The sequence below is a fragment of the Hemiscyllium ocellatum genome, chromosome 8 (genome assembly GCF_020745735.1).
Source record: "Hemiscyllium ocellatum isolate sHemOce1 chromosome 8, sHemOce1.pat.X.cur, whole genome shotgun sequence".
Taxonomy (NCBI): domain Eukaryota; kingdom Metazoa; phylum Chordata; class Chondrichthyes; order Orectolobiformes; family Hemiscylliidae; genus Hemiscyllium; species Hemiscyllium ocellatum.
The window spans coordinates 69,704,710-69,826,605 of NC_083408.1; the positions used below are offsets into that span (position 1 = coordinate 69,704,710).

Genomic DNA, 121,896 nt, shown 5'->3' on the forward strand with positions numbered 1-121,896 from the left:
CCGGAGTGACAATATCCGACAATCTGTCCTGGTTATCCCACGGAGATGTGCAGGTTAAGAAGACACAACAACGCCTCTTCTTCCTTAGGCAGCTCAGGAAATGTGGCATATCCATAAGGTCCCTCACCAACTTTAACAGGTGCATAATGGCCTGGTACAGCAACTGCTCTGCCCAGGACCATAAGAAACTACAGATGGCTGTGTACACAGCCCCGACCATCATAGGAGCCAACCTTCCATCCATGGACTCCATCTGCATGGCTTGTTGCTGAGGAAAGGCTGCCAATATCATCAAAGACCCATCGCACCCTGGGTAATGATCTCCTACAACCTCTTCTGTTAGGCAGAGGATACAAAAGCCTAAATACACGCACCAGCAGTTTCAAGAACAGCTTCTTCCCTGCCATTATTAGACAGATGAATGGACTCTTTAGTCTCAAATAATGCTGATCTTGCTAACGCTGAACTTGCCTTGTGCACGCCCTGTGCAATGTAACCTATGTGCCTCTGTCTAATCTATACATCCTTGCTTACTATGACCTGCCTGTACTGCTCGTAAACAAAGCTTTTCACTGTACTTCGGTACACATGACAATAAATCAATCAATCAAAAAGTTCAATCATCTAACTTGTTAAGGTTAAATGGTACACCTTTGTTTATTCTTAGTTTTAAATGAATGAACATTTGGGATGAACTGACTAAAGGATGATGATCAGGATATATATTACTTATTCTGGCAATTCTCACTTCCAGTAATGACAGGCAAACATGACATTGAAGTATAAAGCCAATCTCAATTTTCAAATTTTGTTTTGGTTTAATGTTGAAGTTTAGGTTGGTGACCACCAGGGGACAGATGACAGCAATTAAAACGCAGGAGAGGGGTCCCTCTACTGGCTGAAAAAACAAATTACAAATCAGAAATGGACTGTCAATTGCGATCAATGCTGAAGACTTCCGAAATGACAAGTATTTATTGTATCAAGTTGCAATAATTATAAACATTGGCATTTCATCCCAAGAACCAACTTTTGTGTGAACCAAATGTCTACTTTAAGTTTCTAGCTTGTTAAGTGTATGTGAAGAAGGCAAACATTGGAGAGTTGTCAACATTGGAGAAATAATTGGGCAATCAATTGCATTTATATACCTTTCACAACCTGACAACATCCCAAAACAGGTTGCAGCTAGTGAAATGCTTTTTGGAGTGCAGTCAATATTGTAATACAGGATCAAAATAAGTGAATCATTTTTCAACTCCACTTAAACTAGTGCAATAATGCTTATTTCTCAGGGTGATACATTCCAAAATATATTTTAAAACCAGAGTTAATGAGATTTGATATTCCACGATAATCCAATGAAATGTTGCATGAATGTGATTTGCAATGCAATGGCAACATCCGAGCTCTGCTTTGTGATCCTCTCATTCTTACCACAGACAGAGGGACAAATAGCCCCTCATTCTTTCCTCCCAAAGTGGATCTGTTTTTCATTGCTGCTGCTCCAAGCAATTCTAGCGGAGTCCGAAAAAGTGTGTTATCTACCTAACTTCTTCAGATGGCCGAATTGTAAATGACAGAAGGAGCAAAGTCTGGAAATTCATAGAAATAATCTGCGTAGGAATGTTGGTTTCTGCTGCCTTTGAGATTTAACAATTCATAGAAGTGAGGATAAATTTTATCTGAATTTCAAGTTTACAGCAGAATCAAAATAAGGAACTCAAGCTCATTGAGAGACAACAGTGACAGGTACAATGATCTTTGTGGTGTTTGTCCGTATTCCTCACTACCCAAAAAGTGTCCAATCTTCAGTGCTATCCACTTCACAACACCACCTTCCACCAAGTCATTCCAATCGACTGATCAATAGTCTGAATAAAGAATAACCATTCCCATGGAAGTGAAAGGTGCCACAGCATGATATTGTCACTGCACCAGCTAATTTATCTTCCACCAGGCACCAGCACCCAAGCTTCTTTTATAGCTATGAGGAAGCTGTGAGTCTGTGATCTTCTTCCTTATAGATGGCATCCTTGTTCTGTACCAAATAGGACCACTTCCTTTTGGCACACTTCCTGCAACGGTACCTCCAACTATTCAAGTATTTTTATATCAACCTGTTCAGACATGTCATGACACACGTCTGCAGTGGGTGGGACTTGTACCCAGACCTGTGCAACAAACAAAGCTCTTTGGACCAGATTTTTATTCCTATCATCTATTTAAAATAGAGCAGGGTTTATGTTGCAAAGTTCACTGATGCCTAGATTTCTGAACTATGGGCATGGAGTTGTGTTTTTTTTAATCAATCATCAGATGCATATTTCACTGGCTAGGCATCATTTATTGCCCATCCATGATTGCCCTGGAGATATTGGTAGTGAGCTCTCTTCTTAAATTGAGCAGTTCTTGGGGCACAAGGACACACAAAAAAATTTAGAGGGTGTTCCAGGATTTTGATCCAGCAACAGTAAAGAAACAGTAATACAATTCCAACTCAGGATGATTTGAGACCCAGAAGGGAACTTACAGATATGGTTTTGTCATGCATCTGTTGAACTTATCCTTCGAGATGGTAGAATTCATTGGGCTTGTACACTGCTGTTTGGGTGGTCTCAGTGAGTTACTGCATTGCATCCTTTACCTAGTACAGTCTGTTATCACAGTGCATTGGTGATGAAGGGAGTGAGTAGTAAATAGGTGAATGTAGTAATTGTAAAGAGGTCAGCCAGGTGGACCTCATAGAATATGGGTTCCCTGATTGACTGTTAATCTGGTCCAATCAGGGAGCCCTGGCTAACAAAAATAAACAAGAGTGCTAGTGGAGTGCATTATTTCCCCCGCCAACTCTATTTTGATTTAATCCCTGCCCTCCCCTTCACTATTTGATCACACAGCATTGCCTTTTGTGAAGGGCACTGCTTGTCACTGGCAACTTGGGTGTTTCCTTTCTTCCTGGTGGTGGAAACCGAATAAAGATTTGTACACCTTGTGTCTTTCACTGTGTCCCACACGTGCACACAGAAGAAGAAAAAAAGAAAAAAAAAACAAGAGTGTTAGAAGTTCTGTCACTTGAAGAGCTGACTCTGAGGGAGGTGGATAAAAGACTCTCCACCAGTAAATAAAAGGGAACTTAGTGATGGGATACCTGTCCCTATGGAGTTATTTCAGTGGTAATGAGGGAAAAGCACACTCCTGAAGAAACTTGCTCACAACAGTCATCTTTGAGTTAGAGTAAGCATTTCTGGCATCATGTCGTTATTTGGATCCAGCCATCGAAGACTGGGCCCAGTATGTGGAAAGAATGTGTTTTTTTTTCTCAGAAAATAACATTGGGGCAGATGGAAAGCAATGAGTAATTCTCCCGACAGCCTGTGGACCTGCAGTTTTTTCGGTTGTTAGGAGCCTAACTTTTCCTGAAGCACTAGGTACTAAAATTGTTTTGTTTAGTTAAGAAATATTATGACCCCAAGCCTCTTCTAATTCTGAGTTGCTATTGTTTTATTTGGCAGTTCGAGAACCCCAGTGGCTCAGGAGTGGCATGGTGGATCAATGGTTAGTGTCACTGCCTCATAACGCCACTGCCACACAGTGTCACTGCCACACAGAGCAATTGTCTGTGTGGAGTTTGCACATTCTCCCTGTGTCTGCGTGAATTTCCTTCAGGTGTTCCGGTTTCCTCCCACAACCCAAAGATGTGCAAGTTAGATGAATTGGTCGTGCTAGAGTGTCCATAATGTTCATAGTGTAGGTTAGGTGCATTAATTAGGGGTAAATGTAGAGTAATAGGGTAAGAGAAATGGGCCTGGGTGAGTTACAATTCAAACGATCAGTGTGGACTGATTGGGCTGAAGGGCCTGTTTCCACATTGTAAGGATTCTATAATACTAACCAGGGAACTCTGTATTGGGATTTTTGACTTGAGCAAGTTGACTGACAAAGGCATGTGACTTTGGTTTAACCCTGAAAGAGATGCTTGAGAGATCATTTGATATGAAGGATTAATGATGTAACCATGCAAAAGCGCCTACCAGCTGAAGCCCAATTGGAGTTCAGACGCTATAACTGGATTTATCATTGGAAAACGCGGGAAGTGAAAAGTATAATACACAGGGTGTAACAATGATAGTGTACATGTTGCCAGTCCAACTGAGCTTGGGTAACTCCACCTGAGTGACTGTGATTCCATAGCCTCACTCAGGACATACCCTGTACAGAGGGACTCTCGATCAGCCCACAGCATAACCCCAAAACAAAACCAAGCCTCAGCCCAATAGTTAACATCATGTTCAGGATCCAGGCCAACAAGTCACTGTATTTGTTGTCGGTATGCAGACTCAAAACAGCAAAAGAGTCCCACTCGAACTAAATAGAGTAAGAAAACTCAGTTTAGGTCTAGTGGGTATCCAAGAGAGTGCACACCCTGGAAAGTCCACTTATTGCTGGTTTGAAACAGTTAAATTGCCTAGCAACATCCAAACCAAAACCAATCAAATAAACGTCTAGTTAAATAGTCACCCATTCTAATTGACATTGATTCCAGCGTGGCCGTTTCGGTGATTGCAGAACCAGTCTTTAACAAAATTCACTCTCTACTCTAAGCTTTAAGTTGGCGCAAGATCTCAGCTAGACGAGGGAATTTTTAGAGATTAAGGTAAAACTTGGGTTCCACTCTCATTTGAGAAGTAGCTGGTTCAGTTACCACTGACTGTAGTAAAAGGCTGTGACCCAAAACTGATGCGATGAAACTGGTTAAAAAAGATTGGTGAGGAAACCTTGATTGGCTCAATGTTTTTCAATTAGAAAATGGCTGCCTGAGTGAAGTCCTAATTAAATACTTGGAGATTTTCCAGGGAGATCTAGGGTCTATCAAAGGAGACTAGACCACCTTGCATGTTGACCAGGGAGCAATTCCACAATTCTACAAGGCCATTTGACTTACGGGCAAAATTAGAGACAGAAATCAGAAGAATGGAAAGTGAAGGAATCATCAAATCAGTCTGGTTTGTGGGGTGTTATACCAAATGTGAAGCCCGATGGGTTGGTTTGTCTTTGTAGGGATTTTAAAACAAATGGCAAAGTGGTTTTCACAGCTGGATATACAGAGGAATCTTGATTATCTGGAAGAGATGGGCTGACACTATTTCATTCGGAATAATTGATTATTCGGATAATCAATTTTACCTTAATCAAGGGACACCATGCTGATCTAACATTGTGTTCTACCAGAGGATTTGTTTAAATCTATAATTTAAATGTATTGAGTGGAAGAGGACACAGATTTCATATTATGAACAAAATAAAGCAATGATAATATGAGAAAACGATTTTAAAATGCAGCGGTAGTTAGCATTTGACAAGGAGTGATGATGACAGTATTAAACAAGGCCCCCGAACTAGTTCTTCGATCACAAGAACATTTGTCAGTTTCTGTGAACTCAGTCTTGCGATAAACAGACAGAAGCACCACCTCGCGCATGCGTGTACGTTCTTGGCCATTTTTTTCATGAAAAGCCCGGTAAAGTGATGGGAATATTGTAAAACACTTACTTTTGCAAAATACTGTGTAACTAATCCTTGCCTAAAAAAAAATCCAGTCACTGGTGCTTGAGTTTTGCATCAGTATTTACTGTGGAAAAGGATATGGAAGATATAGACTGTAGGGAAATAGATGGTGACATCTTGGAAAATGTCTATATTACAAATGAGGAAGTGCTGGATGTCTTGAAATGAGTAAAGGTGGATAAATCCCCAGGACCTGATCAGGTGTTCCCTAGAACTCTGTGGGAAGCTAGAGAAGTGATTTCTGGGCCTCTTGCTGAGATATTTGTATCATCGATAGTCACAGATGATGTGCCGGAAGACTGGGGGTTGGGCTAACGTGGTGCCACTATTCAAGAAGGGTGGTAAGGACAAGCAAGGGAAGTATAGACGTCAGTGGTGGGCAAGTTGTTGGAGGGAATCCTGAAGGACAGGATGTACGTGTATTTGGAAAGGCAAGGACTGATTAGGGATAGTCAACATAGCTTTGTGTGTGGGAAATCATGTCTCACAAACTTGATTGAGTTTTTTGAGGATTTATGAGGGCAGAGCGGTAGATGTGATCTATATGGACTTCAGTAAGGTGTTCGACAAGGTTCCCCATAGGAGACTGATTAGTAAGGTTAGATCTCACGGAATACAGGGAGAACTAGCCATTTGGACACAGAACTGACTCAAAGGTAGAAGACAGAGGGTGGTGGTGGAGGGTTGTTTTTCAAACTGGAGGATTGTGACCAGTGGAGTGCCACAAGAAACGGTGCTGGGTCCTCTACTAAATGATTTGGATGCGAGCATATAAGGTACAGTAAGTATGTTTGCAGATGACACCAAAATTGGAGGTGTAGTGGACAGCGAAGAGGGTTACCTCAGATTACAACAGGATCTGGACCAGATGGGCCAATGGGCTGAGAAGTGGCAGATGGAGTTTAGTTCAGATAAATGGGAGGTGCTGCATTTGGGAAAGCAAATCTTAGCAGGACATATGCACTAAATGGTAAGGTCCTAGGGAGTGTTGCTGAACAAAAAGACCTAGGTGTGCAGGTTCATAGCATCTTGAAAGTGGAGTCACAGGTAGATAGGATAGTGAAGAAAGCATTTGGTATGTTTTCCTTTATTGGTCAGATATTGAGTACAGGAGTTGGGAGGTCATGTTGCGGCTGTACAGGACATTGGTTAGGCCACTGTTGGAATATTGCATGCAATTCTGGCAGAGGAAGTGGTGGAGGCTGGTACAATTGCAACATTTAAGAGGCATTTGGATGGGTATATGTATAGGAAGGGTTTGGAGGGATATGGGGCTGGATGCTGGCAGGGGGACTAGAATGGGTTGGGATATCTGGTCAGCATGGATGGGTTGGACCACAGGGTCTGTTTCCATGCTGTATATGACTCTATGACTCTAAGTGATTGTATTTCTATGTTTTTGCCAGCATTTTCACATGTTCTTCAATACAGGTAAATCGAATACACTTTCGTCTCTGATGTAACATTTTTGTGGGACCTTGAGATCTTCTTCAGGTAATCTGAAATTCGAATAATCTTTATTTGGATAATCAAGGTTCCTCTATATACCATCTCCCTCACAAAGAGGACTTACACACAAAACTGGCAGGGGGATCTGTCCTTCACAAAACTGGACATGAGCCATTGTGGATAGATAAGGATTCCCAGAAGTATGCTACAATTAATACCTGTAAGGGTTTGTACCAACATATAAGACTGCCATTTGGGGTTTCATCAGCCTGTGTCATTTTTCAGTGGACAAAGGAGAACAAGGTCTATCCTGGTTGCCATTTATCTCAATGATGTGCTAATTGTGACAATGCTGTCACTTTAAAAAGGTTATTTTATCTTTGGTTTTTTTGAACAGAAGTCATGCCAAAGAGTATAGGGAGTAACAGTTTACCAATGGAAGTGGAGTGGTCCAGTTCTACCAGTTCAGGTTACTTTTGAGTATTTTTAGCTGTGGCAAACACAAGATGGTTTGAGACCAGAAGTGTTCCAAGTTTCAGTAAAGAATTCCTGACTGTCCTTCTCTAAAATCTCTCTCTGGATGTTATTCCCTCCTGCCTGTAAGAATCTGTGTTTGAATTTACCTTTTTGCCATGGGATATGTTTATGGGATGTTACTGTATTGGAACAGTTAATAAGTAATAGTTACTGTATTGGGTCAGTTAAGTTTTCTAACAATTAAGTTATTCTAAATTCAGCTTTCCTTTGTGTTTTAACTGTAGTGTTTTTCTTAAAGCTAAGTGGTTTGACTAGATGCATCACACCTGGAACACCCACTTCACATCTGCCTTTAAAATAAGAAAACGTTAGGGTCTAGGCTACCTTCGTAAAATACTTTGAGGGGATTGATCTGGTCCATAACATAGTAACAGGGAAAACTAATACAGAGCACTTAGACATTTCTCCCAGGCAGGTGTATGCCTTAGAAGGGAATAATGTGCATTTCAGGCACCCCCAAGTGACATACCTGGGCTACGAAGCCAACAAGGGTGGGTTACACTAGGTGGAAGATAAAGTGAGGGCAATCAAAGATGTCCTGGTTCCCATGTCTGTACCAGAGTTTAGGTCTTTCCTAGAACTGGTGAATTATTACAAAAACTTTGTATGTAATCTGGCCTCCATCCTGGCACTTTTGCATCAACCCTGAAATAAAAGTCAGCCTTGGAAATGGTTGCACAGCCTAAACAATAGTGGTCAGTGAAGTGATGAAGCAGCTATCATCCTCTAAGGTGTTGGCACACCATGATCCCAAGTGAGATCTGATGTTGACATGCGATGCCTCCCCAAGTGCATCTAGTTCTGGTAAAACTGTAACAGCTCGTGGTGATGGGAGGAAACTAAAGGTCCATCACAACCAGAATTGAAAGCCTTTTGAACCTGGAAAGATCAGATCAAAGCAGAAGACAGCATATTATTATGGGAAGCGAGACTGCTTGTCCCAAGTAAAAGTCGTTACCAGATACTGCCTGAACTCCACCAGGGTCATCCTGGAGTTTCCAAAATGAAGATGTTGGCCAGTGGCTAGGATTGGATACAGACATAGCTGCATTGGTGGGCAGTGCCCAGCGTGCCAGCACAGACAAAATTTGGAGCCAGCAGCTTTCCACATTCTTGGGAATGGCCTGGTAAACCCTGGACTCGGTTACACATCAGCTATGCTGGCCCTTTATGGGCTCAGTGTTCTTAGTCATTATGGACACCCACTCAAATAGCTGAACATGCATAGAGTCAATTCATCAAACGCTGGGATGCCAAGAAAACTGTGTGCATCTTTTGCAATACACGGACTTGAGGAAATGTTAGTCATAGATAAATCACCATTGTTTACAAGTAGGGAAGTTGAGTATTTCCTAAAGTTGAATGGTATCAATTGTATAAGGACAGCTCCATACCATCCATCATCCAATGGTCTGGGAGAAAGAGCAGTCCAAACTTTGAAGGCAGGCTCAAAGAAACAGCCGACAGGTTCACCAGACACCAAACTGCCCCGGTTTCTACTACATTATAGGACTATCCCTCATGCAACTGCAAGGATAGCTCCAGCAGAGTTGCTAATGGGAAGAAGACTCCACATCAGGTTAAACCTGATCTTCCTGAACCTGAACAGGGGGAGGGTGAAATAGCATCAGGAATGCCAATACTGGACACAAGGTTCTATAAGTGAGAGAGAAAGTTCATTTCAGGGGCCAAGCTTCATGTAGGACTCATGGGAGTAGCCCTGCATGAGTAAGAGGCGTGGTTGACGTGAGGTCAGGTCCAGTCATGTATAAGATTTGGGTAGGTGTGACAGTTCTGAAGAAGCACATGGACCATATGAAAGCTGCAAACTCAAGTGTTGAACATACCTCAGAATCTGAAACGGACACAGCAGAAGAGGTGAATGCATTTTCTTCTGAGATGCTCTGGGTGCCGGAGTGAGCTACTGTGTGTTACCCACCACCCATATCAGAGGCAGAGTTGAAGCAAACTGACAGGATACAAAAACACCCCAGGAGGAGCGACAAAAGAATAAGGAGCAGCCTATCTCCTTGGTCTCCAAGAGGGAGGCCTGATCCAATTGGACAGCCCTGGACAAGTACAGCCCAGAGCCCTGACTGGTGGCTGTACATTCCCTATATTGTCTGCTATGGAGCCACAGGACTAACCTTGATCCACTCCCTGAATTGTAGATGCATGGATCCCCTGACCAAAATCAGCCTGAGTGGACAGCTGGCCATGGCCAATTCTCTGGGCTGGTATCAGAATCTGCATTTGATTTACTGACCCAGCACCCCTTGACTGACCATTCTTCCATGGGCTTCAGTAAAGCTTATTCATTAAGGCTTTGAAACATGGCTGCCTATGTGCTGCATATGCCATGTGTTTTCTGCATAAGCTCCTGATTCTTGGAGTGGGTGTGAGATTGACAGAGCACACAGCAAGAGATCCACCCGCTTTGCTGAGGACAGCTGAGCAGCAAGGCAGGCTGCCTGGTTGTGTGACTGTGCAGATTGGCATGACACAATAAGGTAAGGCATGAAAAGTGTGAATATGTAGATTTGAATTAGATAAGCAAGTGTTAAGAGAAAGGTAAACAGTCCTGAAATGCAGCTTGGTCCAATCTGTGAGCTGAATGCCTGCCCCTGTGCACAAAAACTCCTTGCTGTGGCTTGTTAATGTTCGTTGGCAGTGAGCCTTGTAATGCCAGTCTGTGATTCTAGAGTGCCTTGCCAGTGCAATGGAGAGATGCATTATGGTTATGACCAGTTAGCAGATTCCCACATCACTCACACCCCTATTAGCTTCCACCCTGCCACTAATGCAGGCAAGCCAGCAAGTATCAGTGTCGATTTCCAATCCAGATAAATGAGGAACTGCAAAACCACTGACCAAGTGGTGATTGAAGTGAAAAGGTGATCAACCAGCAATGTGGTGTGTAATATGAAGACATTAAAAGTATTAGCATTCAGGCAACTTTGGGAAAGATTGAGGCAAAGAATACTGTATCTTCTACAGGAATCTTGGATAAATGTTTGAACTAGAACCAAAACACAGGGCTATGGTGAGACAATAGAACTGTCTGGTTTGTTTTTGTGTTATATAGCAAAGACACAACCTGCCAATGGGCTCTTTCTGTGTTGTAAACCTCTAGGTTCCAAAGGATAATGTGATGGCAATCAGTTCTTTAAGAAGTGCTGCAACATTTGTGGTTAAGGTTCAACCACAACTGCGTTAAATTGAAAAGCAAACAGTAGTTTATGATTTAACTTTATTGTCCAATCCTCAAGTTATACATTTTTTTTACAAATCCATGCTCATTAAGGTTAGCTTGTTTCTTCAATAAATTGATATGTGCTGACTTCAGGGACTCAGGGCTCACCTATGCTCATTATCAAGCACACCAGAAATTGTTTTCTTACGCAGCATCTGTGAAATTCATTCCAGTCAGCTTTTCCTGTGCTGAAGCGTATCCACTAAGAGTATTCCCCAATGAGTTGCAGAATAGGTTGGTAAATGCTAATGAGGTGCATGTTTTACAACTACTTATAATGCTCTTAGTACAATAGATCATTATGGCCCTGCATTACTAATCAGTCCTCTCCTACTGATAGAATTTCAGATGATTCAATGGCAAGTTATTTTGAATTATTCAATTTTATTTCTTTAAAGCTGAAAATGATTTGCTTTTTTTTTGGTATTAATGAGAGCAGAAACATTAAGAAGTGAATACCAATCATAGACTTAACTCATGTAATTTTATAATTCCTTCAAGGTCCATTATGTGTTGTTTGATCTTGAGATTAGATAGAAGAGTCATTTAATTGGGGTCCTCATAAGTGATAAAAGGTTTCAGCTAAGTACATACAGGAAACTATTTCCTCTGAAGAGAAAATCGAGATCAAGGAGTGCATAATCTTAAAGTGAAATGTTAGGTCATTCAGTCTCGAAATGTTCAAGTATTTTTTCACTCAAAAGATCCTGAAAATGTGAAACTTTACAATGAATAAACAATGGATCTTGGGTCAATTGCAGTTCCCAAATACAGATTACTCACTCAACATTGTTAATAGTTGCTCATCTGATGTATGGTGATCAAATCAATTTAAGGACACAATTATGTATTGCAAGCACATTGTAATAACAGAAATAATGTCCAAAATGTAAGTGTCGTATTTTAAGTGTTTCATATTTTAGACAGAGGAAATAATTTTTTGGAAAAGGATTCTAAAGAGGAGTGTTGAGTTTTGTGTTCAGCAGCACAACTCAATCTTTATTCAGAAGTCTTCAACAACAAAGTGTGGGAGAGGTCTCTAGGACACTCTCCATTTCCCAATAAAGTACAGGGTATTTATACATACCGCATTACAATCGTTACATGCAACACCAGCGCCTGCCATGTGACTCCTAACCTACACATCTAATCCTGTGAATACACAATCAATAATGGACAACATTCTGGTCAATCCTAGGTCCTCCCATCATCTTGTGATGTTTGCCAGGTTCCCTATCGCCTGTACATGGGCTCTTGCAATACATCTTATTGACCATATTCCAATACTGACTATTGTCACCTTTCCCTGATATCTGCCAGCTGCATTATATGTTTGTTTATTACTAAAGACTTTTAAAAGTCTGTTATGCAATTTATAATCCTCACTAATCTTAGTACATAAAATTAGAAAGGATGTTAATTTCTACCAATAGAGTCATAGAGATGCACAGCACAGAAACAGACCCTTCGGTCCAACTCATCCATGCCAACCAGATATCCTAACCTAATCTGGTTCCATTTGCTGGCATTTTGCCCTTATCCCTCTAAACCTTTCCTACTCATATACCCATCCAGATGCCTTTCAAATGTTGTAATTGTACCAGTCTTCACCATTTCCTCTGGCAGCTCATTCCATACATGCACCACCTTCTGCATGAAAAAGTTGCCCCTTATGTCCCTTTCAAATCTTTCACCTCTCACCTTAAACCTGTGCCCTTTAGATTTGGACTCCCCCACCCCAGGGAAAAGACCTTGTCTATTTATCCTATCCATGCGCCTCATGATTTTCTAAACCTCTATAAGGTCACCTTTCAGCCTCCAATGCTCCAGGGAAATTAGCCCCAACCTCAAACTCTCCAACCCTACTTGTAAAGGTATTCATAGTTACACCTAATATTACAATTCTGAGACAAAGCTGACAGGTTCGGGAGCAGCTTCCCTCTTACCCGACTTTTAAAGGTCAAGCAAACACAGTCTCTCTGTCTAACAGCTGCCATTTATAACCTCTTCTATTTACGTGCTGTAAGATGGTTACAAACAGAAGTTTGATACCAGGATACACCATATTCTCATTACTTTAATGAGTGATTTATTTATTATCATTTGCATTTTACAGTGAATAATACAGTAAAATATAGTGAAACCTCTAATAGTCACCATATTCTGGTGCCAATGTGAATAGTTTTACTAAATAAGATAGCTCCTATTCAAATCCCCTTGTTGGGAATGAAATTCAATCAATTTCAATGTTTTATCAAATCATTTGAATTCCTGTAAGGTTCTAGGAGACATGACCTCTTTCTGTCCCTTTTCTTATCACTTTTCTCTACCATTCTTCCCTGTTCTTTAAGCTGTTTGGTAGATTGTGAAGCCATAATTGTTTACAGTCATAGAGATGTACAGCATGGAGACATGCCCTTTGGTCCAACACATCCACGCCAACCAGATATCCTAAGTTAATCTAATCCCATTTGTCAGCACTTGGCTCATTTCCCTCAAAATCCTTCCTATTCATATACCCATCCAGATGCCTTTTAAATGTTGTAATTGTTCCAGCCTCCACCACTTCCTATGGCAGCTCGTTCCATATACACACCATCCTCTGTGTGAAAAAGTTGCCCCTTAGGTCCCTTTTATATCTTTCCCTTCTCACCCTAAGCCTACACTCTCTAGTTCTATACTCCCCCACCCCAGGGAAAAGGCCTTGTCTATTTACCCTATCCATGCACCTTATGATTATTCTCTTGAGGTCATTGTGACCCTGTTTCAGAAATGTTTCAGCACTATTGCTATGTTATTTGTCTCTTGGTACTCTTACGAGATTACCTTGTTTATATGTTTTTGCTGTTCTGATCGTCCTGCTAACAGAGCAGAAGCTTCTCTATACTGACTATAACTATTTACTTAAAGAAAATTCAGCTGAATCCCTTAATGTTATTTTTCAGTTGAATTTATAATTTTAACATACCCATATGGGTGTATTTCATATGTAGTAACAGTTACCTAAAAGTTGATTATTTTGGGATCAGACTTTTCCTCTAGTTTGTACTAAATTACAAACTTTGAACTAGCTGATACCAGGTCCTTATTAAAATTTTCCAAGGGTGTTTGTCAGTCTCTGCATCCAAGACTGAGTGCCTACTGAAATCTAATTAAACTGCCCATTGTCTAATACATTTTAATTATTATTATTGGATGGATGTGTCTACTCTCATACATAATTATAGTTATTTAAAAGGCCTCATTTAAGTGGGTCAAACTTCCCCTTTCCATTTCATATTAGAATAGGAAATTTCAAATCAGACAGTTTCTATCGAAGGTACTGTTGTCAAAAAAAGGTGAGTCTTACTGTCTGCATTCTAGCCCTAACTTACTAAGACTCTCAAAGTTTGTGAGAAGATTTGTAGCTCGGGTGTTCATTGTTGTGATTCTGTTCGCCGAGCTGGGAATTTGTGTTGCAGACATTTTGTCCCCTGTCTAGGTGACATCCTCAGTGCTTGGGAGCCTCCTGTGAAGCACTTCTGTGATCTTTCCTCCGGCATTTATAGTGATTTGTATCTGCCGCTTCCGGTTGTCAGTTCCAGCTGTCCATTGCAGTGGCCGGTATATTGGGTCCAGGTCGATGTGCTTATTGATTGAATCTATGGATGAGTGCCATGCCTCTAGGAATTCCCTGGCTGTTCTGTTTGGCTTGTCCTATAATAGTAGTATCCTATAATAACAGCCAGGGAATTCCTAGAGGCATGGCACTCATCCACAGATTCAATCAATAAGCCCATTGACCTGGACCCAATATACCGACCACTGCAACGGACAGCTGGAACTGACAACCGGAAGTGGCAGATTCAAACCACTATAAATGCCGGAGGAAAGATCACAGAAGCGCTTCACAGGAGGCTCCCAAGCACTGAGGACTTGAAGATGCCGGTGTTGCACAGGGGTGTACAAAGTTAAAAATCACACAACACCAGGTTATAGTCCAACAGGTTTAATTGGAAGCACACTAGCTTTCGGAGCGACGCTCCGATCACCTGATGAAGGAGCGTCGCTCCGAAAGCTAGTGTGCTTCCAATTAAACCTGTTGGACTATAACCTGGTGTTGTGTGATTTTTAACTAAGCACTGAGGATGTCACCTAGACAGTGGATGAAACGTCTGCAATACAAATTCCCAGCTCGGCAAACAGGACCACAATTACTATGACTCTATTGTGATTCTCAGAGGCATTTTGTTATCAGTTTGTGAAGGCCAGTGATTTTGGGCTATGTGAAATGCTGCATCAGCTACAGTTTTCTTCAACAGTCTTGTGTCAGCTAAAAAAAACACAAGCAGCCATTTTGTCACATTCACCAATGGGCAGCTGCAACAGGAATATAAAACCATTTTTTTCTTCACAGTAACATATGGCTTTACAACTTTCTGAGTGCCTTTGCATATGAACAAATGGCATGGTGACTTAATGCTCAATTATAGGATTGTATCTGAGTACTTAATCCATTTTTTTCCCTTAATAACAAGTGGCCAGATGGCATAAAATGTCTTAAGGCAAAAAAAATCTCATCATCACTTCGAGCTGCAAATCCTGCTATGAATTTCATTAATCATTTAGACACCTTGCACAGCTTTGCAAATTCCATTTGCATCAGAAATGAAGAGTACAAGGAGGTTTTTTTATTTAAAAATTATGAATACAAGAACACTTCCATAACAAGTAATTTGTGCACCTGGGGACATCAAAGTCAATTCTTTCATCTCTGTCAGTCCATGCATCCATCTTACAGACATTATGCACAGGCATTATGGGGACATGTCACAAGGAAGTACTTTACCAGTTGCTAAATGAATGGGTGGAGGAAGCTTGAATTTAGATCAGGCAGTGGCCTTGCAAATTAGATGTCAATGATTTAAAAGTATCTTTTTAATGCTGTCTATTATTATTTTCCAGTCCTTATGCCATTTAAGATCACGTTAATTGGATACCAATCAAGTTGAGCACATTGATCATTAAATTTATACGGCCAAAATAAAAGATTATTGCACTGGTTTTGAGGCTGAGTCTGTCTGGTTTTCCTACTTTTAAACAAAATTTTGGCACTTACATTCTTGTAAGACGTACACTGTCCAATTCCTTTCATGTGCAGAACTATTACCCGCATTAATTTATTTCCCATTGGAATTGCTCTTTTAGGAATATGAAGAACAAGAAGATGATGGCCAAAGGAGTGTAAGCAGGTTGGGATGTATGAGAGTGTTCTGTGATCACCCAATGGTTTCCACATACCTGCAGTGGATGGTTTAGTAACAGCACAGAGTCAAACTTGGAATAGAAATAGTGACAGAAAGGTTCATATACATCTGTAGATCTGGCCTATTGTGATGCTGCATGATCCTTCAGAAAACTCCAATCATAGCATACAATTTGTTCCAATGTACTGCATGGGAAAAACATGTCATTGTGATGAATAGCCAATAAGATATCACAAGAATGTAAGATAGTTACAGATGTGAAAGGTTGTTTGTCCCATCTCATTTTGCCATTCATTTCACCCATATTCAAAACTAACCATGTGGTTGTACCTGGATATTATAAAGATCATATTGATCACAAAGTTATCTAGATTCATTCAATAGTGATGATCAAGGTAAGATCAGGGAATAGCTGAAAATGTGTTGCTGGTCAAAGCACAGCAGGCCAGGCAGCATCTCAGGAATAGGGAATTCGACGTTTCAAGCATAAGCCCTTCATCAGGAATGAGAGAGAGTAGCCAAGCAGGCTAAGATAAAAGGTAGGGAGGAGGGACTAGGGGGAGGGGCGATGGAGGTGGGATAGGTGGAAGGAGGTCAAGGTGAGGGTGATAGGCCGGAGTGGGGTGGGGGCGGAGAGGTCAGGAAGGAGATTGCAGGTTAGGAGGGCGGTGCTGAGTTGAGGGAACCGACTGAGACAAGGTGGGGGGAGGGGAAATGAGGAAACTGGAGAAATCTGAATTCATACCTTGTGGTTGGAGGGTTCCCAGGCGGAAGATGAGGCGCTCCTCCTCCAGCCGTCGTGTTGTTATGTTCTGCCGGTGGCGGAGTCCAAGGACCTGCATGTCCTCGGTGGAGTGGGAGGGAGAGTTAAAGTGTTGAGCCACGGGGTGGTTGGGTTGGTTGGTCCGGGCGGCCCAGAGGTGTTCTCTGAAGCGTTCCGCAAGTAAGCGGCCTGTCTCCCCAATATAGAGGAGGCCACATCGGGTGCAACGGATGCAATAGATGATGTGTGTGGAGGTACAGGTGAACTTGTGGCGGATATGGAAGGATCCCTTGGGGCCTTGGAGGGAAGTGAGTGTGGAGGTGTGGGCGCAAGTTTTACATTTCCTGCGGTTGCAGGGGAAGGTGCCGGGGGTGGAGGTTGGGTTGGTGGGGGGTGTGGATCTGACGAGGGAGTCACGAAGGGAGTGGTCCTTGCGGAACGCTGATAGGGGAGGGGAGGGAAATATATCCTTGGTGGTGGGGTCCGTTTGGAGGTGGCGGAAATGATGGCGGATGATACGTTGTATGCGGAGGTTGGTGGGGTGGTAGGTGAGAACCAGTGGGGTTCTGTCTTGGTGGCGGTTGGAGGAGCGGGGCTCAAGGGCGGAGGAGCGGGAAGTGGAGGAGATGCGGTGGAGGGCATCGTCGATCACGTCTGGGGGGAATCTGCGTTCCTTGAAGAAGGAGGCCATCTGGGCTGTGCGGTGTTGGAACTGGTCCTCCTGGGAGCAGATGCGGCAGAGACGAAGGAATTGGGAATATGGGATGGAGTTTTTGCAGGGGGCAGGGTGGGAGGAGGTGTAGTCCAGGTAGCTGTGGGAGTCAGTCGGTTTATAGTAGATGTCTGTGTTGAGTCGGTCGCCCGAGATAGAGATGGAAAGGTCGAGGAAGGGGAGGGACTATCAAAGCTCTGCTTATTTCAGGTTTGAGGATGACAACACATTGCAGTTGTTTAAAAGAGTTGTGAGTCCATGTTCTTTGACAGGGACAGAGCATTCTAGCTGGTCTGCTACTATACTAAACATTTGTCTTTCATAGTCACCAGCCTTTTCCTGAATGCCACCTCATCAGGGGCCTCATCTGCATCCTCTGAGCAGAACTCAGGCACGACTGCAAATTCTGGCAAGCTCATTTCTGTGCCATCTTTCTCCTGTTGCAGCTGAAGGCCACTTATTCCAAATGACTCACCATTGTGCAGATCTCATCTCTACACTAAGCTCTAAAGTACAGGTTTCATCATCATCAGTCTCACCACTGACTGGCCAAGTTACACTTCTTGGGTTTTTGAAAGAAGAAAGGCAGAAAAGTAGAGTTACGGTAAAGGGAAGAGAAAGGAAGAGATAACAAGAGATGCATGCTTACATTAACTGCAGCCTGTAAATCGGAAGAGACTGTGTGATACTGGTGGGAGTAATTGGGAACATACTATAATTTTCAATGCTTTCAGTGGCGCTGCTGGTCATGGTTTTAATCACGGCTGTTCCAATAATATGAAGTAGCAAGTTTTGAGAAGATTTGTAGCTCAGGTTGAAGTTTTGGATGTAGGTTTGCTCGCTGAACTGGAAGGTTCATTTCCAGACATATCGTTACCCTACTAGGTAACATTTTCAGTGGGCCTCAGGCGAAGCAAGCTGAAAATACCTGCTTTCTATTTATATGTTTGGGTTTCTTTGGATTGGTGATCTCATTTCCTGTGGTAATGTTATTTTCTGTGGTGAGGTCACTTCCTTCCTTTTCTCAGGGGATGGTAGATGGGGTCTAACTCAATGTGTTTGTTGATAGAGTTCCTGTTGGAATCCTATGCTTCTAGGAATTCTCATGCGTGTCTTTGTTTGGCTTGTCCTAGGATGGATGTGTTGTCCCAGTCGAAGTGGTGTCCTTCCTCATCCATATGTGAGGATACTAGTGAGAGAGGGTCATGTCTTTTTGTGGCTAGTTGGTGTTCATGTGTCCTGGTGGCTACTTTTCTGCCTGTTTGTCCAGTGTAGTGTTTGTTACAGTCCCTGCATGGTATTTTGTAAATGACATTAGTTTTGCTGGTTGTCTGTATAGGGTCTTTCAAGTTCATTAGCTGCTGTTTTAGTGTGTTAGTAGGTTTGTGGGCTGCCATGGTGCCAAAAGGTCTGGCAGTCATTTCCACGATGTCTTTGATGTAGGGAAGAGTGGTTAGGTTTTCTGGACATGTTTTGTCTGCTTGTTTGGGTTTCTACATCCAAAATAACAGTAAGTGCCAGATCCACCTTTTGGCTGAGGACATCTGCTCATGCCTGCCCCCTTCTGGTTGGCTACTGCTGCTTCCAGTTATGCATCAGCTTGTCCTGCAAGAGCGAGAGTGAAATGTGTCAGTGCCAAGAAGTTCAGTGCTACAGTGTGACTTGTGAGAATGTGAGGTTTGCAATAGAACAAGTTATGTGTGCGTGTTGGAAGGGTGAGGTGAAACTATGAACTTAAGGTATGAGCTGTGTATGAGAGATTGTTGATAAGTGAGTGGTGAATTAGGATGTGTGTGAGGCTAGGAATGCACTTGGTGGAAAATGGCATTTGAAGATGCATTTGCTGACATTGACGACTCGTAGCGGCTCTGACCTTCTTGCAGCACTGCATCCAGGTCTTTAGATGACACTGCTGGTACAGACTTGCATGTCTACATGTTCCAATTGTCTCCCTGTCATCTGTGGATCAAGTATCTCCTTGCTCTTCTTTCACAACCATCTTTTTATTAATAGGAACATAGAGTAGCAGAGCAGGGAGATGATGTTGAACTTGTATAAGGCATTTATTCGACATCATCTGGAGAATTGTGTACCATTGTGGGAGTCATGTTATCGGAAAGATGTGAATGCATTGGGGAGAGTGTAAAAGTGATTTACAAGAATGGTTTCAGGAATGAGAAATTTCAGTTATGAGGATAGATTGAAGAAATCAGGACTTGATGAGAAGGCTGAGAGGAGATTTGATACAGGTTTTCAAAGTCATGAGTGGGCTGGGCAGAGTCAATAGAGTGAAGCTGTTCCCTCTCAAAAGATAAAAGAAAAAGAGGGCATAGATTTAAAGTGATGAAGTGCCAATGATGTCAGGGTGAAAAATATTTGAAAACTTGTTAAAATAAAACTTTTGACACTCAGCGCGTGTATGTTGTGTGGAATACACTGCCTAGAAATGTGGTGAATGCAGGTTCAACTGAGGCATTCAAGGGGGCATTGGATGATTACTTGCTTGGAAGGGTGTGCAGGGATATGGGAGATTGGCACTGGGTAATAGAACTGGTGCAGGCATAATAGACTGAATGGCCTTATCTCCACCCAAACAATTCTGTGATCCTATGCTGCATCAGAAACCATTGGCGCCTATTCCTTGTGATGTTTTACTTCACCAAACTGACTGCTAAAATGATGTCCAGCATGGGATTTGGCTAAAAGGCTTACCCTCTTTCGTTTTAAGAGTTTCAGCCTGTTATAATGTGATTAAGGACAGTTTTTTTTCACTGGGCTACGACCGAGGGTAGTTAAAAGTCAACCACATTGTGTGGATTTGCAGTCATATGTAGGCCTGCTAAAGACAGCAGGTTTCCTTTCATAAATGACCAGAATGAACAAGAAAGGTTTTGATGATAGTTTCAATCATTACTGCACCAGATGGTATGGTGGGGTTTGAACTCATGTCTCCATGATTACTAATCCAGTCACATTACTGTTAAGCTCCCACCTCCCCTCACACAATTTTGCATTTCCTGCTCAGATATACAGCCACTTAGCTGGCTGGACACAACGACCAATTGACTAAGCAGGCATTAAAAAATTTGTGTGATGATTACATCTGAAGCAAAGAGGCACAGGTTAACTGAGCTTGTTTTCAGGCCTAAACAACTTTTTTCCTTTTATGATTCTAACATTAACTTGCATGAAGTTTTTCCCCAAAATGCTGCACATTGATGGAAAAAAAATTTAGTGTTGTATTGACATGTGCAGTCAAAATTAGCACTGCAGGAATAGTTGAGCTGTCTTCAATATTTGCTTCAAAACATTCAGTAAGTTTCTCTTTGCTTATACACATACACAAATTTGTGGGTGTTGGACTGCCATATATTGCTGGTAAGGCCAGCATTTATGACCCATTCTTAATGCCCTTCAAGAGGGTGGTGGTGAGCCACTGCTGTCTATCTGATGAGCTATAACCGAAAAACTATTAGGTTTTACAATTTTGATCTAGTGATGATGAAAAAGTTGTGATATTATTATGGCAAACTTTATTATTCTGAAAATGTATAATTAAGTTTTCATAACCAAAGATATTTTTCAGCAGTAGTTATGAACTTACTATGTTATCATCTCATTTAACACTCTACAATGTTTTAATGAGTATTTACAGTGAAATTTGCAGCTTACAGGGGCAATTTCACATCAGTTCAGATATTTGCATGGACTTCAACAATACACCCAGTGACAAAGTTCAGAATCACCAGCAACAACTTTTGGATTTCTGTGATTAACTATGCATTTGAGAACTTCACAAGTAATTTTCAGAGACGTAATGATGCCAAAGACTGACAAAATCCTGGCCAGTATATTGGCTGTACACAAAAACTAAATCAAACTAGGACAAAACAGAAATCTATTCTGTCCATGGATGCTGCCAGACATACTGAGTATTTTTCTTTTTATGTTAGGGAGTTTGGTACAGAGAAGTTGATCTGGCATAAAAGCAAAACTTTTTAAAGAAGTTGAAGGTCCTGGTTAGTAGAAAATGAATCTTCCTGTTTGATTTAATTATTTTAGATCAAGTTTGAGATTTAAGGAAAGGCAAAAAATTAGGACAGGAATAAACCTAAGTGGGCGAATGTTACACTAAAGCTTGTATTATGTGAGATATCATGTAGCTAGCCTATAACAAATATTGGCAAATTATTTGCTCTGGTATTAAGGGTAAAATAGTTCCCTTCATTATAACTTATTCATTTATTATATGCCTAATTCTACAATTATTCTAGATTAGTGATGCTGGAAGAGCACAGCAGTTCAGGCAGCATCCAAGGAGCAGTGAAATCGACATTTCGGGCAAAAGCCCTTCATCAGGAATAAAGGCAATGAGCCTGAAGTGTAGAGAGATAAGCTAGAGGAGGGTGGGGGTGGGGAGAAAGTAGCATAGAGTACAATGGGTGAATGGGAGGGGATGAAGGTGATAGGTCAGGGAGGAGAGGGTGGAATGGATAGGTGGAAAAGGAGCTAGGCAGGTAGGACAAGTCCAGACAAGTCATAGGGACAGTGCTGAGCTGGAAGTTTGGAACTAGGGTGAAGTGGGGGAAAGGTGGGGTTGAAGTGTTCCGAGGCAGAAGATGAGGCGTTCTTCCTCCAGGCATCTGATGGTGAGGGAGCGGCGGTGAAGGAGGCCCAGGACGTCCATGTCCTCGGCAGAGTGGGAGGGGGAGTTGAAATGTTGGGCCACAGAGCGGTGTGGTTAATTGGTGCGGGTGTCCCGGAGATGTTCCCTAAAGCGCTCTGCTAGGAGGCGCCCAGTCTCCCCAATGTAAAGGAGACCGCATCAAGAGCAACGGATACAATAAATGATATTGGTGGATGTGCAGGTAAAACTTTGATGGATGTGAAAGGCTCCTTTAGGGCCTTGTATAGAGGTGAGGGAGGAGATGTGGGCGCATGTTTTACAGTTGCTGCGGTGGCAGGGGAAAGTGCCAGGATGGGAGGGTGGGTTGTAGGGGGGCGTGGACCTGACCAGGTAGTCACGGAGGGAACGATCTTTGCGCAAGGCGGAAAGGGGTGGGGAGGGAAACATATCCCGGGTGGTGGGGTCTTTTTGGAGGTGGCGGAAATGTCGGCGGATGATTTGGTTCATGCGAAGGTTTGTTGGGTGGAAGGTAAACACCAGGGGTCATTCCAGTGAAGAGCAAGATTACACTTGCGTGGGAAGCAATGTTTGTGGTTTTGTAATTAACTGATTTGCATTCATGAGAATGTCTCTCAATGCTTGAAGTGTCTGATCACTGACTCATCTTCAAGTTATTCACAAGAATACATAACTTTGTTGTGTATATTTTCATCTCGCTAATGTTATGCAATAGAGAGAAGTTCACAATACATTAATTTGAATAGCACAATTTAACTGTTGCTCTTATTTGGAACCAACACTAGAAAATGTGATTATTGCATGCCATAAACCTACATTTCAGACTGGCGTTTAAATTAGCAACAGTACTGCAGCTGTGTTTCTTATTTGTCAGTTGTTTTTCAGCTTTTGAGAGTTCCCTATTTGGAATGAATTCCTGTTGATCCCTTTTCAATTACTTAGAAACAAATGAAGGATGTTTGAAAACTTCTCTTGTGGTTGTCAGTGCCTTAAGTAAACCTAATGGATTTCATCTGACATTATTCATAAATAATCCAAAATTTGAAATGTAAATCACAGTATTTATGCTGGCACAGGGAAGGAGTGTGTTTGGGTGGGTATGGGGGAAATGGGTGAAATTCCCAGAAATTGCTGAAAGGCAGAAGTCCTGTTGAGTTCAATGGCAAGACCTCATTGCTATTTTGGTCACATTTCCTGCTAGATGACCAAAGTAACAGGCTGGCAATCAGAAAAGACCGGGACTTGGTAGTAGGCGATTTAAAATTCTGACCCCTTGCCAATTGAGTGGGGTCAGATCCTTTGAGTAAGTAAACATCATTCAAGACATCTCAGAGGAGGTATGAACTGGGGCCGGGGGGAAACCTGGGTCCCAAATGGGGAATGAAACATAAGTCAATTGGTCCTGCAATTTTATATTTGACAGACTTCAATTTTTTTTTAAAAAGGAGCATGGTTGGTAGTAATTCAGGGTTGGAGAATTGAAAAATGGGAGGAAGACAAAGGCCCATATTTTGTCAAGTCAGGTTGACTCAGCACCCCTTACACAACAGCAAGGGAGAGCTGCTTCTGACCCCTATTTTGTGTGGTCATTTTCACTAGTGCAGTTTAGCCCATACGCAGTATTCTCATCCTTGTTTGGCTATTTAACACCCTGGTCCCTCGCCAATTGAATGGGGTCAAATCCTTTGTGTAAGTAGACATGGTTCAAGGCCTCTCAGAGGAGGTGTGAACCCGGGGACATCCCAGATCCCAAATGGACAACAAAACTTAAGTCAACAGCTCCTGGAATTCTATATTTGACAGACTTTAAAATTTAAAAAAAGCATTATTCTTTCAATTTCATTAATAGATGCTGTAAGTTACATGTGATTTCATATCAGTGATCTCTAGTTTAATAATCTGAAGTGATCTAAATGTCCATACTATTTGTAAAATGAGAAAATGTCTTCAACAGCATTCAGGATTAAAAAACCTATCTGCCCCTGGAATGCTTGGATTGTCACAACATCTGGTGTACTTTAGGAGAAAAGATTTTTCAGTTTCATTAAGTTATTGTTATACCTGAGCTTCTGAATGCTTGTCTAAGACTCAAAGTGCTCAAAGCCACTCATCTCAGCAGGAGATTGAGCTCACCATTTACATGATAGTTTTGTGGATTTTCAAAGGATTGACCTTTTTTGGCTTGATTAGTGAAATAGATGTTTTTGGTAGTTTGCTTTTTACAACAGATTGACGACTTAAGGTTTTTTTACAAAGTTTTGTTATAATGGGCTTTTCACTATTACCTGTGTTTGAATAACAGCTCTATAGTAGATACTGAGTGAAAGCTATGGAGGATACATGTGAGGTATTGGAAATATGAGGGGAAATGGAAATGACATCAGAAATATGAGGGAACATGGGCTATGCAGCATGAAAAGGACACATGAGGTGAGATGGGTGGGGCATGTGAGTTGAAGGTTTAACGGCCTGACATTCCTAATTGAGATTGGGCCAGAGTCCAGTAAATGAAGGTGGTCATTCCAGCCTGCCTGCCTGGCCTGGCCAATTCCCTTCCTCCATTATTGCTTTAGGCAGGACTTCACCTTGCCTCTGCCTCCTCAGAACAAAAATATGGCGGGCAGGGCCTTCTTTTTCAAAAGACAAGTTGGCAAGTTTCTCAAACTGCCTTTCCAATTGCATCCAGGAAAATGCAGTCCTAAGTGTAGAACAGAGTGATGCGGGTGGGGGTGGGGGTGGGGAAGGTGGAGTACTCCAATTGAGGAGGAAAATATTGAGACATAGTGAGAGGAAATGTGTTAGCATTCAGGAGTCATGAAGTGGAATAAAATTGAACCATACTGTGGAGGTTAAAGATGGCAATCAGAAAATAAAAGATAAAAATTGGGATATGGTATTGGGTTAGATAATGCAGTCTCTAGGTGGGGAGGCAAAGCTGAGAGGTTTGGTCAATCACAGCAGCAAGGAAAGGCTGTGATCTCTGAGAGGCTTTTGTGAAAAGTGGTAGATGGTCTGTGAGTGAGGGTTTCTTATACCCATTCTGGCACAGTGTAACATTTAATGGTCAGATCTGGCTGCTTCCATCTCCACTTTAAGAGTCAGGTAGAGTGTGGTGGCAGCCAGCAGTCAGGCCATGTGGAGGCTCCCTCTGCTGGTCTGCTGCAGAGAGTCCTAAGAAAGAGCCTGTGATGATTGTCTGTTCAACGTCTTTCTTCTGACTTTCTGTCCTATGGCTATACTGTGTACAGCAGTAATGTAGTTTTTTTTCTTCCTTTCTCAGTGCTGGAACAAAGGATTGTAGTTAGGTACCTTTGGCATTGTAAGTGACAGCTTATCAAGTTTCCACTGTACATGTGACAATAAAACTAATTCAATTCAATTCAATTCAGATTTCCCAGGCCTTCTTGAAAAATGGCCAGTTGGTTAGAATTTAATTTAAAATCAGATTGCTACTGCACTGTCATTCCTGATGAAGGGCACCGACCTTTACACCGCTGAGGCTAAACGCCAGCTCGCAGACACCTCCTCCTACTGCCCCCTTGACCATGACCCCACCAAACCATCACCTCCCAGACCATCCATAACCTCATCACCTCAGGGGATCTCCCATCCACCGCCTCCAACCTCATAGTCCCACAACCCCGCACTGCCCGTTTCTACCTCCTGCCCAAAATCCACAAACCTGACTGCCCCAGCCAACCCATTGTCTCAGCCTGCTCCTGCCCCACCGAACTCATCTCTGCATACCTCGACACGGTCCTGTCCCCCTTAGTCCAAGAACTCCCCACCTACATTCGGGTCACCACCCACGCCCCCCACCTCCTCCATGATTTTCGCTTCCCTGGTCTCCTACGCCTTATCTTCACCATGGACATCCAGTCCCTGTACACCTCCATCCCCCATCACGAAGGACTCAAAGCCCTCTGCTTCTTCCTTTCCCTCCGTACCAACCAGTACCCTTCCACTGACACCCTCCTTCGACTGACTGAACTGGTCCTCACCCTGAACAACTTCTCTTTCCAATCCTCCCACTTCCTCCAAACCAAAGGAGTTGCCATGGGCACCCGCATGGGCCCCAGCTATGCCTGCCTCTTCGTAGGATATGTGGAACAGTCCATCTTCCGCAATTACACTGGCACTACCCACCACCTTTTCCTCCGCTACATCGATGACTGTATCGGCGCTGCCTCGTGCTCCTACGAGGAGGTTGAACAGTTCATCCACTTTACCAACACCTTCCACCCCAACCTCAAATTCACCTGGACCGTCTCAGACTCCTCCCTCCCCTTCCTAGACCTTTCCATTTCTATCTCGGGCAACCGAATCAACACGGACATTTACTATAAACCGACTGACTCCCACAGCTACCGAGACTACACCTCCTCCCACCCTGCCCCCTGTAAAAACACCATCCCATATTCCCAATTTCTTCTTCTCCGCCGCATCTGCTCCCAGGAGGACCAGTTCCAATACCGTACAGCCCAGATGGCCTCCTCCTTCAAGGACCGCAGATTCTCCCCAGACGTGATCGACGATGCCCTCCACCGCATCTCCTCCACTTCCCGCACCTCCACCCTTGAGCCCGCCCCTCCAACTGCCACCAGGACAGAACCCCACTGGTTCTCACCTACCACCCCACCAACTTCCGCATACAGCGTATCATCCGCCGTCATTTCCGCCACCTCCAAACAGACCCCACCATCAGGGATATATTTCCGTCCCCTCCCCTATCAGCATTCCGAAAAGACCACTCCCTCTGTGACTCCCTCGTCAGGTCCACACTCCCCACCAACCCAACCTCAACTCCCGGCACCTTCCCCTGCAACCGCAAGAAATGCAAAACTTGCGCCCACACCTCCTCCCTTACTTCTCTCCAAGGCCCCAAGGGATCCTTCCATATCCGCCACAAATTCACCTGCACCTCCACACACATCATCTATTGCATCCGCTGCACCCGATATGGCCCCTTCTATATTGGGGAGACAGGCCGCCTACTTGCGGAACATTTCAGAGAACACCTCTGGGACACTCGGACCAACCAACCCAACCACCCCATGGCTCAACACTTCAACTCCCCCTCCCACTCCACCAAGGACATGCAGGTCCTTGGACTCCTCCATCGCCAGACCATAAAAACACGACGGTTGGAGGAAGAGCGCCTCATCTTCCGCCTAGGAACCCTCCAACCACAAGGAATGAACTCAGATTTCTCCAGTTTCCTCATTTCCCCTCCCCCCACCTTGTCTCAGTCCCAACCCTCGAACTCAGCACCACCTTCCTAACCTGCAATCTTCTTCCTGACCTCTCCGCCCTCACCCCACTCTGGCCTATCACCTTCACCTTGACCTCCTTCCACCTATCACATCTCCAATGCCCCTCCTCCAAGTCCCTCCTCCCTACCTTTTATCTTAGCCTGCTGGACACACTTTCCTCATTCCAGAAGAAGGGCTTATGCCTGAAACGTCGAATCTCCTGTTCCTTGGATGCTGCCTGACCTGCTGCGCTTTTCCAGCAACACCTTTTTAGCTCTGATCTCCAGCATCTGCAGACCTCACTTTCTCCTCCTTTTGCCTGGAACGTCAATTTCCCTGCTTCTCTGATGCTGTGCTTTTCTAGCGTCTCTCTAATCTAGGCACTGCATTGTGGGAACCTACTTTAAATATCATAATAAGATGACTCCTCTCAAAAAAGGTTACACGATCTATTGCCGTGCAAACAGACATTCACACTCGTGGCAGTGGGCCACATTTCAACCCATGCCCCATCTCACCATTACAGAAAGGAGTGATTAATTTGATGTGCTCTGCTCCACATGGATTCTGCAGTCCTGCAACAACTTAAAAGTGACTGAGCCTGTCCAGAGACATAATAAAGTACTTCAGCAATAGATCACAACTCACAACACTTTAAACTACCTTACTGCATCTCTTAGAAATTTTCCAAAGTGTTTTGATGGAAGGAATTTGAAAGTGTGACACAAGATTTAAGATATTATTCAATTTACTGAAACAGAAAGATACAGGTCTCACAGATAAATTATTTGTAAAATAGTTGTAGATAAAGGTGAAGATCTTCAATTTGTAAAACTATTTTTGGCTTTCCCTCATAGCTGATTTGTAACATTCTCTTCAGGTGGAAATATTTTTATTTCCACTTTTATTTTTTTAAACCTCCTCCTCACATGACTGAAAAATTGTTTTTTAATCATTTATATGAGAAAAGCTCCCCCCACCCAGCCGATTGATTTTCCATGGGGGTTTGTTGCCCTTCGTGAACCCAAGATTGTTATAGCACTGCACAAGAGAGGCAGTCACTTAAAACAAAAATAGAAAGTTAGTTAAGATCTGACTGCTAGGGATTTCATTTGCCTTGGGCTACTGACAAGGTTACGTAAGAGTATGTCTAACAGTTCCTCCTTCTTTGGGCACATTTAATGAAAGAAGGAGCAACACAGAATAGATTGTTGTAGAACAGAGTTCACTTTTTTTTTCCCATACGGACTAATACAGTAGTCCCATGATATAGGTTATGATCAAGCCCATGAGGATTGAGAAGGAAGAATAGAAAATGTTCACCAAAGTCTGTAGCTGCTACTTGCTCTTCTATTTCACCATCTCCAACTTCCTCTGTTTCCACATCTGGAAACTGAGTAGCTTCTTTGTTTGAACAGGTGAACAATCACAGGTCTGGGGTCCACCATCTGTTGTGAGCCTCTCTGTTTTCAATTGTCTTGCTTTTGAGAAGTTGCATAAGTTGATGAAGCTATTTGGCTGCATGTAATAAAAGCCAGGTGTCAGCTTGCAGTCTATAATGAAGTGAGAGCAGGTACAATTACGTATCATTTGACACTTTTAATGAGACGAATGCATGCAAGGCATGGATGAAGGAGCACTTCCAAATAAAGGAAGAGGGTGTAAAAGACATTTTAGTTTGGTCTCAGGATGAGAGAGTCTTGAGCAAGGCCAAGATTTATTTAACACCCCTTACTGCCCTTGAGAAGATGGTGATGAGTCTCCTTCGTGAATTGAGATAAGCCTTTCATTTGGAAGCACATAAATTGGGCAGGAGTTCCAGGATTTCAAGCTAGTAACAGTGAAGGAGCAGTGATCTCATTCCAAGTTAGGATAGTATGTGTTTTCAAAGGAAACTTACAAATGGTGTTCCAATGTATCTGTTGCCTTTGCACATCCAGTTAGGAATGGCTGCAGATTTGGAAGGTGCAGTCACTGGAACTTTTGTCAATCACTGCAGTATGTCTCATAGGTGGTACATGTTACTGCCACTGCATTGGTGGTGAATGGAGTGAAATTTTAATTGGAGTGCAGATTGAAAAACGGAGTAAGCAGACACAAGGTTAATCAGTGGAGAGCTTATTAAACAGGGGAAGAGGTGCTTTTATCCCGCTCCAATATTTGGTTTTTATTCAGTGCAGAAGGAGAAGCTGGTTGGTCTGTAACTGGTAAGCTATTCTATTCATAATAAATAATGTGCAAAATTACTGTACAGTGGGTCAGTTCGGCTAAGTGGAATGTGGACACATGAGAAGGTATAAAGAACTGTGTGTCTGAGATAAACACATCTGCAAGAGGTGTGACTACATCTGCATAATATTTAACTTCAGGTTTCAGAACTTGAGCAGTGGCCAGAATTACAATGATGCATTTGTGAGGCAGAGAACAACAAGGATAGTATGTTTAGGGAGGTTACCTCACCATAGATTTGAAACATACAGACAGTTTGGGAATGGGTGAATGATAGACAATCCAAGAGAACAAAACAGGTAGTAGAAGACTCCCCTAAAATAATCACACCCTCAAATTGTTTTTAATTTTGGGATTCCAGTGGCGCTGATAGTTCCTTTGAGGAGCACAACCACAGCCAAGTCCATGGCACTATGAGTGACCAGCTGCACAGAAGAGAAATGTTATATTGAACTTCATTGCAAGAGGATATGATCTTAGAAGTAGGGATGTCTTAATACAGATATACAGGGCCTTGGTGAGACCACACCTGCATGCAGTTTCAAGGATAGACTTGCTACAGAGGTTCACTAGGCTGATGTTGAGGACTGCAAGACTGTCATTTGAGAATGGGTTAATTCAAGAGAGCATGTATTCATCAGAGGTTAGAAGAATGAGAGGGCAACTGATTGAAAGTATAAATTTCTAACAGAGCTGGACACAGTAGATGTAGGAAGGGGATGTTTTCCCTGGTTGGGGAGTCTAGAACCAGAAGACATAGTCTTGGGATATGGGGTAGACCATTTAGAACTGGGCTGAGGAAACTTATAGGGTAATGAAATTTAGAAGGCTATAGAGACCAAGTCACTAAATATATTTAGAAAAAGGTTAGATACTATTCTTTAGATATAAAAGACTCCAAGAGGCATGGGGAGAAGATGAAGACATGGCATTGAGATGAGTATCAACCATGATCACATTGAATGGCAGAACAAGTTTGAAAGACTGAGTGGCCTATTCCTGATCCTATTTTCTATGTTTCAAAATGATTACAGGGTGGATCTAGGTAGGATGTTTCCTGTGACTGGTGAGAATCAGAACATAATTTCAGAATAAAGGTATAGTCCATTTAAGACTGATATTGAGGGGAATTTCTGCATTCTGAGAGTTGAGAGTCTTCAGTAGCAGGGCAGTATTGGCATTAATTGCTACCAATCATTCAGAATGACAATCACCTGTCCATCAAGCTGCATAATACTTTGGCTTACATTTTTAGTTATGGGATACAGTAGCAGTGGTGAAAATGAAACAAATCCAGGACTCCAGATCCTACTATCCTGTACACATATGCCCAATGATTCACAGGTCATTCATCTGCCTGTTCAGTCACATGAATATGCATTGAAAAAATTTGTGATTATAAATAGGCATCATCCCCAAATTCAGACAAAGGTAGATTATCATATTTTAATTGGATATTGGATAATTAGCTGAAGTGAAAAAAAATGGCATGAGAAAATGCGCAAGCTGAGTTGTTCTTGCAGAGAGTTGGCATAGTCACTATGAGTCAAATGGTACCATACTGTGACCATTCTATTATTCCTGTTAAGTTTTTAGTCCATGGGAACTCCAGAAAGTTTGAACTTCAATTATGATAGTGTTGTTGAACTTTAAAGAGAGATGTTACACTTTCTACTATTGGAAATGTGTATTGCCTGTTGCTTATGAGGGACAAATTTTACTTGCAATTATTAACAAAATTAAAATATTGTGAGTGGTCTGCTGTTGCAGACATCAACTGCTTCAGCCAATGCAAAGTTGTGAATAATACTGAACAGGTTTAACCATCAGCAAACAGTCCCACATTAATGAACAGTTGAAGATAGTGAGGCCTAAGACACTGGTTTGAAGAACTTTCATAGTGACGGAATGCGGCTAATAAGATTGGCCTCTACAAAGACAACCATTTCCCTTCTTGCAAAGAATCACCAGCCATTAGAGAATTTTCCTCAGTTGTTACCTATTTATGTTTAGCAAAATGTGCTTCACTATATTTGGAGCTAAAATGAAAGATTCCCAATGGTAACTTTTGAGTAGAAGAAATTAATTGCTTTTAAACAATCATTAAAAATAACCAAAGAATCATAGAAACAGACAACAGAGAAAGAGACTGTAGGCCCAACATATTTGTGCCAGGTCTTTGAAGGAGGTATCCAATTAACTCTACTCCCCTACTCTTTCCTGTTGATCCTGTATACGTTTTTTAAACCTTTTCATATTTGGTTTGAGTGTAAGATATTCTGTAGAAAATAATGTTCTCATATTTTAATGGAAGGCAAAAAGAATACAGGCAGAACATCTTGACTGATCACAAATGAAAACAGAAAATACTGGAGTAACTTAGCAGATCTGGTCACATCTGGGGCAATAAAAAGAGTTAGCATTTTGAGTCCAGTCTGTTTCTTCTTCAAAATGTTAACTCTGTTAAAGGTTTGATCTACAAGTGTTACAGGGACAGGCAGTAAAATTGATTTAGGCCACAGTCATGAATGGCATGACAGACTCAGTGCACTTTCTGACCTATTTCTGCATCCATTTATTATAATTTTAATAAAGAATATCACTGCAGCCTCAGTTTAAATCTGAACTAAAATGTGACAACTAAGAAATTTGCTCTGCTGCCTACACTTACTGAGATAAGTGTGAAAGCATGGTAGCACATCAATTGCTATTTTCTGTTTTTCACTGTAAACTCGCTGTACTAGCAAACGAGGTGAATGCTAGCACAATGCTAAATATTCACCTTACTTCATCCAAAAGTATTTTCATGCAAGACACCTTTAGATGTTGCCATGTTGATCTGTTGACAGACGTAGCTAATAAATAGGGAATGTAGGTGAATTTAAATTATTATTGACTTTCTTCTCTTCAGCCTGAAACATCAAGGTATGATTTGGGTTACTTCTTCCCCTTTTTACTCTGGCCATTACTGAGAAAGACCAAAGGGCATTCCCCAAATTGTTGTTTTAAATGTAAATCTTAGAAATAAGACCTTGGAGTGCAGGTTCATAGTTCCTTGAAGGTGGTGTCGCAGGTAGATAGGATCATGAACAAGGTGCTTGGTATGCTTTCCTTTATTGGTCAGAGCATTGAGTACAGGAGTTGGGCAGTCATCTTGCAGCTGTATAGGACATGGGTAGAATATTGTGTGCAGTTCTGGTCTTCCTCCTATAGGAAGGATGTTGTGAAACTTGAAAGGGTTCAGAAAAGATTTACAAGGATGTTGCCAGGGTTGGAGGATTTGAGCAATAGGGAGAGGCGGAATAGACTGGGGCTGTTTTCCCCGGAGCATCAGAGACTGAGGGGTGACCTTATAGAGGTTTATAAAATTAAAAGGGACATGGGTAGGGTAAATTGACAAGATCTTTTCCCTGTATGGGGGAGTCCAGAACTAGAGGGCATAGGTTTACTGTGACAGGGGCAAGATTTAAAAGGTACCCAAGGGGCAACCTTTACATGCAGAGGATGGTAAAGGTGCCAGAGAAGTGGTGGAAGCTGGTACAATTACAGCATTTAAAAGGTTTCTGAATGAGAATAAGATTAGGAAGGGTTAAGAGGGATATGGGCCAAATGCTGGCAAATGGGACTCAATTAATTTACAATATCTGGTCGGCATGGACTAGTTGGACTGAAGGGTCTCTTTCTGTGCTGTCCATCTCTATGACTAGTCCACAGCAAAATGCCTCAAGTGAAATAAAAACCTTCTACATCTACTCTATCAAGCTCGTTAAGAATTTTGTGTTCTTCAGTAAGGTCGCCTCTTATTCTTTTAAACTCCAGGAAGTGCAGGCTCAACATACTCAATCTCTCCTCATTAGCCAGTACTTCCATACCTGGGATCAGCCTAATAAACCTTCTCTGGATTGCCTCCAATACCAGTATATCTGTCCTTAGATTAGTGGCCCAAAACTGTTCACAGAATTCTAGCTGTGGTCTGACTAATGCCTCGCACAAAGTTTTAGCAAAACCTTCCTGTCTTAATGCTCCATTCCTTTTAAAGTAAAGGCGACCATGTCATTTGTCTTTCTTATACCTGCTGAACTTGGGACTAGCCTTTCGTGAGTTATGCTAAAGGACTCCTAAGTCTCTCTGTGTTGTAGCTTTATACAGTCTTTCCCCATTTAAATAATATTTAACTCCTCTATTCTTCCAGCCAAAGTGCACATGCTCACACTTCCCACATGATTTTCCAACTGCCAAAGTTTTTCCTTTTTGCTTAACCTGTCTATGTCTCTCTGCAGATTCTTTTGGGTCATCCTCGCCACTTGACTTCCCTTTTTTTTAACGTCTTCTGCAAACTTGGCTATAGTACATCCAAGTCATTAAGTAACTGTGGCCTCAGTACTGATCCTATGGCACTCCTCTAGTTAAAAGTTGCCATTCTGAAATTACCTTCCTTATCCAATTCTGTGTTTCTATTGGTTAGCGAGTCCTCTTCATATCCTGTGACCATAGGCAGGTATGAGCCAGGTATAGTGCCAAAACAAGATTCCTTTATATCTCTTCTTTACCACTTTTAGCATTCCCTTTATCTTTTGCTCTGAGCACCCTTACTATCTGTTCCACTTTTTCCTACTCCCTCTCTGCCAACAGCATAAAAAATTTACTTTTCAGTTCTAAGGAAGTCGTATCAGACTTGAAACATTATCTCTGTTTCTCAATCAACAGATGCTGCCAGACCTGCTGAGCTCCTACTCCATTTACTGTTTTTATTTCATATTAGTAGCATTCATAGCATGTGACTGTACTACAGCCAAGTTTTCATAATTTCAGTAGGTTCTCTTTATTTATAATCTCATGATTATTACTATTTCTTACGCCATGTTTGCTCTCATCTAAGTGAAGATTCAAATAGCTTGTGTTAAAGAGTCAGGAAGAAAGTCAGCAAATTTAAACTTGTTTGTGCTTCTTCCACATGATTTATAGCTTTGCTTTCAAACTCTATCACATATGCCCCTATGTTCCAACCCTTAGGCTTCTACTCCTCCAAAACTCTGTTTGCCCACATTCTATACTGCATGTTTTCTTCATCCATCACCCCGTCCCTGCTGATCTACGTTTACAGTTTAGGTGTTGAACTAAGGAGCCAAAGTCTAAATGTTCTTTCAAATGTCAGAGTGTTGAGTACAGGAGGTGGGAGGTCATGTTGCAGCTGTGCAGGACATTGGTTAGGCCACTGTTGGAATATTGCATGCAATTCTGGTCTCCTTCCTATCGGAAAGGTGTTGTGAAACTTGAAAGGGTTCAGAAAAGATTTACAAAGATGTTGCCAGGCCAGGGTTGGAGGATCTGAGCTATTGGGAGAGGCTGAACAGGCTATTTTCCCTGGAGCGTCGGAGGCTGAGGAGTGACCTTATGAGGTTTACAAAATTATAAGGGGCATGGTTAGGGTAAATAGTCAAAGTCTTTTCCCTGGGGTCAGGGAGTCCAGCACTAGAGGGCGTAGGTTTAGGGTGAGAGGGGAAAGATATAAAAGAGACCCAAGGGGCAACTTTTTCACACAGAGGATGGTATGTGTATGGAATGAGTTGCCAGAGGAAGTGGTGGAGGCTGGTACAATTGCAACATTTAAGAGGCATTTGGATGGGTATATGAATAGGTAGAGTTTGGAGGGATATGGGCCAGGTGCTGACAGGTGGGACTAGATTGGGTTGGGATATCTGGTCAGCATGGACGGGTTGGACCGAAGGGTCTGTTTCCATGCTATACATCTCTATGACTGTAATCCTTCCCCTCCTTCTCAATTCTTCTGATCAGACTTTCAGAAGCACGGAGCAGATTCTGTCCATTGGCCAATAGCTACTATCTCTATTAGCTGCCTAAATTCATGCACTAGAATCTCCTGTAAATCCCACCTGCCTTATTCCAACATCTAGCTTTTTGATCAAACCTTTGGTCACCCCCTAATATCTCCTCCTTCAGCTCATTTTGTTTTAAATCCTAAGGGAAGGACAAAGACCTAAAACATTGCTGCTGTTTTCCTACGGTTTCAAATATTTTTATTTTTATTTTTATTTTTATTTTTAGCAATGCCTCATGAAGCACTGTGGAATATTTTTGCTGAATTAGAAGCATTAACAATATAAATACAAATTGTTGAATACACTGCCAAAATACGTACAGCATAGTTGGAAAAGAAATGGAACTCTAACTAAACTAGCATGAAACTTTAACTAAGAGTTGATGAGATTATAAATAAAAAGAATCTACTGAAATTATGAAAACTTGGCTATAACAGTCACTTTCCTCATCCAAGTCATTAAACAACTGTGACCCCAGTACTAATCCCTATGGCACTCCTCTAGTTAAAGGTTGCCATTCTGAAAATACCTTCCTTATCCACATTCTTATGAATTAAGAAATTCATAATTAAGAATTTCATTCAGCTTTATATAAAATCAGTGAACTTTATATTCCTGCTATAAACCAACGGGCTAATATAAATGGATTCCAGTTTGTCAATCTTAAAAAGTGAAACGTCTGGAATATCGCACAGTAAAAATGAAATTTGATTTATTTGGTCATTGTAAAATTATTAGATTAGATTACTTGCAGTGTGGAAACAGGCCCTTCGGCCCAACAAGTCCCTTCGGCCCAATATTGGGCCTATCCTTAGTCAAATAGATTATTGATAAATCATGTTGGGTAATATATGAAGACTTTAAGAGAAATACTGAACAGCTATTAGTGGTTGAGGTTTAATTCATTTCAACAAAAATTCGAAGAATTCCTATTACTGTTATCTTCATACTCCTCCATCTATAAAAGATGGACACGCAGCAAACAATCTATTTCAGATGGGGTATAATATCTTCAAATGGTGCACCTTTGCTGATGGCTAAAGATGTCAAGCCTCAAAAGTCAGGTTCTGTCACTAGTGTCACACATGAAGCTTCCAAATGTTATTGTGGATTGTTTCCACATTGTCACATGTTCCAAGCTGCTGAAGCTCCCAGTCATCATAGTGGCAATCAGCAGGCCACATAGAGTCACAGAGCTGTGCAGCACAGAAACAGACCCTTCGGTCCAACTCACCCATGCCGACCAGATATCTTAAATTAATCTAGTCCCATTTGCCAGCACTTGGACCATATCCCTCTAAAGCCCTTCCCATTCATATACCCACCCAGATGCTGTATAAATGTTGTAATTGTACCAGCCTCCATCACTTCCTCTGGCAGTTCACTCCATACACGCATCACCCTCTGTGTGAAACATGACTCTGTGCATACCACAGGTTATCTGGCTCGGGTTTTCTCAACATACATGAAGTATTTTGTGGGCATGCCTGAGCCTATGTGTCATAGCCCCTACTCTGTTTGCTATCTTCTTTTCCATGATCCTGACCTTTCCCTTCTCTGTAGATGTGGAGTCTACTTGCACATATGGCAAGCTCTACAATCCAAAAAATTGAAATCAAACCAAAAACACATCACATCCTTATCAGAGAAATCCTCTACACTAAATGGTGAAGTACTAGTTGCCCAACAGAAACTCAGCCACTAAGACTTATGAATTGTCTTTTCCATGCCTGGAACTTGTTCTTCCCAATTATAGATGTTTTTAAAAATGGTAATATGACTAGATGTTGCATCTCTGCTACTGATCATGTTAAACTGCAAGTACTTAGCAAATTATGCTACCTTGGTATCACAGTGACAAACCATCATCTGACATTTGATACAGATGCTTGGTACATGCATAAAGCAACTACTACTTTTGGCCAGCTTGCAAAGCATGTATAGAATGTCATCAAGCTGATCCTTTAGACCAAGTTGATGATGTAATTGCCTGTGTTGTTTGGTTGAAACATGGGTAACTCAGAACTATGAAAAGAAACTCAGCAATTTCCATTCTTTCATTCTCTGTGATGCATCAGGCGTATATCCTTCCCAAGAAAACTATAAATGTGGAAGTCCTTTCAAAGGCAGACACCAAAGTGTATTAGCACTCAAATGAGAGTTTCTATCATGGAGTTAAATTGGATGATCAATGATACTGAGATCTATTCAACCTTTCCACTTCTGGAAAATTACTCAATGATGAAATAAGCAAAACTGGCATCTTTGGCATGTCTGCTAATGAAATAAAATTGTTTGTTTGTTTATATTGACTTAATAAGAAATTGTCCCATTGTACAGATGCAGCATGGGTTCATGAAGGGCAGGTCAGGCTTCACAAACTTTTTGGAATTCTATGAAGACATTTCATGCAAGGTGGACAATGGAGACCCAGTGGATGTTGTGTACCTAGATTTCCAAAAGGCCTTTGACAAAGTGCTGCACACGAGGCTGCTGCATAAGATAGGCATGCATAGTGTTAGGGGGAGATGATTTGGAGTTGGGGACCATGTGTATGGTGTTAAAATTTGCCAATGACACAAAGATGAGTGGCTAAGCAAAGTGTGCACAGTACTGTGAAACATAAGAGAAGTGGGTACTGCAGATGCTGGAGATTAGAGTCAAGATTAGATTGGTGCTGGAAAAGCATAGGAGGTCAGGCAGCTTCCAAGGAGCAGGTAAATCGACATTTCGGGCAAAAGTCCTTCATCAGGAATGCCTGACGAAGGGCTTTTGCCCGAAACATCGATTTTCCTGCTCCTGGGATGTTGCCTGACCTGCTGTGCTTTTCCAGCACCACTCTAATCTTGACTGTGAAACTTTGCAGAGGAACATAGATGCATTAAGTAAGTGGGCAAAGGTCTGGCAGATTAGTAAATGTGAAGTCATACATTTTGTCGGAGTAACAGCAAAATAGATTATTACTTGAACAGTAAGAAGTTGCAACATGTTAATTTGCAGAGGGACCTGGGTGTCCTTGTGCATGAATCGCAGAAGGTTGGTCTGCAGGTACAAGTAATTAGGAGGGCAAATGGAATTTTGTCCTTCATTGCTGAAGGGCTTGAGTTTAAAAGCAGAGAAGTAATGTTACAGCTATACAAGGTGCTGATGAGGCTATACCTGGAGTACTGTGTGCAGATTTGGTCTCCTTACATAAGAGAGGATATACTGACATTGGAGGGGGTGCAGAGGAGGTTCACTAGGTTGATTCTGGAGTTGAGGGGGTTGGTTTATGAGGATAGACTGAGTAGATTGGGATTATATTAATCAAAATTCAGAAGAATGAGGAGGGCAGATCTTATAGAAACATATAAAATTATGAAGGGATTCGATAAAATCAAAATAGATAGGATGTTTCCACTAGTAGGTAAAACTAGGACAAGAGGGCATGGCCTCAAGATTAGAGGAAGTTGGTTTAGAATTGAACTGAGAAGAAACTTCTTCACCCATAGGGTTGTTAATCGATGGAATTCCTTGTCTAGGAAAGTAGTTGACACTATTTCAGTAATCACTTTTAAAGTTAAGGTGGATTTTTTTTGAAAAGTAAAAGAATTAAGGGAGATGGTGAAAATGTGGGTAAGTGAAGGTGAGTCCATGAAAACATTAGCCAATATCTTATTGAGTGACAGAGCAAAGGGCTGGACGGCCCATTTCTGCTCATAGTTCCTAAGTTCTTATGTTCTGCAACAATGTGAGTATCACAGGATATGCTTGGAAAATTGCTTTAGAGACACAGGAACCACATTTTAATTTCTTTAAAACTCATGCTGAAGTGACAGAAGATTGCATTCTGACAAGATGTAGTGACACTGTAACAATGAGATGTTCTGTCACTAGATGAGTAGAATCCAGATAAGCCATCAATTCAAATTCCACCGAAGCAGTTGGGGAATTTAAATTCAAATTTGGAATAAAACAAAACCAGTTACAGTGATGTTAACCATAAAATTACAGGATCATCATAAAAATGTATTTAGTTTACTTAGGTTCTTTTAAAGAGGAATCAGTAGCCTGAGCACGGCCTATGAATGACACTGAACACCATGATTTTTCCCTTTCTAGCAACACTGTTATGGTCAATACATAGTCACTGCCACTTACTAAAGGGTGGGCAATAAATGGTGATCCTCTTAGCAATGCCTACATAGCATGAACGAATAACTTAGATTTACATCATCTTTCCTGGTCGTTGGGCTTTGGTAAATTCGATTTTTTTAAAAAAAAGATTAAAGCCCTGTTCATAAGCAGGATATTCGGAGTTTAATTTCTCTGTGGAAATGTTTTATGCTCCTGGATCAGTATGAGTCAGGAGAGTGTGCACTGAGCCAGTCTGCCCTGGCGGTCTGCTTCGGGCTAGAGCACTGCACTCTGTCAAGATGCAGTGAGGAAAGACCACTGTCGGAGGTCTTCCTGCAGAAGGTAAACGGGAGTCTGTACAAAGTTAAGAATTACAACACCAGGTTAGAGTCCAACAGGTTTAATTGGAAGCACTAGCTTTCCGAGCGCTGCTCTTTCATCAGGTGGTTGTCCGTTCAGTTCTCGGACCCTCCTGATGCCGAAAGTAGATGTAAATGTTAGTATTGTAGATTTTTTGGGAAGAGTAAAGGTCCAATGTCTTGTCTATTTACCTGATATGGAAATGTACAGAACCGAGCCGCTCTTCTCAGTGTGCAGATACACAAAGATTGCTTTTAAATGAATATTTTCTAAATACCAACAAGTCTACGGTGTGCTCCTGGGTGCCCGGGCAGAGAGTGTGCGTGTTGGGGGGGGGGGGGGGTGTATGGGAGGGATTGTGTGTGTGTGTTTGTGGGGGGGGGGGGGGGCACGCTGTGGGGGGACAGTGTGTATCTGGGTGTGTGTGTGTGTGGGGAGGGAAGTATGTGTGTGGGGGGGGAGTGTGGGTGGGGAGAGAGTGTGTGTAGGGGGAAGTGTGTGTGGGAGGGGAGAGTGTGGGTGGGGGGGGAAGTGTGTGTGGGGGCAAATTGTGTGGGTGGGGTGTATGTGGGGGGGAAGAGTGTGTGTGTGGGGGGGAAGTGTGTGTGTGTGTGGGGGGGGGGAAGTGTGTATGGAGGGAGTGTGTGCAGGGAAGAGTGTGTGTGGGTGGGGGGGGGAAGTATTTGTGGGTGTGTGCATGTGGGTAAAAAGTGAGGTCTGCAGATGCTGGTGGGCATGTGGGGGGAGAGTGTGTGTGTGTGTGTGTGGGAGGGGGAGTGTGTTGGTGGGAATGTGTGCGTGGGGGTGTGTGCGCATGGGGGGGGGGAGGGCGTGTGTGGGGCTATGTGTGGGGTTGTATGGGTGTGTGGAGGGGGGGAAGTGTGTGTGGTGTTTCTGTATGGGGGTATGTGTGGGGGGGGGTGTGTGCCGGCCCTGGGGGGTCTCCTTGCGCTGACGTGCAGCGCGTTGTGACGCCAGCTTTGGCGGGTCCCCGAGCTCGGCCAGGGCCAGGCCGGGGGCCGGGGGTAAGGGAACAGGGGGGGAGGGAGGAGGGATGGCGGCACAGGGAAGGCCAGATATCCCGTGTGTGTGCCCGAGAGCCCCGGACAGAGGAAGTACCGACCGGCCGTGAGGAAACTGACAGGCGGAGGGAGGGAGGGAGGGAGTAAAGCCCGGACACCCCGCCCCAGGCCCAGTCACCCCGCCCCAGGCCCGGTCACCCCGCCTCAGGCCCCGCCCCAGGCCCGGTCACCCCGCCCAGGCCTCAGGCCCCGCCCCAGGCCCGGTCGCCCCGCCCCAGGCCCGGTCACCCCGCCTCAGGCCCCGCCTCAGGCCCGGTCACCCCGCCCAGGCCTCAGGCCCCGCCCTAGGCCCGGTCACCTCCCTCTCCCTCCCCCCGCTGGCGTGCCCTATGAGCGGCTGGAAGGCGAAGTCGGAGTGACAGCAGCAGCAGTTTGTGCAGATCGGGGACTGCGGGGAGAGGGCTGGGCCGGGCCGGTGATAGAGCAGCAAGGAGCAGGAGGCGGGCGGTTGGGGGGGGGGTGAAGGAGCCTGGGGCTCAGCATGGAGCCTCCTCCGCCACCACCGCTGCCGCGCGACGAGAAGCCGTCGTCCACTCGGTCGTCACCGGGCGCCTCGCCTCAGCAACACCGGCGCCGGCGGTCGGGCCGCTTCGGCCTGGAGATGTACCGCTCGCTGAGCGAGGACACCTTCGACCTGTTCACGGCCGAGTCGGAAGCGTCGCTGCCTTACCTGGACAACGACGAGGCCGACTTCAGCGAGAGCGACACCACGGTGGACCGCAAGCGGAGCCGGGCCAGCAGCATCCGGCACCGGTACGATGTGGTCGGCGAGCTGGGCTGCGAGGAGGTCCGCTGGTTTTACAAGGAGGACCGCAAGACCTGGAAACCCTTCATCGGGTATGACTCGCTGCGAATCGAGCTGATGTACCGCGACTACCTGAAGCTGGCCGCCAGGGACTCGGGGCTGGACAGTGTACAGACCGTCTGTGTCCGCGGGGGCCTCTATGAAGTCAACGTGATAGACAAGGGCTGCTACCCCGTCTACTGGTACCGTGAGTATCAGCTCCTTGTCTTAAACTCCTTGTAACCCCCTCCTCCTTCTCCCCCTCCCCCTCTATTTAGGAGAATATCAGCTCCTGGGCTTCTCTTCAGTAGGACCAGACTGAGCTCACACTGTCCCATTGCCCCTGGAAGAACAACCCAATTGTAAAGCTACTCACTCACTCACTTCTTTGTTAGACATGATTTGGAGTTTCTGGATCAGTGGTGCTGGAAGAGCACAGCAGTTCAGGCAGCATCCAACGAGCAGCGTGTTGGACTGGGGTGTGCAAAGTTAAAAATCACACAACACCAGGTTATAGCCCAACAAGTTTAATTGGAAGCACACTAGCTTTCGGAGCAACGCTCCTTCATCAGGACTATAACCTGGTGTTGTGTGATTTTTTTTCTTTGTTAGAAAGCTCCTTAGATTTCACTCCTCTGGTTTTCTAGATGTGTATTTTTCCAATTCTCCGTTTAAACGCGGCTAAAAGTGCCGCATAGAAGCATAACACTTTCTCTCCCGCTTTGCTGCCCAACCCCATCCCCATAATTTGTCAATGATGAAGCTCCAAAAACAGCGGTGTTGTTTTTCTGGGAATACGAGGTTGAGTTGTATGTTGTTCTCCTTCGTTATTAGGATTAATTACACAATGCAAAAGTGGTTTTTACTTGGAGAGTCCCAGGGATCACGGGTATGCATCATCTCTGCATTGCTGTAGTCGAATAGAGCAAGGAATGTCTGAATCAGAAGCACAAATTTGGGCAAGCATTCCAGATAGAAAAGCAAAAAGGGATTTAAATGTCTACAAGTTATAAAAGTAAATTTGCTGAGATTTAAGATGCTCAGTTGAACACTGTGGAGCCATGAGGTGGGAAAGGCTGGTGTGGAAGGAATGAGTGAAATGAATCAAACGAAAATAAAAAGAGGCAATGTTAGGATGCGTTGCATTATACCTACGGTTCAAATCCCAACGGCTACAGATAATGTGTATAATGTGTCCAAAAAATGTTGATGCTTAAAAAGGAATGATTTAGTGGTAGAGGAATGAGGGAAGAATCGTGGGACTGAAAAGCTGAGTTCAGGATCAAACTGAGATTATATAAATGTCCACATGTTTAGTTTGAATGGATGGTGGAAATGTTGACCAACTCAGGATCAGAAATTAGTAGTGATAGCAAAAAAAATATATTTGGTATGACAGTTCAGCCACAAAGTGTCATTCAATTTATTTCAGTAGTGGTAGATAGCTTTCACATACGAACACCAGCATTGTGGGTGATGTTGCAGAAAGGTAATGTTACTGATTGATTAGGATGGTGCCAACATTGAAGCTGTGTTTGGTGGAGCTGATAATAAAAGAACAGAATAAAAATAGTTTTTAAGTACAGGTTGAATACGTAGATAAGTGTTGTGGAGAAAGTTCAAAAGAAAGATGGTGGAAAATGTGTTGAATGTAAGAAAGTATAAGTGCAAATGAGGCTTCTAGCTGCATAAAATGTTAATGGTTTTGACTAAGACAAAAGTGACTTTCTTAGCACCTTTAACAGGTTACCTAACACACTTCTCAAAAAGGTGCTATGGAAGTAGTCTATGTTGAGAGTGAGACAGAAAAGAAACTAAAAGCATTGTTTGGGGAAGATGAATGTTTGAGTGACAACGAAGGAGAGACACTTACATTTATATAGTGCTTTTCATGACTTCAGGATATTAAAAGCACTTTGCAGCTAACTTAGTACTTCTGAAGTGGATTCACTGTTGTAATATAAAAACTGTGGGGCGATCAACTTGTGCTCAGCAAGATTAGCTAAATAGCAATTGGATGAGCAGAGTTTATTTTCATGATGTTGATTGAGGAATAACTATCAGTCAGGACTCCAGAGATAGCTTACCCACTACTGTCTGAAACAGTGTCCTGGGAACAGGTGGAGCTTTAATGTCTCAGCCAAAAATCGATTCGCATTTAATACAGCAATGGAGTGTTGGCCTTTATTTTTGTACATAGATCACAGAATAGGATTAAAACACAGAACCTTCTGACTGTGAGCATTAAGCATTAAAGAGCATCAAAGCATTAAGAGATTGAACAGATTGGAGAGACTAAGTAGGCTCTATCTGCATTGCCAGATTATTATTTAGACAGCAGTGCACCTGTTGAGGAACCTTCCTTATTTTCTGCTATTAAATGGAAATGAAAGTCAGGCTGGTTTTCTAACCTGTATGTAACTAGTTCTGAAACTTATTGTGTAGACAGTAAAGTTGAATGTTAACACTGCTGTAAAGTGAATGAGAAAAATAGAATGGTTAAAGTGCTAATCAAAGGCAATGATAGTTTTATAAAATGATCCATCCTATTTGTTCACATTTTCCAACAATTCCCTTTTCTTTAGGAGTTAAACTGGAATGTCCTTGAGAGAGAATAATGGCCTAGACTTTGCTGTCAAAATGATGGTGCAGTAAATATATATTTGCTGTTAGTTAGGATGTTGATACAGTAATTTAAATCAATGGACTAATATGTGATAAGTTCAAAATATCCATTATTTTTGGTCCTGTTGTTCCACTTTGGCATTGCAAAAAGAGGATCTTGTCATTCAAATACATTAAATGTGTGCTGTATTAAGTAAACTTGCCTCAGAATTAAGTCATAGGTATCCCAGTGTATGTACCCTTTTCATGATGTAGGGAATGTTAATTATTGCCACTGTGTGACATTGAAGATTAATTTTCACAAATTTTGGAGTCTCATTCATTCATTTCAATGATTGAAGATTTTAAAAATGTCATTTGTCTCTCACTGTTATTCTTTCTTTCCTTCTCTTTATTTCTCTTTTTGTACTTGATTTGACATTGAATTCATCCATTTTAAGTTGCCTTTCTTCTCTGTCAGTGTGCTGTTAATTTCATAATCTTTCAATCTGATTGGTTAAGGAGATGCACCGTTGGTGGCTCTGATCAGTTGGGTCCCAGATGCCCTGTTTCCCTCCCTGTGCCATTATCGATCGCTCTTTCAGCAACTTGCCACGCAAAAAGTATAAAAACCTTAACAAGGGTAAGTCCAACTAATGGCAGATGCTATGAGATTCTGACTTCAACTCAACGAGTTCAAGTGCAGGATTTGAGTATGGATGGAGGGAGTGGATTAGAGGAGATACAGCTGCAGAGGCAACAATGTGAATGGCATTAGTTTTGAGTGCAAAGGTGCAAAGCACCTTGTATTTAATATCAAAGGTGAATATTAAAGGAAAGGGGAAGGTGGTCATTCAGAGGAGGTTTGGGAATAATATAAAACCTGAAGAGAGAGAGTAGTGTTGCTGATTAAGTTTATGAAGCCAACTAGTGTATGCAAGTTATGAGATTCTCTGTGAACTGTGCAATATATTGGGGCTCTTTTTAGAAGGGGAAAAGCAGGGTTGGGAGATTATTTGGGACCTATCAAGCAATCAGTTGTAAAGGTTGTGACTGGACATCTGCAAATCCTGTTAAAATATGCCAGGAGGATGGTTCCAGAAGCATTTTAAGAGAACATGGTAGTATTTTCCACCTGGTGAAGATGAAGAGGCAGAATTGAGATGGATAAGAAAATAAATTAGTGACTTCAAAAAATGGGTCTGTTCATGATGGGGTCTTTCATGATGGCAAGCTGTTATGAAGAAGAAATTGAGGGGTGCAGCCATTGGCATACAGTGGTGAAGCTGGAGGGGTGTTGGAAATTTGGAGATCTGGCAGTGAGCTTAAATAAAAATTAAAGCAGCAAAGAATAAGTTGATTGTGTTTAGAATTGAGAATAGTTTAATGATCATGAAGGAGCAGTGAAAATGGTAGTGGAAAGTGAAATACCTAAACATTTAAAAAAATTAGTGCTCGTATAATAGGACTTTTAACCTTTATTGGCTTTCTAACAATTTAAGAAAACTCTCCTACTGAATGTTTTGTACTTTACAACAAGTTATGAACTGTCTTGTTTGATTATTGTGACAATAAACAAACACGCCACTCATCATGTCAACAGCGTTTAGCTTGGATGTTATGTGTAATAACATTGAGAACTTTGTGAAAGGGCATTTTATTAAAATGCATGGGTTTGTCGGACTATTACTTTAATATTGGCTCAGAGAAGATTACAGGTTTTCTCATGTGTATCTATATATGAGGAGACTGGAAATGATGATTAACTATGTGTTTCTTTGTACTGTGCACCAACTGTCTTTAACTGGGCATTGTTCTATTGTCATTGTCCTGTGTAAGATTTAAAATGATTAAACAGATGGGTGCAACAATACAATTCTGACTTGGAGTAATGCTTCAGTGGCAACATCTGTCAGAAGAAATTTGCAGCTCTGAAATAAGTAATTGAAACAAACATCATGAATTTGTTATCATACAATACATATGCTGAATGTAAACTCAACGTACTGTCCCAATAAGGCGTTCAATATTTAGACAGTGATCTGTTCCAAGCTCCACTGTCTAGTAGTAAGTTCCTTCTAAGAATTGAATGTAGATAAAGAAGTTTTTCTAGCAGCCCTTCTGCTAAAATGAGCCACATTACTAAACATCAGTTGGTATTGATGATAGGTCACTGTACAGTTTTAATTGACATGGTGAAGACATTTGCAGTGAGAAGTGTCTTTTCCTCCTGGCATTGTTAACTTTGAAATTCACATACAGAAGTTGAACGGAATCCAGTTATGCCATCATAATTTCATTGATATGCCAACAATGACATCTGCTTCTATGGGCTGTAGAATGCTGCAACTAAACTGAATGTTCACAGAAAGGTCTTTTCTGGTGACATGTAGGTTAATTGGGGAGAAATGTACATGTATTTGGAAAGAAGGACTGATTAGGAATAGTCAACATGGCTTTATGCATGGGAAATCATGCCTCTCAAACTTGATTGAGTTTTTTGAAGAAGTAACAAAGAGGATTGACGAGGGCAGAGCGGTAAATGTAATCTCTATGGACTTCAGTAAGGCGTTCGACAAGGTTCCCCATGGGAGACTGGTGAGCAAGGTTAGATCTCATGGAATACAGGAAGAACTCACCATTTGGTTACAGAACTGGCTCAAAAGTAGAAGAGAGGGTGGTGGTTGTTTTTCAGACTGGAGGCCTGTGCCCAGTGGAGTGCCACAAGTATCGGTGCTGGGTCCACTACTTTTCATCATTTATATAAATGATTTGGATGTGAACATAGGAGGTATAGTTAGTGAGTTTGCAGTTGGCACCAAAATTGAAGGTGTAGTGGACAGCAAATTAGGTAACCTCAGATTACAACAGGATCTTGATCAGATAGGCCAATGGGCTGAGAAATGGCAGTTGGAGTTTATTTAGATAAATGTGAGGTGCTGCATTTTGGGAAAGCCAATCTTAGCAGGAGTTATACACTTAATGGTAATGCCCGAGGGAGTGTATAGCCCCTTGAAAGTGGAGTCGCAGGTATATAGGATCATGAAGACAGCATTTGGTATGCTTTCCTTTATTGGTCAGAGTATTGAGTACAGGAGTTGGGATGTCATGTTACGGCTGTACAGGATGTTGGTTAGGCTACTTTTGGATTATTGTGTGCAATTCTGATCTTCCTATTGGAAAGGTGTTGTGAAACTTGAAAGGGTTCAGAAAAGACTTAGAAGGATGTTGCCAGGGTTGGAGGATTTGAGCTTTGGGAAAGGTTGAATAGACTAGGGCTGTTTTCCCTGGAGTGTCGGAGGCTGAGGGGTGACTTTAGAGGTTTATAAAATCATGAGGGGCATGTATAGGATAAAGAGGCAAAGTCTTTTCCCTGGGGTGAGGGAGTCCAGAACTAGAGGGCATAGGTTTGGGGTGAGCGGGGAAAGATATGAGAGATCTAAGAGGCAATGTCTTCACTCTAAAGGTGGTATGTATATGGAATGAGATGCCAGAGAAAGTGGTGGAGGCTAGTACAATTGCAACATTTAAAAGGCATCTGGATGGGTATATGAATAGGAAGGGTTTGGAGGGATATGGGACTGGGTGCTGGCAGGTGGGACTAGATTGGGTTGGGATATCTGGTTGGCATGGACGGGTTGGACCAAAGGGTCTGTTTTCATGCTGTACATCTGTATGATTCTATGACTCTATGACCACTGAAAGCTCTATAATATGTGCATTTGGTTTATTGCACTTGAGTTCAAAATTCCCCAATCTTTTGCACTGGCTTGGCCATTTTCAACAGGATGGTGCTAATATTATGGTTGTAAACAAATTTAAACTTGACCGCAATATGACCCATGTTTGATCCCAACAATTATGAAGAGGTATCACTGAGTAAGAAAATCTTTCGATTTCCTTTTCTCGTGAAAGATTTGTCCTATTTTTTTTCTGTCAGAACAGGAGGAGTATCTGACCATTCCTCCAGTGAGACATGACACATGTTCTAGTGCATTATAGGTCATTTGGACAGTACTTTTTTGCGATCATTAGATATTGTTTACCATTTTAACTCAGGATTTTTTAATCGAATTGTAGAAATCAAAATGTTGTCCGTTGAAATCTAGCTAACTTGGTATGGCCATGATCATTTAAAACTATACAGTACTGCCAATTTTAAAAAATTACTTATCATTTGTTTTTGTTATAATCTATCTGATCACCAACAAAATCACAAGTGACCTTTTTCTTCATAAACTGAGATCAGTAGATTTTTAGTTTCTTGGGAAATCAAGGTATATGGGGAGAGGACAGGCAAGTGAAATTGTCTATTGTCAACCATGATTATTTCAAATAATGGAGCAAGCTTAGTGTAGTTTGGAACAGCTCAAACTCTCAATAGTGAGCGCCTTATTGGATAATACATTTTGAATAATGCAGCAAACTTAAGGGACTATAAAATCTACTCTCCTATTCCCCAAGTTCTGCTTTTCACGTGTGTAACGTGAAGTTAAATTTTATATTATATATCTTGTATATATTGTCATTCAATTCCTAGAGTGCATACCCACAGCAGGAAGTTATCTGTAATTTGGTGCATTCATCTGAGGAAATGCACATGCATCAGACTGATGTTTGAACTAGATTCAAGGTCAGTGTAAGTTTGTGCATGTGTAGGCAAGAAAATCATTGAGTTTGGAGGTTTCAAAGCATTAAAGCTCTTTGGGAAGAAAACAACACTGGTGATAGGTGGAAATTATTCTTTCATTGTTGAAAGTTTTCATCTGTGGTGAAACCCACAAGTAAGGACATTTAAAGAGGTGCAATATTCAGTCACTAGGTTACAACTTGAATAAAGCAACAAGGTTGACATATACTTTCAAAATGACAGGAGTGTGGAGACGGGAGAGATAGGGAAGAATATATTCAAATCTGATTTTTCTGTAAACTTTCAAACATATAATGGAGGTAGTGCAGATAATATTTATGCCACCATGTAAATTACAAGTACGAATCTGGACCATGCACTTTTACATGTGTTAATGTTTTCTAAATGGTTATGGATTATTGGTAGATCTAATGAAGTTGATTTTGCCGTAATATGAGAGAATTAAATTTTAATGTCAAAGACATTCATGTGTTGGCAATGGTAAAAGTTGAAGTATTAGTTTGTTCAGAATATGTGCTATGTTAGGATAATAGTACTATCTGCTGTTCAAGAACCATGATCATGATTCTATTGTCACCAAGCTATGCAGCTACTTTGAGATGTCAAGCTGCTAAGTACAGAAAGCTACAGTTTTAAAAAAAATCTTACCTCATATAAAGTTTAGATATGCTGGGGAATTGCAAGTGGATAAATGGCATCAGCATGATAGATAGATGTAACATGATGTGCTTAAACAGCTAGCTGTAGATAGATCAGTTGGCATATTGAGTACTTGGGGAATCAAGGTATATGTGGAGAGGACAGGCAAGTGAAATTGAGAGTATTGTCAACATGATCATTTCAAATAATGGAGCAAACTTAGTGGAGTTTGGAACAGATCACAATCTAAATAATGAGCGCTTGTCTTTAATTTTGATAAATACACATTATATTCAAACAATGTTTTCCATGTCCCAATGTAGTGAACATTTAAGAGGGCTGCTATGTTTAGAAGACTTGAAGGGAAGTTTCCCAATTGGACATTTTATTCGCTCGGGGTGTGGTCATTGCTAAGCAGGGTCAGCATTTATTGCCCATCCAAAGTTGCCGTTGTGAAATTGCTCACTAGAATACCTGTTGTCTATGTGGTTCCAGTGCGCACATTGAATTGTAAGGGAAGGATTTCCAGGATTTTAACCCAGTGATATTCGAGGAATGGTTCCAAACGGGATGATGTATGATGATGTTCCCAAGTATAGTTTGCCCATGCCCATCTAGCTGATCGAGGTTGCGGGTTTGGAAGATGCTGTTTAAGAAGTCTTAGTGATGGTACTCACTGCTGCCACTGTACATTGATAGTGGATGAAGTGAATTTTGAAGGTGTTAAATTGTGTGACAAAGAGTGGCTTTTTAAGATCATGGATGATGCTGAGCTGCCTGAATTTATTGAATGCACACATCCAGGCAGTAGAGAATATTCAGTCACCATCCTGACTTGTGCCTGACATGTGGTGAAGTAGGAGGTTAGTTACACCTCACTAAATTTCTAGCCTGTGACCTACTCTTGCAGCCACAGTGTTTACACAGCTAGTTTAGTTTCTGCTCAGTGAGAATTCCCATATTTAAGGATTTTGTGATGGTAATACAACCATTACCCCTTGATATTCAATAGTATTTTATCTTAGAGTCATAGAGAGAGACCGCAAAAACGGATCATTCGGTCCATCTCAGCCATGCTGACCAGATACAGTCAGTGCTGGTATAACGTGTGTTTCTTCAAAACATACTGGCTTTAACACGGTTGAAGAATTTAGACTATCATTTGCAGAAGTTTCCTTACCTGTATTGGCTATAACACGATTCTGGTCCCATTAGTTTAGATGGTGTGGGTATTGCATGATTTTCTTATAACATGAGATTGCATGAGAACAGAACTATTGCATTATATCAGATCTGACTGTATCCTAAGTAAATCTAGTCCAATTTGCCAGCATTTGTCCCATATCTCTCTAAACTAAACCCTTCCTATTCATGTACCCATCCAGATGCCTTTTAAGTGTTATATTGTACCAGCCTCTGCCACACCTCTGGTAGCTCATTCCACACATGCAGCATCTGTGAAAAAGTTGCCCCTTGGATCCCATTTAAATCTTTTCTCTCTCACCTTAAACCTCTGCCTTCTAATTTTGGATCTCCCCCCCCCCCCCCCCCACCCCACCACCCCTGGAGAAAAAACCTTGTCTATTTACCTCTCATGCCTCTCATGATTTTATAAACCTCTGCAAGGTCATCCCTCAGCCTTTAATGCTCCAGGGAAAATAGTCCCAGTCTATTGAGGCCCTCCCTATAACTCAAATCCTCCAACCTTGGCAACATCCTTGTAAATCTTTTCTGAACCCTTTCAAGTTTCACAACATCCTTCCTACAGCAGGGAAATCAGAACTGCATGCAACATTCTAATGGTGGCTTAACCAATTTCCAATAATGGCCTCACCAATATTTCATGCAAAGGGTGGTGCACATATGATGGGTATATAGGAAAGGTTTAGAGGGAATTTAGGATACCTGGTCAGCATGGATGAGTTGGACCAAAGGGTCTGTTTCTGTGCTGAACATATGACTCTAATTACAACTATCTTTCTTGTGCTCAGTATGATTCCAATCAATGGAAAATTTTCCTCCAAGTTCCATCAACCAGTTCAATGCTACACACACAGTTGAAAGCTGCCTTGATGTCAAGGGTAGTCACCCTCATTTCCTGTCATGAGTTCAGCTCTTTTGTCCATATTTGGGCCAAAGCTGTTCGGAAGTCAGGAACTGCTTGGGCCTTAATGGTTCACTGAGCATCAGTAAGTATGTTACTGTTAAATGCACTTGGTGACACCGTCAATGACACCTTCCATCAGTTTGAGTGTTAACTGGAATGATAATTTGAACATTTTGGATTTGTTCTGCTTTTTGACATGATGTGAATGTTTTCCATGTTGGATGCCAGTGTTCAAACTGATTAGAAGGAGCTGGCTTGATGTGCAACTAGTTCTGGAGGTTTTAATCATTTTGCCAGTGTAGTATATCCAGTTGTAATATCCAGTGCCTTAAACCATTTCTACATGTCATATGGAGTGAATCGGGTTAGGTGAAGGCTGGCATTTCTAGTGTTGGAGATTTCAGGAGGAGATAGAGATGAATTGTGTTACTGAAGATAGTTGTGAATGTTTCAGCATTTCTTACTGAAGACAGTTGTGACTGTTTCAGCATTGTCTTTTGCGCTGAAGTGCTGGGCTCCCCATTACTTCGTGGATTTCCTCCTCCTATGAGTCGTTTTAATTGTCTACCACTATTCACAACTGGACGTGATAGGACTGCAGAGCTCATTTCCCATTGGCTATGGGATCAGTTATCACCTGTTGTTTACAATGCTAAGCATGCAAGTAGCTTCACCAAATTGACACCTCATTTTTAGGAATGATAGGCATATTAGGAACAGCACCTAACTGTACTGCTCATTGAACAAGAGTTGATCCCTGGCTTGTTGGTAATAGTCGGATGGGGCATATGCTTGACTGAGAGGTTATGGATGGATTGAATACATTTTTGCTGCTGCTGAAGGTCTGCAGTGCCGTGTGGTATCACTTGAGTTGTTGAGTCTGTTTAAAATCTATCACATTCGGCATGGTTATGTGCCGCACAATACGATGGACAGTATCGTCAGTGTGAAGGTGAGGACTTTGTCTCCATTAGGATTCTGCATTAGTTATCTCTATCAATTCTATCATGAGTAGATGCATTAGTTTCAGATAGATTGAAAAAAGGCTAGGTCAAGTACATTTTCCCTTTTATTGGTTCCCTGACCACCTGCTGCAGACACCGTCCAGTATCTGTGTCCATTTGGCCTCCATCCAGTTCCTGGGTTGCGAATGTATTCCATTCCTGAGTTTGCATGTGAGTTGGCACACTATACAAGAGAACATAAAGCAGTCATATGTAAGTGCTGAAAATTGTGATTGGTTGAATATTAAAATTACACCCCTTAAAGGGATGGCAATTGTTAGTATGAGCACTTGTAAATCAGATGTTTGTAAAATGGAACCCAAGTACATTGCAGGCCAATGCCAACTTCAATGCATCCTCCAAATGACGGATAGAGGTGGGTTTGGGTTTGGATTTGGATTGGGCTTGGTTAGCTGGTAATTAGCACAAGGTTTCTTGCCCAATGATTTTGCATGGGATCTGGAGTCAATGTCGGTGCCTCCAAGAGTAACTCCCTCCTAACTATATACCTCTCTGTCATCTCTGGGTTTGTCCTGTCCTTGCATTTGAACAGTACTTCCAAATCTAATTAATGTAAATACTTTACTAATGCCACTGATTTGCTTTTTCAACCTCAGCTATTATGCTAGAACTTCAGATGTGTAGTGATCTTCAAAAGAATTTGTTTACTTTCAAATAGATGCTTTGCAACTTGCTTTGGAAGCTTTCTCTGCTGACCATCTGTCGTGCTTGGGGATCATATTTACCCATGTCTTTCAGATGTTTGATCTGTAGAGTTTTAATATTAGTCTTCAATTCTTTTGATTAGTTCCACACACTCTGATCTAATTTATAAAAGTATTTTATTTTGACCTTAGTCTCCTTCAGCTCCTGCTCCAAACTGAATCAATTGCTTTTCCTTTATTCCCTGAAGGTATCAAAAAATGCGACGGGAAGGGATGAAATGGGATCATTGGTAACCTGGGAAGTTTCTTGAAAAATATTTATTCTGTCTGTACTTCCTTAACAATTGAATGATATATTTCTGATTAAATAGAATGTGGGTAACATTCATAACTTTAATGTTTTTGTAATTACTGAATAGATTGTATTTAATTTTAAGATTAGATTCTCCATTTTGGGAATTTTGTATTTACTGGCCACCCCTACTTATCCAACCTGATTTCCCTATGACTCCAGTCCAACGCCAACATGATTAGATTCCCTACAGTATGGAAACAGGCCCTTCAGCCCAACAAATCCACACCGACCTTCCGAAGAGTATCCCACCCAGAGCCATTCACCTACCTTATATTTACCCCTGACTGTGGGCAATTTAGCTTATCCAATTCACCTAACCTGCACATCTTTGGAAACCGGAGGACCCAGAGGAAACCCATGCAGACAGACAGGGGGAGAATGTACAAACTCCACACAGACAGTCACCCAAGGCAGGAATCGAACCCGGGTCCCTGGTGCTGTGAGGCAGCAGTGCTAACCACTGAGCCACTGTGCCGCCCCTCTTAACAGCCCTCTGAAGTGTCACTCTGTTGTGTCAAATCACCACAGAGTTTCAAAGAGGCAGCCCATCAGTAGGTATTCAGGGATGGGTAAGAAATGGTGTTTCATACAATAGCTGCATCCCTCATATGGCAGTTCCACTGTGATTTTAAAGTAGTATGTGTAGATTAGCCTTTCTTGTACAAAGTCCTATCTTATTCTCCTCCTATCACGTTTCCAGTGCTGCTTTGCTGAATGAAAATCATTCTCTCCTGTCTTTCCTGCTGAGGCAGAGATTTCTAAAATCACGCAGCTCTCTGAGAGGATCCTAATTTTAAAGTACAAGAGAAAACATCCTTTCCATGTCCACCTTGTTGAAATCATTCACAATTTTTTTTACTTCAATCAAGTCACCACTCACTGTTCTAAGATCCAGTGTAAACAAGCCCATCTGTCCAACTTTTCCTAAGGTAACCTTCCAGGTATCAATCTCATAAACATCCTCTGAACTGTCTCCAAAACATTTACAGCCTTCGTTAAATTACTGTGACCAAGCTGGCCATTTGAGATGTATTCTTGCCATGATGTAAGGACTTGGGCACCAAGATTAATGCTTTGCAATCTTTTTTTCTCATTGTGACTACATTTTTTTTTAAAGATATTTTTATTAGAAATTTAATATTTTGACAGATTTACAAAAATAAACAGAACTTTCAAGCACAAACATTAATATAAAAATAGATCTTAAATATATAATCATCAAAATTCAAAGGAATGATACTAAAGAAGAAAGAAAAACAATGAAACTCAGTTAACTGCTAATCTAATCCACAATTATCCAGAGTGTATAGTTGAGTCACTTACATCCTTCAAACAAGAGAAAATGTTCTAATACACTCGTAACAGTATAATAAAAAGGAAACTATTTCCAAACAATAAGAACAAAAAAAAATAAAACATGTTTGAATGGAGATCCTCCCCCTTGTTCTCAGGGGGCCTTACTTCCTTTCTAAAGGTCCACCATATCCTCTCCCAAACAGTGTCCCACCCTGAACCCGGGCGCTCCTTAATAGATTTAGATATAATACCGAGCTAGATTTGACAGTGAGCGCCCCACCCCCACCCCTCCCCACCCCACCCATACCTGAGTATATCTGATAGCATCAATGCCACGTACAAACACACATAACTATAAAATTACAACTCCAACAAATTACAGTTAAGTATAATAACATAAAATAGCAAGGAAGACAACCCTGCTCCCAGAAGCAAAAGTAAAGTAAAGTATCCATTTCTCCCCACGGAGTGTGGAAGAGGCAAGCCAACATAAATTGTCTCTTACGATTTATTTAAACGAGTCTAAAAGTTCCTTAGCCTCTTCTGGTGATCTAAAATTATACTCGGATCCTTCGTGGGTAAAGCATAACGTCGCTGGGTAGCGTAAGGTGTATTGAATATTTAAGTTCCTTAGACATTTCTTCACCTCATCAAACGCCTTCCTCCTTCGTGCCAAGCCGGGGAGAAGTCCTGAAATAACATAATCTTGGATCCTTCAGAATCATAGCTTTAGGATCCTTTCCAAGATTTCTGGAGGCATCCAGGAGTATCTGCCACTCCCTATAACTCTGCATCCGGAACAGGACCGGGCGTGGGCGCTGGTTTGGGCCAGATCCGCGTACTGCGACCCGGTAGGCCCACTCCACCCTTACCCAGTCAGTTTCAGCCCCCAGGTTTAAAAGCTTGGGCAACCATCGCTCCAGAAATACTGCTAACTGTCCCTTCTCTTCTTGTTCAGGGAGGCCCAGAAGACGGATATTCTTTCTCCGATTTCTATTATCCAGGTCATCCATGTAGATTTCAAAGGCCCGGACTCTCTGCTCCAGAGCTGGCACCTGTTCTGCAGCTGTTTGTGCTGCAGCCTCGGAGGTCGTGGCCTTTAGCTCCGCCCCCTTCACTCGGCCCTGTAATTCCTCGAGAGCCTGGCTGTGCTTTTGTAACTTTTCTTCGAATGCATTCCATCTCTGTCTGGATTCTGCGATGAAATTGACGAGTGTCGTTTCCAGCCTGGCAATCATCTCTTCAAGGCCTGTTTTTACATCAGCTGCAGCCGGAGGAGGAGAGGAGGGTGGGGGAGGGGTCTTTGTTTTCTGAGAGCTGCGGGATCCCTTTGGTTTACTCATTATCCACTTAATATTAAACTACTTAAATATAATAGTAAGCAGCTAATTAAGGTTAGAAAATTTTTTTGGGTGGTTTGGTAAGTGTGGTGGGGGTGAGTAACTCACTTTACCCAGGTTTTGGGAAGAGCACTGTAAACTCAGACTTGCTGAGTCGCCGCCATCTTGGATCTGTGACTACATTTTAATGGACAAACATTAGCACAACCTCAGAACTGCGAACATTGGGGCTAGGGGGAAGAGTGTGATACCTGAGAATGGTTGGTGGTTAGGGGAGCATGTGAGAGACCTATGAAAGTGGCAGACGAGAGAGCTGTTTAATCTACAGGGTTTATAAGTAAAAGGCATCTATTTTCCCTTTAGGTTTTTTTAAGGACATGGTTCAGCCTACACAATCCGATTGTTGGGCACGTTATTTTCAAGTAGTGGGGCCTCATAGCTGCCAGCACTTAGTCGAAGCTCCATGGCAGCCCTTGCAGTATCAGAATCCACAACCTCAAACTATTAACTGGCAATGCTACTAGAAGCTGTGGCCCACAGTTTCAAAGCCCTGATCTGGATTCTCCTGCACCTCAAAGAAGTGATTCTTTGTTTAAGTAAGAGTCACGTTTTTTCAAAGTGAACAACTTTATGGTTTCCCACATTCCAGATTTTTGTCTGCTCACTTAACCTATCTATATTAGTCTTCAACCTTATGTCCTCATTAAAACATATTTTCCAACATATCTTTAACATGCCTTCAGTCGCCTCATCTAAGTCATCGATATGAATTTTAAAAAGTTGAGGCCCCAGCATAAACACCTTTGGAACCCTACTTATTACAACCTACCAAGCAGAAAAAGATCCATTTGCAGAAATTCCATAATTCCTTTATTTGTCAACCAGCCAATCTTCTATCCATGCTATTCTGTTACCCTTGTACTCTGAGATCCTACTTTTGTGTAATAGCCTTTCATTTGGCACCTGATCGAATACCTTCTGGAAATCCACATATTGGATGTAAGCGGGGTTCCCCTTTATCTATGGTGCATATTACTTGCTTAGAGAACTCCAATTAAGTTGGTTAAACATTATTTTCCTTTCACAAAACTACATTGACACGTTCCAATTACCTTGGATTTTTCAGTGTGCAGTTGTAAACACCTAAATGATTGATCCTAAGACCTTACCCAAAGTAGACATCAAGCTAACTGCCTTTAATTTTCAATTTCTTCTTCTTTCCTTTTTTCTAAAAGAAAAACAAGGTTATATTTGCTACTTTTCAATCTGATGGAACCTTCCTAGAATCGAGCATATTTTGGAAAATTAGTACCAAAATATCTGTTATCTCATTAACCACCTCTTTTAAAATACAAGGCTGATGCCTGTCAAGACCTGAGGGGTTTGTCAGCCTGCAAATCCATCAATTTGTACAATACCACTTCCCAAGTTACTGTAATTCCATGAAATTCCTCTCTACCTTTCATCTCCTGATTTACGGCCAATACTGTAAATAGATATTTTTAATGTGTTATCATGAATACCGTTGGCAAAATGTTTATTCATTTCATCCATTTGTTTTATTTGTTTATTTTATTCATTAACTCCCATTCTTATCCTGTAGAGGACAAACACATTTTTTTTTTCATCTTCAGATATCTACAGAAACTCTTGCTTCCCACTTTTACAGAACTGAAGACAAAATCTGATCCGTACTGCACAGTTGATTTCCTCTTACTATTTTCACTACAAAATTCAATATCTAATTGGTTTTAGTTGCTGCCTGTGCATTGTTGAATATGTTGAGATTGTGAGGGCTTAGAGTCATAGAGATGTACAGCATGGAAACAGACCCTTCAGTCCAACTTGTCCATTCCGACCAGAAATCCCAACCCAAACTAGTCCCACCTGCCAACACTTGGCCCATAGCTCTCCAAATCCTTCCTATTCATATACCCATCCAAATGCCTCTTAAATGTTGCAATTGTACCAGCCTCCACCACATCCTCTGGTAACTCAATCCATTCACGGACCACCCTCTGCATGAAAAAGTTGCCCCTTAGGTCTCTTTTATTATCTTTCCCCTCTCTCACTAAACCTATGCCCTCTAGTTCTGAACTCCCCCACCCCAGGGAAAAGACTTTGCCTATTTATCCTGTCCATGCCCCTCACGATTTTAAAAATCATTATAAGGTCGCCCCTCAGCCTCCGATGCGCCATGGAAAGCAGCCCTAGTCTTTTCACACTCTCTCCCAAAAGCTCAAATCCTCCAACCCTGGCAACATCCTTGTAAACCTTTTTTTGAGCCCTTTCAAGTTTCACAACATCTTTCCAACAGGAAGGAGACGAGAATTGCACACACTATTCCAACAGTGGCCTAAACAATGTCCTGTACAGCTGCAACATAACCTCCCAACTCCTGTACTCAATACTCTGACCAATAAAAGAAAGCATACCAAACGCCTTCACTATCCTATCTACCTGCGACTCCACTTTTAAGGAGCTATAAACCTGTGCTCCAAGGTCTTTGTTCAGCAACACTCCCTTGGACCTTATCATTAAGTGTATAAGTGCTACTAAGATTTGCTTTTCCAAACTGCAGCACTTCGCATTTATCTAAATTAAACTCCATTCCTGACCCCTCTTCACTGCAGCTATTTTAGCACTGTTCTTGGTATTTGTGATGCTTTTTTTTCTTTCCTATGTAGAATACTTACACTTGTTTGCACTAAATTTCATCTGCCAGTGATCATCCCACTCAGCTAATTTATTTAGCTAAATCTATACTTATTGGGGTGATTTCTTTGATTTGCTGCCCTGCACAGTTTGATTTCATCTGCAAATTTGATCTGTTTCCATTGAGCTGCTACTATCAAAGCATTGACGTAAATTAGAAACAGCAGTAGTCCCACTACTGCGTTCTAACGTTCTCAGTGTCCCCCACTCCTTTTACTGTTACTCAGTCAAACCTGTATCCATTATTTTTGGCATTTTGGCGAAGATTTACCCCTAATCAATCCTGTTGTTTACACACAACTGATGGTAATGGATTTCAGTTCCCTGCATCTGTTTTGTCACCCTTGTTTGAATGCAGATCCTGCATCGGCTTGAGATAATTACCCTTTGTCTCTTAAGGATTTAATTCTTTCAAGTCTTATCAGTTTTTTTTAAAGAATTTTCATTGCATTCACACTAACAACCTGAATTTTGATGTGATCAATTTTTGGAGAGTACAGGACAACGGAGGCGTAAGGTGTCCGGACTGGAAGTGTTCTTCGTCTACTGTAATTGTTTGAAGGCTGTATTCATTCCAGTATATTTGCTACTTTTTAACATTCTCACCTCTTCTGTTATTGTAGTGTTGAAATTACTTTTTGCTCTACTGCATTTTGCCTGTGTTTTTATTAAATCTCTTTCTTGCTGACTACTCTTTCAACTAGTTTTTGAACCATCAACATTCGTCCCAATTAGTCCCATCTCCCTGCAGGATATAAATATTTAAAATTTGTATTTAGTTCAATTTTTAATTATTTAGGTAACATTTAGTCTTTTTCAAAGTTATAGGTGTTTTCTAATCAGCCTGTTTCTAGATGTTATGACACACCTCTGGAGCAGGTGGAGATAAGAACATAAGAATTAGGAGCAGAAGTAGGCCATCTGGCCCCTCATGCCTGCTCTGCCATTCAATAAAATCATGGCTGATGTCTTCATGAACTCAGCTCCACCTATCCGGCCGCTCACCATAACCCTTAATTCCTTTACTCTTCAATTACCTATCTATCTTTGCCTTTAAAATATTGCTTCAGTAGGCAAGAAATTCCATTGATTCACAATCCATTGGGTGAAGAAGTTTCTCCTTATTTTGAGACTGTGCCCCCTAGTTCCACTTGTCAGTGGAACCAACCTCCCTGCTTCTATCCAATCTATTCCCTTCATAATTTTATGTTTCTATAAGACTCCCCTCCCCCCCCCCCCCCCATTCTTCTAAGTTCTAATAAGTATAGTCCCAGTTTACTCAATCTCTCCTCATAAGCCAACACTCAAATATAGAATCAACCTTGTGAACCACCTCAGCATCCCTTTGAATGAACCCAGGCCTCATATTCCAGAGGTAGTGACACTACCATTGTGCCACAAGAGCACGTTTTTCAAAGTTATAAGCTTGGCTTCTGGTCCTGGGGTTAGTTGGATCCCATACCACATAAGTTACTTACCTCCAGTAAAAACATCCCCAAAATCCTGTCAACCAAGCAATGCTATCACCTTCGTTGTGCTGTGAAGTTTAAAGAGTAAAGATAACCAGAAGAGCTTCTTCATAAAACTGTTGAGTTTGGTGAAATTATTCAAAAGAAGTGGAAATATTCCAGGAGATTCAGCTAATTTTGTTTTAAAATTCAAAAAAAGATATTTGTTTTTTGTAAATATCCCATATCGTGTTGCATTGATATTTTTAAAAAAAGGCAATAAACTTGGTGCGACAGAGAATAGAAACAGATAATAATCTCTAGGGTTTCCACCTGCATAGATCTGCATGAACAAAAGTCATACTTAAATGTTTGAAATTGAACGTAAGAACGGTGCAGCTTAAGAGCAGGCCCTTTGATTCACCATGTGTGGTGACTGTGATGCCAAATGAATCTAATCTGTATGCACATGGTCTGTATCCCTCTCTCTTCCTTGCCTGTTCATGTCGAAGTGCCTCTTAAACATTGCTATCATATCTGTCTCTACCACCTTCCCGTCAGCATGTTCCAATTACCTACCACCCTCTGTTTTAAAATAAATCTTGCTTTGCAGATCTCCTTTAAACTTTCCCCCTCTCACTTTAAACCTCCCCCCTTCTAGTATTTGAGATTTCCATCCTGAGGAAAATACTCCAAATATCCACTTTATCCATGCCTTTCACATCTAATATACTTCTATCAGGTCTTCACTCAGCCTCCAATGCTCAAGCAAAAACAATCTAAGTTTGTCCAACTTCTCTTTGTAGCTAGTACACTCCAATTTTGGCAATATCCTGGTAAACCCCTTTTGCATCATCTTCAAAGCCTCCACATTCTCCTTATAGTATGATGACTGGAATCATGCACAAAATACTTTAAATGTGGCCATACTACAGCTGCAACATGACTTGCCAGCTTTTATATTAAATGCCCTGACCAATGAAGGCAAGCATGCTATGCAGTATGCCTCCTTTACCACCTGATCCACTTGTGTTGCCATTTTTAGGGAGCTTTGGTCCCCTTACTTGAGGGATGTTGTTGCATTGGAGGCAGTTTGGAAGAGTTAACTAGATTGATTCCAGGGAGAAGCAGTTTGTTTTATGAAGAGAGATTTAAAAAAATTAGGCTTCTATAGAGTTTAGAAGAATGAGAGGAGATCCAATTGAAATATATAAACTGCTAAAAGGAATTGACGATTGACAGTTGTAGAAAGAATGTTTCCTCGTGGGCAATTTAGAATGAGGGGTCATAGTTTTAGGATAAGGGGTAGCAGATTGGAAACAGATGAGAAATTACTTCTCTCAGGATTGTAAATCTGTAGTAGACACTGAGACATTGAGTAAATTTAAGGATAAGATGGACAGAGTTTAATTAGTGGACTGTAGGATGTTGGAATGTGGAGTTCTAGCCAAGATAAGATCAGCCATAATCGAATCAAATTGTGGATCAGGCTAAAAGGGCTGAATTGCCTACTCCTGCTCCCAGTTCTTGGGTTCTTGCATCTGTCCAAGGTCAGTTCTCCTATACCTGTAAATGCACCAGCAATGCCTAAGCTGATTATAGCAAAATATAGGAGAAATATTGAAAACTGTCTAGAAACGTGGAGGAAAATGGGAGCCTCTCAGTGGTGCACTGTTGTCAGGTTGCAGAGCTGCCAACGAGTGCCACAACCTGAAGGTCCAGGGTAGGTGCAAATCTGACAATAATAGGCCATTTGCAGCAGTTAGTAGGTGGAACATCTTTTGTGCATAAGACTTTTGTAAAAATTATTTTGTGGGATACAGGAGTTGCAGGCAAGGCTGACTTTTATGGCCTCTCCCCCAGTTGTCCTCGAGCTAAGTGGCTTCCGTAGATATTTCAGACCGTAGTTAAGTTTCAACTACATTGCACTGTTGTTGTTTTTGTTCTTAAAATCTAATGGGAAGTTACATGTACTGGAATATTTAATCATGGTGAACTGTAGAGGTCGGTGTGGACTTGCTGGGCCGAAAGGCCTGTTTCCACAGTGTAGGGGTTGTGATTTATGAACAGAAAAATTTGAAGCAATATTTGTGTGTGTGGAGGATTTTATATTCCATGTGCTTGTTGCTCTTTTAATTTGTGATTTATGACTTCATTTAGTTAACTAATTTGTTTAAAAATCTGTACAAAGTAGCCATTTTAAACATTATTATGTAACTACTCTTGTGCTTAATATTGCAAGAATACAGACTAACTTATAGTTGCTGTCAAAAACCTATGGTTTGTTGTGGGTATGTGAGGTAAATGTCTCAGGAATTAAATGTAGTAACGTCTATGTGCTACAATGCCCAATTTGGTGTTGCTTGAATTTCGGTTTGTGCTAGCATATATCAATACAATATAAATAATAGTTATTAAACTCACACACTTATCTAAATGAAGTGTTTGTAACTTTCCATCCACGGTCGCCATGTCAATTAGGTTTACTGACCGGGAATGATTCAGAGTTCAACATGAAATGGAGTGTTCGGGGTTTATGATAAATAGAGCAGTCTCAATATTAGCTCTTAAGTCATTTTTGACCAAGGGTTTTATTATATTTTAAAGTACTAGCTGCCAGAAATGGATTAATTTGTATTGTCAAGTAAATGGGGAAGTAATTTGGCAATTGAGAATATTGGTGGTACATGTTAACCTACAGGAGCAGGATGCAGAATCTTCACCCGAGCATAAAGTGAAAACGAAATTGCAGATCTCCAGGGAAAAGACGGTCACGTGACTGTGCAGCTCTAATATAGAGCTGGAATGGACACAATGGGCCAGATGGCCGCTTTCTATGCTGTAAGCATTCTTTAATTTATAATGGTTCAAAGCAGTTCAGTCAATGTGTGAACTGCTCTGCCATTGAGAAGATATCCCCATCTATGAGCTGATTTGGAGGCACTTGAAATCTGGCAAGTATGAACTAGCAAATGAGCTTCATTGTCGAAATAATAATGGCATACACAAGTACTATATGAATGTAGAAGCTTTCTTCATTGTCTTACCAAATAGTGACATTCGGAAATGAGAGAAGAAAATATTCTGCACGTTATCATTGAGTTTGCTTGCTGATTGGGCAAGTTCTTTTCATACCTGTTCTGAGCAGCAGAATTTTGTTATCTACAGTAACTTGCTTTTCTAAAATATTGCCAATGTACAGAAGATGGCCCCAAGTGTTTCATATGAAGAAGTCAGGCAGATGGCAAACAGCAGGTGGGAAATATAAATGTCTAGTAAACAAGATTGATTTTTTTTTTCCGTTGCTGTGTGAATAACTCTTTGCATAGTTTATTATTTTAACATTGTAGTTACAAATTTGTGAGGGGGAATTTGTACATTTATGATAGTGAAAAATTCTAATGCAGAGAATTACAACATGACTGGAAGATTTTGACGTTAATAAAATGCTGAGTAAAGTCCACTCATTTTGCACCACCAGTATGCCTGAGCCACAACTGAAGAATGCTACCATCAACTGCACTAGTAACACAGGATGGCACGGTGGCTCAATGGTTAGCACCTACCCGGGACCCAGGTTTGATTCCAGCCTCGGGTGACTGTCTGTGAGGAGGTTGCACGTTCTGCCTGACTGGGGGTTTCCTCTGGGTGCTCTGGTTTCCTCCCACCATCCAAAGATGTGTAGGTTAGGTGAATTGACCACGCTAAATTGTCTAGTGTGTTCAGGGATTGTAGGTTAGGTACAGTAGGGAAATGTAGGCTAGGGGAATGGGTCTGAGTGGACTTGTGGGCCAAAAGGCCTGTTTCCGCACTGTATGGATTTTATGATTTATTTTTCTCTCTGGGACATGGGCATTGCTGGCTGGGTCAGCATTTATTGCCCATCCCCAGTTGTCCTTGAGGGTGGTGGTGAGCCACCTTGAACCACTGCTGTCCATGTGCTGTGGGTTGACCTACAATGCACTTTGCGAGGGAATCCCAGGATTTTGACCGAGTGACAGTGAAGGAATAGCAATGTATTTCCAAGTCAGCATAGTGAATGGCTTGAAGGGCAAGGTGTTCCCATATATCTGCTGCCCTTGTCCTTTTTAGATGGAAGTGGTTGTAAGTGTAAAAGCTGCTGTCTAAGGATCTTTTAGTGAATTTCTGCAGTGCACCTTGTAGATATGACACACTGCTGCTACTGAGTGGCTGTGGTGGACGCTTTATTCTGGGTTGTGTCAAGCTTCTCAAGTGTTGTTGGTGCTGCACTCGTTCAGGCAGAGTATTTCATACACTCCTGACCTGTGTCTTGTCAATGGTGGCTTTGGGGAGTCTGGAGGTGAGTTACTCACTTCTGTATTCCTAGCCCCTGACTTGCTCTTGTAACCACTGTAGTTATGTGGCAAGTCTAGTTGACTTTCCAGTCACTGGTTAGCCTCAGGATGTTGATAGAATGCCAACTCTCTGAGACTAGCACTTAGTTAATATAGCATAGAGCAGTTAAGCACAGGAACAGGCCCTTTGGCCCATCATGACTGTGCCAACCATGATATTTTAAACCAGTGCCATCTGCCTGCACATGATCTGAATCCCTGTATTCTCTGTCTGTTCATGTCTGTCTGAATGTCTCTTAAACTTTGCTAACATTTCTGCTCTCACTTCCCCTTGCAACACGTTCCAGGCACCTCCTACTCTCCATGTACACAAAAAAACCTAAACTCAAATATCTCCTTTAAACTGCCCCCCTGCCCCCCTTAAGCCTTCACTCCTAATGACACTGACCTTCATGCAATCTGTCACTTCAACACACTACTATGTTCCCTGGCCAACATCTGTATGTCGGGCTTACTGCAGTGCTCCAGCAAAGTTGGAAGAACAACATCTCCTTTTCTGTTGGGGACCCTGTGGTCTTCAGGACTCAGTATCAAATTTTAGGGCCTCAGCACCTCCTCCCATGACCTTCCTCCAATCCTCACATGCCAGACCTTGTCATTACACGGGCTGCTACCGCAAACAACCTCCTGTCAGCTGCTAATGGCCCACATTAGCAGCTATTGACTCTTCAGGGCTCACTACTACTAATTCCTTTATCTGCCCATTCACCGTTCTGCCTCTCTGGGTCATTTTCTTCTCCCCCATCCTCCAGCCCAGCTTCAGCATATATACAACCTTTTCCTAACTACAATCAGTTCTGAAGAAGGGTTAATGGACCTGAAACTTTAACTCTGCTTCCTGTCCACAGATTCTGCCAGATCTGCTGAGTTTTTCAAGCAATTTTTGCTTCTGCAGTTCTTTGGCCTTTATTTTCAGTTAGTTTCATGTTGATTGAAAATATGCAAACTCGTTTGCTGTTAGATCCTTGAATTTTGCAGATTGAGAAGGCTTTCACCTCAACAGGCAGGTCAAACTTGAACAAGTTACAGAGGTGAAAGCCTAGTGACCATAAACATCTGCATCAACAAGACTCCATCATTGATTTTGTATTTTATGGATACGGTGTTAGTGCACCAGTTTGCTGGATAAAGGTAAACAATTTGAAAATAAGATTGAATTTTACTGAGCCCAGAAGGTGGGCCAGGAAGCATGAGGAAACAGGGAGTTGGGTCAGATTGACACCCCAGTGTGTCTTGTCACTGTTGAGGCATTTTACTGATGGCATGCTGTCACCCCAAGCGAATGAGTTGTGCGCAAGGAAGAATGGCAGCACTTATGGCTCTGATGACATCCATGAAGGGATTTGTTCTCCAGCCCTGAGCCTAATATTTCTTTTGCCCCGTTAACTAAAAGAGGCTTTCTGTATTCCTCCAAGAACTATCTCTCCCACTGGTGGTGCTAAGCTTTCAGAGTTTGGTGATTGTGTGAAAGCATGGTGATCCTGCCTACATTCCATCTTTAATTGGATGGTAGGCCCACAGGCAGCCAATTATGAAGCTGCCTGAGATAACCTTATTACTGTAGCATCTGTGTCCCCACTTGCTTGGTAAAACATTTCTTAACACTACTCAGTGAAAGGAGGCTTCTCCTTACATGGACCTCTCTGTAGCTTGAAAATAAACTGTTGATCTTGCTGGAATGCCAGAATAGTCAGGAAAACTTAACAACAAATGTCTGTCTATTTATTAAAAAATGAAGTATTGTGAGAATATTACAATTAATAGAAAATGCCTTGCTATTTTAATATTTTGTTCAGTACAGTTTAGTTTCAAACTCTGTTTTTCTCCCTCATCCTCTCTTGTCTTCCATTGTTCCAATAACATGAAACGAACAGAAAATCCAGAAAGCACCCAGCAGATCATGCAGCATCTGTAGAGTAAAACAATCACTAAACTTTGTTCTACAAGTGAATTTAAGAAGGAATGTTCAGAGATTTTGGAACGTACCAGATTTTGTTTTCTGCGATTAACTATGCTTGTGTTGTCCTTCGCTTTGCAGAACCTGATAAGATTGTAGTCATGCGTGGCCAGTGGTTTGTTGACGGTACATGGCAACCTTTGGAAGAAGAAGACAGTAATCTCATTGAAGCTGAACACCTAAAGCGTTTTCGGGGTCAACAGATGCAGGATGCATTTGAACTGGATGTAGCTAAACCCATGGATAGTAAAGATGGTAAGACAAATAAAGCCTGTAATCCCAACATGCTTTTCACAATGCACTCTTTCCAAACTAATGGCTGGCATTTTTCAGCCTTGTTTAATATTTGAATACACAGTAGCTATTCATTATGTATGCTATGAAATGAGAAATATTATATTTGAGAACCACAACTCTGACCTTTGAATGTATTATGAAGCTGAAGGTTGGCATGTTTCATGTAAGACACTAAAAGTATTGCAGGGCCGTGGCTGTGACTGTCAGTGGGATCTGCACATTACTGGCAAGACTAAACTATAATTCTGAATCCCTAATTAACTCTGAAAAAGACAGTGGAGAGTCCTTGAAATGTTCATTTGGGAAAATGCTCCCATTGTATTCTTTGAGTGGAATTTCACCCATTGTAACTAAATTACTGTTAATTTGTCAGTCAGCGTGGTGTATGACATAGAAGGAAAATTGAAGACTGGTTTCCAAGGCTGTCTAGAATCTTGTAACAGTAATGGAACAGAACTATTTTATTTTAGTCATATTTTTGAATTAAAGTAAGATTACTTTCATCCTATACTTTAGTAACTATCTAGGAAAGCATCTTTTGAGATCAGCAAAGAAGTTACATAATGTATTCCCTAACTTTGCATCCAATTTTGTTCTTACTGCTTACCCATCTAACCAGATGGGTCAAGGGTTCACATACTCACTGCCATCTTTGTCAGTGCTTAGCCAATAAGTTAACTAGTCTAATTTAATTTTGCTTAGTTTTACTTTAGCGTTTCTTAAGTAAAAGTTAACACACAAGCTACAGCAATGTTTGAAAACTATAGAAGTTTGCAGGTTCAGTAGAATCCTAAAACTGTACTATTGATGAAAATAAGATGAAGGTCTTAAATAAACTTACAGAACAAATAAAAACGCACTATTTACTCGTATTTCACCATAATGACTTAATGTAAAAAGGGATATTATTGTAAACAAATTGTGATCTTTTCCGAGTAAGCTTTGGAATTTGGTTTTGCTGCAAATATCTTCCCTAGTTCAGTGCTGATATTTACTCCTGTTCAGTAATCTGGTTGTCTGTTTCTCATAGACATTGACTCCCACTGCTCCACGTCTACTAGTGTGGTAACAGCATCCGGGACTGTAACAATGAAGCTCCTTCATTCTGGATTGGGTCTACCTCACTTATGCATATGCATTCCTCTAACTTCTCTAAATATGGACTGAATTAACACTAAATACGATGTTGGCTTAATTTGCATGTTGCTTTATTTTTTAGTAGACAAAACCTAGAATAGAAAATGCTGGAAAAACTCAGGTGGCATCTGTAGAGTGAACAACAATTTGTTTCAAATTGATGCCCTTTAACTTCTGAGGTTCTTCGCCCCCATACTACATTTAAAAAATTGCAAAACACAATCAATTTTTAAAAAAAATTTCAGTAAGTTTTAATTGAATTACATCTAAACACTGGATCTTTATTGATGATGATTCATTTCAAACTATCTCAACTTGTTTTCTATTTGCATCTCTTCAGAAATGATGGGGCAACCCCTTAAATTTGTTTTCGACTTTCAACAGGAAACTCTTTTTGTTTTGAATTATTTTTATGAGCGGGAACATTATGAATCAAATCAAATGTGCATGGGACTAAATTCTCACACCACCTTTAAAGCCTAAAGATCAATCCAAAGCTGTTCTGTCTAATTTGTGAATTTTTTTGTTTTCTACAACTCACAGATTCTGTTGCAGATTTGCCTTTTTAATCATTAACCTCAGTGCATTATCTTAAACATCTTTTCTCAAAAGTGATTTCTTATTGGATTCTGAGTATGTACTTAGAAAACTGGCAAGATGGGGAAGTCTTTTTCAACTTTACATAGATCAATAACACTTCACCCACTAAAAACCTGGTTTTGCGATTGTCACAGATGCCAATGCTTAGGTTTGCTGTTGCTTTAATTTAGTGTTTTTTAAAATGAAGCACTTGCCTGAACACCAAAGCTTTCAAAAATCCTCCCATCAAAAATTTCAATCAAGTAATACTACTTGCTTTTAACAAATGCAAGTTTGCTCCCTTAAACCCCATTTGTCCATTTGTTGTTTTCAGTACTATGATTAAACTGGTCGGCCAGTGGTTACAGATTCTTGTCCTTGCGTTTTTTAAAAAAAGTGTGATGAGCCTTGGAAGAGTATAGCCAGTATCTCCACAATTTCGATCTTTATTTCCATGAGCATCTTTAGACCATTCCATCCAATGGTAGTGACTTATCAACCTAAGTAGATCTAGCCTTTCTAACTCCCCTTCTCTATCAATTTTTCTCCCTTTGGCTATGCAATGCCAGCATCTCTTTGCCTTTGATAAAGTCAAATGCAATGTGCTCATTTATTTATATCAGCCATTCCCTGCCTCCCCATGCATAGATTCCAGTTTAAGTCCCTAATAAGCCCACCAGTCATCTTACTACCTGTACACTATTTAGATGCTCATATCGTCTTTTGGATTGCCTGTTTAATGTTATCTATCTGTCTCTCTTCATGCTCTCTGCCTCTCAAATTAAGTTTATTCTGGTCACTTGCATGGATCTGTTTGACATGTGCATGTTGTGAAACTTCTGCCATTAAAGGTAGAAAAACTTTTTTTTTGTCAGTCAATTTAAATGTACTGCCACAGTAGGCAGAGTTTTTAAATTTAAAAAAAAATGTTTTGCATATGAAGCATAAGGATTATAGAAGAATCCCACATAAATTAGTAGAAATGCTCTTACATAAAATGGGCACAGCATGAATCAATTTTATAAAAGTTGTTAATTAATATGCATGATAGTTGAAGTTGTGCTGTAAAAATGCATCATGTGTTATGTATAGCTATTTGCATGCACATTGCCCGCCTATACCATCAACTATATTTTAAAGATAGAAGTGAGATTTTTCTGTAATTACAAACCTAAGATAACTAATACCCACAATTTGAAACATTTTTTAATGTTAAGGTCTCAATTTCTAAATGTTTTAATTGAAAATGAGTTTCAAATGATCAGCACAGCAATTGGCTTAACTTGTTGAAGGATGCTTGAATTTAAGATTTTAATAGCTTTATTTTTCAGTTCTGCTGCTACTGTGTAGTATTTGAAATACAGTTTGTTGCAGTTTTTATCATCGATAGCTAGGAACGATGTTAATGCTGCTTCCTTTGAAGATTTTCGGATAATTCTGCATGATTTTACGTGTCATCAGTTTTGTTTTATAAGTTTGCTTAGAATTTTGGATGTCAAACAAAATGTAACTTGAAAGGGTGCAGAAAGGATGTGCAAGGATGTTGCCAGGGTTGGAGGATTTGAGCTATGGGGAGAAGCTGAACAGGCTGGGACTGTTTTCCCTGCAGCGCCGTATAAGGGGGACCTTATAGAGGTTTATAAAATCATGAGGTGCATGGAGAGGATAAGTAGACAAAGTCTTTTCCCTGGGATGGAGGAGTCCAGAACTAGAGGGCATAGGTTTAAGGTGAGAGGGGAAAGATATAAAAGAGACCTAAGGGGCAACTTTTTCATCCTGAGGGTGGCACATGTATGGAATGAGCTGCCAGAGGAAGTAGTGGAGACAGGTATAATTGCGACATTTAAAAGGCATTTGGATGGTATATGAATAAGAAGGGTTTGGAGGGATGTTGGCCAAGTGCTGGCAGGTGGGACTAATTTGGGAAGGGCTATCTGGTTGGCATGGACGGGTTGGACCAAAGGATCTATTTCCATGCTGTACATCTCTATGATTCTAAGTAAAATGTTAATTTGGTTATGATCATTGCAGTTGAGAAGCATATTATTTGTTTACTCTTTGTTTTCCTTATGTAAGGGAGTAGATTTAGTTTTGGATAAACCTACTGTGTTTGATTTATTGTGGAATGTACTGAGATACAGTGAAAAGTATTGTTTTGCACGCTATTAAGGCAGATCATGCCATATAAAATGCACCAGGTTAGCAGAACAGAGTGCCGAATTATAGTCGCAGAGAAGATGCAGAGAGAGATCAGAATTAACATTTGAGAGGTCTGTTCAAAATCTGATAGCATGGAAGAAGCTGCTCTTGAATTTGTTCGTACATGTATTGAAACTTATCTTCTACCTGATGATGAAAGAGTAGAAGAGAGTATAACAGGAGCGGGAGGGGCCTTTAATTAAGCTAGTTGCCTTCCCAAGGCAGCAGGAAGTATAGGTGGAGTAAATAGATGGAAGGCTGGTTTGAATGATGGACAAGGCTGCATTCACAACTTCTGTAGTTTCTTATGGTTTTAGGAAGAGCAGTTGCCGTATCACGCTGTGATGCATCCAGAGAGGATACTTTCTATGGTGCATCTGTAAAACTTGGGAAGAATATTTGTGGATATGCTGAATTGCTTTCTTGATTTAAAAGTTCATTTTTTAGAGGTCAGTTACTTTGAAGAATCTAGCACCTACGTGCAAAACAGTAACTTTGTTTTGTGAATTTAAAAAAACAGCTTTTGACCAGTGTGGATCTTAAGCACACAAACAGAAGATATAGAACCAATTTCACATGCCGCATTACTTGATCACTACTCTTGTAAGGATGCTTCAAATAACATCAGTGTCCCTAGGTTTTCAAAAGGTTCAGTTATAGTTCTCTGCTAGTCTGTTTAGGCTCATATAGTCTGGTCACTTGTTTGTTTCTAACCCTCCAATATCTCAATGTATTTATATCTCAACTTCAGTTGACACCTTCCAAGAGCTCGGGAAGGAAATTGAGAGGGAGATGGTTGGTGAAGTATTTAAAAAAAAAAATGAAGAATTTTGAACACAGCAAAATAGACAATTAGTTAGAGTGTTGATGTACAAATAATGCCACAAGTTATCTTGAATTTCAGATTAGACAGAGGCACTACATGCTGATGGAAGGCAGTAACTGTTTGGGACATTCCTTTAAACCATGAATGGATTGGCTTTAACAATAAAAAAAATGCAACTTGTCTGGAAAGCAATATAGAATCATTTGGGATTCCAGTATGCAGATCACTACTTAAAAAGCAAATTAGTTTTTTAAATGCTTTTTTTTCTTAAATTACTGACTCCATTTGTAATGTGGTAAAAGTGAGGACTGCAGATGCTGGAAGTCAGAATTTAGATCAGAGTGGTGCTGAAAAAGCACAGCAGGTCGGGCAGCATCCGAGGAACAGGCAAGTCGACATTTTGGGCAAAAGCCCTTCATCAGGAATGGCGGCTTTTCCAGCTCCATTTATAATGTGCCAACCCAGAGGGCACTTCATCCAACGGGTTATCTAGCCAACATTCAGTGTTGTGCAAATGATTAAAATTAAGTATCTTGAGTAAAAAAGAGACCAATTCTCCAGGAACAAAAAGGACGGGATGTTAACGTGAAGTGCTGTAAGAGTGGGAATTAAGTTTTGTTGGTGAAACACATGAAGCAGGGTGCTGCCCAGACTGTTGGAACAGGAGGAGTGTGCGCATGAGCATAAGATGAAAAATATAGGACAAAGCAGCAGGCAAGTACAAAATGACCACCACAAAAACGGGTGGTCACACAAAATATGAGAAAGTGACACTTGTAATGGAAGATTCATCTAGCTGGTATACAATGCATAAATGTGACTTGCTAATAATTTTTTAAAATTCATTCATGAAATTTGGGCTTCACTGACAATACAAGCCTTTTTTTTGCCCATTCGTAAAAGCCCTTCATAATGGGGTGATGAACAAACTTTCGTATGTAATGCAGTCATATGTGAACGTAGTACTATTGAAGGAGTTCTAGAATTTTTAATATCGACATTGAAAAGCAAAGGTTGTATTTCCTAGTCAGCATTTGTAACTTGGAGAGAAAGCAACTTAATTCATGTTTCTATGCACCTGCTGCTGTTGTTTTTTTTTTAGGCAGCAGACTTTCAAATGTATTGATGAAGAATACTTGGCAAGTTGCTGCAGTGCCACTTGTAGACTATACTTAATGGTAAAGCAAGTGAATGGTTATGGGGATGGATGGGGTGTGAACCAATCTGGATGCTTTGAACTAAATTGTGTCAAGTTTTTGATTATTGTTGGAGTTATTTTTGTCCAGCAAGTGAGCATTGCATGACACTTTAAATATGATGGCTAGACTTTAGGAAGTCATCACCAAATACTTAACTTCTGACCTCCACTTATAGCCACACTATTTCTATGCCTTGTCCCGTTATATTTCTGGTCATTGGTAAGTCTCAGAATGTTGAATGGGGGGAATTTGGCAGGGAAATGTCTAGCCATTAGTGTTGACATTCAAAGGCATGCTTGTAATGAGGGTTATTATGCGGACTTGCAACCGATACGAAAATCCCCACTTCTAATCTTTTGTTGAAAAGAAGACCGTTGATGCAGTCTTAGATATTGCCTTAAACAACTCTTTTTGGGATGTTTTGAGATGAAATTATTAGTCTGCACTAATCACATCGATATGCCCTATCCCTTCAAACAGCCTGATTTTTATTGATATCACTTTTACTTGGACTCCTTGACGCAACACTTAATGAACAGTCTTTTTGAAGTTGAAGGCATTCATTCTCCCCTCACCTTTAGAATTTGCTCCATTATGACCAAGGCTGTAATGAGGTCTGGAGTGAAGTTATGGAATCCATACTAAGCTTAGCTATTGCTACGTAAGTGCTGCTTGCTGACGATTGAGTGTATTCTGGGGCAGTAGTTGAACGGATTACATTGATCCTGTTTCTTTCCTTATCACAAAAATTCTGGAAACCAAAAGAGAAATTTAAATCCAATGCAAGAAAGGTGATCTATTAAAAGATCCCCCGCTGATAGTTTGTTTGATCAGCAGCAAATATGCAAAACCAGACTCTCCTTGATCATTCCACAAACGTTAAGGTTTTAATTAAGGTTACTTCTGTAGCGGCCTACCTTGAAGCTGTTGAATTGGGAACCAGGAACACAAAGTGCTATGGACTTGTACGTTATTACAATTAATTAAATATGGCAGGCATTTATGGGGTGGAGAAGAATTACTCAGTCATCTATAATTGTAAAGGTCTCAAGTTGTAAAATCTAGTTTCTTCTGATTTATCAGTTGGATAAAAATTGTCAAAATGACTTGGCTGAAAGGGGACAGAATTTCAAGGTGAAGAGCAATTAATTTAAAATGGAATTGAGGAGGAATTTTGTCAGAAGGTGATGAGTCTTTGGAATCCTTTACCCCGAGGGCTGTTGTAGCTCAGTCATTGAGCAGGTTCAAGCCAAATTGACACAATTTTTTTCTAGTCATCCATGGTCTGATATATCATTCAAATAAATTGTCTTTCTTTGAAGTCACTGCCTATCTTCTGAATGTATAAAAATGTGAATCTAGGAAATCATAAAAGGTGAAAAGTCATACAAGTTGATTTTGGGGATGAGGAGATAGTCAATCTTAATACTTGGTATTCTATTTTTCAAATCGCTTTCACTGACATTCATTGAATTGATTGTATTCAGAGATTTGTTGTGGTTACTTTTTTCATTGAGATGACTAAAATGGGCAGAAGCGAAGGTTTATGTCTGGAGGCCTGGCTGCTGTTGAAATTGAAAGGAAGTGCTGAACAATTGGATAACCTTAAATAAAATATTCTAAATGAATAGGCTCGTACTTTTTGTCAAGTATTTGAATTTTATTCACTCATTCTGGTTTTGAGTAACAAGTTGTTGAATTACCTTTCTTTAAACAACAGCTATTTTCAGAATTTGAAATGGAGGTGAATTACGTGTTTTTATTTCAAATTTGAGCCATTGATGTGCTGATTATCTGATTTCTTGCTGCATTTTATTTTAAAAAGCTGAGACTAATGGAATTCTGATATTAACAATTGTGTAACTTGTTAAAAACGTGTCTGGACGTTTGCTGGAAATTACATAATTAAAATCATGATGTGATGACATTATGCTATTAGAATAGCTGTTGAAAAGTCAAATATTATAGATTATGAAGCAAATGTCAAATTGTGTCTCTTCTCATTTGTTGGCAAGATATAATTTGTATTTAATATTTAAATGACTTCCTTAGAATTAAATCAGGAATACTACACAGGTTCACCAATATGGTGGAAGTAGAATGTTTTAATTACCAGAAAGCATAGAATATATTTTGATTTTGAGACCTTACTATGAAGATCATTTGAATTATCACAAAATCCATGAAGCTCACTTTTATTACTTTGTTAGTCTTTTACCAATTCCCTCCCTTCTACCTTCCCTTTTTGTTCAAATGGAGACGCTTTAAGGAAAGTACTGACACTGCATGTAACAAAAGAAAGTATTGCCAAGGTATAGTACCAATTACTCTAACAGCTTTGCTATTGATTAGAAAAGCTTTTCAAGTTGCATTTACTGTCTCCTGACTTGAATCTGCAGTGGTACCCAGAGTAAGATTGTTCTTGAATTTGAATTATTTCCCCACTCTTTCCTTAGAAGTGTCCATAGAAAACCTGGGTAAAATCATTATTTTATGTGCCTTATTTGCAACCTTTAGGGAGTTGTGGCTGCCAGATAGATTAATGCATGCTGTTTGGCTTTTAGTGCATGTTTAAATCATTAATCCTGTAGCAAGGTTAGTATTGTAGAATTAGCAAGTAAATTACTGAAATTAAGAGTTGCACCTCATGAACTGTTCATCCAGGAATGTTTATAATCGGTCAATGTTACTGATACTATTAAGTTGGAATCTGTTTATGGCTGGTCTTGTGAACTGACTGAACAGATAGACATTTTACGCTATCATTAAGGCTTTGACAGAATTAGACAGCTCCATTATGTACTGAAACACACTTCCTTTGCACAAGTTGTCATCAGTAACTTATTTGCGACATATTCATTACTTGTCTGTAAATTATGGTGTTCTACTGCAAAAGACTTCTGTCTCTTCAGTCTTAATTTGTCGATCCCATACCACCACCAAGCACATCCACAATGAGTTTTGTATGTGTACAATATGTTGAGGATTAGTTATGTGTCTGTGACTGGTCTGTTTTTCAGATTTGTTTTTGTTCTGTTATCTGACTTTGCTCCCATCAGCCACGAAACTGCTGAAGAACAAAGCAATTTTATTGTGCAAGAAACCTGGAAGTATTTAACAATTCATGTAGTGCTCCTCCTTGTCTATTTTATTTACTAATAAACTTCTAGATTTGAATTGTCACTTAATCACTTCATGCATTTTGAATGCTTTTCTCAGTATAAAAAAAGCTAAACATTCTATGTGCCAGCTTTTAAGTGAGCAGATAAATCTGTGTCCTGTGTTTTATTAAAATATGAAATGTTTTTTGGCCGCAGCTATACATAGTTTAAAGCTCAGACGCAACCATGTGGACTGGTACAGTGTGGATGAAGTTTACCTTTACAGTGATGCAACCACATCCAAAATTGCCAGAACAGTTACCCAGAAGTTGGGATTTTCTAAAGGTACTGTTCTCAAAAGCATTTTGCATGACTGCTGACTATTTCATTATATTTAGTTCGCAGTTAATATTTTTACCGTGTGTCGTACGCAGAAATTTGAGTCAATCAGTTCCTGTAATATTAGTATGATGACATATGATTTTTGTATTGATGCTTATATCATTTTGCAAATGTAAGTTATAAAGCTAAACGCTGGCTGTATTCATCAACTTAACTGTTTCTAGCCTAAGCTGTTCAGTTGGTAGTGAATTACAGTACCTGCAACCTCAATCCAAACTTTCTTCCTGCATACCCTCTTGTGCATAGTGTCCCTACCCCTGGGCTCAGCCTTGAGCTCAAGTCCCAGCTACTCCAGAGGTGTGCAAAACATCTCGGAACAGGTTGATTAGAAAACCAGGTTAAACTTTTAAAAAATTTGGTCTATCCAGAAAAAAAAATCATGGTGTTTATTGATGAACGATCACATATGATATTGTAACAGTTCAGCATGGCACTGATAGAAGCATTGGATCTATTGGTCTCTTCTGATAGAAATAACGAATGTACTGGAATATTGAAGCACAGCAGCTTAGAGTTTTTTTTATATGAATTGGCTGTCTTATAATTAACAATTTGTTAGAAATCCCATTGAAATCAGGTGAGATTTAGACCTCTTCTGATTAGTGTGATTTCACTGAAGTTCAGTAGCATGAACACCAAAGGCACATTGTTGGAAAGACATTGCTCTAACATTTTGAAGTGCATAACCCAGGAAATACATTGTCGATCTCATGAAGGCACATCATATTATCTAGCCTTCCAGTGAAATCATAAGATGTTCTACTGCTACAGACAACATTGGGAAAATGCAGAAGGGAAGAAATTTTAGAAATTAAATAGAGCAGAATTTTTTTAATGGCGTTTTACTGAATCGATTTTTTTCAAAGTCTGCATAATTTGCCAGACTTGTAGAGTAATTTTACCACTTAAAATTTGACATAGTTACCATACAACTTTGTTGCTTGCAAAATGCGTCTTTGTTTTACATGCCAAATTTCTCAATGTTGCAACTATGCATACATCTGTTTATACACAATTTTTTTTTGTCAATGCAGCATCAAGTAGTGGAACTAGACTTCATAGAGGATATGTCGAAGAGTCTTCACTTGAAGACAAACCTCCACTCCCTACTCATATAGTTTTTGTTGTACATGGAATAGGACAGAAAATGGACCAAGGTCGAATTATCAAAAATACAGGCATGTAAGTATCTCATTTCAAAGCACCTGTTGCATCACTGCACAAACATTTATTGATTAACTGAAGTGAAGTATTTAGTGGCATGTGTTTAGAAATGAACAACATGTTTTAATAAGTGGGCATTGATTTCACCAAACTGCCTCCACACCAGTGGCCTTCATTGTTCTTTTGGGGTCACTTGTTCCAAATCCTGAAACAAGCTCCCCTTGACTGGGAATCGGCACTCTGGGAAGCTGTCTTTAACAAACAGCTTCACTGAACTGGGAATTCTCCAGAATGTGCACATCCGACCTGGGAACTAAAATCCAAGCAGCGGTCACACACGAAAAATAGAAGTTGAATGCGAAATTTGCCAGAAACTTAAAAATGAGTTTGATGTTATTAAGTAGATGGAACCATAGAAAGTGCAGTGAAGTGTAGATGAGTTGAAGTTTTTCTTACAAGCAGGGGAAATGTCACATGACACCTTTGTCCAATTCTGTTCATTAACACTTCAGGAAAGCTCTTGAAGTGAAGCCTGCCCCCAGTGAAGTGAGGAATTAAAAACACTTGAAGCAGTTAGTCCTGAAAGGAGATCCGTGAGAAACTGCTTTGTGGTATACATGATAAGAAAGCATGAAAAGGTGAAACTGCAACATTGTCATAACTATAGGACAAAGGATAATTCTCAACCAGAATTTTTTGCCATTATTCTTTACTTCCTTGCTTTTACTTTTCTGGTTTCCTTTTTTTTTCCTTTTCTCTTGAATTTCTTCCTCATTTATTTTCTTATGCTCGATCTGTTTTTTTTCCTTGACGCCTCTTCTGGTTTTACTTTACTTTGAGTTTGCGTTACTTTTACTATAATTAGTGTTCATTCTGACTGACAAACTTTCAGAGTGTATTCTGAGACACTCTTAAATGAGTTGCTTTTTTTAGTGAAATATTGGAGAGACAAAAGCCCATTGTCTACAGCTCTGCAATGAGCTCCACTCTCTCCATGAAATTCCATTTTCTGCCCAACTTGAACTGGAGTTCTGAAGAGTCCTATTAGATTCAAAATGCTAATTCTGTTTGTGTCCACACAGACCCATTTTTTTTAATATAAATGGTTGGTTTTCTGGCTAGGCCAGCATTTATTGTTTATCTCTTGTTGTCCAGAGGACAGTTATGAGTCAGCTTTGGGTCTGGAGTTAAATGAATTCATTTCAAACAGTATGAATGTGGAACTTTGCTTGTCATAATTAATGACTGGAGGTTTTTAAACCTTGGTCTGGTGTATAGTTGTGATTTTTCTCCAGCAATTAACTGATATTCATAACTTCCACTGAACTTTAATTTTTAAAATGAGTTTGGGCACTTGATGTTTATGCATCATTTGGCTTGCGAAATGTCAGTCAGTGAAAAGAATTATTTGATTGTTCTCATGAGCTCCAGAAAAGAGTAATTGTGAAGATGCCATATACATTACTTATTTATGTAACTGATCCAGATCCATTTATGATAAATTAGTCATTCATTCTTGTTTTACGATAGATAAATTGAGATATAAGTTTTTAAAAAAGCAGCGTTGATTTATTAACTTTACTAACTAGTTGTGAAGTAGTTGTATTATGTTGGAATATTGTGTGAATCTGGGGATAGTTGAAAGATACAGGCAAAAACCCATTGATATATTAAATTAACTAAATATACACAAGGTTTAGATAACGTTTTAAAATTTTAAATTTCGATTATACTGGTACTAAAGATGTGTGCAGTGCTGTATCTTACATTGTTCTTGTCTGAAGGTGTACAGGACACTAATGAGCCAGATGGATTTTAATACTCAATGGAACTTTTATGCCTCTGCTTTAAAAATAACCAATACCTTCATTCTTTCCATGTTCTTTTGCATTTCTTTAATAGAATGGTGGATTAAATATGCAACTGAATGATGAACATCGTTCATATATTACTCAGTTCAGTGTATTTGTGCTTAATTTGTATGTTTTGCCCGTGTGCAAAATTATTCTACACCACATTAATGGATGGGCATTGATTTTGGAAGAAGAATTGACTGTTTTGGTTTGAACCACCTTTATACATATGCAAAGGAGAGTTTCTGAAAGTGACATTTGAGGTTTTTAACCAAATATATATTGTCCCAGTGCCTTTTTCTGGGCTACATTTGTGTTTTAGGCATTATCACTTCATTTTCACTGTCTTCTTTCTGTGTTGTCATACCTTCTGGAATCTGCTGTTTCTGCATTAGCAGGACTCTTTATCGAGCAAAACTGCAGAATCAGCCGAACCTCGTGAATACTTTGGAGACTTTGAGCTTGTCATGCACCCACTGATTAGTTAAGAGCCCAAAAGTTATGCTTTAGGAAATCAATGGCATGTTTTATATTGGTCTTGGTGGTAACATAAACTTCACTCTCTGTACTCTGCTTCTATTCATATTGACTACGAACATCCTTAGTACATTCTGAAGCGAACCACCTTTTATTTGTTTTTATCGATGTTTTCCAAGTAAGACTAGCATGGAGTACTGATGAAAAATAATGGTGTAGCAGTGTGAATTGCAGAAGGTTCAGAGAAAGTTTACTAGACTGACACCTGGTATGAGAGGCTTGAATAGGCTAGGCTGGTTTCCCTGGAGTTTAAAGGACTGAGCAGTAATTTGATTGGAGTATATAAGATCCTGAATGTCTATAAGGAAAGGGTGTCTCCTAGAGAAATAGTGAACACTCTTGTAAAATTTGGGAATCACAGAAACAGAAATTGGATGCAGAAGTATTTCATTCGACCTTTCATAAAGTCACACCATTCAATAAGATCATGGCTGATCATCCAACTCCGTACACTTTTCCCACTCTCTAAACTATATCCTCTGGTTCTTTAGATCATAGAACAGGCCCTTCGGCCCTCGATGTTGTGTGCACCAGTGAACTAACCTAAGCCCATTTAACTTCATGAAAACATTCAATGTTTTTCCCTCAACAGCTGTCTTTAGCAGAGAATTCCACAGGCTCTTAATTCTCTAGGTGAAGAAATTTCTCCTCATCTCAGGCTTACATGGACTACCCTGTATCCTTGAACTGGACCCCCTGGTCATCTGAAGCATCCATCCTGTGTTTACCTTGTCTATTATGTTGGAGTTTTATCGTTTCCATGCGATCCCTTCCCATTCTTCTGAACTCCAGTGAATATAATCCTGACTGATCTTTCTTCTTACATCAATCCTGTCATCCCAGGAATCAGTCTGGTAAACCTTTGTTGTGTTCCCTCCACAACCAGAATGTCATTCTTCAGATAACGGAACCAAGACTGCACGTAATACTCCAGGTGTGGTTGCATGCAGCCAGGCTTTTCTTGCTGTGAACAGTGTTGTACCACTTGCTTTCAATGCCTGCTGCACTTTCATGATTATTTTCAGTGAGTAGTATATGTGCACAATCAGGTCTTGAAGCACTTTTCCCTTTCCTAATCATTGCTTTTCAGATCATAATCTGCCTCCCTTTTACTAACATTATGCAACAGTTCAAAACAGAACAGCCAATTTGTCCTCCATCATAATCAGTGCCCATCTATTAATGTGATGTGAATAATTTTGCAAAATGAGTCTCTCATTTATCCATTTTATACGCCATCTGCTACGCTTTGCTCACTCAATAAACTTGTCAAAACCACACTGAAGCATCCCTGCATCCTCCCCATAGTTTACCCTCTCATCTAGCTTTGTATCATCCACAAACATGGAGGTATTACATTTAGTTCCCTCATCTAAATCATTAATACATATTGTAAGTGACTGGAGTCCAAGTACTGATACTTACTGTACATCATGTGTCACTGTCTGCCACTCAGAAATAAACCTGCTTATACCTACTTGTTGTAGTCTATCTGCCGACTAATACTCTTTCATGTTAGCATACTACCCCGGATCTCAAAAGCTTAAATTTTACGTGAGACCTTATTGAAAGCCTTCTGAAAGTCCAAGTAAACCACATTCCCCTTTATCAACTCAAATGATTACATCCTTTCAAAATTCCAGTAGATTGTCAAGCATGATTTCCCTTTCGTAAATTCATGCTGACTCAGTCCAATTCTGTCTTCAAAGTGTTTTGCTCTAATATATTTTATAATAATTGCTGGCAATTTTCCCACTACTGATGTCAGGCTAACTAGTCTGTAGTTCCTGTTTTCTCTACACCTCCATTTTTGACATTAGCTACCTGCCAATCCATGGGAACTGTTCCAGAGTCTGGAGAATCTTGAAAGATAGCCACTTGTGCACCTGCTACTTCTAGGGTCATTTCCTGATGTACTCTGGGATGTATATTATCAGGCCCTGGGGTTTTTATCGACCTTTAATCTCATCAGTTTCTCTAACAGCACTTCATTATTAATATTAATTTCCTTCAGTTCCTCACTCTCACTAGGCCCTATATTTTTGGAGCAGTAAATTAGACGTTTCGGGCAAAAGCCCTTCATCAGGAATACAGTCAGTCAGAGTGCCTGAAGGTTATTCCTGATGAAGGGCTTTTGTCCGAAACATCAATTTTACTTCTCCTCAGATGCTGTCTGAACTGCTGTGCTTTTTCAGCACCACTAATCCAAAATCTGGTTTCCAACATCTCCAGCCATTGTTTTTACCTATATTTTTGGCATGTATTTTGATTGTGATATATCCCCAAACTTTTTGGTGAGCTACCTTCATGAACCTCTGTAGTTCACCTCAAAACTCTTGGGGGGAAGGATTTTGACCCAGCAACAGTGAAGAAAGTCATCTATTTGCTAGTCAGGATGGTGAGTGGCTTGGAGGGAACTTGTAGATGGTGCTGTTCCCATGTATCTTTTGCCCTGTCATCTTAGATTAAAGTGTTTGTACGTCTGTCTAAGGATCTTTGGTGAATTTCTGCAGTGCATCTTGTAAATAGTACACAGATACTATTGAGCATTGGTGATGGAGAGAGTCCATGTTTGTGGATGTGATGCCAATCAACTGGGCTGCTTTGTCCTGCATGTTGTCAAGCTTCTGAAGTATTACAGGAGCTTCACTCATCCAGGCAAGTGGGCAGTATTGTATCGCACTCCTAACTTGTGCCTTGTAGACTGAAACAGGTTTTGAGGAGTCAGGCAGTGAGTTACACATCGTAGTATTCCTAGTCTGTGGCCTGCTCTTGTAGTCACTGTGTTTGCGACAAGCGCAGTTGTATTTCTGGTCAGTGGTAACTCCCAATGATGTTGCTAGTGAGGGAAATTCAGTGAAGGTAGCACAATTGAATGATAAGGGGCTCTTGTCTCTTACTGGAGATGGTCATTGCTTGGCATAAATGTTACTTGCCACTTGTAAGGCTCAGCCTAGATATTGATCGAATCTTGTTGCATTTAAACATGGACTGCTGTAGTTTCTGAGGAGTCATGAATACACAATGTTCAGCACCAAGCATTGGCAAAAATCCCCACTTTTCACTTCATGAAGAGGTACAGTGAAAAGCTTTGTTTACAAGCAGATCAAAAAACTTAGAGGCATACAGTTTACATTGACAGGGCGTGAACTAGGTGAGATCATATCCAGTGGTGCTGGTGTCTGGGACATTAAGGTATGATTCCATGAGTATGATGATGTCAGCTCTTGCTTGACTAGTTTGAGGGATAACTCTCCCAATTTTGGCACTAGTCCCCATATGTTACTAAGGAGGACTTTTAAGGGTTGATAGGGCTGTTTTTGCTGATGTCTTATCTAGTGTTAATGTTGGTGATAGGTAGTCCGTCCAGTTTCATTTCTTTGTTGAGACTTTGTAGTGATTGAGTGGTTTGTTCAGCCATTATAGAAGGTAGTTGAGAGTCAATCTCATTGCTGAAAATGTGTTGCTGGAAAAACGCAGCAGGTCAGGCAGCATCCAAGGAGCAGGAGAATCAACATTTTGGGCATGAGCCCTTCTTCTCATGCCCGAAACGTCGATTCTCCTGCTCCTTGGATGCTGCCTGACCTGCTGCGTTTTTCCAGCAATACATTTTCAGCTTTGATCTCCAGCATCTGCAGTCCTCACTTTCTCCTAGTCAATCACATTGTTATGGGTCTGGAGTTACATGTAGCCAGGCCGGATAAAGATGGCTGATTTTCTTCCCTGAACAACATTAGGGAGTTAGGTGGGTTTTTCTGACATCCGAGAATGGTTTCATGGGTGGTTGTAGATTTTTAATTCAAGATTTTGTTGTTGAATTCAAATTCCACCATTTGCTGTGGTAAGATTTGAACCTAGGTAATTGTACCCATGAGCAATTCAACAAACTCCTATTCCAGTCAGTGTGACAAAAAAGGACCTTTCAGGTGGTCCACCTCAGTGGGCTAATTGGCAGGACTTTAACCTAACAGTGTAACTTTGCCTTCCTCCAAAGAATTGCTTGTATGGTGAGGAAGTAACTGAAAAGCATTAGGGTCAATTTTATTATAGTGCAATTTGATGCTTTCCTCCTGACTGGAGGCTTGTCTGCAAGGGCTTTGTGTTAGCTCTAGTTGAAATATCTAAGCAATCAAGTTCATACATCCAGAAGTTTCTGATTATGGGATCAGCCTCAACCATTTAAGAAATAATAAATTTAAATACAAAAATGCAGAAGCAAATGCAAGAGAAGAAAATGTTTTCTGGGATTTCTCCTTCGAGCCCTCTGACCACAACACAGGAAAGCATTGTTGTGGTCAGAGGGCTCGAAGAAATTGTATTTCTTTTCACTTGAAAGAAAAAGACCAAGGGATGACTAAGTACAGATGTTTCAAGTTAGGAAAGGTTTTGATAGGGTAAATGCAGAGTCAGTGTCTGGGGAAGAGCTTAGTAGAGGCCATTGATACAAGAATCACTGAGATTTCTATTAGAGAATTGGAAATTCAGAAAAAACCTCTGAAGAGTGGTAAGAAGGTGAAACTTGCTGACATAGAGAGTCATTGAAGCAAATAGCACTGATAAGCTTTCGGAAAGCAAATGAGCGAGAAGAGAATATAGATGATTTCAGTTGTTTTTAGTGGAGTATAGACTTTGCTGTGTATCTGTTGGATGAATGATCTGTTCTATAATCCTACTCCTACCACTGTAGATTGTAGTGCTATGTTTGCATATTACACTATTAAGTATTTTACCAGTGTGGTTTTCGGTCCAAATTTTGTAGACCTACCAGTAAATGATTAGTCTCCTAGCACTATAATGATTTAGTTATGCAGTTTGCTAAAACAATCCTTGTACGTTAGTTGTTTAATGCGATCAGTGTTGCTAAGTGTTTATCATGCAAATATTACAGAACTTCTTTGTATTAAACTATGTAAAATGTTTGTAACAAAAACATTAATTTTGATAAAACCTCTGAGGAAAAAACATAAGGTTTAGTGAGGGATGGATCTCCGCTTTTCTCCATGACAGATCAATGAGCCTGGGATTTATCTGATTACAATCCATTAGAACAGTCTTTATGTTACAAAGTACCTTCCTGTTTTCAGAAATAAATATCTTTTCTGAGAAGTTGATGGCATTCATTCAGTGTATTAGCTGTTATCGTAAAGTATTGTGGTTACTTTGCAATCATTTTAGTTTTCACTGTGGTTCCATCATAATACCTTGTACATCAGAAAACATGGTCCGATCTGCCCTGAACATTATTTATGCTGAGGTCCCAACAAAACTACTTGGTCACTTACATTGAAAAAAATGCAGTCTATTAGTTACAAAGATAACAATATGTTAAGTCACATGGTGCTTATGGGTTACACTTGTCATTTTCTCTGGTTTATTCTCACCAATCACTAAGGCATAAATGAAAATTATGGTTCCTACAATGCCCAGTACCTAGACGAACAGTAGCATGACCAAGAAATTATGAAAGCGAACTCTTCTTTATACTTTGCTTAGTGTATACTGAGGAACTCAGGACACATTCAGAGGTGAATTGGATATATATCTTGTATAAAAGCTGCCATTTGACCAGAAAATTCTTTATTTCTATGGGGCAGGTGAGCAAACAAAAAAAAATCTGTGTCTCACATACTTGTTCACTTAATGTAAATTTTAAACAGCAGTCAACTTACAGAAGACAATCTAATGTACTTGCTAACTTGAGAGCATGGTGGTGGCACAATAGATTTCTAGTCTGGTGACATTAGCAGAAATCTAGCAAGATGGCTTCACAAATTACCAAGACAGATGGAATTTAAATTCTATTAATAAATCTGGAAAATAAAACTTGTTGCCATGATCATCACATCCATCACCAATTGTCATAAAACCCATTGGATTTATTAATGTCCTTTGCGAAGGAAATTTGCCATCTTTATCTGGTTTGACCATGTGTGACTGTGACCCATGGCAATGCAGCTGTCTCTTAACTGTCCTCTGAAATAGCTTGCAAACCATTCAGGGGCAATTAGAGCTAGGTAACAGATGCTGCCTAGGTTCTATGAAAGGGAAATTTGGCACAGGCTTTAAAATCCTGCTTCTGTAGTTGTTGGCTTTGAAAATGAAACCGACTTTCGTAGAAATACATTCTGACCTTCCAAAGCATCCAGAAACAGGAAATTAAAAACTACCTTTTCTTGGTTACTCCAAGGTTTCTTGGTTGCTTGCGTGGCATGGTGGCTCAGTGCTTGGCACTGCTGCCTCAGGGTGCCAGGGACCTTGGTTCAATTCCAGCCTCAGGAGACTGACTGTCTCATGAGCTGACATGGGTTTCTTCCCACAGTCCAAAGATGTGTAGATTAGGTGGCTTGCTTGTAATATCTAGGGATGTGCAGGCTAGGTGGATTAGCCCTGGGAAATACAGGGTTACAGGGATGAGGTAGGGGGTGGGTCTGTGTGGGATGCTCTTTGGAAGGCCATTGTGGACCCAAGACTGAATGGCCTGCTTCCACACGTCAGGACTCCCGATTCTAAATTATTCCAAAGGGAAATTGTTTTTGTTTTTTTTAAATTATTAGTCTACCATGCTCATCTCAAACTGAATAAAATTGTACCTCAAGTTGCTCAAAGTGTTTGAGGAAAAAAGTAGGCATATTTTCACAGTAGGACAGTTTATTTCTCACACCAGATCTCTGTGAAGGATTAGAACTGAAAGTTTAGTTTGCAACAATTTTGTTTCTGGATTCAGAAAGTATTAATCTGAGTTGATATACCATAGCATATATTTTCTGCAAACAATATTTGTGCAGAAGTTGACTTGTAGGAAACCATAATTAATCAAACAGAATTGCACAATTTTTTTGTAAACTTTGACTATTTAACAGCCAATAATCTCTCTGAAGGAATTTCAGTCAGATTTTCACAGACTTGTATTAATCAATTGAAACATAATTTGTATACTGCTTTTGAAATTTTCTTTGTGGTTTAGTTTTTTTTAACACTTCTTAAGCTAATGTTGAAGGAATACTGTTCAATGCCATGCAATTCAACTTATTTTTCCTTGTTAAACCTAACAAAGGTTAAAAGTAAAAATGTTAAACTGCAACTACAGCTGATCTGAAATTGCTGGATAAACTCAGCAGGTCTGGCAGCATTTACGGAAAGAGAGAAGCATTATACTACACTGAGTCCAGTCTCTCAAGTCTGATGAGGAGGCACTGTCTCTAAATACTAACACTGCTTTCTTCCCACAGATGCTGCCAGAGCTGATGAATTTCTGCTAGTGTTTCAGCTCTCCAGCATCCTCCGTTCTTGTTTTATATTTATATTTATTGCAAAATGTACTATTTTATTTTTAAGACTTATTATACCCTCACAGAAGATTATTTCTTTCCTACTTGATAGGATGAGAGAAGCTGCAAGGAAGGTTGAAGAAAAACACTTTCCTTATGCCACAAATTTGGAATATGTTGAGTTTCTGCCAGTGGAATGGAGATCGAAGCTATGCCTGGATGGGGGTAATTAAATGTAAACAGGGTTACCTTTTGGATAATGGCATTTTGTAGATGTGTGTTGAAATGAAATGTGTATGATTTTATGACTTGCATTCATAGTTCATAAAATTGAATAATATTGAAAGCAAAATCTACTAATGCTATTAGAAGTGAGTTTACAAACATTTTATTTTTAAAAAAACTTGTAATTTCCTAGATTTACAAATTTGAAATCTGCTGGAGAATTGAGCAAGAGGATGGTTTGAGTTCTAGGGAGAGGCTGAATGGGCTGGGGCATTTTTTCCCTGGCGTGTCAACCCGAAGGGTGACCTTTTGGTGGTTTATAAAATCATGAGAGACTAGGATAGGATGAATAGCCAAGGTCTTTTTTTTCCCCTTAGGGTGGGGAAGTCTAGAGGATGTAGATTTAAGGTGAGAGGGAAAGATTTTAAAAAGGACCTGAGGGGTGACTTTTTCACACAAAGGGTGGGGGTGCATGTATGGAACAAACTGCCAGAAGAAGTGGTGGTGGTGGCTACAATTACACCATTTAAAAGGTATCTGTTTGGGTATATGAATAGGAAGGATTTAGAGGGATATGCGCCAAATGCTGGCAAATGTGTCTAGGTCAGATTGTGGTGTCTGGTTGGCAAGGTTGACTTAGACCGAAAGGTCTTTTTTTTTGCTGTATGACTTCATACAATCTCATTGACAGTTTGGTACACCAGTGCACTGCAATCCCACTTCCACCATGCCAGGCTCAAACCAAATGCTTTCATGCTGCTATGATTAACGCCATTGGTTTGGGGATTTTGCACCTTATAAACAACCTTATTTTTTGGCCAATGGGCCAAGGAGTGGCAGGTGGAGTTTAATTTAGATAAATGTGAAGTGCTGCATTTTGTAAAGGCAAATTAGGCACTTAATTGTAAGGTTCTGGGAGCTTTGCTGAACAGAGAGAGACCAACGTTCATAGTTCCTTGAAAGTGGAGTTGCAGATAGATAGGATATTGAAGAAGGCGTTTGATATGTTTTCCTTTATTGGTCGGCACATTGAGTATAGAAGTTGGGAGATCATATTGAAGCTGAACAGGACATTGGTTAGGACACTTTTGGAGTGCAATTCTGATCTCTCTGCTACAGGAAAGATGTTGAAAGGAAAGATTTTCAAGAATATTGCCAGGATTTGAGCTATAGGAAGAGGTTGAATAGGTTGGGTTTTTTCCCCAGAGCGTAGGAGGTTGAGGGGTGACCTTAGAGAGGTTTATAAAATTGTGAGGGGCATGGATTGGATAAATGGACAAGGTCTTTTCCCTGAGGTGAGCATCCAAGGAGCAGTGAAATCGACGTTTCGGGCAAAAGCCCTTCAGGAATAAAGGCAGAGAGCCTGAAGCGTGCAGAGATAAGCTAGAGGAGGGTGGGGGTGGGGAGAAAGTAGCATAGAGTACAATAGGTGAGTGGGGGAGGGGAAGAAGGTGATAGGTCAGGGAGGAGAGGGTGGATAGGTGGAAAAAAAGATAGGTAGGTAGGACAAATCCGGACAGGTCATGGGGACAGTGCTGAGCTGGAAGTTTGGAACTCTGGTGAGGTGGGGGAAAGGGAAATGAGGAAACTGTAGAAGTCCACATTGATGCCCTGGCGTTGAAGTGTTCCGAGGCGGAAGATGAGGCGTTCTTCCTCCAGGCGTCTGGTGGTGAGGGAGTGGCGGTGAAGGAGGCCCAGGACCTCCATGTCCTCGGCAGAGTGAGAGGGGCAGTTGAAATGTTGGGCCACGGGGTGGTGTGGGTGTCCAGAGATGTTCCCTAAAGCGCTCTGCTAGGAGGTGCCCAGTCTCCCCAATGTGGAGGAGACCGCATCAGGAGCAACGGATACAATAAATGATATTAGTGGATGTGCTGGTAAAACTTTGATGGATGTGGAAGGCTCCTTTAGGGCCTTGGATAGAGGTGAGGGAGGAGGTGTGGATGCAGGTTTTACAGTTCCTGCGGTGGCAGGGGAAGGTGCCAGGATGGGAGGGTGGGTTGTAGGGGTGCGTGGACCTGACCAGAGTCACAGAGGGAACGGTCTTTGCGAAAGGCGGAAAGGGGTGGGGAGGGAAATATATCCCTGGTGGTGGGGTCTTTTTGGAGGTGGCAGCAATGTTGGCGGATGATTTGGTTTTTGCAAAGGTTGGTAGGGTGGAAGGTGAGCACCAGGGGGGTTCTGTCCTTGTTACGGTTGGAGGGGTGGGGTCTGAGGGCGGAGTGCGGGATGTGGACGAGATGCATTGGAGGGCATCGTTAACCACTTGGGAAGGGAAATTGTGGTCTCTAAAGAAGGAGGCCACCTGGTGTGTTCTGTGGTGGAACTGGTCCTCCTGGGAGCAGATATGGCGGAGGCGGAGGAATTGGGAATACGGGATGGCATTTTTGCAAGAGGTAGGGTGGAAAGAGGTGTAATCCAGGTAGAAGTGGGAGTCGGTGGGTTTGTAAAAAATATCAGTGTCAAGTCGGTCGTCATTAATGGAGATGGAGAGGTCCAGGAAGGGGAGGGAGGTGTCAGAGATGGTCCAGGTAAATTTAAGGTCAGGGTGGAATGTGTTGATGAAGTTGATGAATTGCTCTACCTCCTCGCGGGAGCACGAGGTGGCGCCAATGCAGTCATCAATGTAGCAGAGGAAGAGGTGGGGAGTGGTGCCGGTGTAATTACAGAAGATCAACTGTTCTACGTAGCCAACAAAGAGACGGGCATAACTGGGGCCCATACATGTGCCCATGGCCCGAAACGTCGATTTTGCTGCTCCTTGGATGCTGCCTGAACTGCTGTGCTCTTCCAGCACCACTAATCCAGAATCTGCAGTCATTGTTTTTACCTCTTTTCCCTGAGGTGCAAGAGTCCAAAACTAGGGGGCATACGTTGAGGGTGAGAGGGGCAAGATTTAAAAAGGACCTAAGGGGCAACTTTTTCATGCAGAGGATGGTGCGTGAATAGATTGATCTGCCAGAGGATGTTGTGGATGCTGGTACAATTATAAGATTTAAAAGGCATCTAGATGGATACATGAATAGGATGGGCTTAGAGGGATGTGCGCCAAATGCTGGCAAATGGGACTAGATTAATTTGGGCTGTATGGTCGGCATGGATGAGTTGGACCGAAGGGTCTGTTTCCATGCTGTACAGGTCATCCTGCTATAATGCGTATTTCGTCAGCATGAATTGGCTAGAATGGGATTGGCGAATTGCGAATGTTGTTTGGAGAACATCAAATTTCTACTTAATAGGTATAACGCTTTTCTGTAGGCAGTTCTTCTGTAATCTCATACTATAGAAAACAGCAATAGCGATTTTCTATAGCTGTTTTCTATAGTATGAGGTTACAGAAGAACTCACCTGTTGAGTTATAGTAGAATGACCAGTACATCTGAGACTCTGGTCAAAAATAATCTTCAAGCAATGAGAAATAGGGCTAATTGAATACTAGTGTAAATTAATAAGCATTCTATTCTTTTATAAACAATGTTCCTGAAAGTTTCTTTTTTATTATTTAATTGATCAAATTACTTGTCAGTGAGTTACTGACTACATATTTGCCATCTTAAAGTAAGCTCTGTAAGCACAACAGTAAACACTGCCAGGAAGGAGCTGTTTTATGTTGTGCTGAGTGAAGTGGTCTATAAATTAGGTTATGTTTGGGGATCTAGGATTGGTATTGAAATCTCTCAGTAAAATACAGTGAAAGCTCTGTACCTATCTGTCAATCTGTTGGAAATGTGTGTGGATGCTAAATGTGAAAAATACTGGGTTTGCTGTGGTTCACCCCTTCTCACTTCCTCTTTACGTTAATTGATTTTTTTAGCACGCAATTCCAGCATCACACAAAAGAATGACCAGTAAGACAGGGTGCTAGAAACAGTCAATTCAAGTCATAGCCTTGGGAGCATGATTCAAACATGAAATCTCTAGAATCAGCGTTGAAGTAAATTGACTTTGCAGAGGTTTTTCAAATATTATCTTGCTGAATTAATAAAAATAAGCCTTTTTTCTATTTTTGTTTCTAGATACTGTTGAATCCATTACCCCAGATAAAGTACGTGGACTTCGTGATATGTTAAATAGCAGTGCTATGGACATCATGTACTACACAAGTCCCCTTTACAGGGATGAGGTGTGTCCCTTGGTTTTCTCATTATAAATGGTTTTAAGTGGACAAAGCAATAATGGTTTAAGAGAATCATAGAAACTCTATAGTGTGGAAACAGGCCTTTCAGTCCCTCAAGTCTGCACTGACCCTCAGTGTCCCAGCCAGACCCATCTTCGTAACCCTGCATGGAATTTTTACCTTGTCTAACCCACCTAACCTGCACATCCCTGGACAGGGCAACTTTTAGTGTGGCCAATCCACCTCATCTGCACATCTTTGGACTGTGGAGAAAATCTGAGTACCCGGAGAAAACTCGGGAGAATGTGCGAATTCCTTATGCAGTTGGCCAAGGCTGGAATTGAATTGACCGTGTAAGCAAGCAAGTAGGCAGTTAGTCACATTGGGATATTTTGATGGACAAAACACTAGAAAACTAAAACAACAAGGTGCAACCTTTTCACAGGATCCTGCAGTGCGATTTACTAGTTCAAAGTGGCATATTTATCAAATTGCTGATTGCTTTGGGGAAGGGGGGAGCCTTCAATAGTGCAGCTTTTGGAGATGTGTGGAATCACTGATTGGAAACCTTTACACTTCTCACGTTATGCTCAGCATAACAAATTAGGAGCAGGAATTAGGCCACCAACCCCTCCAGATTACTCCACTTAACATTTGTTTCACTTGCCTGACAAAAATCTGCCTTCACCTTAAAATATTCAGTAGCAACGGAACTCTGCCTCAAAGTGATGGAAACAAAGTCTCTCCACTTTTTAAGAGAAAAATAATTCGCTTCACTGTTTTAATAGGATGAACATCAATTGTAAAACACTGCCCCCTAATTTTGGACTTGCCGTTAGAAGAAACATCCACCTTGTCAAGACCATTCAGGATCTTGTTTACTTCAATTACTTCACCGCTTAATCTTCGAAACTCCAGTTAAAAAGAAACCCGGCATGTCCAACTTGTTCTCTTAGGACAACCCACCTCATTCCAGGTACCAACCTAATAAACCTACAGTAATCCATATGCAATACATTTAACCTCAATCCTTAAATAAGGGGATCAAAACAGCACACATTATACTGAGGTGTTACCAATGTACTGTATAACTGAAGCAGTAAAATCCTTCCTTTTACGTTCAGTTCCTCTCCTAATAAAGAATGCTTTACATTTCTTGAACTTTTTGTGACTACTGTATTAGAACAGCTAGATCCTGCTGCACTTTGGAAGTCTGCCGTCATTCTCCATTTAGGTAAAAGTTCCACTCTTATTCTCTCACATTTTCCAACATTGTACTTCAACTGCCAGATTTTTGTCCACTCAATGAACCTATCTGTATCCTTTTGTATCGCCCTTCCATCTTCTTCACAAAGTGCAGCATATGTGAATTCCAGACATTGCTGTCCATTTCATTGGAGTTTTTCAAGTCAAGCATATTTGAACATTTGGAGATCTATCACAAGGTAAAAAATATCTGATAGAGAGAAAAAAAACTTTTCATTGCAGTCCTTTTATCAAATGTAAGATAAAAATGTCATTTTTTGTTGGCATTCCCAACAGTTAGTCCTTTAGTTCTTTTGTCTACAAAGGATAAAAAAAAATCAGGTTTAACTTATCCTTGAGCAACAGCACAAATCAAAAGCATTGCATTAAACATCTATAACCTACATGTTGAAAATTCAATGCCATTCAAATCGATGACAGTGATTGTCTCGTGGAATGTGTTAACAGATACCACATTGTGTTCTGTTTGGAACTACAGCAAAGATAGTGTTTAATCTCTCTGTTCGTTTTTTCATAATACATATTCAACAAAGATAAGACTGAGATTCTGGGAACACTGTTGATAGCAATTAAATTGTAATGTATATTGGATTTAACTGATCACCATGGCTGTCAACTCTGTGGTCAGTAATTGGATTGAGACTTTTGCGTTGATTAGTGTACCCTCCCACTGTGTCCTGACAGGTTTCTTTAAGGAGCCAATTATCCATGGATCATTCCTCCTCTTCATGGCCTGATATTGTTACTTTTATGGCTAAGAAAAGCCCATTTGTTTTTGCTTTATGGCTAAGAAAAGCCCATTTGTTTTGGAAAGGAAGACGTATGCTCTCCAGTCCCCAGATAGTCAGCTCATTGTCTGAGTTTTCACTTAATTGGCAAGAGTCACTCGTTAACTCAAACATTTATCACTATCTGCTTGTTCTTTTTTAGCTGCCAGTTGTCAGCTGATGTTTTTGACTCTGGTTATGGGTGCATGGAATGAGCTCTTTTTTTGAGTCCAATAGTGGCGAAGCTGCTTATACCTTCAAAACTTGAAGATACTGATGTAGAAGATCATACTGCCATAAACAAATTACTACACACTATATTAAGTGAAGTAATGAAATATCCTTATACATTCAGTCAATATCTAGTTCTAAAGGTTTAAACATGTTACAAACTTCAATGCACTTTGTTACACATTAGCTCTTAATACAAAAATTACATTTAGTCAGATTGCATTGCTTCTCTTCCAAAAAAAAACCTGCAAATTAAAACAAAACCAGTGTAAGCTCAGCCAGTTCGATAATATTTCTTCCCGCAGTAATTCCCTTCTTGCCTACTTCTTTGGGATGATATTAACTCATCATATTGAACTTTGAAGATCTGGCCCTGTCAAATGCAAATGTGCAATACAGGGGACTCTTGAAACATACTATTACATTCTGTTAAATCCCACAGTGTGTTTTATGCCAAGTAAGGCTAAGCAAAGTCATGTGATATTAAAGTACTAAAATCTACATTGGCTACAGTTAAGCAGAATAATCTAATATTATATATCATAACTAAACTAAGTTAATTATGAAATTTCAATTTCCCTATGAGTCCTGCAGAGTGACTCAACCAATTCCATTCCCCTGGCCGTTTATCATAGCCCTACAAATGGTTTTGCTTAAAACCACAATTGAATCTCTCTCCTTGACGGATTTAAATGTCTTAGAGTTATATTTTCATCCATCACGTGGTAATAATGTTTTTCATTCCGGCCTTACATATGCAGTATTGTAGCGAAAGCTAGGCAGATTATTATGTTGTTAAATTTTTCTTTCTTCAGATTGTGAAAGGCCTTCAGCAGGAGTTAAATCGGTTATATGCACTTTTCTGTTCTCGGAACCCAGATTTTGAAATCCAAGGTGGGAAGGTTTCCATAGTAGCCCATTCTCTGGGCTGTGTCATCACGTATGATATTATGACTGGGTGGTATCCAGTGCGATTTTATGACAAAATGGTCCAAGAGGAAGAAGAGATGACTGAGAATTCCATGAGTTTTGAGGAGCGTGAACTTCTAGATGAGATTCTCAAGACTAAAGAACGGTAAATATTTATACATGGTAAAATGCTAAACTTGCAGTTTTCAAGGCTCGTGACTTAAAGTACTGAATATATGTTGTAGTTAGTTCAGGTTTTTGCAGTGGTGATTTTTAATTTTTGATGTGTGTTGTATCATATGGAAAAAGGATTCTAATTTCTTTGTTTAATGGAAATGTAGTAAAGATCGATTTCCAAAGCATGAAAGAAAAAGAGACTGTAGAACTCAATGTACTCGTGTTTGAGCAGGAAGAGGAAGTTTAGAGACAATGAAGAACTAAAAGGGGGATTTACTCTAGAAGTAAGAGGCATGACTGAGGTACAGTCTACAACTCAGATGCTGCACAGTCCAAGATGACAGAAAGAAACTCTCACTAGAGGGTTTTAAAATTGATATTTATTGAATAGGCTGTTGTTATTTAAAGGTCATAAGACATTGGAAGTGGATGAGATGTGTCCCAAGGATGTTGGATATAACCTGGATTTGAGGGTGGTGCTGGAGGTGCAAATATGATTCATTGGATTTAACAGGCTAGATGTGGAGAGGCTGTTGCACCTGGGAGACGCTAGGATCAGAGGGCATAACCTGAGTATAGGGTCACCCATTTAAGACCAAGATGAGGAGGAATTTCTTATGAGAATAGTGAATTTGTGGAATTCTTTACTATAGAGGCTGTAAAGACTGAGTCGATAAGTAGATTAAGGCTGAGATAAACAGGTTTTTATTCAGCAAGGGACTTACGGCATCTGGGGAAAAAGCGGGAAAATGGAGTTGAGGGTTGCCAGGTCAGCCATGTTCTCTCTGAATGGCAGAGCAGAATTGATGGGTCAGATAGCCTATTTCTGGTCCTAACGCCTATAGTCTTAAGGATTGGAGAATTACAATGAATGTTCTGAAGAAGGCTCACTGGATGCGAAACGTTAACTCTGATTTATCTTCGCAAATGCTGCCAGACCTGCTGGGTTTTGCAAGCAGTTTACTGTTTTTGTTCCTGATTTCCAGCGTCTGCAGTTCCTTGTTTTTATTTTGTAAAGCATGATTCCCTTGTTCAAAATGGTTATACAAACTAGACTGTTTAATTTTGGTGGAGAAACTTGTGGAACCAATTATTTGGGATAGAATTATTAGTCACATGGATTAATTTCCAGAGGATCAGCGTGGATTTGTTAAGGGTCAGTCATATTTCAGTAACTTGAATTTTCTGAAGAGGCAACAGAGAGGGTTGACAATGTCCAATATATTGGCACACAATAGACTTGAAGAAAATTATAGGTCATAGAATAAAAGCGACAGTAGTAAAGTGGATACAAAATTGACTGAGGGATAGGTGGAATAACTCCACAGAGACCGGTATCCTGCCAACAAACCATTGTTTGTTTACAGGTGGAAATTTCCCTAACTCTGGCGTAGCCTCATCAGAGTCAGCACCCAGAGTGTCAGAATCTCTGATACCCCTCTGTATATCTGGCAGCTAGGATTCCCTGCTTGGGGATTCCCTGTTAATCTAGACCAATCAGGGAACTCGTATTCTGTGAGGTCCAGCTGGCTGACCTCATTACAATAAAAAGTAAAGTATAAAGCTGAATGGACTTTTTGGGAGCTGGAAGAAGGCTTGAAGTGATATATTTGGGGTTTGCCATTATTGAGAACCTGAACTGGACCAACTGTTTGGAGACTGAATACTCAATAGCAAATAACTCCTTTCCTGATGTCCCCAAACCCTTCCCACCATCTACAAACCAAGTGCCAGTGTGTTAGTATGCTTTTAATTACATAGATCAGTGCAGCGCCAGCAATACTCAACAAGAGTAATACTGTTCAGGCTAAAGCAGACAGTTTGTTCAGCACCATATCCATCACCTTAATTATTCATTCTCTTCCCAACTGCTGCGTAAGGCAACAATGTGGATCATCCATAGTTGCACAATGATGACTCCTTCAGTCTCCCTTGGCAACACCTATGCATGACCTTTACAGTGCAGAAAGACAAGGGAGCAGATGTGTAGGAACACAACCACCTGCAAGTTCTCAAATTGGAATTCATTACCATTTCTTCACTATCACGAGGTCAGATCCCTGGGACACTCTCCTGATAGAGGTTCATGAATGTGGCTCACAGTCACCTGCTCAAAGGCAATTAAGTACAGACAACAAGTGAAGACCTTGTGCGCTTAGACACAATGAACAGACTTTTAAAGAAAACTGTGAAAGAATATGGAAAAGAGCACAAAAAGGAACAAAGTACTTTTTTTAGAAAACGGGCTCAGTTACAATAGGGTGTATGGTCTCGACGTTTTGTGGAATTCTCTTTACGCAAAATAAGGGGGAAGAAGTTAGTAATGTTATCATGGCACTTCAGTCTTCCTGCATAGCTGCAGCCCGAAGCAATCTTTCTCATTGTTCTCTTTGCCCACCTCGCGCTTTTTATCTGCTTCTCTCTCGCTCTCTGTCCCCGTCTCACCTGCTCTCTGCCCCTTCACTCCCCCCGCCCCCTTCACTCCTCCCCGCCCCCATCTCTCTTTGCCACGCTCTCTCTTTGCCCCCTCTCTCTTTCTTTCTGCCCCCTCTCTGCCTGTCTCTTCCCCCGCCCCCATCTGCCCCGTCTCACTTTGCCTGTCTCCCCCATCCTCTGCCCGTCTCCCCTTCTTTCTATCTGTGTTTGTCTCTCCGTTTCTCCCTCTCCCTGTCTTTCCCTCTCTCTCTTTGCCCGTCTCCGCATTCTCTCTCTGCCCCCCTCCCCAGCTGTGTGCTCGCATTGCTTCCTCCCACCCCCCCACCTTCCCTAATCTCTGCCTGCCTCTCTTTATCTGTCTGTGTCCCCCCTATCTAATGTATCTTCTTCCACACTTATTTTCCTTATTTGTCCTTCCCTGGATATACATAATGAGTCTTGATTGCTTTGCAGCTAGAATAGTAATAGTTGGATTTACATTGTGCCAGAAATCTGTAATAGGCAATGCAGAGTTGCACTTTATCTGGATATGGGGTTAGGTGATCAGTGCTAGTTTTTCCCTCATTTGCTGTAATTATTTGCCTCCTTTCATGGCAATTGACCTCTGTTTCTTATCAATTGCCTAGAGTCTGCATTTTTAGAGGGTGATTGAAGTGCTTCAGTGATTTGCATTTTTGATTTTTACTTTTGTTGCTTTGCATGTTACGTGGGTGGGCTGTTATTGCAAACTGACCATGTCATTGTAGAGCATATCAGTAACATACATGACCATAGGTTTGTCCAGAAGTTGCCAGAAGAATATGATGGGTAGCAGTTTCTGAGCATGTGCATATTTATTTCAATTCTCTTGACTGGGGGCATATCTCAGTTGGTTAAGAGAGAGATATAATTAAGAATTGAACTGAGTATTGCTTGTGGCATGGACATTGACAGCAGAGAATAAAAATGCAGTTGAAGGTTTGTGGTGTTTTTACAAGTTTGACTTCTATTTTTAAAAAATTATACCCCACTTCGGTATGGGCATCCATTGATATTTAAATTTTGTTTTGCAGATTAAAAAAATTGGAACACCAGTTGCTTCAAGTGAAAGCTTCAGAACCATTCAGATTACCTGCTTTGAAATTTAAGGTGAGTTTAAATGTAGGTTCATTACGTGCAATTTAAAATTTTACATACGTCAAATGTATTGAGGTAAGACTTCTGACCCTTCCTAACAAAAAAAAGCGAAGTCATTTAAATTCACGAAAGATATTGTTCTCAGCAACATTGTACTTTTGGTGCAGTGCCTTTGTTTTACCAGTGCATGTTTTTTTAATGGCTCGTCTTGTCAAAACTGAGTGCAACTATAATTTCAGCTCAAATCAGAGCACAAGCAGAAACTTACCTTCTCCACTGGGTCCTGAGCACACTCCCTCTGGTTTAAAAAAAACGCACAGTAAGTAACTTGCTACACTGGGTCTTAAGTAGACCCTCTTCAACAATACACCAAACTGCAAACTGCAACCTACACCGGGTCCTAGGTAGGACCACTTAACTGGAATCAATCAGAATCCACTCCACCAGACCACTGAAATGTAAGAAACCTGCAAGGACGTGGGGTAAGTATGCCATCCTGCTAATAAGACTGAGACTATGCAGTTTCTAACCTCCTCCTCCTCCTCCCTTCTCTCCCCCCCCCCCCCCCCCCCCAACCCCCCCAATCCCCCTTCCTAGCTAGTCTGAGCAAATGTACAATCTCTGGAGAACAAAATGGACAAACTCCGATCACGGCTCGGCTTCCAGCATGAATTGCAGGACTGCTGCGCACTCTAATTCACCGAAACCTGGCTCAACCCATCCATTCCCATCTGCGCACTTCAGACTGATGGACCGCACAGCGTCCACGGGTAAGACAAAAGGTGGAGGAGTTTGCTTTTTAATCAACAACTTGTGGAACGTGGACATTGCAACCCTCGGCTGCTATTGCTCCCCAAACCTTGAATTCCTCACCATCATGTGCCGCCCCTTCTATCTACCATGGGAACTTACCATTGCTATACTAACTGCTGTGTGCATAACGCTACAGGCAAAGGTTGAGGAAGCTCTGGATGTGCTGTACACCTCCACTAACACCCTGGAGGCGGAACACACTGAGGCCCTGTTTATTGTAACTGGCGACTTCAATCAAGCCAATCAAAGGAAGGTGTTGCCCAAGTACCACCAGAATATTATCTGCCCCACCAGGGTCCTGGACATTTTAGATCATTGCTACACCACTGTGAAAGATACCTACCGCTCCATTCCCCGCTGGAACTCTGACCACAATGCCGTGCTTCTTCTCCTGGCTTATGGGCAAAAGCTCAAGCAGGAGACCCCCCTCACGGTTACAGGTCCAGTGCTGGTCGGAGGAGGCAGAGGATTAACTCTGGTGCTGTCTGGAATCGGCTGATTGGGCCATGTTCAAACAGTCCAGAGGTACCTTGGATGAGTACAGCACCACCGTCACAGACTATATCAGCAAGTGTGTGGAGGACTGCATACCGAGGAAGTCAATCTGGGTGTTCCCCAACAGGAAACCTTGGATGAATCAGGATATTTAGAACCAGCTAAAAACCAGGCATGAGGCCTTCGCATCAGGAGACCCAGTTAAATGTAAGGAATCCAAGTATGACCTTCGCAGAGCCATTAAGACAGCAAAGAATCAATACTGATCCAAACTAGAGACCCAGACAAACACCTGGCGACTATGGCAAGGACTGAATGACATCACCGATTCTAAAAAGAAACAGTGCAAGATAGCAGATGATGACATATTTCTCTCAGATCATCTCAACACCTTCTATGCTCGTTTTGAGCAGAACTTCGGCAGAGAGGTAACACCTATTCCGACAAGTCCTAACTAATCTATCCCAACAGACACTGCATCAGAGGTCAGATCAGTTTTCCTTTGTGTGAATCCAAGGAAAGTGATGGGCCCAGACAGAGTACCAGGCCGTGCACTCAGAGCATGCGCAGATCAACTGGCAGAACTCTTCTCAGATATCTTCAACCTCTCCCTGCAGCAGGCCACTGTCCCTGCTTGTTTCAAGAGGGCCAACATCATCCCTGTGCCTAAGGTGACTCATGCAGCATGTCTCAATGACTACCGCCCAGTGGCCCCAACTTCAGTGGTCATGAAGTGCGTTGAAAAGTTGCTCATGGCATTAATCAACTCCAGCCTCCCCACTACTCTTGACCCATTCCAATTTTCCTATCGGACCAACCGATCTAAGTCAGATGCCATATCACTTGCCCTTCACTCCTCCCTAGAACGTCTTGACACCAAGAACAGCTACATAAGAATCCTACTCATTGACTACAGTTCAGCCTTCAACACTATTATCCCCTCAAGACTGATGACTAAACTTAGCAATCTCGGACTAAGGCCCACTCTCTGCAACTGGATCCTCAGTTTCCTGACCCACAGGCCACAATCAGTGAAGATTGGGGACAATATTTCATTGTCATTAACACTCAACCCTGGAGCCCTCCAGGGGTGCTTACACAGCCCCCTACTGTACTCACTATATACTCATGACTGCGTTGCAAATACCAGACTAATGCCATTTACAGGTTTGCTGATGACGTCACCGTAGTCGGTCGAATCTTAGATGGCAACAAAACAGACTACAGACGGGAAGTGGAAGACTTGGAAAAATGGTGCACTGAGAACAACCAGCAAACCAAGGAACTCATTATTGACTTTCGGGATGTTAGACATGACCCCCAACACATTAACAGCACAGAGGTGGAATGAGTGTCAAGCTTCTGGGAGTGGTTATCTATAATAAGCTTTCTTGGACTCTTCATGTGGACGCACTGATTACAAAAGCCCAACAACGTCTCTTCCTCAGGCAGCTGAGGAAATTTGGCATGACGGCACATACTCTTGACAACTTTTATAGGTGCACCATCGAGAGCATTCTGTCTGGATGTGTCACTACCTGGTATGGCAATTGTACTATTCAAGATCGGAGACGATTACAGAGAGTGGTGAACTCAGCCCGGGCAATCACGAAGGCCAGCCTCCCATCTATAAAATCCACCTACCAGGCCCGCTGTCAAGGAAAGGCCGCCAGCATTCTTAAAAGATCTATACCACCCTGGCAATATTTTTCTACAACCTCTACCATTGGAGAGAAGATACAGAAGCCTGAACACATGCACCTGCTGGTATCGCAACAGTTTCAACCCTACTGTTGTTAGAATTCTGAATGGACCCTCAAACTCTTAACATTCACCTGTACCTATGTTTACCTGTGTTTTTGTTTTTGCCACTGTTTACCTATTATTTACTTATTTATGCTATTTAACCCTGTGATCTGTCTGTATTGCTTGCAAGACAAAGCCTTTCACTGTGCCTCGGTACACATGACAATACATTCAATTCCATTCCATTGAGTTGAAAGTGATACATAGGGATAAAGTGTCTATAGGAGAAAGTGAGGTCTACAGATGCTGGAGATCAGAGCTGAAAATGTGTTGCTGGAAAAGTGCAGCAGGTCAGGCAGCATCCAAGGAACAGGAAATTCGATGTTTCGGGCATAAGCCCTTCATCGGGAATGAGGAAAGTGTGTCTTAGCCTGCTGGACACACTTTCCTCACTCCTGATGAAGGAAAAACATCGAATTTCCCTGTTCCTTGGATGCTGCCTGACCTGTGCTTTTCCAGCAACACATTTTCAGCTAAAGTGTCTATAATATATATGTGTGTTCCCTTTCCTAACCTAAGCTAGCACTGCCACCAGGAGCAAAGCATTAGAAGCAACCAGTGAATGATAATGAACCAACTCGTGCATCTACTAGATAAAATGCCAACTATGCTGTGGAGAGAATTTTGCACTCTCTGATAACATCCTCAGACATCACCTACACTAAATTGTTTTATTCTCAAGGTTCACACTATCTATAGTGGTGCTTTATGTGGATTGTAGCAATTCACAGAACTCAGATTATCTATGGTACATTGAGAATTCAGCTACTGGCTGAGATTCCAGTTATTGGCCTGGTTTAAGCCATCAAACAAAGATGCATGATAATGGATAAGGTAAGGGGGAGTTTTAGGGAAGGTATGCCTGGATGTACAAGGGAAAGAAATAGAACAGATGACCTTGAAATGACAAAGAAGTCCATGAGCTCCATGCAATTGTTGGACGGTGCAACTCGTTCATTATAGTGGATTCATGAAGTAAAATGGTTTTGGCTTGTTGGATTTATTTAAATTTGAGACTTAAATTGATATTACTTATGCATCAATTAAAAAAGTATCCATTCCAATGTTGAAAAATAACGAGCTGAGTTTTCATTGTAATCCAATTGTGATCATGATTTTCTGGTTATAAATTAGATGTTTCTGCATTTTAGTTTTTGTCATTTACTTTTAATACTATTTGTCAATGTGAAAATTAAATTCATTTTATTTCAGGTTGAAAATTTCTTCTGCATGGGATCCCCTCTAGCAGTTTTCCTAGCGTTGCGTGGCATACGTCCTCAACATACTGGTAATCAAGATCACATTCTACCGAAAAGTATTTGTGGTCGATTGTACAATATATTTCACCCGACAGACCCTGTAGTAAGTTCTCGTTCTACGTGTAATGGCCCTTACCAATGTCTGTGGTCTCTTGAACAATGAAATAATCATAACTGTAACTGTAAAATTGCATTCATTTTACATTTTTTGTGCTCTCGCTCCCAATCCCAAGTTTAAACAACTTTCTCTCAGGCTTTCACAGTAACGTCCACACATTTAGGTAATAAGACATTAGAGAAGAATTGAAAAGCCATGAGGTATATAACAGTCTTTGTTTCATTTTTTTGAATAATCAGTTGCAGAATTCATGTTGTAAATTGGTGTTTCATTTTGGTTCTTAACCAGTTCATATTGGCATGTAAATCTTATCCGATGCTGTTTTAATGGCTCGTGAAATGGATAAATTCAATCTAAAGGAATATCATACTGTTCAGAAGAAAAGCAGATTAGAGAGAGATTTACTTGCATCACAGTGTATGAGCCAAGAGTATGTATGCTGAAAATGCAAAATATTTCATTTCTCTGTTGTTTACTCTGATTAGTATAAGAACTAGTTAAAAGAAATAACGCATCAGTTTCCATTTCCCAGATTGTGCAATGATTTAAGCATTTTTATAAACTGAGCCACAGTTTTGGCTAGATGAATGGTTTTGTTGCCAGTAAAATGAGTGAAATGACAGGTGCTCTCATTCTATTTTCTGCAAGATACAAGATAAACAAAAATGTCACAGGATCTGAACTAGGAATATTGATATAGGCATTTGAGTGAAAACATTATACTTATTTCAAATACCAGCTCAGTATGTTGTACAAGCTGGCATTCTTGATGGAAGATTTCAGGCACCATCCTCTTTAAATGTAGGAAAAGTACAGGGCCTGCTTGGTCTAGTATGGTAGAGGAAAACTACTTCCTGGCCTGACTCAGAGCCTCTTGTATTTAACAAGATGCGTTATTTTATATGTTAGCAACTAGTTACAGGTTAAGCCATGGTAGACATTTTTACAGAAGCATTGAGGAGGGCCAGATGGTATATGTCACTCCTTTGAGATCCTACACTTTTTTACCTGCATGTTGGTGCAATGATGTCATAGTGAGTGCTACTAATGGCATTGCTCAATATTAACCAGTATTTCACATCATTTCAGAGCCATACACAATGCATTGAATGAATATAACCTCAGGGTACTAAAAATAAAATGTGATCTCTTCTCATCTGTGATTTCTGTGATACATCTAATGCTTTAATTAGTCTGTCAACTCCTTTTTCACATTTAATAGATGTTCTGAAATATTTTGCCAATTCAGGTGTGTAAAGTACAAAAAATGAACAGAGTTAGAAACTTAACAAGTGTGAAATCTTAATTTATTTGTAGGCCTATCGGTTAGAACCTCTGATCTTGAAACATTACAGTAATATTGCACCCCTCCAAATCCATTGGTACAACACACCTGTCTTAACAAAGTACGATGACATAAGGCCAACCTACATCAAGCCTGCCAAAGAGTCGATGAGTCCTTCAATGCCTCCCTCAGCAACTACCTCACATACAGAAATTGAAAACATGCCAAGTCCAAGTTCCTCGCCAGTTATACCTCGACGAAACTATGGGGAATCAATAACCAGTCTAGGAAAAGCAAGTATAATGGGTGAGGTATTAAAAATGTATCTGTTTTTAAATGTGTTAAATAACAAGAATGTAATAGAGCAAATCAGATTCATTTTATGGCTCCTAAAAGGCATTTATTATCAATACTTAATGTATTCGTGTCATAAATTTATAGGGTTGTGTAAATAGTAAAAATGACCAAAATACTAATGGTTTTCCTTTATCTTGACCACAAAATGTTTCTCTGCTAGTGTGGAGTTTGTTTAAAAGGTGTCCACAAGTACAACTTTTTTTTTATTAAAGTATGTTATTGAACCATATTACTAATGACAGAAGTTTTGTCTTTAAAACTTGTGTTTGTTTGCCATGAGGTTAGTGTTTTGACCTGTGAAACAACAGAGGGAATTGTGATGGGATATATTCTTGGGGCACTCCACTCCATGGACAGGATTTTCCTTGAAAGTGTCTGAACCCTGCTGTAATTAGAACCAGTTTCTCTTGCAGCATGGTTTCCTATCACTTGTAATTTTCCCCATGGCAGGCATTTAATGGCTAGAGGGTATACTTGTCATTTGACAGGAAGGTGATGAAGAGGGCACCCTCTGTTTTGTTTTGAAATTGAAAATAAAAATAGATTTAATAACCTGGCCACTATTGTGGAGGTAGGAGGAGAGGAATGTGGGAGTTTCTGCATCTGGCATGTGGAATTGCCTGAAGACTACTCTCTTTCCCCTCTTCAATCGCCATTGGGCGATTTCCAGGCAGCTACTGTTCCAGGGACATGAAGACCAATGGGAAAAATGTCAGCCAGCCTTAATTAATGGGCTTTTAAAAGGCCTTCAACAGGTTAATCCACTTACAGTTCCTGTTCCCAGCAGGGAAGAAAAATCTAACTCCATATTTGTTTTGTATGAGGTTGACAAAGAGCAAGGAAGATATGTAAGGTTATTCGAGCAGTGCTAGAGGTATTTGTGGCACATCTTGTTGGTACCTTCTCACAAGGATATACAGGCCAATATAATTGAGCTATCATCGGTTCCTAGGTTAATTGGAAAGTGAAAGATAGCATGCCAGGAGCAGCACCAGGTATATCTAAAGCTAAGGTGTCACCTGGTGAAGCTACAGCAAAGAACTACTCACATGCCAGAGAATGGAAACAAAATGCAGGATAAAGGGCTAAGTGATCCACAGCCAACAGATTCTGCCATGTCACATCCAGTTATGAATTATGATGGACAATGAGAAACAACTAGCAAGAGAAGGAGGCTTCACAAAAATTAAATTTTCAATGATGGGGAAGCACACCATATTAGTGCAATGCACATGGCATTTACATCCATCTTCAGTCAGAAGTGCCCAGTGGATGACCAAACTCATCCTCTTACTGAGGTCCCTAACATCACAGTTACCTGTCATCAGCCAATTTGATTCATTCCCTATGTTTTTATGCAATAACTGGTTGCACTGCATGCTACAAAGGCTATGGGCTCTGATGACATTTCAGCAATAGTACTGAAGACTTGTGCTTCAGATGAGCCGTGCCCCTAGCCAAGCTGTTCCAATGCAACTACAGCACTGGCATCTACTTGACAATGTGGAAAATTGCCGAGGTATGTCCTGTTCACACAAAGCAGGACAAACCCAATCTGACCAATTATCACCCATCGGTCCACTGTCAATTGGAAGTGAAGTAATGTGAGTTATTGCCAACAGTGTTGTCAAGAGGCACTTGAGAAGAATGACCTCCTCATGGATGCTCAGTTTGGGTTCTGACAGGGCAACTCCGCTCCTGACCTCATTACAGTGTTAGTCCATTAATCAACAAAAGAATTTAATTCCAGAGGTGAGGTCAGTGTGACTGTCCTTGATATGAAGGCTGCATTCGACCAAGCGTGGCATTGAGGAGAGTTTAATGGAAATTGGGAGATAACTCCTCTACTATTTGGAGTCACACCTAGCACCAGGAAAGATGGTTATGGTTACTGGAGGTCAATAATTTCATTACTGTAGGAGTGACTAACCCCATCTGTCTTCACATGATTTACCTATGACTAACTTTCCATCATAAGGTCAAAAGTAAGGATACTTACTGTTTGTATAATATTCAGCATGATCCTTCATAATCCCATCCATATATAACATCACCCAGCCTTAGGCTGCTATATGGCAACTAATAGTTGTGCCTCATGTGCCAGGTAATGACATCTCCAACAACAGAGAGTCTATCCATTGCCCCTTGACATTCAATGGTATTGCCATTGCTAAATTCTCACTGTCAACATCTTGGGGTTTAGCATTGACCAGAAACTCAACTCGACCATCCATATATAAACACTGGCTACAACAGCAGATCAGAAGCTAGGAATTCTGCAGTAATTAACTCACTTCATATTTCCAAATGTCTTGATGGCACAAATCCGAAATATGGTAGAATGTCCTCCAGTTGTCTGGACAGTGCAGTTCCAACACCACAGGGCTCAACACTTTCCAGGACAAAACAGCCCACATTATTGATACCCAACTGATTCCTTCAACCTACACAGATTGTGCCATCGACCAAATGCAGTGTAGCAACTTGCCCAACACTTTGGCAGTGCCTTACAAACTTCACCTTTACCATTTAGAGGAACAGTCATAGCATATGTATAAAATATCACTGCCTGTAAGCTGTCCTCCAGTCTAACACTATATTCTGCATTCCATTCTCTTACCCCGATTTATAATCTGCATTCTGTTCTGTTACTCTGATGTACTTATATAAGGTATGATTTGTCTGCTGTGCACCAAAACAGAACTTGTACATGATACCACAATATTAAATCAAATAAAAAAAAAGCTACACCCCATCCTGACTGCTGCTCCTTCACTGTCACGGGTTTAAAATCCTGTAACTCCTTTTATTCCTAATAACATTGTGGATACACCTACACCCCTTAGACTGCAGCAGTTCCAGGAGGAAGCTCATCACTACCTGGCCAATGATACCTACATCCTATGAATGAATTTTAAAAATGGCATTTTAGACACTGTGCTTGTTGAGAAAATTCATTTATGAATTATGCAACAAGGCCTTTCCTGTAGGTCTCCTCCACAATCCGAATTCCGGCTGAATGATTAATTTTTTTTACTATATCTAGTTATCTCTAAAATGGTCAAAAACTCAGCATTGTAAGTGTCAATGGATGTTCCTCCAAGCTAATCTTGACTTCCGAGTCTCAATTAATCTCTAAGTACTATCATGGGAGTAAATTTCAATTTTACGGAATTGCAGGATTCTTAAAACTACAGGGAAATCATTAGTGTGAAAATGTGGAAATAGTGCTCCATTTAATTATGAAATTGTTTCAGCTTTTATAGTTTTTATACCCTCAAAAGTACAATTGGTTTCTGACGAGCAACTGTGTCTCAACGGATATCTTTTTTGCCTAAGTTAGTTCAGATCCCACTCCAGAAATTTGAGGACAAAAAATCCAAGCTAACATTCTAATGCAGGACTAAGTAATGCTGTACTGTTGAAAGTGCTGCCTTCTAGATGAGTTCATCCGAAACCCCATCAGTGCTCTCAGATGAGCATTCAAAATTCCTGTGGGGTAAAGAGCAGGGTGTAATGGCTAATATTAAGCCTTTAATAAGCATCCTAAAAATATTATCCAATCATTATCTCATCAGATTTTATAATAGCTCACTGTGCCCCAATTAACTGCTGCATTGCTGACATTGTGTCAGTCATTACATTTATTATAACCAAGTTAGGAGGATTAAATCTTCTCTTTTAACCCCCTTGATTCGCCTCAATGTGTATTTTTAATTATTCTCAGCATACAGCTATGCCACACTTGAATTAAAACGCAATTGGCTAGTTCAAGAGTGTAGATGACAATTACAAAGCTTTCTTCAGTAGAAGAAAGTGGATTTTTATTTATTGGCCTCGAGAATAGTAATAAAGAACAACATCAGAGACCCTCAGACACAGGTATAATGTTTCAAAAGGGGAGGGTGTCTTATACGAAAATGAAGATCAGGAATATGCACTTTGAAATGTCCCTGGAGTCCTCAAGATGTTAGGTTTAATCAGAGACCACTATTTTAATTGATGATTTGTATCCTCATCATGATATTTGTAATTATATTTGCGTTATCGTAAATGGGTATTTTTTCTGATTTGTTCTATCACAGGCACTGTCTTTTGAGAGGCATGGAGAGACAGCATATCTTCTGTTCCATGCCTGCTATTACAAATCCATTTCCTTTCTCTCTGCACTTCCCAAAAGCAGCTGTTTGAAATTTAATTAATTTGTATATCCCTGTGTCTGCCTTCTGTTTCTCACAAGGTAGATTATCTGCAGGCGAATCTTTCAATAATACGAAAATCCAACGGGAGATGCAGATCTAAGCAACTGGTTTCAGTCAGTTTGGTATTTTAATTTCAGTTGTTTACTGATTGTATCATGAACTTGGCTCAACCTTGTCAGGTGATCACTGGATCGCTGAAGTTAAAAATCACACAACACCAAGTTAAATTCCAACAGTTTTATTTGGAAGCACTAGCTTTCAGAGCACTGCTCCTTTATGTAGATGTGCAGCAGGGCCAAAAGACAGAATTTATAGCAAAAGATTGCAGTGTCATGCAACTGAAAATATATATTGAACAAACTTAGATTGTTAAGTCTTTCATCTTTTGGAATGGGTTGCAGGTTTCGCTTCATTAGTATGTAAATCCCAGAACTACTATTAACTCACATTCTCAAGATAACTTAAGATTTTATTTTAAAAAAGGTGGCATCTCAGCTCAGCAAATGATGTTAGAGTCTGTATCCCAATCTTGAGTCAGATTGGTTCTATTTCCAAAGTGGAATTTATAAAACATTACATAGATTGACTGCTTGCAGGCAGTCAATGTTTTGAGCAAAATAGAATGAATCTGCAAATATAATTCTGCAAATACAAATTCACCCCACAGACTTGTGTGTGCGCGAGCATAAGAGAGAGAGTGTGTGTGTGTCCACGTGAGAGTGAGTGTGTTTGCGTGTTTACAAGCTTGGTAAACTGGGTATGAGTGTGATGGAGTATCAGCCTGTGAGGGTGTGTGTGTGTGTGTGTGTGTGTGTGTGTGTGTGTGTGTGTGTGTGTGTGTGTGAGAGAGAGAGAGAGAGCGGGTCTGTGAGAGTGTGAGAATATGTAAGTGTGAGTGAGTGAGTGAGAGAGAGAGTGAGTGCACAGTGTAGTGGGGTCACCTGTAGTGTGACATGAACCCAAGGTTCCAGTTGAGGCCATCTTCATGGGTTCCGAACTTCACTATCAGCCTCTGCTTGGCCACTTTGCATTGTTGCCTATCCCAAAGTTCGCCTTAGAGGATGGTCACCTGAAGATCCGAGGCCAAATGTCCCAGACTGCTGAAGTATTCCCTGTCTGGGGGTGAACGCCACAGTCTAGTGATTGTTGCACAGTGTCCATTCATCTGTTGTGGTCAAGTCTGCTTGGTCTCACCAATGTACCATGCCTCGGCATCCTTGTCTGCAGCATATGAGATAGACAACGTTGGCTGAGTCACATGAGTACCTGCTGCATAGATAGTGGATCATGTCCCCATGTGTAATGGTGGTATCCGTGTCGACACTCTGACACATCTTGCAGTGGTTGCCATGACAGGGTTGTACGGTGTTGTGGTCAATGCTGTCATGAAGGCTAAGCAGTGTGCTGTGAACAATGGTCTGTTTAAGGTTTGGCGATTGTTTAAAGGCGAGAAGTGGAGGCATAGGGAAGATTTTGGTAAGGTGCTCATCCTCATCGATAATGTATCGTAGGCTGTGAAGAACATGGCGCAGTTTTTTGGCCTTGGGAAATACTGGACAACAAAGGGTACCCTATCAGTTGCAACCCATGTCTGTTTCCTGAGGATGTCATTATGGTTTCTAGCTGTGGCATGTCAGATCGGGCAATCAGTGAGTTGAGCATTGTACCCTGTCTTATGAGGGCATCCTTGAAACCAGGTGTCCATAATGTTCCTTCTCATCTGAACAGATCGTGTGTATGCATAGGGGATGGCTGTTTTAATGTTTAGAGTGGAAGCTAGAGAAATGTAGCATTGTGAAGTTACCCGTGGGTTTGCAGTAGAGTGTGGTGCTGAGGTGTCCAACCTTGATGGAGATGCATATGCCCAAGAATGAGGGATACTGAAGAGTAGTCCATGGTAAGTTTGATGGTGGGATGAAATTCATTGGTATCACTGTGTAATTGTTTCAGTGATTCCTCACCATGGGTCCAGAGGAAGAAAATGCCATCAGTACATCTGGTATATAGTGTTGGTTGGAGATTCTGCGCAGCTAACAATGCTTATTCAAACTTGTGCATGAAAATGTTGGCATATTGGGGTGCAGATTTGGTCCCCAAGGCTGTTCCATATGTCTGGATGAAGAACTGGTTGTCAAAGGTAAAAACATTGTGGCCACATAATATTTTGTAAATTCCACTTTGGGAGTAAAGCCAGTCTGACTCGAGAGTGGGATACAGACAGACTCTAACCTCACACCTTTAGTTCATTGACTGAGCTGAGATGCCACTTTTTTTAATAAAGCCTCGAGTCATCTTGAATGTGATTTAAAAGAAGTTCTGGGATTTAATTATTAATGAACTGAAACCTGCAACCCATCCTAAAAGGTGAAGACAACAGCAATCTAGATATGTTCAATATATCATTTCAGTTGCATGACATCATAATCTTTTGCTATAAATTCTGTCTTATAGTCCTACTCCACAACTACTTGATGAAGGAGCAGCACTCCAAAAGCTAGTGCTTACAAATAAATGTATTGGATTATAACCTGGTGCTGTGGTTTCTAACTTTGTCCACCTCAGTCCAACACTGGCTCCTCCACATCATGGATTTCTGAAGTCAGTGTTTTCCTTTCCAACGTTGTGGGTATTTAAAGATTTGGGAAGTCAGAAATTGATTGTCCCTTTTTAGTACAATCATGACACTCATTCAAAAGCTCTGAATTGGTTTAAGACATCCTAAAGTAATGAAAAGTCAATATAAAGTAAATCTTAATTGCAAAACAAGCAGTGTTTCTTGGAAGTTGCTACAATTAATACAGTCAGCCTTCTGTACACTAGGTGGCTCTTTGAGATCAATTATACTGTGATCAACACTGGCAAAAATATTCCGTTGGTAGATAACGCTGCTTGAACGAAAACACCAAGTCTGTAACACTCTTTCTAGACTTATGACAGAGTTTGTGGAATTAAAATATATTGAATTTGAACACAGAGGAAAAGTTTCATGGACAACAATCCATTCCCCCTTCTTTCTCTGAAACCCCTTTCATCAACTTCATTGAGCGAACTCAGAGTAAGCACATCACTTCAAAAAAAGGGTTTTAAAAGAGGAAGTCTGTCTCCAGCCAGATTCAGGAAAAACCCCAGTACCAATAGTTTAAGTAAAAAGATTTTGGCTGCAGATCAAAATTTGAAAAATCTGTGATTTTTATTGTATATTTAACTGTTATTGGTGTTATGACATGGCTAAATCCTTCTGCTAATTAAACAAAATACACAGGAAAACTCACTTCGCCTCAGAAGCTGTGAAAGTATGAGTGACAGAGAACTACCCCAAATTTCATATTTAAAGCAAAAAATAACAATTTTATTCTTTAACTCCAAAAGTGAACATTTAATAATAACTATTCACAACCCTAATCCTCCTCTCTCTTTAAAAAAAATTATCTACCTCCCACTCTTTGACAACATGCTGATGCAATAAAGCCCCTATTAAATTTACAGCAAATCAATTTTCTAAACTAGCCAGTTGTCAATCCTCCTCCAGATCTCCCTGGGTTGTCTTCAGTCTTCTGCCACAGAGATATTTCATATAAAGAAAAGGTACCTTTTAGAGTGTTTTGAACAACAGTCATTCGATGGCAGAAGGTGCTGTTTTTCTGGCTAACTGTCCAAAATGCCTGCTTTTTATACCCCAACACATCAGATTGCCAAATTGGTTCAAAAATGTTACTTTGCTTTCACAAATTCAGTTTTCTTTAAGGTTATCACCAGTTTTGCTTCTCTTAATCATTCAAAGAGCTCTGCCAACTGTACCATGTGATCTTTCTGGGATTCACTAGAGTTATCATCAAGATAGACTGCACAGTTTGTTAACCCAGTCACAACTCTATTCGAGTCTTTGCAATGTGGTGGGTGCATTCTTCATTCCAAAGGGCATCACTTTGAATTGATATAGCCCATTTGAGGTTGCAAACACAGAAATTTCTTTCACTTTCTCTGATTAAGGTACCTGCCAAAAACCATGCAGTCAGTCCAACTTTGTGATATAATTGGCTTTTCCAAATTTCTCTATACAGTCCTCTAATCTTGGTATTGGGTATAGCCCAGTTTTCTTAGGCATTGATCTTCCAGTAGTCCATACAAAGTCGTTGAGTCCCATCAGATTTGGGAACTAACCACTTGCTCTGACTTGGTTCAATAATATCTTCTTTGAGCATCACCTCCATTTTCTTCTGGACCTGTCTGGCTTTGAAAGGATCTGTTGGTGTGGTGTTTTGTCAGAACAGCATTTCTTATGTCTACCTCATGCACAATAGCATTAATCCTTCCCATTTTGTTCTGCATATGCCCTCCTACTGCTGCAAGAAACCTTTAACCTGCATTCTTTGTTCCTGAGACAGTTCACTAACCTTGCCCACTCCTCAAGGACTTCCTTATTGTTTAACATATTTTGAGGCACATCAAAATCCCCATCATCTGGATTTGATTCCTCACTCTGTGGAACAGTAACAAACACCTGTTTCTCCAGCTCCTTCTCTCTATTATAATAGGATTTTAACATGTTTACATGACGTACCCGATACCGTTTCTTTTCTACCTGGCATCTTTTGATAGGGCCCACTAAACTTGGCTTTGAAGGGATCTCCTACTACTGGTAACAATACTAATATGTTATCCCCATGGAAAAACATCTGAATCTCAGATTTTATCTGCCACCTGTTTCATTTTATAAGGTGCCCTCTTTAGGAGCTGTTTAGCTAACTCTCACCTACTCAATTTAATTTCTCCCTCATCTCCAAAACATAATCCAAGTGTGAAGTCTCTGACTTTGGTTCTCACAATTTCTTTTTAATTAATTTCAAAGGCTTCATGTCTGTATACTAACTCAAAAGGAGAAAACTGAGTAGATTAATTTGGGGCATTTCTAATGGCAAACAATACAAATGAGATACCTTTATCTCAATCATTCAGGTAATCCTGACATTATGCCCTCAACATGGTCTTCAGGATCTGATGCCACCTTTTTAAAGCTCCCTGGAATTCGGGATGATATGCACTTGATTTAAAGTGCTGTATACATAAGCTATCCAGCTCTTCCTTAAACAGCCCAGCAGTAAGTTTAACCCCTTAGTCTGACTGAATCTCTTTGGATAACCCATACCACGTAAAGAAAGCTATTAACTCCTCTCCCACCCTTTTTACCTTCATACTCCATAATGGAATTGCCTACGGAAATTTGGTAGGCACATCCAATATGGTAAGGAAGTACTGGTTCCCACTTTCAATTTTCAGGAGGGGACCTACACAATCAACCATTACCCGGGTGAAAGGTTTTTCAAATGTAGGAATTAGCAACAAAGGTGCAGGTTTTATTACTGCCTGTGGCTTACCTACCATTTGGCATGTATGACACCTACGGCAAATGTTAGCCACATCCTTGTGCATTCCAGGCCAATAGAAATGTTTTTGTACCTTAGCCTGAGTCTTCCGTACACCTAGGTAACCTCCTACAGGTAGTTCATATGCTACTCATAACACCACCTCCTATCTGTATGCTACCAGATTGTATGGCAACACAACCTGGTGCACTTCTGCCCATTTCTCCCCTGCAGTAACCTGCCATGCTCTCCATTTTTGTCTTAGAATTCTGTCTTTGAGATGATAACCCTCAGGAATATTCTCCACCTTCTTTTCTGAGCACGCATCATAACAATATATTTTATTATCTCATCGTTCTGTTGCAAGTCCATTAGCCTTTCAGGACTAAACACTTCTGCCTGACCCTCTTCAGGTTTTTCCTGCACCATTATGTCAAACAGGGTGTCTGCTAACTGAACTTCAACTATTTTAGTTTCTGCTTCGTGCTATGACTTATGATAGTGGGATCTTATTCCTACACAGTCTGGGAAAATACCAGGGTATTTTGCTTTTAACTCCTCAGTTCCCTATCTTCCTTGGGCTTCTCTACAATAAGGGCTGTCACTCCTACCTTAGACCCTGCTAAATCGTTCCCAAGAACAAACTAGATTACTGGAACTGACACTGTCAATCACTCCCACTGTTACTTCCCTGTCTTGAGTTGACACTCCCACTTGATCTTACAAAGGGGTAATCTAAATTTCTGTCCATCTACCCCACAAGTTACCACTCTTTCGGGTAACAGACCAGAAAGAGTGCAAATACGTTCATCTGTTACTTTTAGAGACTGGTTAGATCCTGTATTTCTCAAAATTAGAACTTCTTTCCCTTCTCCCCCTGTTCTTTGAGTAAACTTTACCTGCAGACACAAATTCTTTATAGAGATCAGTCACTTAACTCCATACCCTGCCCTTGCATAGTCTATACACTCCCCTGTAGCTCCTCGACTTTTCTTGGGGATTCCTTTACAGTAGAAATGCCTGAGGCCTTCCTTTTTAACCTGTGGTAAATAATCACCAGTGTTCTCTACTTTGTTTTGTAGTGTAGGATCTCCCCTTCTCCCAACTTCTGTCTGTCTCAGGATAAATTATTGCCGGAAGCTAAACCTTGTCCTATGCACCAATGTATATTCATCTGCCATCTCTGCTGCTCTTCTCACTTCTTGAACTTTCTGTTCATCCACATGAATTCTTATCATCTCTGGAAGTGAGTTTTTAAACTCCAGCAGAATAATCTCTCTTGGAGCCTCATAGGTCTTATCTATTTTTGAGGCCCACACCCATCTATCAAAATGACTGTTTAATTCTTTCAAACTCAACTTAAGTCTGATCTGGTTCCTCCTTTGTTTCTGAACCGCTGTCTATATGCTTCTGGTACCAATTCATAAGCACTCAAAATAGTCTGCTTGACCTTTTCAGTCCTCATCTCTTGACCTCTTATCTGAGAGTGCTGCAAATACTTCACTAGCCCTAATGCAAGTCTGAACTAGCATTACCCACATGTCCTCTGACCACTCCATCTGTCTAGCCAATTTTTCAAATGAAATAAAGAAGGCTTCAACATCTTTCTCATCAAAACGTGGCAGTGTTTTAACATATTTGTATGTGTCACTACCTTCTCTTTTAATCTCCATCCTGTTAACTTGACTTTGCTGACTAAGTCACAACTTCTCAAGTTCAAGTTCTCCCTCTTTTTGTCTCTCCTTTTCTCTCTCTCTCTCTCTCTCTCTCTCTCTCTCTCTCTCTCTCTCTCTCTCTGCTCAGCTAACAACCTTCTCTCTCTCTCTCTCTCTTTTTCCCCTCTCTCTCTCCTCGTTTCTTTTTCCTCTCTCTCTCTCTGTTTATCTACTAAGTCCATTTTCCTCAGTTGTAATTTATATTTTTCTAACTCTACTGCACTGGTCTGTTTGTCTGACAAACCTAAGTGTTTAAGTAACTCCATTACAATTTCAGCTTTACTTTTGTCCTTGGTTAAACCAATTCTAATCTCTTTGCTAATTATAAAAGTAAGGTCTTTTTTCTTTCTTTCTTTCTTTACTTTCTTGTCAAATTTTGGAATCATCATCAAACACCAGAACCTCTTTAGCAAGTTTAAGAGCCATTTCTCTCACCAACTCTAAGTAACCTAAATTAAACAATTTGTCTCACCTATATTTTATTTAAAGATCTAAGACACTAATTGGCAAGGATTTAAATCTGCTGGCATGTTTCGTACCCCAAATCTGTTCAAATCTGTCCAAATCTCAGACTACATTTGTTGTCTCATTGGTTCAATGTTGTCAAACAGTAAAAATCAAATTAGATTGAGTTTTAGTATCTGGGGCATAATTTAAACTGGCTAAATTTGAATTGTTGTGAAAACAATTCAGTATCTGAGTTACAGCTCAAATGTTACATCTTCAAATTGCCCAGTACACTTTGTGCCTACAGTCATTCACCTGACAGGTGCTTGCAGCTTTTCCACTTTCACACACTCTCAAAGGTACAGTACACACCTTCAATTTTATAACACACGGTTAAAGTGCTTAAAATGATACTGAGTAGACTTTATATTTTTTTTCAGGTTTGGAAGAGGTGTGTACATTATTTTTCCCAAAGTGTAGTTGGACATGTTTGCACATTTTAAGCCTGTTGTTCATAATGTTTGCAGCCTTGGTTGAATAAGTTTATTGTAATAAAACTTGTCTTTATTATCTAACTTAAGGAATCTGCCTGACTGGTTTATGATATTGATCTATATACAGTTTAGTCTTTATAATTAGCAATGTCACCTCCCCTTTAAATTCAAACATTATTGTGGCCACTGGAAGAGTGGAACAGGGAAAGCTATCAGTCCACTTATCCTCACTTGATCATAAGTAATAAAAGGAACAGTAGAATGATCTTAGTCCAGAGAGATGACCTTGTTCATTCTGAGGCATTCGGTGTGGAGAGGAATCTCTGCAACATACCCTAGTGAGAATTTAAGGATTTTGGAATGCTTTTCTTTGCAGCTTTACCCTTAAATAATTCTACTTGAAGATAAATAGAAGGAGAAAGAGGAAGGGGCCAAGAACAGCAGGATGGCCAAGCTAAGAATGTGCAACAGTTGGCCAAATAATCCTTAAGAATATCTTCCCCTTTTTTTCTAAAAAAGCAAAAATACATTCATGTATTGATAATTCACTGAAGACACTTATCAAATTATTTTCTCAAATTACCCAGAAACAATATCTATATGCACGCCTCTGCCACCATAATGACTTTGCCCATTGCTTTTGGCTGTGCTGATTCCCTTTGGAGTCAGGTAATGCTTTTCTGCCTTCCATGCTGTTCATACCTTTTACATCTGTAATACGATTTACTATGGTGAGGTGACTGTTGATCTCATGTTGTTTCAAATTTGAAGCCTTTTCAATGTGAAGTTCCAAACCATGCCCTGAGTCTGACAACTCAATGTTTTACAGACAGCTTTATTTTTGATCATATCAGTATGCATAGTTTCTTAAGGTCAGTCAAAGCTTGCCTTTGAGGTTTTACATATCTTTGACAAGGTATGGCATTTTCTTAAGTTTACTTTATTCTCAGTTTTGCATTCGTTTTAGGAGCTGCACACATTGGAAAAGGTATTGGTGGAATATTGTTTGCAAGATTCACACGTTCTTCTTCAATCAGTGAGGAATACAAGGATGAACCAGTTGTAGAAGACAGGAGAACAACTGAAGCTCACTATAGTCCAAGGTTGTTGTCACGCAATAATTCTGGTCTTTTGTATGGTACAGGTTAGTACATGCAAGTCTTAATTTTTGAAGTGTACTTGACATTTTCAAATACTTTGCCTGTTGACACTTTGTACTGTATTTGATGAAATGAACTAATATAATTGCTACATTTTTTTTCTAAAAACTTGATAATTTTCAAGGATTCCCAAGAAATATTTTGGAATATTGGCCTTCTGCTTCTGGCATTTCAACATTTGATGCTGGAATATAGTGGGCATGAGCCAATGGCTATAAGTGTTCTCCAAATCTAATTGAATGAGCCCCTCCAATAAACGGTGAGCCTTGGGTCCTTCACTGCCTTTAAGGAACCAGATCTGCAAAGAATCGCCCATAATTTTGGGTAATACAATGTGCTTTAAGGTCTAAAGTTTTTAAAATAGAGACACGATTAATATCCTTTTCAGTTTACTTCATTCTGCTGGTTGACTGTTGCCTGAATGTGCTGAAAGAGGGAGGTTTTGCAATACACCGAATGGTAAAATTGGCATAAGGTCAATGTAACATTGGCTGAGGCCATTGTCTCTTCTGACTCCCAGTGAACTGAGCAGTTCAGCCAGCTTATAGAGGTCAGCAGTGCAATTTTTAATCGTATTGATTTTAACCCCCTCTGAACAGAAATATATAATTGAGACCAAGCTGCGCATGCAATGTACAACTTATGTATGCATAATTTAATTGTTGTTTGCATTCTGAAGCATTGACAATAATTTTTATTTTTCTCTGTTAGTGGAGTTAGAGCATCGCCTTGATTTTGAACTGCGGGAGGGCCTTGTAGAAAGCAGGTATTGGTCTGCAGTAACATCACACACTTCTTATTGGTCATCTCTAGACGTCGCTCTTTTCCTCCTATCATTTTTGTACACACAGAGACCACCTGTTGGTGTCGACCAATCAGAAGACACCAGATTTCCAGGAGAATCTCCGCACAAGTGACGAACTGTATAGAGAGACTGTTACTCCTGCTTAAAGTGCAATGAAAACAAAGGGAATCACAGCTTTGTTTGTGTTTTTTATTTATTTTCTAAAATCCACAATGAATACTGGAAGTACGAGCAAACTATTTCTAAATAAAGTACTCAGATTAGAGTCAAACCTGTTCTTTTCCTACTCTTTAACACGTTGTCATTATTCACTGTATAATAAATATGTAAAATACTTCTTTACAATTATGGCAAACTAAGGTTAATACTAACATTGAGGCTGGAGCTTATAATGTTATAAACTTTAATTTTTATTTATGTTTCAAATGTGCAAACCATATCCAGATACTAATAATGTTTTGTACTAGTATAACCTCCTAAGAATGTTGACATGAAGTTTGCACTTTATATCTCCAGTGACATCTTACAGCTAGTCAACGTGGCTTACAATGAACTGTTTACACATTTGAAGTATAAAAAAAGAAGTTTGGTGCTTATACTTATGTTAATACAATGTTTTTCACTTTTTTGTTGATTTGTGTATTTTTTAAAATTTAAACACAACTGTTTTGCTTCACTGTGCTATTGTATAGTACAGGGTTTAGATCAGACTGGTGCTGGAAAAGTGCAGCAGGTCAGGCAGCATCCACGGCTCCTCAGATGCTGCCTGACCTGCTGCACTTTTCCAGCACCATTCTGATCTAAACTCTGGTTTCCAGTATCTGCAGCCCTCACTTTTGCCTATTGTATAGTGCAGAAGACATTGCAATGTGCTCTTAGTGCTTTGCATTTTTTTGTCAATAAAAGCCCTGGTGGTTTTATAACACCATGTGGTTGATGCCGTGTAATTTCAGATGTCGCTGCTGAAACGTTTTTATCTCAACCATTTAATGCTGAAACCATTTAAACCAGGCTGAGGTCATTTTCAGACCTTCCTTCGTAATACTTTTCAACATCCAAGCCCTCTTCCACTTACTTACTTCTCCAAATTTCAAGGCATAATTCTCAAAACATTGTAATTTAACAATATTTTGTCTGGTAATCAGGCATTTTCAGAAAACTCCCCAAATATCTTAATTTTTATACTACCAAATGATTAAACTCTTCTATATTTTATTCATAATTTTTTTCACATTTGCCATGATTATTTGACAAATGAAAGGAATAAATGATCTGCTGAGCTCAAAATTATTCTCTGAAAACCAGTTCATTTTTAATTTAAAATCTTTTAATCTGGCTGGTTTGATTTCAAAATATACATCAGGTCTTTCTGGTGAGCGTATTATTTGCTGTCTTTGATCTATCCACAGCCACAGATCAGATTTCAAACAATCTCCAAATAAGATAAAGCATAGAATCTTTTGCAAATAATCTCAAGAAATACTCTGAATTGATGCATTGTTTTTCTACACATGAATTAAGAAACCACAAAATGAAACTGAAGAAAATTATGCATCCAAGTTGAGTCTGCAGCTCTATCATTTTAGACAATTTAAGCATTTCACAAATAGAAAATGGGGAAAAATGGATAATAGCCATTGAAGTGGCCACTGGTCTTTTGCTCTCTGTAATTGTAAATGGCAATACGTCTGGCGCATGTGTTCATGGAGGCTTGTAAGAAGATTAATCATTGTTTGAGAACTGCAAATCCTAAAATTAAGTGGTTTCAACTAGCTTTGTTACTTTGGAAAGCTGCTCACCATGTTTGTAAAACCGAATTGTAAAACCTTGTTACCTATAATTAATGTGGGAATCTCCCAACTTGGTGTTTCTAGTAATTATAAATGGATGAGTGAGCCTTGTATATATGATGTCCAAACACTTGATTATCAGCTATATTCAGAATTGTTTGTCATTGGTCTGGTTGAAGGGGTCGGAAATACAAGTTGCCTATTTGACTCAAATCAGAAAAAGTCAAAGCCATTGGTGTCTTAAGGAATCTTTCAGTCACCTTATTTAGTCCTTAATGCGTCTTCGACTCCAAACATAGCTAAGATGATTGCTGCTGGTGTCCACAATCCTTGACTTTGTAATGATTCTATAGCCATCCCGATCGCAACTTTTGTTACATGTCATTTTAGATTTTATTCCAGTGCATTAAAAGTTTTTGTTTCAGTCTAGGTCCATGCAAAGATCCTTTCCTGGCCTCCCCTCCTAGGTCCCTACTTTCTGTCTCTAGACAACATTCTCCAAAGAGTGTTGTCTTTTCACATTGTGCTCAGTGAGAGGTTTGGGCCACCTCCCAACTTTGGAAGTCCAGCTCTGCCATACCCACCATATTTTGTCTCCTTGAGGAAGCGATTGCCAAAGAGATCTGAGTAACAGCAACAGAAAAGAGGTTTGACATCTTAAGATAAATTGCATTTCTAGGCCATACAGCATGTTTATATATACAAATTTGTTTTGTGTTGGCAAAGATTAAAATGTTGACATTAAACTTATATTACTATTGTGAGGTTTCATTTCCTTCCATTGATGGAAGGTATTCAGGTCCATACAAGAGACCATTTTCTGCAGCTTCAGCACTTCAGAGAAATGTTTTAATTCTTTCAGCTCAGCTTTACTAGTTAGGAACAGGCTTTTACTTTGAAAACTTCCTGGTAAAGTCAAAGACAGACCTCACCCACAGCACTGTGACCTCCAGCATGGATAGAGCAAGGAGGCAGGTCAGTAATTCATCCC

The 121,896-nt window shown here is 40.6% G+C and overlaps 1 protein-coding gene across 4 annotated transcripts; it reads left to right on the forward strand.

The window, feature by feature from the left end:
* Positions 1-41,491: 41,491 nt before the first annotated feature.
* ddhd1b (DDHD domain containing 1b) lies at positions 41,492-119,783 on the forward strand. Of its 4 annotated transcripts, XM_060828437.1 has the most exons (14): positions 41,492-42,044; positions 67,075-67,248; positions 75,441-75,542; positions 76,548-76,676; positions 77,768-77,915; positions 87,668-87,780; positions 91,794-91,900; positions 94,974-95,233; positions 98,733-98,808; positions 103,123-103,272; positions 104,605-104,878; positions 118,118-118,294; positions 119,022-119,076; positions 119,162-119,783. In XM_060828437.1, the coding sequence occupies exons 1-14, from the start codon at positions 41,534-41,536 to the stop codon at positions 119,259-119,261; spliced, it is 2,376 nt and encodes a 791-aa protein (XP_060684420.1). In that variant the 5' UTR covers positions 41,492-41,533; the 3' UTR covers positions 119,262-119,783. The 4 variants fall into 4 exon arrangements, with proteins under 4 accessions (XP_060684420.1, XP_060684419.1, XP_060684422.1 ...); XM_060828436.1 differs by having other exon boundaries at positions 119,022-119,783; XM_060828439.1 differs by lacking the exon at positions 119,022-119,076.
* The last annotated feature ends 2,113 nt before the right edge of the window (positions 119,784-121,896 follow it).

Excerpts from the sequence above, each read along its gene's own strand:
- ddhd1b (XM_060828436.1), top strand. The coding sequence starts at position 41,534 with ATGGAGCCTCCTCCGCCACCACCGCTGCCGCGCGACGAGAAGCCGTCG. Across the intron at positions 87,781-91,793 it reads GAAGCTATGCCTGGATGGGG|ATACTGTTGAATCCATTACC; the intron begins GTAATTAAATGT and ends TTTTGTTTCTAG. Across the intron at positions 103,273-104,604 it reads TTCACCCGACAGACCCTGTA|GCCTATCGGTTAGAACCTCT; the intron begins GTAAGTTCTCGT and ends ATTTATTTGTAG.